This window comes from Micromesistius poutassou, assembly GCF_964030765.1.
Source record: "Micromesistius poutassou genome assembly, chromosome: 7".
Lineage (NCBI taxonomy): Eukaryota > Metazoa > Chordata > Actinopteri > Gadiformes > Gadidae > Micromesistius > Micromesistius poutassou.
Window position 1 is genome coordinate 7,189,797 of NC_140277.1, and position 125,000 is coordinate 7,314,796.

At 45.9% G+C, this 125,000-nt stretch overlaps 5 protein-coding genes and 1 long non-coding RNA gene across 15 annotated transcripts in view; 2 read left to right on the forward strand and 4 right to left on the reverse strand.

Moving 5' to 3' along the window:
* Positions 1-8,895, reverse strand: part of lzts2a (leucine zipper, putative tumor suppressor 2a) — a 60,611-nt gene extending 51,716 nt beyond the window's left edge. The window contains exons 1-2 of one of the 2 annotated variants that reach the window (XM_084470379.1): positions 8,771-8,852; positions 6,817-6,892 (exon numbers count right to left, since the gene is read on the reverse strand). The gene's annotated coding sequence lies outside the window, so the exon portion shown is untranslated. Of the gene's footprint in view, positions 1-6,816; positions 6,893-8,770 lie in introns of both variants that reach the window. The other variant, XM_084470378.1, reaches the window with a different exon arrangement.
* Positions 8,896-16,581: 7,686 nt separating this feature from the next.
* On the reverse strand, positions 16,582-21,239 carry LOC311350896. Its single transcript, XR_014636700.1, has 2 exons — positions 20,114-21,239; positions 16,582-18,438 (listed from the first exon to the last, which is right to left on the reverse strand). It is a non-coding gene; the product is annotated as an uncharacterized lncRNA (long non-coding RNA).
* A 76-nt stretch (positions 21,240-21,315) lies between these two features.
* Positions 21,316-46,032, reverse strand: LOC311350859 (semaphorin-4G-like). 3 transcript variants are annotated; one of them, XM_084470950.1, is made up of 16 exons: positions 45,842-46,032; positions 45,711-45,729; positions 40,266-40,778; positions 35,119-35,270; positions 33,974-34,036; positions 33,753-33,851; positions 33,010-33,103; positions 32,418-32,531; positions 31,613-31,767; positions 28,788-28,963; positions 26,179-26,323; positions 24,937-25,159; positions 24,266-24,381; positions 23,634-23,788; positions 23,056-23,117; positions 21,316-22,525 (listed from the first exon to the last, which is right to left on the reverse strand). In XM_084470950.1, exons 3-16 carry the CDS (start codon positions 40,456-40,458, stop codon positions 21,336-21,338), a joined length of 2,937 nt encoding a protein of 978 aa, XP_084327076.1. In that variant the 5' UTR covers positions 40,459-40,778; positions 45,711-45,729; positions 45,842-46,032; the 3' UTR covers positions 21,316-21,335. The 3 variants fall into 3 exon arrangements, with proteins under 3 accessions (XP_084327076.1, XP_084327077.1, XP_084327075.1); XM_084470951.1 differs by lacking the exon at positions 45,711-45,729; XM_084470949.1 differs by having other exon boundaries at positions 45,711-46,032.
* Positions 46,033-47,195: 1,163 nt separating this feature from the next.
* Positions 47,196-79,373, reverse strand: tp53bp2a (tumor protein p53 binding protein, 2a). Of its 5 annotated transcripts, none has more exons than XM_084470574.1 (21): positions 79,306-79,373; positions 78,869-79,022; positions 68,760-68,907; positions 67,076-67,189; positions 65,554-65,624; positions 64,745-64,846; positions 62,425-62,599; positions 61,824-62,005; positions 60,636-60,800; positions 60,192-60,230; positions 58,523-58,570; positions 57,639-57,819; positions 54,532-54,654; positions 54,322-54,443; positions 53,612-54,017; positions 51,627-52,489; positions 50,543-50,680; positions 50,037-50,170; positions 49,518-49,684; positions 48,999-49,198; positions 47,196-48,697 (listed from the first exon to the last, which is right to left on the reverse strand). In XM_084470574.1, the coding sequence occupies exons 2-21, from the start codon at positions 78,893-78,895 to the stop codon at positions 48,656-48,658; spliced, it is 3,447 nt and encodes a 1,148-aa protein (XP_084326700.1). In that variant the 5' UTR covers positions 78,896-79,022; positions 79,306-79,373; the 3' UTR covers positions 47,196-48,655. The 5 variants fall into 5 exon arrangements, with proteins under 5 accessions (XP_084326700.1, XP_084326698.1, XP_084326699.1 ...); XM_084470572.1 differs by having other exon boundaries at positions 57,639-57,822; XM_084470573.1 differs by lacking the exon at positions 79,306-79,373 and adding an exon at positions 79,251-79,281 and having other exon boundaries at positions 57,639-57,822.
* A 391-nt stretch (positions 79,374-79,764) lies between these two features.
* On the forward strand, positions 79,765-96,809 carry xpo5 (exportin 5). Of its 2 annotated transcripts, none has more exons than XM_084470482.1 (33): positions 79,765-79,897; positions 80,408-80,529; positions 80,643-80,715; positions 81,042-81,179; positions 81,622-81,804; positions 82,323-82,349; positions 82,493-82,678; positions 83,231-83,307; positions 83,933-83,977; positions 84,225-84,324; positions 84,600-84,683; positions 84,982-85,107; positions 85,243-85,333; positions 85,887-86,015; positions 86,661-86,767; positions 87,185-87,340; positions 87,812-87,856; positions 87,961-88,050; positions 88,539-88,738; positions 89,229-89,328; positions 89,764-89,945; positions 90,234-90,334; positions 90,619-90,715; positions 90,824-90,959; positions 91,232-91,330; positions 91,416-91,462; positions 91,869-91,975; positions 92,547-92,606; positions 92,697-92,791; positions 94,262-94,369; positions 94,819-94,956; positions 95,643-95,807; positions 96,662-96,809. In XM_084470482.1, exons 1-33 carry the CDS (start codon positions 79,796-79,798, stop codon positions 96,806-96,808), a joined length of 3,663 nt encoding a protein of 1,220 aa, XP_084326608.1. In that variant the 5' UTR covers positions 79,765-79,795; the 3' UTR covers position 96,809. The 2 variants fall into 2 exon arrangements, with proteins under 2 accessions (XP_084326608.1, XP_084326609.1); XM_084470483.1 differs by having other exon boundaries at positions 92,700-92,791.
* Positions 96,810-115,018: 18,209 nt separating this feature from the next.
* Positions 115,019-125,000, forward strand: part of LOC311350259 (EGF-containing fibulin-like extracellular matrix protein 1) — a 17,980-nt gene continuing 7,998 nt past the window's right edge. The window contains exons 1-4 of one of the 2 annotated variants that reach the window (XM_084470255.1): positions 115,019-115,255; positions 115,702-115,811; positions 116,010-116,055; positions 116,411-116,719. In XM_084470255.1, the coding sequence (XP_084326381.1) occupies positions 115,725-115,811; positions 116,010-116,055; positions 116,411-116,719 (442 nt within the window). In that variant the 5' untranslated portion in view covers positions 115,019-115,255; positions 115,702-115,724. The remainder of the gene's footprint in view (positions 115,256-115,701; positions 115,812-116,009; positions 116,056-116,410; positions 116,720-125,000) is intronic. The other variant, XM_084470256.1, reaches the window with a different exon arrangement.

Below are 125,000 nucleotides of genomic sequence, written 5' to 3' on the forward strand. Positions count from 1 at the left end.
AAGGCTGAATATGCATTGTGGTGATGCTAGGGTGACCTTCAACTTGATTTCACAGCTCACTCATCTGCACCAGCATAAAGAACTTGTATCCAGTCCCCGCACGCTCCCTAATGCTAACGCATAACTTTGAGTTTTTCCCTGTTAAACGAATGGCTCACTGGCCCGGTGCGATGCGCGCCACCATTAGCCGAGCTGCTGCTGCGTGATTGGTTGTGCATCCGGGTATTGATCAGGGAGCGGGGGAGTGTTAAAGAGCGATAGTTACGCTGCTGCATTGCAGCTCTCATAGGGCCATGCATCACTGACTCTGCAGAGGAAGAGGTAACAAGTGCCTTCACACACACACACACACACACACACACACACACACACACACACGCACACACAGGCCCACAAACGCATACATGCACATGTACACAGACACATACACACACACACACACACAAACACGCACAAGTGCACAACAGTGCACGCATGGACATACACGTGCATACACAAACACACACACACACACACACACATACACACATACACAATCACACACACGCACAGGTGCACACATGCATATACACAAATACACACACCGACAGAGGTTGCTACATGGCACACGTGCGCACACACACACACACACACACACACACACACACACACACACACACACTAACACATATACACACAGACACACCATTAAGAACACCCTACTGAGTAGACACCTGCTACCATAACTTTTAATCAATCACAAGGGAGCTGATCCATTACCATTACAGGAACAGTACAGTTCAGAGAAAAGGCACGTGCACACGTTTTTACACAGTGCACGTTACAGAACTTCCTCATTTAGCATTGAAGGTAAATTAAAAGTTAAGTCACTGCCATCATAAAATGAACATGACAAAATATAACAATTCTAACACTGCGAAGGAGTTACCAAAATCGGTAAGAAAATGTTGACCTTTCCATGGTGTCTGTTTAGGTGTGTGCATCTCTGTGAGTATGATTGTGTGTGTGGATATGTGTATGTAACTGGGTCAAATCCCGTCAGTGCCTCTCAGCGATCGTCCTCTGGGATATAAACAGCGATGAGCTCTAATCCAGGATGGGAGTCTGATCTGATATCTCAATTTAACTGCTATATTGGATACTGCCTTTTCCTCTCTGTCTCTCTTCTTCCTTCTCTCTTTTCTGCTTTGTCTCTACCTCTTTCTCCCCTCTATCCCCTCTATCCCACACACACACACACACACACACACACACACACACACACACACACACAGAGCTACTTGTTACATAAACACATTCCAACAGTGGTCTGTTCACCAGTTGTATACTGAGTTGTAGAAGCTTTTACTTTAATTCTCTTCAATTCACAAATTCACAAACACTCAAAGACACCATATAAATAAACACAGATAAACAGACACACCACCCCTCAGCCTCTCTCTATCTCTCCCTCCACATGACCAGCTGGTATTAAAACTCATATCCATTTCATCTGGGTTCAACTGGCCTATATTCGTCACTGTGTGTGTGTGTGTGTGTGTGTGTGTGTGTGTGTGTGTGTGTGTGTGTGTGTGTGTGTGTGTGTGTGTGTGTGTGTGTGCGTGTGTGCATGTCGGTGTGTGTGATGTAAGATGTTCATAGCAGTTTGCTGTATGGTACTTTAATTCCCCCATTAGCTGGTACTCAAATATTTGATAGGAGTAAAATATTGAACTGTAATAAATAAACACACACACACACACACAGAAACACAAACACAGACACACAGATGCACAGACACTCACACACACACAAACATGCAGTCACACTAATACACACATGCATAAACACTGTTGCTCACAAACACACACAGACAAACATACAACACACACACACAGACAAACATACAACACACACACACACACACACACACACACACACACACACACACACACACACACACACACACACACACACAGTCTGACTCCTCCATCCAGCTTAAAGTAGAATGACAGTGAAACAGACAAGTGTTCTCGCCGCTGAAGCCTGAAATTGCCTTTCCTTCCGTCTGCTGCTGATTGTATTTTACTGCTGGGGCCTGTGGCACATCCAATACGTCTGTGTGGCTGTGTAGGAGAGAGAGAGAGAGAGAGAGAGAGAGAGAGAGAGAGAGAGAGAGAGTGTGTGTGTGTGTGTGTTTGTCTGCATACACAGTGCTCCTAATCGTTTTCATCACCAGTACAGTTGTTTGGAATTTATTTAATCTATGCATGGAGGGGCTCACACACCTTGACAGGATCACCTGTCTGGTCCTTTTACCAGACCACCGAACTTATTGTGTTGAGTCAGAACCCCAGGTCATCACCCATCAACTGTCCTCTCCACTCTACCCCAACACATTTATCGAGTGGAAACAAGCAAACTCAATGAGATTGTGACAACTTCAGTGTGCATGAGTGTGAACTATTCTCCTAGTCTCCCTAAAACCGCTGTTATGACAGGGTTTCTACAGCGTGTTATTCATAGTATGGTCGGGGCAGGATGGCCTAAGTGCTGGGGTGTTCAACTCCTTGTCAAATGGTGCTGGGTTCACAACTGTGGGCATCCTCTATCGAGAAGCCAAACCCCTATACCTGGTCCTGACCGAACTGCAGCTGAAGACACCATGATTGGCATTGATTTGTCATCATTATTTACTTATGGAGTAATTCATTTACGTATTGATAAATTTCCGCTAGAGGTTTTATATTATTTATATAATGTTCATGTTCATCCAACAAAGTCCTTTTCCTCTGCTTTGTATAACTGTTGCATCGTGTCATCACCGCCACCGTGGAGAGAAAACCCCTTTTGACCTTGTCATTCCCTCCAGCACTTAAATCAGGTTTAAAGCCAACACAACACATCATTTACACAATACAGTTTGACCTGCAGGTCGAGGTCCACACAATCCCCACCGCAGCGTCAAATATAGAGAACGTAATCCATGGGCAGAAGCTCAGAAAACTACTGTGAACCAGATATCAATACATCCATCTATCCAGCCAGCCAGCTTGGCATTCTAGCAGGCAGAGGCTGCAGGATGGAGGTTGTATCTCTGCAGTGGGAATCTTTGGCAGTAATTCAAAGAGAATGAGGAAAAAAAAAAACGTCCCGATGTTGGCCCAGCCCGGAGTTAGCTCACTACCCGAAGCATTTAGATTGCTTACATCTTTGAATCCATCCAGATCCTGCAGATTATCATCCCAGCTGTTGGTTTTGCAGACGAGTGGGCGGAGACGCACGGATAGTCTTACAGGCGGATAAGACACAACAATAAATCTGCAAGGGTATTTTTGGAAAGTAAATAATCAATCCCGGAATTGCGTTTTTAACGGCTTTTAGTTTGGGCGTGTATTCTGAGAATACACAGATTTTGAGTTGGACTACGGATGAGAAGCTAACGGCTGCGGCCTGGGGGAAGGCGTGACTGGACGACCAGCCCTGCCTAGAAAGGTCCAGCCCCGCCCACAATACTATTTTAGCATACCTGTTCCGGTTGCAGTTGAGAAGAAGGAAGACTGAAAGTCCATCATGTCGCTGAGTGTTGAATGTCAAAGCCTCATTCACATGTACTGAGGAGTGAAATAAGTTTTATTGCAGATAATTGTTGTTGTTGTTATGAAGCTAAACTGTAGGTTTATTACGGTATATTTTACAGGTTCTGAAACTAAACTTCAGCTTGATTCCTGCTCCAAGCTTAGTGGCTATGGAGACAGGCATTATTTATCCATGTTCAGTTTTCAGTCTTATATTGAGGAACCGTTAATTGTTCCCGTAAATTAATGTTCCGTTAAGTTGTTGTGTTTTGCATGGTGTTATATTATTATTATTCATAATGTTTAGGAACCATTCAATATTCTTAGTAGAGAATTAGCAACCGTTCAATGTTGCTTCTGCTGTGTTCAAAAAAGGCTTCTGGTGATGTGTTCATTACATTTGTGGCGATCAAGGTAGCACAGCCTGGAGTCATACTATGCACACCTGCTCCACTGTTACTTAAACCAATAATGGAAGCCAATTAATAGGCAATTGTCTGTGCTGATGGACAAGGTGCTATTCAAAATGAAGCATGGAACCTGCGCGCATGTCCAAAAAAAACCCTGCACACGCAGGTCGAAAAAAACCCTGTGTGCGCAGGTCGAAAAAAAAACCTGCGCGTGCAGGTCCAAAAAAAACATGAATGCGCAGGTCCAAATTATTAGGTGCCAAGCACGAAGTGCGAAGGCAACTTATTGTGATTCTCAATGTTTTTATTATTTTTATTCCGCCGCGTTTGACTTACACAGCCTACACCGATCGCACGCTTTTTATGAAACTTACTAGACGCGTAGAGGTTGACCCAAAATTAGCAGACAGCAAATATTACTGATTGGCCCAAAGGTGGCGCTATACCAACTGTCCAAAAATGCAAACTTTGCACAAGCATATCTCGTAACCGGATTGACCTACACTCATGAAACTTTGCTCACACATGCAAATCCTCATGATGAACAAATAAGCCTCTTGAACTGAAAACTTCTGGGTTGCAAGATTTTCCGCCATTTTGAATTTAGTTAAAAACAGTAAATTGCCTAACGATCCCAGGTTTTTTGACTTTGACAAAAATCCTTTAGCCCATATCATCTATGGCCCATTATCATCAATCTGACGTAAAGATTAGTCTGTACATCAAAGTTTAGAGCACCCATGAGCCATTGAGTTCTAAAACAGGCGTGGTTTAAACCGAGAAAATAGTTGCTCAAATTAACTGCAAGTTGGACTACTATGATGTTGACTCCAATACAAAAGTTGTTCTGAATTAAATTCTGAACAAGATAAAGTCAACATATTTTCAAATGGGGCGTGGCATCAAAATAAGCGTGACCTGTCACTAAAATCGCCACAGTTCATAGACGCAATGTTTGATTTGAGCGGGACCGACTTAGTGGCCGCAGGGGACCAAAGTTCCAACTGCTCAAGTGAAATCAAGTCGATTGGCAAAACAACATGGCCGTCATAGGCTAAAAATCGTAAAATTTCTCCACTCCGCGGAGACCGTAATAGTTATGAATATGAAATTCACAGGACACGTGTAAACTTGTGCCTGTAGCTCACATACCAAAAATCGTGTTTGTCATTTTTGTAGCGCCCCCTACAGGATCTTTAAAAAGCAGCCCCTGCGCCACGTTTCACCAATATGTATGAAACTCAGTAGGCACGTATAACGTGCCAATACCTACAGAAAAGCCTCTTGGATCCATGCCCCAAATCCCACCGGAAGTCGGCCATTTTCATTTTTATTTTTCACTCTCGGCGGTCATTTTCACTTTTGCGCCTTGTATTTGAATGAACTCCTCCTAGGGAATTTATCGGATCAGCTTAAAAATTGGTCAGTACAGTCATGAAATTTTGCTGAATGAATGCCGTGATATTTGTGACTGTACGTTGAAGGGCGTGTCCGTGGCGTTCTGTCAAAGTTGGCCATTTTGAATGGAATTTCACTGAGTGGCCTGTCACTAAAATCGCCACAGTTCATAGACGCAATGTTTGATTTGAGCGGGACCGACACAGTGGCTGTTGGGGCCCAAATTTTCAACTGCTCAGTTAATATGATGTTGATTGCCAAAACAACATGGCCGCCAGAGGCTAAAAATCGTCAAAAATCATCAAAAATTAACTGATTAAGGCCAAAAGACAGGGTTAACTTGACCGAATCATCATCAAACTTAATGGTTAGGTTAGGGTTAGGTTTATGGACTGCGTCATGGTCTGGTTAGGGTTAGGTTTGATGGTTTATTGGTCGGTAGGGTTAGGGTTAGGTTTGATGGTTTATTGGTCGGTAGAGAGACAGCGAGCAGGGGAGAGAGACAGAGAGCAGGGGAGAGAGACAGCGAACAGGGGAGAGAGACAGAGAGTAGGGGAGAGAGAAGACTCATATGAATAATCACAAAAAAAAGGTAAGCCTATCAGAACAACGCCACACTGTGGCAGAACACTGCCTGTCAGAACACTCCTCCAGCGTCAGCGTGTTTAAAAGTGACATGTTATACCATCAGGTGTGAGTGCGATTAGCTGTTGCAAGCCATTTGAACAAGTGGGAGTGTCCACCTAGATGTGCGCTGGATAGATCAGTCTACCAGCCAGTGGACTGTAGCAAACGTTGCTCATCTATCCATCGTACATCTAGGTGCACACGCACACTTGTGATGTCAGAAGAGGGCGATTTTTAAAAAATGGCTCATAAGGGCTAATCCCACTCCCACCTGGTGGTATAATATGTCACCTTTAAGAGCAGGATGCTGGGAGTCCCACAGCAGGTTAGCCCTCTGCCGCTGTCACCCGATAGCCTCCATTAATATTTCACATCAATGACATCGTGTGACGAACATCTGCTTTCTGAAAAAAAGGCCTACTAGTAAACTAGTAGTACTAGTACTAGGCGTGCAGAGGGGTAGGTGCCTGAAGTGCGACGAATGCGTGGACTATGACCTGCCACCACAGGACAATGCCTGCAGCTACTGTAAATCCTCACCAGTCAACCACCAGCAAGTCCCAGAGACAGAGTTGGGTCAAATATGGGAAAGGTATATTAATTATGTTACTTACATTTGACATGCTTTATGTTCCTAGCGTTTCTGCTGGTAAGTGTTCAACGAATGTTTACTTTGCTAGGCAACGTGGAACCAGTCAGCTTCAGATATGATCCATCTTGTGGAATCTCTGCACATTCAGAAGAGCTTTGGGCCCGGTTTCCCGATAACGTCCACTCTTAGCGCGCTACGAAGACTCCTACATTTAGATGTATAATTTGTTTACCTCTATAGGCGTGGTTCCCGAATGGTCTCTTAGGAGTCTTCTTAGGAAACACTCCTTACGTCATTCGTCAAGGGCACTGTCCAGAAAAAACATGCTGAAACGTGCTTTTCCATTTCATGCGCAGGTGCATGACGGCGTTCTAAATATATTGCAGTCTTTGCGAATAAAACATTGCTCGAAATCCTTCTAGTAGGACTAAACATTTATTTAACCATGGGTGATAGCATAGCCTACACTGATTAAAAAAATATATATATAGAAAATATAGAAACAGCGGAGATTGAGACAATCACATCCTTAATTACATCTGTCGCAGAAAATATACATTTTGAAATGAAAGCTAAATTTTGAATAGTTTATTTAGCCTATTATATAATATAATATATAGGCTACTGTTTATGCTGAGACTACTTTGCTTTTTGCTACCTGTCTGTGTGCGGGCTTTGCGCACCGTCAAGGGAAAGATGCGGTGGTTGAAAAAAATCTTTCGACCGCTTATTAAGTTCACTCGTTGCTTATAATGGTTTATTCGTTTCCCAGTATAATTTCCTTAATTTAGAAGACGGTTTTGTTCATTTTTGAATTGTCAAATAAATACAATAATTTTTTGAAGTTTCGAGTTTTTGAAATTATTGGAAGCGAGTCAAGCTGACCTCGCCTGCTGTACCATAGCCTATATATGTAGGCTACTGTGTATATAATATTGGTGAAACACGACACTGCCAATGTGGCAGTTCCATGCGCAACAGGGATTTCTAAAGGTTACTGTAGTGGCGGCAACCAGCGTCAGGAGCAACATCACTACGGTAGAGATAAGAAGGTTCTACGAGCGCTTCATACCAACCTTACCAACGAATGACGTAAGCTATGAAAGAGATTCGTAGCAAAGAACGTTTCGGGAAACACACGTGATGTTAAGGTAGAACTTAAAGTAGGCTAGAGGTTACGAATGACGTAGCGTTAAGAAGGCTTTAAGAATGTTTCGGGAAACCGGGCCCTGGCTCGTTGTTGATAACATGCCTGTGATTAAGGGGGAAGGGTCAGGTGTGGTTCATCATGGGGGTGGGGGGAGGGCCGAGACTGAGAGCTACATGGAAAAATATGCTCCAAACACACTTTTTTAAGCACTTTGAAATGTTGGTGTTTCATGACAAAATGAAACACCCCCCCCCTTCCTCAGACAAAAAAATGTTGGGTGCCCACCAAAGAATATTAAGACATAATCCCCCCCCCCCTATTTTCCTCTGGTGGTCCATTCCATAAATTCCGAATGGTCCCTAATTAGAAAGCATGTAACGAGACGATCTAGTTGTGGTCCAGCAGAGGCAGAATTTTAACCGAATTCGGCCTATAACCTTATAGGCTACATACATCTAGTCTCCACCTAGACAGCACAGGACCAAACATCTTGATACCTCATAAATAACAGTTTTGCATAAGCAATAAATTGTCTTGCGTTCCTCTCACTAGCCTTGTTTGAGCTGCAGGTAATTTAAGTGATGTCCACTTTGAGCGGCAGCAGAAGCCGTGGTATGAGCCCTGTCTAATAGGAGTAATGTCTGTTATTAATGTGTCTGTGTTCTCTCCCCTTCAGATCTAAAGGGCCGCTGCCAGAGGGAAGGGTGGAATGTTATTGGAGATGCCCCAGTTGGGATTTTTGTTTTCCTCCAGCCATTACCGCACATCGACTTCTACTATTTTTTTAATTAGCTCACCAATGTACCAGTCCAAAGCAGTATGTCTCTGGAATCTCTTTCCCGTCATTTAGTTTTGTTTACTGTTTTATTAAATGTATTTTTGTGTCCAACTGTTCTGTGTTTGAAACGATGTTACTATCGGTTTTCAATAAAGATCTTAACTCCACATAATGGGGTTGTCTCCTTAATCATTTGTCATAGAGCTGATGCACTCTGCCACTACACTCCATGGTATGTTATGGTATTTTCTTTCTTACCGATGGAAACAGTAGTTGGCCACCACCCGCTCAGTGACCTGTTGCACTTCATGCAACGTTGCCGTGTAAAATGTGGGCACCCCGCAGTCCGAGACCCAGTCCCCACAGGATCCCTTCAAGCTCTGCAGGTCCTCCTCACGCCTTCAACACGCAACACGCCTTCAACTTTTCAAAATTAACAAAGAGAAAAAAAAAGCTTTGTCTTCAATTTGCTGTGTTGGTATGCTGTGCAATAATGCAAATATCTACATCTTTATATGAAAAACAAAATAAGACATCCTCTAAAGTAACTTGTCTTTACTTTATCATTGCAACACACAACTGAATTTCATTAACGTCACCTGTTGCAGTTTTCCCCCTTTCTCCTCATCGAGCAGCACCCCTATGTCGAGGTCACTGAGGGGCGCTGACTGGCCACACATGAGCATGTAAACAGCCCTGTTAATGGACCTGGGCCCAGGGCCACAGTGGGACACCGCATTGTAGTACTTCCGATGCTCCAGGGCATGAAGGTCAAAAGAAAAAAAAAAAGGTAATTCGGGCGTCCCTCAAAGACCCAGAGGGTTCCCTGAATCGCCATCATTAGGAGTCTGTAAAGCAGAGCACAGGGGAAAAGTCATTTGATAGTGTGGATTAAAGGGAAACTACATAACCAGAACAGGGGAAAAGTAATTGAAACTGTGGATTAAAGGGAAACTAGATGACCAGAAGAGTAGAAAAGTAATTGATAGGGTGGCTTAAAGAGAAACTAGATAACCAGAACAGTAGGAAAGTAAAATACTTTACAGTAACACATTACTTCAAGCAGCATTTGGACTTTACCTTGGGAATTCCCTCCTGGGCTCACTGTAGTCATCCGCCATTTCATTCACAAATTCAATATGTGGCTCTCTTTGCCACTGGAAGTAGGGGGGGCTCAGCACCGAGCAGGCACTTTTCAAAATATGTCGCCGGTGTACAACGATGGTCAATGGCCGCTCCTGGTCAATATGCTCCTGGTTATGCGTAACAAAAACATAACTATTACTGTGTGTTGTAATGAAATTCACACAGATCATGAATATTACATTGAGAGTACAATAACAGTCTATAAACAGTGTCTATTAGACTTGATGTTCTTACAGCTGTTGGGTCAGATCAAGAAGCAATGGAGACCTCCTCCACATCCGATCCGGACATCTCATCATCATCAATGATGTAGAATTCCCCTCTAGAACAAAAAAGGTAACAATATAATCAAAATGGAATTAAAGGCCAGGAATCAATGATACAGACAAAAATGTATTAGTTATGCACTTCGTTCATCCGAATCAGTAGGCCTACAATCCCGTTCATTTTGCTGCAAAATCTTTTGATTGATTGATTGATTATTTTAAAGACCACACAGCCACGCTGGTGGAATTTGTTTTCAGTACAGCTCCTCGGTACAGGTTCCAACATTACAATAAAATAACATAAAACATAACATAGATATACATAGTGTACAGAGTTCAGAATGTTAATTGTAATAGGAATAAAATTGTTTTTGAAGCGGGTTGTTCTGGAGGCAATTTTCCTATGACGCCTCCCAGAGGGCAGCAGCTGGAAGGCAAAGTGTGCAGGGTGTGTGGGATCAGAGATGATCTTGTGGGCTCTGCGTAGTATCTGTTTGCGGTAGAGTGATTCAAGAGATTGGAGGGGTGAGACAATCATTTTGCTCTGTTCTGTTAATGATGCGCTGTAATTTCTCCCGGGAGAGTGAGGCCCCGTCCACACGGAGCCGATTTTTTGGTGAAACCGCATAAGTCTCCACAAGTAACTTACAACTTGTAACTTGCAACTTACGTAACTTAGGGACTGTTCGTTATTTATTTTAAGACCCACCGGAGGGATTTGGACCTCTGATCACTTTATGCATAACCCCCCCCCCCCCCCCCCCCCCCCCCCGGCGATAGGCCTATCATTTTATTTTGACATGACCCTGCAATCGACATGGCAGAATTAATATGACCCCCGGACAATTCATCATCAACTCAATATGTCACATCACAAATATTGAGTGACGAATGGTCAGTTATTAATATTTCACATCAATGACATCGTGTGACGAACATCTGGTTTCTGAAAAAAAAAAAAGGCCTAGGCCTATAGTAAACTAGTAATGAAATAAAGCAATAAAACATTGAGACCATTCCACAAAGCACACTGGGTAATAACAAATTCAACCCATGGCCTCGTGGTGAAACCGCATAAGTCTCCACAAGTAACTTACAACTTGTAACTTACAACTTGTGACTTGCAACTTACGTAACTTAGGGACTGTTCGTTACTTATTTTAAGACCCACCGGAGGGATTTGGACCTCTGATCACTTTATGCATAACCCCCAATCATTTTATTTTGACATGACCATGCAATCGACATGGCAGAATTAATATGACCCCCCCCCCCTCCCCCCTTTCTAGTTATTAATATTTCACATCAATGACATCGTGTGACGAACATCTGCTTTCTGAAAAAAAGGCTATTCACATAAAATAAAACAATAAAACTTTGAGACCTTTGAGTCATTGTTTATTTTAGCAGGTATAGCCGAAGCTGAAATTTTTTTCTGTTATAGGCTACAGACGAGCGTCAATTTGAGAGCTTTAACTATATGCTACCACCTTCCTCAAATGCATTGAAAGGCTGTCGTTTGCACAATTTCACAAATAATCACCGCTCACTGAAAGAATATGTGAAGAATACGTATATTTACGGGGGGCGTCCAAACAATCCAAAAGAAAACGAAATCCTACAGTTCGCAGGTCTCGTAAATGCAACAAGTTTCGTCCTGAATGAAGCACGATAAAGGTATTGGATGTGGGCGGGGCTGGATCTTCCAATCCGGGTGTGGGCGTGGTTGGACATCCAACTCCGCCTTCCCGCAGGCCGCAGCCGTTAGTACTTGCTACGGATCGGTGTTGTCCATTATCTGTCCGACTGTGTCCCCTAGTGTTGAGACAACAGAAGTGCTCTTAGCGTTAATGGGAATAATGCACCAAAAGGCGGTAGGTGGCGCCATATTTGTGGAAATGAAATGAGGGCCTCAGCAGGTAGCAAAGTGACCGTTCAGCATTCCTCAAGCCAGTGTAGACGAGAACACGACACACACGCACGCACACACACACACACACACACACACACACACACACACACACACACACACACACACACACACACACACATACACACACACACACACACACACACACACACACAGGCACACGTACACAGGCACACGTACACACACACACACACACACGCGCGTATTATAATACACACATATCTCATGTATCTCACATACACACATATCTCATGTCACAGTGTCAGACGATCACATGGTCACTACACCATCAAAGCACGTAGGCAATAATGTCCCAATATCGAGATCAACATCGACCTAGACCTAACAACGAAAGAAAAATCCCACACCTTTTTTTGGTGCAATATAGTCTCAGGCCTCAAAGGTTAGGAGCGAATTAAACGGGGCCAGGGGTTGTTTAAACAGGGTAAACACGGCAGGTCCAAAGGTTCGTTGTCAGTCATCAGGTCACTGCTGTCAGCGGCGTCACGCAACCCACAGCGGCCGCGCGCTTCTGCGCGTGGTGATTCACGCACGTAATCACGCAGGCACGCATTGCCGCCTGCTTCACTTGTTATTCGTCTTATTATTTCTAATGAGGAAAGATGCCCATAAAGGCAGTGGGTGTGTGTGTGTGTGTGTGTGTGTGTGTGTGTGTGTGTGTGTGTGTGTGTGTGTGTGTGTAACGAACCGTCCCCCGTAAACATCCTCCTCCTATTGGCACACTAATAAAAAAAAAACCCGCTGACATTTCCCAGCTGGGGTCTTTTCCTGACATGCGTTTTAATTAGAACTAGCCTATACATCATTAAGATAGAAAAAAGTGTCCCTGACACTAATGTATTCCTCACTGCTTTATTCATAAGTTGGTATCATCACAACAACCCATGACCTCATCGATGTAACTTGTTCTGATGTTAAAAAAAAAATATGTCTAGCTCATTTTCAGCTGTTGAATGACCACGCAGTCTCACTTCCAGTATTCCGGTTTGGCTCACAGAAGTCGCCCGCAGTCGGAGCGCTTGGCAGCCGCATCGTAGGCTATATAGTGTGGTGTGACGGAATGTCAGCCTGACAGACAAGGAAGCGGACAATAGACTGATTGATAGAGAAGCGTGGGGCGTGTGCGGGCGCGCGTGCGTGTGTGTGTGCGTGTGTGCGTGTGTGTGCGTGTGTGTGTGTGTGTGTGTGTGTGTGTGTGTGTGCGTGGGCGCGCGCGCGCGTGTACGTGCCTGTGTGAAAGATGGAGTGATACCTCAAACGCGTGGCTGTCTTGGCTCGGAGTCGGCCTACAAACAGGTTTGGGGAGGCTCGAGGGAGGGAGAGAGACGTACGGAAGAGGATTAGGGCCATATGTGCATTTGGTTTTAGTTCTGAGAATAAAGTCAAACTTCTGAGATTTAAGTCCAGATTCTGGGAATAAAATAGCAAACACAAAGTCCTTTACATAGACATACAAACAAGTGAAATAACCAGATAGCCTACAAATAAATATAGAATTGATAAAGTAACAACTACAAGCTAGGTATAAATGACTAAAACACAATACACGAGTAAAGTAAAAACAGAAGAATAACCGATTCAAGAGAAGGCAATTCTGAAGAACTGTGTTTTAGCCTTAATCTATGAACTCCAGACCACGTCCGGAGGTCAGCCTCGTTAGGGGTTAGGAAGGTTGGTGATATAATGAGGCGCCAACCCCAAACGAGCTTCAAAAGCGATGATTAACCTTTTAAAAATAATCACAAAACGTACACTTAACTAGTGTAGAGTAAAATAAGCATTATGTGGATTATTCTTTTCGGTTTTGTGTTATAAGTCTCGCTGCCGCTTTTTAGTTGAGGTTTGGAGAGGTTGTATTGAGTGAGACTTGATACACTGAGTTACAGTAGTGTAAGCGGGAAGACATAAAGGTGGATAACAGGTAGTAAATTCTTTGCAGATAAAAAAGAATTACATTTCAGAGATCATACAAAGCTGCAGAAAGCACGATTCAACAACTGACTTCAACTGACGGTCAAAGATAACACCCACAGTTGTGCACTGGGGTTTGTTGCAACAGAATAGAGAAGCTCAGTACTAGGAGAATAACCAACCTCTCTGGAGGGCTCTGGAGCTATGTTAAGGGCTTCTGATCTATCTGAGTTTAGCTGAGGAAAGATGAAAGAGAGACAGTTTCTAACACCTGTAACAGGATTGTATTTTCATCAGTTGTGTTGAGTTGTTGGAGTCAAATGAGAAATAGATCTGTTAGTCATCAGCTATAAAAATAGAAACAGATGTTTTCCTCCATGAAAGATTTGACCTAGCAGTAACATATAAATGAAAACGAATAAGAGGCCTTGTGGCCGTATTTATATATACCAATGGCCACTCAGAATTTCCTATTAAAAAGATTTAAATTAAACTAATCTACCTGATAAGCCAACCACAATGTTTATGACATTCAATTCAACTCAAACTGGATCAAAAGCTTAAGTAAGATCTCAAAGCTATAAAACTGATGTTAGGCTATTGTCAACTTCTAATATAATATGATTAACTCCAAGAAGTGCTGCCTCAGTGATGTGACCCGCCGTAAATCCTGAAATGTATCAAAAGCCTGTTGCCATTCATATGATTGATGAGCTGACCAGCGACAATTGTATTCCAAGACACATCAGCAGATAAAATGAGGAATTGATACAAGGCTAAACCAAAAGGGGAGATTGAATGAAACATTTCTTTAAGGAAGTGACATATAAGAATGTCATTGAACAGGACGATGCTTTCATTTGAGTAATGACGTTGGTTAGTGACGGCTTGAATGCGAGCAGGGTGCAAGGTGTTTTATAGCAAAGGTCAGGGAGACTTTGAGTAGGATACACATAATAGCATTTCCAGCAGCTTGGATCTTATCCGTGAAAAATGATAACAACTATTTGCATTATCAAATGAGGGCTCAATAAAAAGTGTGGGAGGGTTAGTGTTGTGGCTGATAGTACTGAAGAGGTGACTGGAGCCATGCTAATATTGAGCTTACTTTAACAGGGTTAGTGTTGGTAATAGGGCTAGTGTCTGTATGGCTAGTGTTAGTCATAGGGTTAAGGTTACTAGTAATAGGGTAGGTTAGAAATAGGGTGATATTGGTTATCAATATTGTTAAGGTTAGTGTTAGGGTTTGTTTAGGGTAAACATAACAATGTTGGTCACTAATAAATCCAAAATGTGCTAAGTGGGCAGAAAAATATGCAATGGTAATGAAACATAAAAGCTCATAATAATAGCATGCAGAAAAATATGTAGAAGACTAACTCCAGACAAACACAACATTACTACAAAGCATATAATTAACTCCAAGCATGGCGGTTTTGTTCCATTGTGCAATGATGTGGCATTAAGTCGCATTGCTTCAGTGACGTTTCCTTTCCTAACGTCATCTCCTACATTTTGGGTGCTGTAAGGCTTGAAGACACTGTCGTTCTTGTGTCAGTTGAGTTGATATGACTCCACGCACCCTGGATCCTCATTCCCCCTCATTTCAGCTGTCAGAAACCTTGCAGCCCAGAGATGAATGTGGCTTCTCCCATACACACACGCATGCACACGCACAGACACACACACATGCACACGCACGCACGCACGCACGCACACACACACACACACACACACACACACACACACACACACAAACACACGTCAGGAAATGTTTGATTAAAGGTTTAGAAAAAAGACGAGAATATATAAATAGAACGCACACGGACACACGCACACACACACGCACACACCTTTTTTTTCCATCTGTATTCATATTTGAACCTCTGTGAACATTTAGACAGGCACATTAATAAAGAAATACATTATAAACAATATTTTTTTATCACCCTGTGTAAATATAGATTCATATTGACTTGAATGTGGTATTTATACCTGTTTGACTGAAGAATTAGAAAGTAAAGTAAGTTAACACAGAAAGAGAGAGAGAGAGAGAGAGAGCGAGAGAGAGAGAGAGAGGAGAAGGAGATAGAGTATATTTAATCTAAACACGTAAGACACATCTGCTATTCTAATGTAGTAAGTAGTAAGTTTTTACTCATAAGGTTGGCCAAGCCTTACCTGTTGGGTAGCCTGACTAAAATAACAACAGGATTAATGTACTTGAGACACGACAACGATGTGTTTCTAATAAAACCCTTGTTATGTTTGCTGAGCAGAAGTACTGGGTAATGACTCCTTCCTCCTCCTAAATTATGGTATTTCAAAGCACAACATTTGCTCATGAGTAAATTATCAATGGTAAGCTCCAAGATTTGAATATTGCAACAGTGTCTGCTTTTCTGTATTCATGATCTGTAGTTCAGGCCATTTGGCGAGCCCTTTTATCCAAACTGTCACTCGTGCATTCTAAGCATGTGTGGCCGCAGTGGGAGTTGAACCCTTGACCCTGGCATAAAGCCATGTGCTACCAGTTGAGCTGGACAGCAGCCCCTGTCTCCTGTGTTTCATACCGGAATAGCACAGGCCGGCAAAGTGGAGGTATTCTCTGTAAAACCTCCATCCAACTGAGCCCGGGCTGTCAAAGGGCCCTAATCCGCCTTCCTACCTCCTTCAGATCTGGAAGCATGCCCAAGAATAAAATAATTGTGTTATGAACCATGTTCTTCAAAGACATAGACACACACACACACACACACACAAACACACAATACAGCTGCAATGGCTAGTCAAGACATTTCTAAACAATCTTTTTATTTATAAAAACACACAGAAAAAAATCACTCAATTTGAAATGTTGCGCCAGTCCTTGGTGAAACACTAACCAACACATTGACCACACTGTGTGCACAGCCGTGATGCGACATGCATACAGTGACGGTGGAGACCAGTGACTGTAACGAATTGATTTGTGAAGGAGACGCTCACATGGCCGCATAATAGCAAATAGGCTACACTGCATAGGTGAACTGGTTTGGACTGAAGTGTATGGGCCTTATTCACCTAGTGGCCATCGTGGTTCATTCTTGGATCTAAACTCCAGCTCTGGGTTGGGGGGGGGGAACTGAATGCAGAATTTCTCATTCAGTTGCCCCTCCCAGCTAGTGATTAGAACTAAGATGGCTGCTTAGTGAATCAGGCCCATACTATGAGCATGTGAGCAGAACAGTGTATATTAGGTTGTGTTGGACTGGTGTATGATTTCTCCTTGTGTTTGGCAACCATGCTTTTAAAGTGTATATTTTATGTTTCATTTTTTATTCAAACACATCATTTATAACAAGGTGCCTAGAGTGCCAATTAAATAACATATATGGTATAATTTTAAACCTGGAAGACAAACAGACGAAAAAGCACGAAAACATTGACAAATAAATGTTGTTAGATAACAGCAAACAGGTGTTCAGCAAACAGTGCATTTAGCCCCAATGTTAGGTCGGTGAGTCACTGTGTTCATTTGGATTAAGTGTCCTTTTCTTCTTCATTAAAACCAAAAGCAGCGTCGTGGAACATTTCACCCGGGGTTGGAGAAGCGGAAAACGAGGTGATTATCTGTTCACTTTGGTTTGGTCAGTTTGTCTCCGAAAAGGAAATAAAAAAAAAAGAATCACTGCTCAATAATGCAGTTTTTTCTTTCACCGTGTTCTCATTCCAGTTGCGGGGACACAGGTCCAACTTTTTTTTCCTCCGTAAAAGTCTCACTGCTGCAGTGGACCCCGAGTGGTCCTAGAAAAACTTGTCCAAACAGGGACGCTGTCCAATCTATGTCCCCATGACACGTATTATTATTATTTATATATAAAAAAAAACACATAGTGGTGTTTTGGGGGCGTGGCTTGGCTTTGGCTGCAACAAAGGGGGGGGGGGGGGGGGGGGACGACACCACTGTGGGGGGGAGAGCTTGATGAGTGAAGGACTATAGACACTCATGTGTTAGTGCTCTCCCCCACAGCGGGGGAGAAAGGCCGGTCCTCAACGTCCTCAGCGGCGCTCGTGGTACAAAACCTCAACAAGGCAGAAGAGAGTCGGACGGCGAGGGCACCGGTCGGCCGTCCGGGAATAAAGACTGTGTTTAATAGAACTAATCGTCCTGAGTTTCCTTCAAGAACTCGCTACACCGGCCCTACACCCGCTCTGGGGCAGACGGTGGAAGCTCCCCACCCCCACCCCCCCCCACCCCCCCAACCGAGGAGACGGTCCGGGGTCCCCTGCCCCACCCACCTATTGGCTGGTCTGCTCGCCCTCCCCAGGCATGTCCACTGCCCCGTGGTGTCCGCCGACTGGTGTGCGTCGGGGCGAAGAGCCGCGGCGGGGGAATGGAAACCTCCGCCACCGCAATGCCTTGCTTGCAGGTGCACGCCCACCGGGCCTGCAGAACAAGTCCTGGAGGGCCGGGGCTCCCCTCCGCGTGGGCGGGCAGCCAGATCCAGTACGGCCTGCGTCTGATGGTGACAGGACCGGAGATGGCTCTCTTTCTACCCATCCGCTTGCAGCCTGTCTGTCTGCGGGGTTGGGGGGAAGTCACGTTGGACGGAAACAAAAACACGACGAGGGATTCAATCTCGGGCTTTTGCTGATGGAAGCCAAATTACCTTCAAAAAGAAAGAAAACAACGATGATGCAACAAAGCGTTTGGCTTACGCACACACACGTGTGCACAAAGGCACGCACGCGCACATCATAAGCTGCTTTTCTTCTGTGTGTTGAATGGTGGGGGGGGGGGGGGGGATTGACAACTCTAATTTGACCATCCCATTCCCTTGGAGGGCACGGCTAATACATAAAACATGTGTAGGCCTGCTAACGAGCTGCGGGAGGGAAACGCTTCTAATGCTGTAATGTGTGTGCACGCCCGACCGCCCGCTCTCTCTCTCTCTCTCTCTGTGACTCTGTCGCCGTTCCTTTGATGTGTCACACACCCTGAAGGGTAGGGTCTACAGAGACCCGAATTCCGCAGCAGCATCTGATATGTGTGTGTGCACGTGAACGTGCTTGAGTGTGTGCGTGTGTGTGTGTGTGTGTGTGTGTGTACACACTCACTCATGTACATACAATGGTAGACTAGTGAGTGTCTAGTGAGGGTCAGCATAATCCAGCGGCTATCATCGTGTGTGTTTCTTAGCCGAATGATCCGGCTTAGAAAACCTCACTCAACCGCTTCAGGGTCTGATTTGAGGTGTTGTTAAGAGAGAGAGAGCAGAAAAGAATGAACTGATTTTGAAAGTAAACAATAAAAATAAGTAAGCTCCCTCCAAACAGTTCCCCGCCACTGAATCAAGCGTTGCCTCTCACCCAGCTGTGATTGATGGTGAAGACGCCTTCCCTGAACATTCAAAGGCAGGTGCAGTCACCTCGAAACTGATATTCTCACAGCGCATTTCACTGATAACTGACGGATGGCTGTGGCATTTATAACAAATGGCACTCCAATAATAGCTCTTCCATCTTAAATAGAACCTTAACTGACCAAAAACACCAGCAGCATCTTTGGATGAAAATGACTATTTTATCAGCGATACTGTTACGTATACACTCGTTGCTATTGGCTCCTTCTCTTTGTGTTGCAGTATCCTTGTATGCCTACTGCACTATCACGCATCACTGACTAACTCTAATCCCCCCTGAGAGTGAAAACAATGTGCTGCTGGTGAAGCCAGCGAGTGGTGCATCGCTCGGCCAATGGAGGGCGAATCCCGCGGTCGGAACAGACGATGTCGAGTGTGGTCGCGTCAACAAGGTGTAATGAATAATTCCAAAAGCAGCTGGGGCTGCATGACAATGGAGTAAAGAGACGGCAGATATGAATGAAAGTGAGAGAGAGAGAGAGTAACAATAACGGTGGCTATGTGTAAAAAAAGAACATGAGCCATGCAGCTAGAGAAACAGCAGAACCGAGGACATCTATGTGTACATTATGTATGCCCGGGGAGAAGGAATGTCTCTTGTGACGTATTGCAACCAATTAGCTTTCATGGAATATAATGTATGTGTATAATGTAATAATGAGTTGAGCTTTTTATGGGTTTAATAATATAATAATAATATTACAATAATACAATATATCATATATCAATAATATAATAAATAAATAATGTAACATCGGCTAAATAAAACACAGCTTTCTCCCTAACTTTAATAATAAACTTCGGACCACTGTTCATAAATACTCCATTCATTGCTCTGAGTGCTTGCTTGGCGGTACGCTGGCCTTGGCAACCCACACACAGCAGTACAAGCACAGATCACCATCCCCTCTGACACTCTTACCTTGGCTGGGTTCTGCTGGGTCCTGGCCCGGGGTCTCGCCGTCGTACGAGGTCCGGGGCCGGGGGGGGGGGGGGTTGGGGCTCGTTCAGGGGGGGGGGGGCAGGCCGGTAACCCGGGGGACCACAGAGTGGCGGACCAACGCACTGTTTTCACCATGTGAAGGCAGCTCCCGCTGGGCCAGCACTCCATATAAGGAGGCGTGGATTCCACACGCATGCTCTCCATCACGTATGTTGTTGTTGCCTTGTTAACTCACTCCCCCCCCCCCCCCACCCCGCTTCATCCTGAGCCTTGTAGGTTCATGTTGCACACCGTTGCACACCGTTACTCATCCTTTTATTTTCTTCTTTTTCTTCTCCTCCAAAGCGCGCCAACAGTTTTTTTTATAGCGCACAGAAGTCGATAATACTGTCATATTCCCTCAAGGATGTCCTGGTACTCACAATGTAGTTTCTTTGTTGGTTATTGTGGTTAGTAAAAAAAACGAAAAACTAGAAACAGTCTCTGATTCACCATTCCCTCCCCAGTCATGTCCATTTCACCAAAAATTAGGATTTATTCATGTTTACATAATATAGGCTTTTGATTATGGATAAGCCATCTGTTTGTTGTGCACCTCTCCCTTGGCAAATGCCAACAAACACTGGCAAGCTGCCCATCCGCGGTGTTACCTTCATCGGTATCTGGGTCTATTATCTTATCACAGGCCCTCTGCAGCGGTCCTCATATACTACCCAGCGGCTGGGCTCCTCACCCAGCCAAGGACGGCTGTGTGACCCCTAGGTGCCTCCCCCATGGAAGAGGCTGTTAACCGGGCTTAGACGGCCTTCAGCGGAGGACCGAGCTGAGGTAGACAACACCCCCTCCACCCCCCGCCCCCTCCCCCACGCCAAAGGCTGTGCACTTTCTTTACTCCGCCATGAGTTTCACTTTCCTTCACTCCTTCGATCGGGTATCGGAATTAAGACACGATCCTCGCGAACGTCAATATCAACAACGTGGACGGGGAAACATCCATCTTTTTGTTAAAAAAAAACAACCTTTGGCAAAAAAAAGGGGAAAAAAATCATACGACATTGGTAACAGAGCACCCGGTAACGAACGATACGCGAAGTAAAAATACCTCCACTTGGGTCCTCCCCACCAGAGAGAGAGGGGGGGGGGGGGGGGGGGGGGGGCGCTGGGACCGGTGGGGGGGGGGGGGGGGGGGCTACACCGTCCGCTACACCGAGCTCTCGTCGGGCCGCGGCTGCAGCAGCTGCGTGTGTTTCCTCTTCTCCAGCATCTTGCTGAGCTCGTCGTTGAAGGCGTAGCCGTTGGCGACCGGCGTCTCGGCGTCGCTCTGGCGCAGCAGCACGTAACTGTTCCCGTTCATCCTCCGCAGCACGCTGGGCAGCGTGGCCGACAGCGCGCTGCTGAACTCCCGCCCGGGCGACGGCGGCGCCTGCTGCTGCTGCGACGTCAACGACGAAGACGGCGAGGGCAGCGGAGGAGCGGGCGGCGGGCGGCCCCCTCGGCCCCCCACGTGGCCGGCCAGCGAGTGGCCCTCGCCGGGGACGATCTGCAGCAGGCCCGCCTCGTGGCCGTCGAAGACCTCGTGCGTCTTCCTGACCGCGCCGCCGCCATGCATGCCGTGCACGCTGTGCACGCCGCCGTTCCCGTTGCAGTGGCTGGAGACGGTCTTCAGCTCCAGCTGGGAGGAGGAGGAGTTGCGGTGGTGCTGCCGGCCACCGCCCTTGCTGCCCTTCTTCTTGCCGTAGCCGTACACGGAGGCGGCGGCCCGCAGCGAGTAGTGGCCCCGGCTGCCCGTGCGCAGGCAGAAGCCCACGTAGAGCAGCACCACGCTGAGCACCACACACAGGCCCCCCAGGATGGTGATCAGTGACAGGTACATGGCCTTCATGTTGCGCGGCGAGAGCAGCTCCGAGTGCGGGAGGAGAGGGGCGGGGCCGGCGGGCAGCGGCCCTGCGCCCAGCACCCCCGGGTCCGAGGCGCGGGGGACGTGGTTCTCCTCGGAGACCGCCGCTTCGCCCTCCTCCACCGGCGCTGCTTCTTCGTCGACGACGTCCGTCGGTAACAGAGCGCGGAGGTTCGGCCGTGGCGGCGGCGGCGGCGGTGGCCGGGGCGGTGGCGCGGGCGTGGCGTCCGGGCGCACGGTGACGTTGTAGGAAACCATGGCGACCACGACCCCGTTCTCCCGGCTGTGGCATGTGTAGAGGCCGCGCTGGTCGGGCTGCGCCTTGATGATGAGCAGGCCGTCGGTGCCGGTGCGGATCCCCGAGTCCAGGCCGTAGCCGCTGAGCCGGGCGCCGTCCCGCGTCCACAGGGGCGTGGCCAGGTTGGAGGTCAGCTCGCACTGCAGCAGCACGTCGTCGCCGGCGGTGACCGCGCGTCGCCGCGGCAACGGCAGATCTGAAAGCGTCCCAAGTCAGTCCAAGAACAAACGATGAAGAGGATGGAAACGGTGACGTGCGTTTGATGTGTGTGTGAGCGCACGCGCGTGCGTGCGTGCGTGCGCGTGTGTGCGTGTGCGTGTGTGTGTGTGTGTGTGTGTGACTCGACATCAGAAGATTAAATAGGGTGAATGAGAACAAGGACTGACGCTGAGAAGTCTGATTCACGCTGTGTGCTCAGTTCTGTATTTCAGTTAATCCTAAATCATCTTCCAGCAGAAAAGAGTGTGAACAGAAAGAACAGAAAGCTGTATTTATTTCATCGTGAATAAAAAATCGAGAATTATCTGAAAGAAGTTTGCATGCCTCGAATATCCGATATCTCTAGAGAGAGATACTAAAGCATTGAATTAAAGAAACTGTCAAAGACATATTTCTGAAAGCTGCTGTACAGTTCTCCTGGAAGATATTTATGTCGCTGAATATTTCGAAACTCTCTTTCTTCCTTGCCTTTGATAAAGAGAGCCGGGGAGATTATTGTCTTGGTACCTTCTCTGGAGCTGTTCTCACATCCTCTGTTGCCCTGCTGGATGTCCTGAATTAACGCCGACCTGAGAAGACAACAGAAATCCTTTTGACACACAACAAACAAATCCCGCTTGTATATATTTAAGGCTTTGACAGAAAGGATCACAAACTGTTCTACTCTACTCCCAACTGGTTTCCCAGTCGCACGGCACATTTTCTCGGGGTGAATCAGCACATTTAAAGGAGGTACACAGTATGGAGGTATGTGTGCTGTCGGAAGCCACCGGATGATGTAACCGGGCTGTCAGGCTCTCGGGTGGGGCCCTGTTTAGATTTCTCCGGGGACGTCAAAACCAAATACACACACGCTCACGCTAAACGCAAACGCACACAGAGGGGTAATACACATGGATCAGCTGATCCTTTCTCCCGTCTCCCTCTTGCAAAACACACACACACACACACACACGTGCGCAAAAAGGCAAATAATACATATAAGATGATTAAATCTCTTACACACACACACATGCACACGCATACACACACACACACACACACACACACACACACACACAGAGACAGCTCCATCTCAGTCTGACCTGTCAGTGTGTGACAGTATGGGGACACACTGGGAGGAGTCCCAGCCACAGTAAGGGTCCCGGGCGAACACACAGTCGTAGCAGGAGGCGTAGCGGTGGCAGGTGGAGAGGGGCAGCTGCACCACACCCGACGGAGAGCCCACATACACACTCATCTGGTAGAGGAGGAGGAGGAGGAGGGGAGATGATAGTGTTAAAGAGGGCGGGGGGGTGTGTGTGTGTGTGTGGGTCTGTTTGTCTATGCACACGTGTGTGTCTACACATGTGTGTGTGTGTGTGTGTGTGTGTGTAGGTGAGTGTGTGTGGGTCTGTTTGTCTATGCACACGTGTGTGTCTACATGTGTGTGTGTGTGTGTGTGTGTGTGTGTGTGTGTGCGTGTGTGTGTGTGTGTGCACGAGAGCGGGCGCACGTGCAGGTGAGGAGGACAGCCTGTCCCAGGACGCGCCGTCTGCTCTTTGAACAACAACAAAGCCGCTGACTACACTACACCTTCCGATGCAAATACACTGTGTGAGTCTGTGCGACCGCCTGCCACACCACAGGACTCAAAACAACCCCCCCCCCCCGTACCTGTGTACCTGGGGTGTCTGCTGGTGGGGGGGCGGGGGAGAGGGCTCAGGGGCTAACCCACCTGTGCGGGTGAGATGAGCAGGCTGCTGACGGGCTGCGGAGCCTCAAACAGCTGCAGCTCCTCGATGATGTGGAGCTGGTCGTCCACGTTCACCGCCCGGTGCAGCCGGCCGTCGTCTGAGGGGGGGGGAAACACACACACACACACACACACACACACACACACACACACACACACACACACACACAGCGGGTCAGCTCACCTGGGCTCTGCCCCACCCGCGCTCTGTGAGGTCATGCTGCTACTTGTTCAATTGGAGGGGGGGTGGGGGGGGGGGGGGGGGGGGGGTAGGGGGGGTGGGGCATCCGGTGACATGCACAATAGTAGTCTCCCGTGATTGATATGGAGATCATGTTATAGGACACACGAGTACATACACGCACAAAGAGTAGCACGTGAAATAAAGCGTGCACACACTACACACACACACACGCAAACAAACACACACAGTGAGCACACAAAAGTGCACACCCACACACACACAGAAGAGCACAAAGTCAGAAACAAAAGCGCACACACCCACAGTGACGCATGCACAAAAGCCTGCACATGAAAGCACCCCCCACACACCCATAACACACCCTCAGACCCCTACACGGGTACAAGAACATCCCCCCACACACACACAAACACACACCGAAATACACACACACACACACAGACACACACACCTGTCCCCATGAATAACACGTGGTAGGTCTGCCCGTCCAGGGCCGGGACGGCGTCCACAGCCATCTGGGTGTAGTCCGTGGTCCTCCCGTACACCAGGGGGTGTCTGTCCAGGGGCTGCACCTGTTTGGCCATCAGAGGGTGTCTCCTGACAAAGTCCAGCACGTCGTCGGGCAGGGAGGTGGACAGGGGAATGTCCCTGGCCCTCAGTTCGTCTGTCATACACTGGAAGAGGGGAGGAGAAGAAGAAGAAGAAGAAGAAGAAGAAGAAGAAGAAGAAGAAGAAGGAGAAGGAAAAGGAGAAGAAGAGGAAAACAGAGAGATATGCTTGTGTGAACGGGAGAAAAGGGAGGCAGACAACAGTCGTAATTGCTAGAATCCATCGTTGTTAGGTGGAGAGAATATCCTGCAGTGTGAGAATTGGAATATAAGAGAAAATGGAAGCAAAGGAGAAATTGGATTTTATTTTATTTTTCCGAGACTCTGCAGTTGATAGAAAGATAAAAAGTTTCTCACCCAGTGTGCTGACATGAAAGGCTTAGCACTCTCTCTCTCTCTCTCTCTCTCTCTCTCCCCCTCTCTTTCTCTGTCTCCCTATCCCTACCTTCATAATAAGAGAGACTTAGTTGCTCTTGAATCCAATTCCGTAAGAAGCTTTCACACTCTGACATTAAAAACAGGGGTTTGGCTCTGTCTCTGGGTTTCCCGGCTAGAAACACTAAAGCTACAAAAAAATGGACATTTGGTTGAAGCCCTGGGAAGTGTTGAACCGCCACGACAGCATATCATGTCCACTGCGGCTAACGACCATGTTGTCCGTTAAGCCCTTGTTGCTGAGCTACAGTTGGAGAATTAATTGCCATGGAGATGGAATTCATTGACATAAGCCGGTTGTGATGTTTTTTTTCAAGCACTGTTTCCACAAAGCTGTTACTCATCCTCCTTATCGGGCCTCCTCCATCGCTCTCTCTCTCTCTCTCTCTCTCTCTCTCTCTCTCGCTCTGTGTTTGTGTTTTGTAAGCTCTGAGGGCTGGGGGTGTCGGGAGAAGATTTAAAGGTAGATTTTAGCTTTTCGGAAAAAGCTGTTTATGTGTGTGAGCTTGAGCATGCATGTGTATGTGTTATGTGTATCTGTTAAGTATGTCCTACTTTGTGTGAATGTCTATATACTGTTTGAGTATATATGTGTGTGTGTGTGTGTGTGTGTGTGTGTCTGTGTGTGAGTGTGTGTGTGTGAGCCTCACGGTTCCAGGTCTAGGCTGAGGGACCTTCCCAGTGTACTCGGTCCACTTGGAGCCTGAGTTCTGGCTCTCCATGTAGGGGCCCTGGAAGGCTTGCTGCACATCAGACAGCGAGAACCGACACACTGCAGAGGCCTTCACATTCCTCCTGCAAACACACGCACACGCATCCAGAGAGAGAGATATACCGACACACAGAGAGAGAGAGAGAGAGAGAGAGAGAGAGAGAGGGAGATAGAGAGACAGATAGAGACAGAGAGTGACATAGCGAGAGAGAGACATACCAACACACAGAGACAGGGGGAGAGATGGAGAGCGAGAGAGAAACATACAAACAGAGAGTGAAAGAGAGAAATATAGAAAGAGAGTTGGTGAGAGAGAGCGTGACACACCCACACACACACACACACACACACACACACACATGACACGCACACAAACAAAGTGAAAAAAACAGATCATTAAGAAAAACACTGCGGTAAATATGGCTTGCGTTGCCATAGCGATGACAGTAGTACAGTACAGTGGATCAATGGTTTAGCTACTCTGAAAAAAGGTGTAACCGAAAACAGGTAAGAAAGTGAGAGAGACAGATAGAGACAGAGAGAGAGACAGATAGAGAGACAGAGAGAGACAGAGAGTGACATAGACAGAGAGACAGAGAGAGAGAGACAGCTAGAGACAGAGAGTGACATAGACAGAGAGACAGAGAGAGAGACAGAGACAGAGAGAGTGAGAAAGAGAAAGAGAGAGAGAGAGAGAGAGAGAGCCAGAGATAGAGAGACAGGGACAGAGAGACAGATATAGAAGGCTAATCAGAACATATATATTTGCCCCGGGAGAGGAGCGGGCAGAGGAGGAGGAGGAGGAGGTGGATGAGCTAGAGAACAGAGGATGACAAACTGTGGAGAGAAGTGGAGAGGAGGAGAGGAGGAGAGGAGGAGAGGCAGGAAACTGGGAAGGTAGGCACCCCCCCGCCCCCTTGAGGGAGCATTACGACTTAAAACACACACTGGAGAACCTCCCTCCTGATATATCATAATGTGTTCGCTACGCACTCTCCCTCAAAAACTGACAGGTTTCAGGAGAATAAAGCCATGAGCTTCACAATGGAATTTTCTAACACTTATTCTTCATTTTCTTCTCAGGGACTTGGGAGACTGACATTTATTTTGGGTTCTGGTTGTCTGGCTGTCATACTTTTTGCAAATATTTGATTTGAATTTTATTATAACACATAAACCCACTGCATGGCTTAGGAGATAAAATAGCCAAAACAGCCAACAGTCTAAGATGGAATAGACTATTCCAAGTATGCATACATCCAAAACCACCCAAAAAAGAGTTTAAATAAAGTTATTTCAGCTGCGTTTCGTCCATCTCGATCGTACCTTACAAACTAGATTTTCTCTGCAATTTGCCAGCCCTGAAACCCTGTAGCCGTCCTTCTTGATTCCCACACAACAACAAGAGGCCCACTCAGCCTTTCATGTTTCCTCCCGCCTCGGCGACTGAGCGGCGGTCGCGCCATCGATCCGTGGATCCCAGCCCTGCCTTCCTCATTGACCACCCCTGTCCTCAGGAGATCTCCTCCTCCTTCATTTCAGTGTATTGCTGCACGTTTGTGCCTTGATGAGCGGCCAAGACAAACAGGAGCGTATGCTGAAATGCTAAAAGAGGAACGATAAATATCAGGCGGGGGTGGGGAAAGGGAAACTAAGCAGAGGACGAAAGCAAGTGTGAGGATGAGGAGGAGGCAGAGGAGGAAAGAAGGCTGAAAGAGAGAGGGAACGACGTGTAGCATAGGGGAACCGCGGGGACTGGAACCCAACCCGGGGTCGCTACGACACAGATTGCCCTCCCGGGGTGTATATGCTCTAGTTCAAAAGTTTGGGGTCACTTAGAAATGTCCTTGTTTTTTTTAAAGAAAGCACTGTTTTTTTTCAATGAAGAAAACATTAAATGAATCAGAAAATACAGACGCCCCCCTGTCCGTATGTTTCCCCTTTCTCTCATCAACATGCCCCTCCTAGTGGATTCAGTCAGCGTGTTTCCTTGGTGCCAATTCCACTTTGTTATCTGTATCAAGCGGCCCAGCATTTTCCTAGCGATATTCCCAGTTTCCTGATTCCCTGTTGACTCCCGACTAAGCCTTTGCGTTCTCCCTGCCAGACTGTTTGCCTGATCTCCTTGTTTCATGTGTACAGAACTATCCGCCAGTAAAGACCATTCTCTCTACACAGACTTTTACCTCCTGAGTCGCGCTTTTGAGTCCTTTATCCCCCTGCTGCTCATCCAGCCGTTACACATTGTTCATGTGGTAAAGCACTATCCTAGCCGTAAACGGCTGATTTTCTATCTGCAAAGGTGTACAGAGGCCCATTTCCAGCCACCATCACTCCTGTGTTCTAATGGTTCGTTGTTTAATTAATCATGTTAAAAGGCTAAGTGATGATTAGAAAACCCTTGTGCAATTATGTTAGCACAGCTGAAAACTGTTTTCATGGAAATCATGAAATGGTCTAGGTGACCCCATACTTTTGAACGCTAGTGTGTGTGCACCAGTGGCCGGGGTCTTTCTGGACCGGGAGCAGGCGGGGGACGGAGCTCACCAGTCCAGGCCGAAGATGCCGTAGAAGACGGTGTCCCTGGGCGTGGCGCCGCGCAGCACGAAGACGCTGCGCAGCGCGTTGAAGTGGAAGTCGTACTCGGGCTGCGAGCACACCAGCCGCGCCTTCAGGAAGGTGGTCCACCGCTTCTGCAGCGTCAGGAGACCCCCTTTGTCCCCCTGAGAGAGAGAGAGAGAGAGAGAGAGAGAGAGAGAGTGAGAGAGGAGAGAGAGAGAGAGAGAGAGAGAGAGGGGGGGGGGAGAGAGAGAGTGAAAGAGAGATGGAGAGAGAGAGAGAGAGAGAGAGAGGGGGGGGGGGAGAGAGAGAAAGAGAGATGGAGAGAGAGAGAGAGAGAGAGGAGAGAGAGAGAAGGGGGGGAGAGAGAGAGAGAGAGAGAGGGGGGGAGAGAGAGAGAGGGGAGAGAGCGAGAGAGAGAGCAGGGAGACAGAAACAGAGAGGGAGAGAAAGAGGGAGAGAGAGAAAGAGTGAGAGAGAAAGAGGGAATGAGAGGGAAAGAGAGAGAGAGAGAGAGCAGGAGTAAAGGGGAAGTTGGAGGTGGAGGATATAAAGGACAGAGAGAGAGAAAAACAGAGGTGGGGGAGGAGTAGGAGTAGTGCATGGAGGAGGAGAGGTGTAGAGGAAAGTAGAGAGAACGAGGTGGTGGGAGGAGGAGGAGGGGTGAGGGGGAATCCAAGGATGGGAGAGAAGGAAAGGAAGAGGAGGAGGAGGAGGTAAAGGAAGGGAGGAAGGATGGTAGGAGTTGTGTGGAAGGAGAGAGGGAGGAAGATGAGAGAGGGAGATGAGAGGGGGAGATAAGAGGGGGAGAGAGGGAGAGAGAGACAGGGTTAAGTGTGCAGAGAGAACCACAGAGGAATACGATCTGAGCCACAGCCTCAAGGTTGTATGACAGGGGATCAACTTCTTCAGACACAATGCAACAGATGGTAAAGAAAAGCAGTCATTAGCAGGTTCAGGAAGTCTACTGCAGCCAAGGTAAGGTTTAGCGCTGTGTCTTTGGGCTTCCGTTGTGTGTGTTTGTGTGCTTGTGTGTGTGTGTGTGTGTGTGTGTGCGTGCGTTTGTGCGTTTGTGCGTGTGTGTGTGTGTGCGTGCATTTGTGCATGTGTGTGTGTGCGTGCGTGCGTGCGTGTGTGTGTGTGTGCGTGAATGTCTGTGCGTGCGTGCATGCATGTGAGTATGAGAAAAAAAGTGTTTGTGTGTGTGGCCATGGTAGCATTCGTATATATTTGACTCAATCATACAGCACCTACGTATGGAATATGGAAAAGAGTATGGAAAAGAGTATGGATTTCAACTTCAGGGGGCTGCGGGGCACACAAACACACACACACACACACATACACACAGACCCGTGCACACATGCATGCAGATATACACACGCACACAAAAACATGAACACACACACGCACTCCACCTCTCCGCCTTGATTCCTCCCCATCTCCCCTCCTCCACCTCCTCCCACCACCTCTTTCATTCTCTCTCCTTTCCTCCACCTTTCACCTCTCCTCCTCTATGTGCCACTCCTCCTCCTTTACCTTCCTCTCCCACCTCTCTTTGTCTCTGTCCGACACACACACACGCACACACACAGACACACACACACACATGGGGGGGGGGGCATTGTTTTCATTCTTTCACAATAAAAGCGTGACTAAAAGCCATGACTCATTAAGTAACCAGTGACAAATGTTCTAGAAGACCTGAGTCTAATTTAGGAGCAGTCCATCAGCAACAGTCTGTTTGTACACCTCTTTAGGAGTTGTGTTACCAGCCCCCGTCAACAGCAGGAGCTCTGGCCAGGCTCAGATGAGGCGACAGGGTAAAACCAGGTGAACTCAGCGCAGTCCCGACGTAGCCTACCCTCTCTGGAAGCTTGAGCCAAAACAAAAAGTCCTCTGTTGTCCTTCAGATTTTCGGCAGCCATGCAGTTTGCAGTTTGCTGTTTGAAGGCTGAAGAGAATCTGTCCTCGCTCTGGCCGCCGAGGTCAGAGCCGTTCCGAAAAGGCTCGGAGGGTAACCGGTTATTTCCACCTTACACAACGATCGTGAAACCATTACGTCTTACTTTCCTTTATGCGTTTCAAGCCTTTACACTTTTATGATAGTGTGTGTTCACTAGTGTACACTACCGGCGCAAACCAGCACCAAAACCACCAACTACCAGCACATACTACTAATGTAAACTGAAGACACAGGTGGAGAAGGCTTGCTTTGTGCTAGTAGCATAGGCCAATAACGTATTTCTGTCTTCTCCACCTCCGCTTCTTTTGCATCTCCTGACGCATTCATTTCCACCGCTCCCCTCAAGGACCTGCTGCCCACATTTCCCTCGCACTGCGTCTGTTTACGCACTTCCTCTGCTTCTATTCACCACTACAAACATAGCTCCCCCTCTCTCGAACCTCTCTCACTGTGTCTCTCTACCATCTATCTCACCGGGTTGGTCGGCCTCTCTCCCATCTCTCTTTCGCCGTCTCTGTCCCATTGCTTTATTTCTGTTATGTTTCCCCCCCACCCCCCCCCCCCCCCCCGCTCACTCTTTCTCGCTGTCTTTTTATTGGTCTAGTCATTTCTCTTTCTGTATCACCCCATCCCATCTCTTCCTCTCTCTCGCTCTCTCTCTCACTCCCACCCTCACTCTGATGTTCTCTCACCTCACCCTGACCTCACCTTGCACCGCCCCCAGTCGCTGTGTGTGTGTGTGTGTGTGTGTGTGTGTCTCTCTGTCTCTGTCTCTCTCTCTCTCTCTCTCTCTCTCTCTCTCTCTCTCTCTCTCTCTCTCTCTCTCTCTCCTCGCCCCCGGCCTCACCTTGCAGATGCGGGCCACACGGGCCACCCTGCCGTGAGCGATGCCTCCGGTCTGCTCCTCACTCGCCTCCGTGAAGAAGAAGTAGATCTTATCGTCGTCGCCCTCGAAGCTGTCCACGCTCTCCCTGACGAACGCCGAACCCACGAAGTCCGCGTCTGGACGGGAAAGGAAACGTTGCATAGAGAAAAGTTGAACGGACACTTCACACGACGACGCCGGCCTCGAACAGCGAGCCGACTGCCCGTTAAGTAGATTAACCTCGGGCTGAATGTCAAAGTGCCACCATCTGGGGTGTGGATACTATGATCGCAGCACTGTGGCTCCGGTGCTCTCTCTGATTGGCTGGAGTGGTGCCAGGTGATGTCAGTGCCACGGCGACAATGCCAAGCCACATCATCTGGCACCAAGTGTCTAGCGGCACTCGGTTTGCAGCTATCCCTGTGGTGCGACTCCTTGTTACACTTCAGTGTCCCAGTACAATGCCCAAGTATTGGTTGAAGTAGGCTCACCAGGATATAATGGAGCTCTCGTTAGACGTTGGGAAAATCTTTCACCAGGGATGTACAGGTTTTTGAACCCAGACACCTTTCTAGGCTGATACTGATATTAATAAGAAGACTAGAGTGACACCGATAATAGTGTTTATGTTCTATGTCACGAGTAATGGCCGTTTGATTGATTCATATTTTCCCCCCAAAAAGTGTAACCATCCATCATTTCCGCCCAACTACCAATATTACACATTTTGGCCAGCACACGGGTGCATCCCGACACTAGCTTCAACTCTCTAATCCCGCTCCCCCACCATTGAGCCAGCGGATCGGGGCGTCCTCCGTCTTCAGCGTGAGGGGGGGTCCGTTGAGCCGCAGGTCCGGGAAGCTGCGGAACTCGTAGCGGGAGGCCGAGTACATCCGCCGCTCTGGAGGGACGCACACATTCACACACACGTCATCAATGGCCTGAGGAGGAGAGGAGGGGAGGCCCTGCACGGGGTGATAATCGTACTCCTTTCAAGTCACCCGGAAACGCTTTTTTGTGTGTGTGGGTGTGTGTGTGTGGGGGGGGAATATCACACCTCATCCACTACCAGTGGCAGGTCTAGCTACTATTGTCATTTTGCAGATGCTGTTATCTAAAGGGATGCATACAGGTTATTATTGTGCCAGCAGAGGGGAGGCGTCTCGCTCAATGGGTATTGGCTGTTGGCTAGGGGCGTCCCCTAGCGGGACTCGAACCCAGTAACCCTGGCAGTGTTGTCGTCAGCTCTGTTGATTGAGCTATAGGCCGAGCGACGCGCTGACGTTCATACAGAGCGGCCTAGTGGGGACTTGAACCCCTAACCGCGGCAGTGTTAACGCCACGCTCCACAGAGAGCTGGACGGGAGCGGGGGCCTTACCTACGATGAGGCCGGTGTAGCCCGTGGTCGGGCCGTAAGGACACTTCTCCTTGCCCTCCTCGGGCTGGGAGGACATCACAAAGGGCTCCTCCTCCTAGCGTGAGGACAGAGCCGTGGGTCAGTTTTCATCAGAGCAAATTTGAACAAACTTTTGCCTTAGATAAAAAAAAAAAACGTTGTAAAGAGTCGGCTATCTGGGGTGGGGATTCAGAACACGCCCTTAATCCTGAGCCTAGCCAAGCCTGAGTTTAGTGAGATGTACTTGTTATGACTTACCCCTCTGTGACAAGTCATGGTTGTTTTTACAACTTTAGAGCCTTGTTCAATGTCCATCCTCACTTTAAGTTCCCTATTTCCACCTTTGTTTGTGGCTTCCTTAATGTCCTGCTGATTTGTTCCCTTGCTTTGTTTCCGCCTGCTTCAGTTCTGTATTTCTGCTGGTTCGAGGTCAAACTTCTGATGCACCTGCTTTTGAGTTTGTTCATCTCTGCATTTAGGTTTGGTTCCTGCTCAAGGCCTGACAGCGACTAGATCTGAACAGTGGCCATGGATACGTGCACCATCAACATCACGTGACCGTCAATGTTCTTATCTCTAAGAGATAAGGAAAGTTGGTCTCATGCAACTCATCTTTTATTCACAGGCTATTTCAGTTTCATTATTAGCTGATAGACTTCAACTGTGACTCGGGTGGGTGGGTGCGTGAGGGATTTGAAGGGGTGAGGGATTTGAAGGGGTCTTACGACGTAGACGCAGAGGGGGCTGAAGGCGTAGGTTCCACACATGTACAGATGAGTGGAATTAAACCTCTGGAGGAAGCGGATGTGATTAAAACACTCGGTCTGAAGGGAGAGACACACAGGACAGGAATGTAATTGCTGTTCAGTGGGTGCATATCAATGCAGAGGATAAGGACATTCTCAAGCAGAAACAGAGAGGATAGAAGATGGGAGCGTGTTTCCACCTTATTGTCTCTCCCTTTGGCCAGACACTGCTGCTTTTTCTCCTGGGATGTCTCCCACTGAATCTAATAATGGACAACATGCACACGCGCACGCACACACACAAACACACACACACACACACACACACACACACACACACACACACACACACGAACACAAAGAGAGAAGATTCTGTTACAATGACTTATCCCCATTTAAAACAACAGCAACAGAAGCACCTGAAACATTTATCATGTCAGCATTAGCGCACCAACATTTTGTGCTGAACCTGTCTTTTTCCCCCCCAAACTCTTATATAATACTGACAGTTGACTAAGCACACACTCTTATTTACAGAGACAGCCAGGCGGCATGTGTGTGTGTGTGAGTGTGTGTATTTAACTCACACACACACATACACACACACACACACACACACACACACACACACACACACACACACACACAGACAGACAGACACAAACACACGCACATGCACAAACACGTGCTCACACACAAACACACACACACACACACACACACACACACACACACACACACACACACACACACACACACACACACACACACACACACAAACACCCACGCACGGGGCTGGTACCTGGGAGCTATACAGCACCCCTGTCCTCTCATTAGTAACAGGTTTCCGAGCAGGTTTGTGTCAGGTTATCACAGGCACAGTGACAGGTGCACGCAGTGCAGCGGATTCGACCGAACCTCCACCACCAGTTGCTATGGTTACTTAAAGAGACAGCCTTGAATTGTAATATATTTATTATTCCTCGAGGAACGGTATATGTCCGCCTATGCAGGGCTTTGGTCTAATGATACAATAGAACAACGCATTCAGCACAGCCAAAATGGCGGATCGTACAATGTACTTATCATTGGCAAAATGTGAGAAATATTAAGTAAGTAAAGTGTCAAATAGTTTGGTCTCATAAAATTAGCTTAATTAACATTCTAAGGGGAGTTAATGTGGCTGTACACGCGCCATTCAACGAGTGACGCTTAATGAACGGTGCATCGAGACTCACAAACACACACACACACACACACACATCCACACACACACACACACACACACACACACACACACACACACACACACACGCACGCGCGTGTGCCCACGGCGGTCACTCACTCCGAGCGTGGTGTTGGCCGAGATGTCGGCGGCGTCCAGGGAGAAGGCGGCGCCGCGGGCCCCGACGTAGAGACGCCCGCCGTCGGCCTCCAGCAGCAGGGGGCCGTAGTCCACCACCGAGGGGGCCCGGAACCTCCGGCAGCCCTCCAGGCCTGGAGAGGAGGAGGGGGAGAGGGCACCAGAGGATGAGGATGAGGGGCGATGAGGCACACCCAGGCCCCAGGCGGCCACTTAGCAGGGGATGTGTGGGACCTCCCCCTTCCTGGTCTTTATATCCCTGCCTCTGAGTTATTTTTTATCCCCGGTAGGGGACCGATTTTATCCCCCCCCCTCAAAGTGAACAATGCTACTGCACCAATAGACAATATAAAATACCATTTTAAGATTATTTTCCATTGAAAGTTCATAATTAAGTGTTTTGGCACGCCTGGCTGGGTGGCACTTTCCATGGAGTGTGAAGGGGGATTTAATTCTTGACTGTTTAGTTTGGTTGTGCATGATCGCGTCCCCGATGTGTCTGCATGAGGGGAGTTCAAGACAGGCTATTAGAGTAAAATCTCGCACTACGCAACCTGATGAGTTAAATAAGAAAAACAGTCTATAATATTCCTGGAAATGTAGTGAAGAAGTTCAAGTTCTCAAACCTGTGATATATATTTCAATGAATAACAACGTTTCAAAACATTACCCCCTCTGTTTCTTTCACCAATCCCACCCTGAGCATACCACTGGAGGGAAAGGGTGCCGGATGCCATATGTGGTGATCTACAGTCCTACAGTTCTGAGTCATTTAGCAGACGCATTTATCCGAAGGGACTAAGAGTGAACTCAGATACAAGTCATTAAGGAGCAGGAAGAGGGTTAGCCAATGTGCTCAAGAATGACTTCAGGTCAGATTGCGTCCATTGGAGATGAAACCAAGCACCTTGCATCTGGGAGTCAGGAACACCCTAGCCCCAACACCATCAGGGAATCAGCTCTTCATTTATTGATATTGATACATAGGCATCCTGGTCCATCTGAAGTTATGCTACGTGTGTGTGTGAGGAAGAAGAGCTTGTTAGCTGTAGCGCTACACTTTGGCTTATTTCCTTGAAGATCAGAATAACTGAATGATAAAATAACAATGAAGAGAGAGAGAGAGGATAGAAGAGTTTTCTTTGGGGTGTTTTCCTACGGAGAGAGAGGTTGTAGTGTTGACTGTGTGTGGATTTCAACCACAAATTTTCCGTTATAATGTGCTGCAAGGCTCTGTCTATGTGACCGGGTTGTATTTGGATTCCGATGTTTGACAGATCGAGAAATTAACGAGGGTTTCACTTGCACAAGCACTCCTCACAGACACACACACACACACACACACACACACACACACACACACGCACGCACGCACACACACACACACACACACACACACACACACACACACACACACACACACACACACTTACGCACGCACACACACACACACACACACACACACACACACACACACACACACACACACATACACAGACCTAGAGAAAACCACTTTGAGCTCAGCTGTGCAATCCTGCATCCCTGTTGGTTAAACAACGTCTCAGCATACAATGCAGCAAGCCTGATTTAAAAACAACCTCAGGGTAGCCATAAAACAACAGTATGTAATTAATCACATGCACGCACACATTGTGCACTCAAACACACCCACACAAATAACTGACAAACGGAAATACAAGCCCTACAACCAATACTGAGGTGTTTAGGAATGCAGATGTTTAGGAATCTACTTTTGAAGCTATTGTACTTCATTGTTATATGAATGCAAGTGAATGAAGTAGATGGCTTAGCTAGGAATTCATAAAACTGCAATTAAAAAAAGAACACATTTAATGGGCACTGTCCACACACTGCAGCACGCCTCAGAGTTAAAAACACATCAAGTTAACTTTTTCACCCCAGGAATAAATCTCTGCGAAGAGCAATGAGCTATTAAATACACGGTCATTAAAGGCGCTAATCTCCTCCTGTGAAATACCCTTCCGCTGCGCTCATTTATATAGCATTAGCTGCTAATGCAGGCGATCAGGTATCTCCTTGGCTTATCTTGTTGCTATTCGTTGAAGCGGGAAGCTAAAGAAAAGTCTAAAATTACCTCTTTGGCTAACATTGATGTGATTTCCCTCCCGGACGCTAATTGTCGGTCCGTGGGCGCCTGGGAAGGGCCTGACCTTAAATCAACTCATGTTGAAAGGGGTGACTCAGGAGTCCTGACCTCCAGACGAAGGCTGCTGTTTCGTGTTGTTTGTGACCTCGGTTTGTAATCCCATCAGAAAGACATTTCCACAATACCTGCTGGACAGCTGCTGCCACGCAACGCTGACTCACGCCATAAGTCCTAACCCCCCCCTCAGGTGACAGGTAGTGGAGTGGTGGTGGTGGTGGTGGAGGAGGTGGAGGGAGGGTGGAATTACCGGCGTTTACCACGGATACTGGAAGTCTGGATTATGATTAACTTTTGTGAGGATATCACGTTTAGACGGTTGTTTTACAGGGTGACTTATCAAAGTGGAGACAAGCGTTTGAAACAGCAAAGGATGAAAAAAACGTGTCTGATCCAGCAAGAACTTCGGAGCGGAGAGAGCAGAGGAAAGATATCTTTAGTGAGAGATGAGCGTCACGGGAACTAATCCCACACGCAAACACTTACATCACAAACATGAAAGGGAAGCAGCAGGGTGCTTAAAGTAAGGCAGTGTTTGACTACTAGTCAAAAGGAACTGGGTTCGATCCCTCAATGTTTTTAGTCCTTGGCGTCCTAGAACAGTATGCCTGACCCCCACCTGCTCCCTTGTGACAGGACATTATTAAAGCTGAATGACAACATATGGAGTGAAACTGGGTAGAAATATCAGATGATGGTTGACGCCTGGGGGGAAAGACAAACGCATGATATCGATGTGAATAATGTTCCAGCTAATGTTCCAGCCAAACGTGTGTGTGTGTGTATATGGAGGGTTAGAAGGACTAGACTGGCAGGGTTTAATGGGGGTCTGGGTGATGATTAACTTCCCTCGGAGGAGGATGTAACTTTCAGTCGGTTCGAGTATTACAGTGTAGTCGAGAGTCCTTAAAGTGGAAGGAGACGTGCTCTGAGAGAGAGGCAGATAACCAAACCCAAGGGAAGGACAAAAAAAACAGAGACTTCATTTACTCAGAAAACATCTCTAAAGCAGCCTGCTGTGATCAAGGAGTGTGTGTGGACACCCACGTACCCCAGCCACCCACCCAGCCACCAGTTCACTCAGAGACACTGGACTGGAGCTAACATAGACATACATTCAAGAACACCCCCCCCATGCATATACATTGGGATTAACGACTGCACATAAAAAGGAACGCCTGGGAACCTTGTGGGACATGGCAGTAAGGCGAGAGCATGCATGTAAACGTCTCCTGGCTGATCACAATGTACACACACACACATACACATACACGCACGCACGCACACACACACACACACACACACACACACACACACACACTGTGTAAATAAAATATCACTATTGAAGCAACACTTTCTGAATATGTGTATGTGTGTGTGCAGTAAATTGCTGCAGTAAATTAAATGCACAAGATGTATTATGTCATACAAAGGCCTAAAACCAAATTGTTATCACCTGATTTTGGTGATTGCGGTCTTGAGGAAGACACTGAACATTACCAAGAAAGTCAGAGGACATGGCTTAGTGTCCGTGTGTGTGCATGTATGTGCGCACATTTGTGTGCATGCCGGTGGATGTGTGTGCGTGACTGTACATCTAAACTACCTCCACGCAGGTTTGGAGGCTGTCCTCCAGGGTCCTAAGAAACCGCGAGATTAGAAAGATACAAAGTTTCATATTTGCATGTTTATTGCTCCTGACCGGGAGAAGAGTTAAAAAGGAAACAAAAGATTAAAAAAACAAAAAAATAGAAACAGTTATTCTTGCAGAGCATTTCACTTACAAATAGCTGAGGCATGGCCAGACCATTTGTAACAAAGCACACTCAAATAATAGCTGTTAAATCTTATCTACAGCTCTGTTAAGGACACCGGGGGAGCCATTGACAAAAACAGGAATGAAACATTGAGCTAAAATAAAATAATGAGCAAGGGTGAGTGAAATCAATGTTCTGGAAGTAGTCTCAGGTGCAGAGAGAGGTGAGAGAGAGAGAGAGAGAGAGAGAGGGAGAGAGAGGGAGAGGGTAGAAGGTAGCAGCGAGAGACAGACAGAGACGAGAACGAAGGCGTAATAGGCAACCAGAGAGGAGGAGAATGGAGATTTAGGGTAGTTTAAATGTCGATTGTGGAGGCTGTGAAGAGGGAAGCACGGTAGGGGGAAGTAATAGAAAAATGGGCAGATAACAGCAAAAATTAAATGGATCTCTGAAGAGCCCAAGAGGAAGAGTGCGTTTCATTTGCGTTTCATTCGCAGGGGACAGGGGAGGCAGCGTGGAGGGAACGGGATTGGTAGATTGGCGCTAAAGTCGCACAAGGCAAACATTCAAACACACGCATACACACACACACACACACACACACACACACATGCATACATAAATACACACACATTGCTAATGCCGTACACAGAGAAACATGATATTTGTCATAGTTTAGCTTCTCCTTTGTAAACAGCATTTTGAAAAGCAAATGAAAGTTCTCTCCCACCTTAAGACACAAAACACTGACGTGTTTACATGAGGGCATTCCTCAAACAAACCCAAACAGTTCAAATAACACACACACACACACACACACAGTTTGTAGACGGATAGCACAAGGGTATAAATAGTCCCCTTGCTAGGTCCAGTCAAAAGTTACTGGGTTTGATTCTCTAATGTGGACAGCATGACAAGATGCCCTAGCCCCGGTTATCAACATAGGTCTGAATTCACTGTGAGTGCCTTTGGATAAAAGTACTTCATAATAAAATAAGCGCTAGTACCCGTAGCAGTACTAGCAGTGACAGTTATTCGTTCTTCATCTAATGCTTTAACTATAAGTTATACTTGAACTATTGTGAGTAAAGCTTGTTTATATTTTGTTTTACTACGCAATGAATCTACAATCTAACCTTTCTAATCGTAGTGGTGGTGAAGAGCAGCAGAATGCGTTTCCGACTCACCGCTGGTGGTGATGGTGAGGCGTGGGGTGATGTCCCCCTCCAGGGGGGTCCTGAAGGGTTGGCCCGTCGCCGCGCCCGCCCAGTAGGAGAGCAGCAGGAGCCATAGCGTGGGTGACCACGGCAACGGCCACGCGCATGTGAAGGACCGAGCGGGGCCCCGCATGAGCGATGTGGACCGTCCCATGTTTCTCATGCTCACCTCCCTCTCTCTCTCTCTCTCTCTCTCTCTCTCTCTCTCTCTCTCTCTCTCTCTCTCTCTCTCTCTCTCTCTCAGAGGTGATGCTGTCTTGCACTGGTATTCAATACAGCATATTCGCAAACGCACTCACGCGCACACACACACACACACACACACACAGATGGAATCAACCACTCTTTAGGACATGTGAAAACACATAGACCTCCAGACACACACACACACACACACACAGCAGGGACACGCTGGTCTTGTTGAGCGTTTTGAGGAATGGAAGGGCTTAGATACGGGGGTAGAAGACTTGATTTTGTTGATGTCTGTGGAAAGGACACACACACACACACACACACACACACACACACAGGAGATAAGAGCATTAGACATCTGTGATGGACAATGCATGCATATTGCACACAAGGTTAAACAAATACAATCATTCAGTCCAACATGTAATATATCAAAAAGATAGCAGAAGTATTTGTCAAACCAGGGGGGGTAAGATAAACTCTACAGGGGGTTGGGAAGTCTCCCGTCCATTCGAGGGCCCAGAGATCAAGAGCCAGAGATGAGCCAACGTCAAAGTATTTCCTCACCAGGATGATGAAAGAGACAGAAAGAGACCTGAACTGTAGGTTGTGAATTAAATATGGGCAGCGTACCTACTTCTCAGAGATAGGAGTCAGGCTCTCTCTGGAAGCAAAACACTTTCTAATCGCACCCCAACAGCTACAACCTTCTCTGATGAAGCAACCGCATAACGGCCTGAACAAGCACATCTTTAGTGAAATGAGGAGAGTTGAGCTTTGTGTGAATGAATACCACAAGCAACACATTAATATACACAAAAACAAATGGGAAAGTGACGTACGCAAGGGTAAGGGTGATGTGGCAGGTTTGTCTACCAGCGGAAAGCTACTGGGTTCAATCCCCGATCTACACAGTGTACCTGTTGGGTCTCCTACTGCAAGATGCATACTGCTCCTACGTGATATGTATCTACAAATCCAATGTGTCATGAGAAAAATCAAAATGACTGAATGATATAAATATAGAGTGACATTGGTTGGAATTTGATAACCCGCAACAATATAAGAGAAGCGATACTAGAGAATGGGGACTCCTCTGCAGTAAATATTATACAGTATATAATGCATATATGAATAACATCAATTTGAATAATATTACAGGCCAGTCAAGAGTTAGAGAGAGAGAGAGAGAGGCACCGTCTCTTCAGAGAGGGAGAGGGCACGAGGACACTCATTCAGAAAGAAGAAAAAGTGGAAAATTGTATGAGTGAGAATAAGAAAATTTGATACAAAGAGAGTGAGAGAGAGAGAGAGCGAGAGAGAGAGAGAGAGAGAGATATAAAGAGAGAGAAAGAGCAAGAGAGAAAGAAAAAGAGATAGAGAGCGATAGTGGTGTGGCGGTCACCATCCCATGCACACACACGCACACACACACACAACAATACTTTGGAGTCAGACAAAAACATTTATTGTGACCTTGTCTCCAGTGAAATGGTCCCATCCCTCTCATTTTTCTTTCTTTCTTTATTAATGTAGCTTTTTTTAAATTTTATTTGTCTCATTGTTGCCTACCATCACGACACACGCACACGCTCTAGATGTGTACAGTACTACAGTACTACAGTACAGTATCTAATTGAATAGCCATTATGAAGACGGATATGAAGACGCCTTTCACTTGGCCTGAAGGAAATCCAGAAAACCTTCTTTATACAGGCGCACACCCACACTCACACAAATACATACGCACGCACACACACAAATGCACAAAAATGCGCAAGAAGATCGAAACAATTAGTGTATGGATGAGTGGATGCACTCTTTACAGCAAAACACAGCTGTCCCATCGGATGCTCGGCACCATGGCAACCGCTAGCCTCAGGAGAAAAAGACTACAACCAGGACCCTCAGAAATAGCAGTGCGACAGAGACAGAGAAAGAGAGGGGGAGAGAGAGAGAGAGAGAGAGAGAGAGAGAGACAGAGAGAGAAAGGGAGGGAGAGAGAGAGAGAGAGAGAGAGAGAGAGAGAGAGAAAGAGATAGAAGAAGAGAGCAAGATTAGGAGAAAGAGAGAGAGATAGATATATAGATAGAGTGATGGAGAGAGAACATTAAGAGAAAGAAGATAGATGAAAAGTGATAGATAAATAGATTGTTAGAGAGAGAGGAAAAGGAGGAGAAAGAAACCAAGCAAGATTAAGAGTAAGAGAGATAGAAAGGCAGAGAAAGGCAAAGACGGAGAGTAAGAGAGAGAAAGAGCGAGAGAGAGAGCAAGATTAAGTGAAAGAGAAAGAGATAGAAATATAGAGAGATAGATAGATAGATTGAGAGATAGCGAGAGAGAAAGAGCGTGAGAGAGACAAAGACAGATGCAGACATACAGAAAGATGGAGAGAGAGAGCAAGAGCGATCGAGATAGAGTTAGAGAGAAAGCGAGAAAGCGAGAGGGATTCTGAAATGAGAATATCAACGGCTGCCATGGATACAGGGCTTCCAAAAGAATCCCCCCATGTTTCCCCCCATCGTTACGGGGCACCTGCGGTTACGCCTCGCTCTGTTATTGTCTCTCTTCTGTCACACGGTGACACTCGCGCAAGTGGATAACGAGGGGTTCTTCCAAGAGCGCATCCATCTCCTGAGCCACATCCTCCTGCTATTGCAGCGCGCTGACAATGTGCTCCGACAAGAAAGAGGAGAGGACGGCTCCAGTGGTGCTGAGATGTGTTTGACTGTCGACGAACACTTCAGAGCCTCCCGAACCACCAGGTCCTACCCCCCCCCCCTGCCCTTGATTGACAGGGATCTGTTCACAATTGTCTGTAGGTAACTTTGGATGAAAGCGAAAAAGGCTTTAATAGTAATAGCAAAGACAATGTGAAATGGGAGATGAACTTGAACCCAGTGTAACTTCATTGTCCTGGCACCGCAGCCTTCTAAAGAAGTCGTCATCTCTCGATAAGTCCCGTGGATTCAATGGCTGTGACAGGTGCCATCTCTGGGTCTGACACGAAGCAAGAGAGCCCTTCCCCTCATCCAGGGAGGAGAAGGGAGGCCTGCATGGGGGAGAGAGATAAGGGGCATCGCTTTCTTAAGTGATGAATTCATCGCCATGGATCGCTCCGCAATGACTCAAGACAGGCTGTCAGGGTGGAGACCACCACAATCAGTCAGCCGCCGAGACACCGGTGGTCCTCAAGTCCTGCCAGGGACCTAACCAACCGTTCCATACTCTACTAACTGTTGATGAGAAAGCTAGGACTAGTCACTAGAGAGAGAGAGAGAGAGAGAGAGAGAGAGAGAGAGAGAGAGAGAGAGAGAGACAAGGAGAGAGACAGATACAAGGAGAGAGACAGAGAGAGACAAGTAGAGAGAGAGACAGAGAGAGAGAGACAGAGAGAGAGAGAGAGAGAGAGAGACAGAGAGAGAGAGAGAGAGACAAGGAGAGAGAGAGACAGAGAGAGAAGCAAAGTAAAAGAGGGAAGGAGTGAAGTGAGAATGAGCAAATGATGAATAAATGGCCACACCATGCTCCGTCCCGGTGCAGCAGCATTGGGGTTGTGTGTAGGCCTGCCACACCAGAGATTGGGGTCGTGTCTAGCAACACAGGACTTCAGCGGCTAATCGTATAGCTCATAACCTCCAGAAGAACAGGGACCCCCTCAAGCAACAACAAGAGCATCAGTAGCAGCAGCAGCAGAGAGGGAAATTAAAACGACAGGAAAAGCACTGATAATGTTCTGACCTCACCCCGCTTTAATCTGCCAGCTCACAAATCTCCTGGCATTCCTCCCCAGAATGGGATTTTTCTTCTTAATAATGATTCTAGGAACTTGGACTGCAGGGGGAGAGAATGGAGATCCACCATGACAGCACCATGAAGTGGTAGTCTCAGAAGTCAGTCAACCAGTCTCTCTCGCTGTCTTTTTGGGGTTAATCAGTGTGTTCTTCCTGCACAAGTCAACGTATAGGCCTGTCTTGTCCTGTTCCGGATCAAACCTTCTAATCCTTCTGTGTGAATATACATCCTCCTCACCACTCCTAATGATCTGTGAATGAATGTGTGTGCTTGTCCAGTGTATGTCTTTGTGCATGTGCATGTGTATGCATATGTGTACATGTGTGCATGCATCCATGTGCGTGCATGTGTGTGTGTATGAGTGTGTTTGTATGTGTGACAGTCAGTCATGGATCTATGACAATCGAAGCCATTGAAATGTGCTTCAATAGAGTGATTTGCTGCTATTGTGAAACCCTTCCTGATAAACAAAAAGTAAACAACTTGTGACACCAGTGTTCCTCTTTGAATATCAACAAGCACTTTATTATGTGGTCAGTGCATTAACTGAAAACAAGGACACGTCTGTAACACTGGACTCTCTTTCAACAACTCATAATATAAAAAACGTTGGTTGTTAAAACTGACGTGATTCTATTCATGGTAAAAAAAAAATAATAATAATAAAAAAGCCTACTTTTTTTGGAAAATGTTTTAATATTTTTTTTTTTAACCAAATGTCTGAAGTATGTCAATCAAATGACTTGTGGTATCTGATGAGAGAAGCAGCACACAACCCGAAAGCCACGACGAGCCACCCTCATGGGGACCCGGCGAACCAATCGTCGCGTTAAACACCTTCGTAGTAAGACAGCATTACGCGTTGATGGATGACTTGGTGGCTTTTGGTGCTTCAGTATGAGTCATTTTGCTACATATCATGCGTCGCACCGTCCAATGTATGTTCAGCTCTCCGCTGCCTAATTCTCATCGCTGGCACGTCATAAACAAACACCACGGGATATGATTAGTAGGCAAATATGATCCACGTCAGAACACCAGCGCATATCTCACACGAAAGCACCAGCAGCAGCTACAAGTATTGTCAGTATTTCAGTACACTTTTCTCACAATTTCAGATCATCATAAGTGATACAGAATATCGTAGAGCGATAGACTTATATATTCACTATCATTTTGGAATATCGTCTATTAAATATAGGCCTACAGTTTATATACGTTGTACAATAAATAGGATGTATAAGACACGGACTCTTCTTAAATGTATACGACGTACAAGATCGGCAGTGGTGGTCTGCTCCCTGTCTGTCATATGCCGGGGACTCTATCCACGTTCATCTATACTTTCCTATAGCGCATCAGGTAGGCCTATAATGCAACATAATGTATATAACTTACGAATAACACACAATGTAGAGTTTGACTTACCTATATCAGGTGTGGATTCCTTTATAGAAGATCGGGAAAAGCCAAATGGTTACGAAACTCACTGAGAATAGTAAAAAAAAAAAAAAAAAAGTGGACTTTGCACCCTATAAACGGAGTGGCCGGACTCTTACTTGAATATGATCGCGGTAGTTTCTTCGCGACATCTTTTCGTCACAGGTGGCACGCCCTCTTCACTTATTGGAAACGAGACTGTCACAGTGACACGAGTCGTTCATTTGTTTCATTGGTAGCACTGGGACACCAAAATACATTTGCTCTTCTCTTTCTCTTTCTCTCTCTCTCGCTCACTCGCTCACTTGTAGTGTCCGCGTCGCAATATTGAGCGATAACCTACGCAGGGTGTTGGTGTGTGAAAGGTAACGCAACCTGCCCGGTAAAACGGGAAGGCGGCGTTCCACTGCCACCTGCTGGACCGAAAGTGCATCTACATCTTCTATATAAGGCTTTATTGTCCTTTATTGCCGGAATACATTGATCAAAACTAGTGACATAAGACAAAAAACACAAAAGACACTCAACATATAAAATGTAACTTTTGTTTTATGTTTTGACCTACATAGGTCATTTATAGGACCTAACACTCCGAACCACTTAAATAATACATGGTTATATGGTCCTTTGGAAGAATGGACCAGCGGTTATATTCATTTATTATTTATAGAGCAAGCAGACAGTTGTTCTTTCTTTTGCTGCAGTTCAAATCACTTTTATCATGTTGCATCGCTTTGTGGAAGGTGGGCCCGGGCTACGCTAACTGCACGGCGCAGTTTAAAATTATTTTACTTATTAAAAAGTGTCTGGCTCCCCAGGGTAAGAAGAAAGTGAATCGTCTAAATGTTTAATAACATCCCATTTGGTGTTATTGACGATTTCAGCCGAGCCGCAGAATCTTCTACGAGGCATTATAACGGCTAGGGGGCGCACAGACGGTGTGCTGAGCTTTAATTCCTCTCATTGTACACAACACTTACATTATGGTAATGATGGATTCCTCTTCAGGACTGAAACCCTGTAATGCAACTCCTGTTATAAATGTTATTAATACATGTTATTAAGTATGTATGTATGGAGAATCATGGCAAAAGTGCATGTCAAGTAGTTAAAGGTTTCACTTACAGTACTATTATGTTTACTTTATACTAGTTTTTTTTTTATTTTGTTTTTTTTAACATTAACATGGACCTGCGTGTCCTAGATTGATTGATAAAGAAACTATTGACCAATGTGTCAGACAGATGGAGCAGATATTAACATTGAATTCATCTGAGGCTATGAGTATTATATTTGAGTATTTTATAAAGGGCCTTTCAGTGATCAGTTATTAACAATAGTTGCGTAAATATATACTTTATCTTCGGCAGCATTTCTAAAAGGCTTTGAGAGAGTTTATGTTCTTGCTAGCAATGAGAACACATGTAGCCTACACTTCTTAGTACAAAGTATTTTATTGTAAATATCTGAAAATCCTACATGTGTGGTTACAATATAGTCTTGACAAGAAGAAAAAAACAATAGTAAAAGGTAACAAAAATAAATACATCTGCTTTGACAGTGATATGCTTTCGGTGGGCTCTCAGTAACATAAGTGGTGACTTCAAAAAAATTGAGGATTCATCAAAATCTCTTCAGATATGCTTGGAGTTGTCTGCCCGAATGAAGTGGCTGATATTACTGTTTTTACAAAAAAATGTGTTTGTTACTTTTTCTACATCTGTGAACAGCTGGGATAAAAAAACAGCAAAACAAGAAATTAGTACATACATTTCCATTTTAGTTGCCAATGAATGTATTTCAACAAAGCTGTCTGTACACGTGTTGCATCTGTAGCAATAGCTTAATGTTTGCCGTGACAACAATTAAAAGAAAGGGAAAAAACAATGTGTCCTCTGGTATCTCAACCGAATCGCCAAGTCTGCGCAAAGGAAGATGCGTCAGTTTGGTTTCCAGGCGTCATACACCAGGGAAGTGGGTGGAGTGAGTGAAAGAAGCAATGTTATTATAAAACAAGGAGAAGCCATGTTTATGCAACAACAGCGCCGCCATTATTCCTAGAAAACAACATGTCAATGACTGCATTTTAGTCTTTCTCCCGTTAAAGCGGATAAGACACGGCTTGTGTTTTTAGACGTAAAGCTCGGACGTAAAATCGTGATTAATCATCAGAGTTGAAGTCAAAGCGCCAAGAGGATTGTCATGGTAACCGAAACATACCCTTTTAAAGAATACAATAGCGGAAGTTCCATCGTCACCGTGTATTTATTCTCCAGCCTCACCTCGCTTGTGGCGAGACCGAGAGAAACGCAGCTCAGAGGTTAAGACGGGGCAGAGGGGGGAGTAATAAAAAGCATAGCTCAAAGCGTAACAAATACTGCTTGTTGGATTTACACACCAACAGTTGAATCACAGTCACTTTTCTGTCTATACTGTCCCAGATGCTATCAATGTGATCATGACAAGGTTAGGAAGAAAAAATAAATCAAAAACATAAAAATAGAAACTAATTATAATATAATATATATAATGCCATTCGTCTCGTCCCCCAAAAACATTACAACAGAGTAGCCTGGAAAATATTGTGGAAAAAGTGTGGAAATCCTCTGCTGGAGGGGTAGGAAAGTGCCAGGGGAGCCCTGTTCTTGTAGAAAGATACGGGGCCCAGACGTAGTGTATACTAGTATTCATAGTCTTTACAAAATATCCTTCATTTCTTCTCGTTCCTCCATTCTTCATTTGCTCCTTGGCCCCATTTGTACGCCGGTGGTTCAAACAACCACGCCTGTGCATGTTTTTAGTGCACGTGCCCACGCCTGTGCATGGTTTTAGTGCACGTGCGTCTCTAGGACACATGGCGAGCTGCATGCTGTTTAAAAGATACTTCTTCCAAATTTGGCAGCTGTGTAATGTCCTGGTAGTTGTTGCCGTGTCTACGCAAGCGTTCTCTGCCGTTGTTTTATCCTGGGGTAGAGCTGCAGAGAACAAAAGAGGAAACACAAGTTAGACACATTCATTCTTGCCTGTTTAGTTTGGTTGTGCATGAGGAAAGTTCAAGATAGGCTATTAAGAGTATTTTTACTTTGCGATAGGCTACTTGATGGGCTAAATAAGAAAAAACGTATAAAAATATTCCTACAAATACAGTGAGGAAGTTAAAGTTCTGAACTGAAATTCATGATTTATTTTCATAGACAAAACGGTTTCACTACATCCCCCTTTGTGACCCCTGGTCCACATCTCCAGTGATGCTGTGTGTGTGTAGAGCCTCCTCACCCCCAGCAGGTTGCGGGGCACGTAGCCGGTGGTGTCGCCCATGCGCGCCCACCACCACTCCACCTCGTCCTCGTCCTCCCGCCGGACCACCGTCATGCTCTCGCTCTCCAGGATGGCCAGCTCGTCCTCGCTCTCGCCCGCGTAGTCCCACAGGCCGTACACCACGCCGCGATTCATGATGCCCATCTTCTCCTGCACGCCTGGGGGGGGGGGGGGGGGGAGGGAGGGGGGGTGGCGGAGTTCATCACAAACGCCTGAAACGCTCAAAACATTCCTCTTTTGGTTTTGCCATCCTCCATCCCTGGTTATTGCAAATGCTTAACTAGTAACTTGCTGGTTAAGTATGTTGCTTAAGTAACTCCTTACTTACAACATTGTGTCTACAAAAAAAAGACATTGCATAGACAATTCATTTCCTTTCTCCTAAAATGGTATGCGTATAATATATATATATATATACTTGCAAAACCACGCGCACACACACACACACACACACCACACACACACACAGCAGCGTACCATAGAGGAACTGGGAGCACTGGGTGTAGCCCTCCTCCATCTCCTCACACTTGTCGGCGGCCGTCTGCATGTCACTGTAGGTCATGGCAAACACCGCCGCGCCCGACTCCACCAGGAACTTACACACCTGCACGTTGTTGCAGGACGCAGCGCAGTGGAGGGGCGTCCTGGGGGGGGGGGGGAGATGGAGGGTGTGTTAGAGAGGGGAGACGGGAGACACAGGTGGCGGGGCGGGAGAGGAGGGTGAGGTCGCGGAGAGAGGCGAGGAAAAAAAAAAAGAAAGAAGAATGAAGAATCGACAAAAGCACTGATACGACGTGGAGGAGAAAGGAGGAGGAGAAAGGAGAGAAAGGCTTCTTTGTGCTGCCTGCTGGTACTTTATACATTAGCGTTCACACACTGTACCATAGCTCTATTATCGCCGTGGTGATGAACAGTGGGTTGATTGAGTCAAGGAGCGGGGTGGGGGAGGCGGTTGGGTGGTTGGGGGGGGGGGGGGGGGTAAACAAGTGGACCTACCAGCCGTCGCTGTCGGCCGCGTTCACGTTGACCCCGAACTGCACCAGGAACTTGACGATCTCCGTGTGACCGGCGCACACGGCGTTGTGCAGGGCGGTGATGCCCTCGTCGTTGGGCTGACTGGGGTCCTCCACCTGACGGAGGACACGGGACCAAAAGAGCCGTGAGTCACGCAAGAAAGGCCTCTGCCTTCCTTTGTACACCCTGCTGTTGTAAGCACTCGCACGCACAACAATACAACGATCCCCCGAGAAGAGTGTACAAACAAAAACAACATAGGAATGCCAATAAATGGCCCTCAACACATTGGGTATGAGGTTTTAAAGTGGCTGCGGCATTTGACTCCCAGCCGAATGGTGGGTCTGGGTTTGAATCCCATCTATCTAGGCATCCTTAAGCAAGACTCCAAATACCTACCGGCTCCTGAATTACATTTAATCTGTATTCCCTTCTCTGGAAAAAGGCCTTTATTGAGGCCCCCCCATGGTTATAAATGAGTGTCTCACCTCGTAGATGATCCTCTGCACCAGGTCGAACTCCCCCTCCAGGGAGGAGTCCAGCAGGAGGGCCAGGGGATTGAACTTCACCCTCATGCTGTGGTCGATGCGCTCCGAGCCATCCTTGCGCAGATTGGTGCGTTTGCCCTGGAAGGGAGCAAAAAGACACCAGAGGTGAGGACCAGGAGAAGTAGAAGTAGAGGAGAAAAGGTTGCCCTCAAATCCACCACTACGATCTGGAGATGGTGAATAGATATTAATATATATTCTAATTTCTGTGTGGATGGGTCCATCTCCTGCTAAGGATCGGATACATTTAGTCTTCTGCGAATTATACACACTGCTAGGTTTTTATGGTCTTCTGAGGTCCACACTCACTTTTAGCTTTCCCTGTTCAGAATCAGTTCCTACAAATAGGACATTTCTAATCCAAACTAACACAACCCACTATTTGCTTGACTAAAAAAACATGGTTATGCAAGGTGATTAGTCAAGTGAGCAGAGAAAAAAAAATAAAAGGCATTCTTTACTTTATTTTGGGACAAAACATTTGGAGTGGTTTAAGTGTCAGGGGCCGTCGAGAAATAATTGGGTCCATAACCTCTGCGACCTGCTTCTTTTCTTATTTTAAGCTGAATAAAAAAACTTTCCATAACCAACCCTTTCCTGCTTAATAGATTACTATGAGGGGTAAGAGTTCTTGACAGGGATTAGTTTTGTTATATAACTTCAGAACAGACTACTATTGACCCGGCCTGTAATTCCTTGAAGCTGGGTTTGTACACTAACCCAAGACCTCAACCTCAACAGTGCTACGTGCTACGTCCTGACGACCAAGCACCTCAACAGTGCTACGTGCTACGTCCTGACGACCAAGCACCTCAACAGTGCTACGTGCTACGTCCTGACGACCAAGCACTTCAACAGTGCTACGTGCTACGTCCTGACGACCAAGCACCTCAACAGTGCTACGTGCTACGTCCTGACGACCAAGCACCTCAACAGCGCAACATGCTACGTCCTGACGACCAAGCACCTCAACAGCGCAACATGCTACGTCCTAGCACAAGCGCTCTAGAAGGCAGGTACGTACCGGCGGCAGGGTAACCTGTCCGGTGACCTCCGGGGCCCTCATGTTGAAGTCCTCCGCCAGACCCTGCTCCTCCGCTCCGCTGGGGTAGGGCGGCGGCGGGTACGGGGGGAACTCCTCCTGGAAGCCCTCCGGCGGGGGGGGAGGAGGAGGAGGGGGGCTGGCGGCCGTCTGATCCTCCGGGACCGCGGGGGGCGGCAGGGGGAACAGCGACTCGTCAATCCTCGGCGCCGGGTGGGCCGGAGGGGGCGGGGGGGTGAAGTCCTCCCGGGCGGGCGGTCTGGTGTGTTCCGCCGGGGGGCCGGGCGCCGGGGCGGGGCGGGCGGAGGGGCTGGGCACGCGGTGCGCCGGAGTCTGTTCCTCGTCCTGGTGGCTGGCGCCCCGCTCCGAGTGGCCGTACGGCCCCAGCGACCCTCCGCTGCCACCGCCTCCACCTCCTACTACACCCGGGGGGGGCCTCTCGGGCTCCCCGCTGGGCGTGTTGTTGAGGATCTCCATGGCGGCCAGGGTGGTCTTCTGGTAGAGCAGCTTCTGGATGTTGGGCCCCGCGGGGCCCTCGGGCTCCGTGATGGAGCTCCTCTTCTTCAGGGGCCGCGGGGCGTTGTAGAGCTTCTTGCGCAGCGCCTCCAGGTCGCCGTCACTCTGGTGGCGGTAGGGGTTGGAGATGAAGGGCAGCAGCTTGGTGGGGCTCAGGGGCCGCGGCGTGCGCTCCGTCTCGGGCGGGGCCCCCTCGCTGGGGCCCGGAGGACTGTGGAAGGCCGGGCCGGCTCCGTTGTGGTCCACCTCGTGGTCGAACGAGCGTTGGTCCAGGTACGGGTTCTCGGGGTACTGGGGACCCGCGCCGGAAATCACTGGTTTGCCGTACACTGCACACACACAAATCATGTTATTAGTGGTACACACACGCCATTAGGTTTGCCGCTCTTATGCTGAAGCACAAGAACGTGGTAACATCCATCCAGCTCCATAAACAACACTAATATGAATTGGCTTCACATCAGAGCACTAACTGAACACTTGGATGAACACACGGATGTCAAAAATGTACATCTAATGTAAATTGTCGACATACTTTCACTATGTACTGAATATGCAAAGGTTGTGAAGCAGTTCAAAGTCAATCAGACAGGTGAAATGAAGAAAAACAAAACCAGACAAACAGGCCAGCACATTACAATGCAACCACAGGCACTTTATTCATTATCTACACAAATTATGCAACACACGTTCCCATGAATCTAATTCACTGTAAGAAATGGTTCTATGAATAGAGCCGGGCGCCGTTGACAAAACAATATGCCCTCATATCATTTCCATATTTGCTTCCGGCAAGCAGCATGAATGGGGGGCCCATCTGTGTGTGTGTGTGTGTGTGTGTGTGTGTGTGTGTGTGTGTGTGTGTGTGTGTGTGTGTGTGTGTGTGTGTGTGTGTGTGTGTGTGTGTGTGTGTGTGTATTTGTGTGTCTGCGTGCGTGTGTGTGTCTGTGATTTGCCTGCCTGTGTGCGTGTCTGTGTGTGTAGGGAAGGGGCCAGCTGGCCACCCTGTCGCTGCTCCCCTGCTCAGTGGCGTGTGGGTAATTGTTTTCCGTGTATGCGTACATTCAACAGGGCTGCGTGAGGCAACCTTCCTCATCGGAGGGAAAGATCAGAACGGCATATGCAAATGAGCAGAGTGCATCTCCATGATGTAACCCCACCCCTCATCCCAAAACAAGGGGGGGTCATTAATATCATTAATATTACATATCTGTGAATCGTCTGAAAAGGGGGTTTATTTGATGGCAAGCAGCCTGCATCGGTACCTTTGTAGATGCTATAGATCTATTGAAAAAGCTTATTCCACAGTTCGTGTTTTCAGATGTATCCAACAGGATAAATTACAATTTATTCAAAAGAGGATACGCCATCTCCAAAAGATTATTTTCACCGTCAAGGAAAATTCAAACCATTAACCACAAGAGAACACACAGAACCAGGACGGGTCTTACCGCTGACGAAGCCGTTGCCCCGGGTCTGCGCCCTGGTGAGGGCCCCCTGCACGCTGGGCTGGAAGGGCTTAGCGGAGCCCGGCTGCTGGGTGTACATGGAGTAGATGGAGCTGGCGGCCAGGGTCTGGGGCTTGGAGTTGGGCAGCTCGGGGGTGAAGGGCCTCACTGTGGCGGCCGGGGGCGCGTCCTGCTTGGAGGGCAGCGGCAGCGTCTGACTCTGGGCGGCGGGGAGGGGGAGGCGGCCCTGGGCAGGGGCCTGGGGCTGCTGCTGCTGCTGGCTGGACGAGGAGGGCTTGGCCTTTGGGAAGGTGCCCGTGTTGAGGCCCGGCTTGCCGTACGGGGCTCCGTTCGGGCCCTTGGGTTTGGTGGGCACGGGCGGGGGCACCTTGACCGGGTGTTTGTTAGCCTGGAGGAGGGAGAAAGCACCAGACAGACACGGGAGAGATGTGAAGCTGGGACTCATACACTGTGGGATGACAGGGACAGATTTAAGATCACATGTGAGATTATTGGTTTATTTGCTGAGATGCGGGAAAATCTGTGGTCAGCTTCCTAGGGTCCAAAGATATCGCATAAGTCACCAACTACTAAACAGATTCCTAAAAACTAAATAAAAGAATGCAATAACTTTGAATGAACTGAAGATCACATAATAACAAATAACAATGACAAAATAATTTAAAAAAAAATGAGTCTGAGTAGCGTCTCACCTGGGTGTCTCGGACCAGGTCATCACTGCTCTGGTTCTTGCGCAGGCCAGTTGCAGGCTGCTCAGTTGCCTCGAACATTGAGAACGGACGCACCTTCCTGTCCCTCTTCAGCTCTGGATCATCTGGGTCACAAACACATACATGAGCCATCAAGGTCACATTCATAAACCATGAAGTGAAAGAGAGTGTGTGTGTATGTGTGTGTGCTACCTGGCTCTGCGATGGGTGATGCGTGAGAAGGCATCCGAGGCAGCGTGGAGGACTGCCCATGACCGTTGGTGGTTGACTCGGGCCCCGACGGGCCCCATTCAGCCAGCTTGGCAGACTGCAGGCCTAGGGGCACAGAGAGGGAACAACATAAGCACATTTAAAAAAGGACTGGATCAGTGTAATCATGTCACACAACACCAAGCAAAACTCGACATGGGAACCAAATCAGTCTTCATCGGGACACTTCCATGGCATCACACAGGATCAGATAGACCGAGACTGTATTGAAGGCCCGTCTGTTTGCTGTCATAGCCATTCATTGTTCTGAACAGCAGTCGTGAGCTCGCTCTAAATATGCTCTCAGTCTTCTGACTCACACGGTGGAAAATACAAACGCACAACCAAAAACAATTACAAAACAAAGTGGAAACAAGACGGTGTGGGACGGTCAGACTCCCCCAGAACGTTAATTAGTTTCTGATGACCCGTTTAGAAACACCGGGACGTGCGTTGAGAACCGAGCGGAACAAACTGGAAAACAACAACAGCACAGCAAGTGCAAATCACGCAGAAGAACAGAATACAATCGTTGATAAAGGGTCAAAACCCACATCCTCTCTTTACTGTGTTCCAAGGGTGCAACAAAAACAAGAAAGAAAACTACTTTAAAAGAGACACACGCACGCAAAACAAGAAATAATCCACACGCAGAAGACGACGAACCACACAGTTCCGACCAGTACCTTTTCTCTTGGCGCGGAGTTCTTTCAGAGGCTTAAGCAAGAACATGGCTTCTAGACGGGACGACCACGCACATGAGAGACAAGAAACAACTGTAAAAAGATAGATATGAATCCAATGGCAGAGTCCCCTTGCGCTTCTCTAGGGACATGTCGCAGGCCGGATCCAGGCATAACGCAGGGTGGGTGTGGTGGAGGGTGGATCTTTACCCCCCCCCTACCCCCCTAAGGGTCCACACGTGGAGCCCAGTGACTAGGGTCCTGATGCTCGATCCAGTGGCCCCCACCCCGTAGGACAGGTGCTGGGGATGGGAATGGACCGGTGGCAAGACTCCCCCTGCCCACACTGCCTTCCCCCTCTCTCCAACCCCCCACACCAAGTCCTCAACCAATCCTCTGTCTTCATCCCTCCCACCCAAACTGCGTAACAGTTCACCCTGCAGAAGAGATAGCATGCAACATCACAGCAGACCAAGAAACCCCCTCCCTTCTTCTAAATAACAGAAAAAAAAAAGGGAAAGAAGGAAGAGAGAGGTTTGAGAGATACAAACTGAGATAGAGAGACTGCAAAGGAGAGAGAAAGAGAGAGGGAGAGGACAAAACAGAGTGGGGAGGTCCCATAGCCGTTGTTTTTCGTTAGGAATAACTTTGGTGTTGTGTCATTCATTTTTAATAAACCTGGTGCTCTATTGGCACAGCATCTACAGGGAGGGGCGTGGGGGTACATTTTGGCTGTGCTCCAGCATCTCTGAATAAGGGATGTCTCTGCAGCTAAGATACACCCCCATGTACAGGTGAGTCGTACATGGTCTTTTGTTTATTTTCATTTTTCAACTTGGCTTCAAAATGGTAGCCATAAAAATATATGAAGCAGAAAAAAATATATATAAAGCAGAAGAGTGCTTAAAATTGTCTTTTTTTCTTGACCCATCCTAAAACAGTACTTAAAAATGTTCTTTGGTACAACCAACTACAAGTAATCTGCATTCCACCTCCACCTTGTGGTAGGATAGGGAAACAACAGGCAGGGGAAGAAATACTACACATTTGTTTCCAAATCGAGGGGGGCAGGGGTGCAGATCCGATGTCAGGATTGGGGGGACACAAAAGTGATTTTTTTTTTTTCATGGTATGCAACTCATACCATGCCACCATAAATCACAACTTTGTAGAGGCTCGCCATATCATTCAAAAAGTACTGCACAGGGAATTATTTATTGTGCTTACCTTTCTTGTTTATTTGTCCTAAACAGCCAACAGCGCGTATCACTGCTTACTTAACTGTTATATTAGTAAATGATCATTTTAAGGGTCTCGGCATGTAATGTCTACTCATGTTCTTATCTTTCGCCTCCCTCCAACCCTCCCAGATCCCCAATTCTTCTCACCATCTTCCTTTTCTCCTAGTCTATGGGACTATTTTATGCATGATTAACATTGACATGTCCCTCCCGTCCCCCCCAGGATCTGCACCCATGGAGGGGGGTAACCTGAGAGTGAAAGAGAACAACACACACACACTGCAAACCAAAGTGCACATGGACCAGATCACAACAGTGATCAGAGATGTTCCAGGGCCAGTATTCACTGCAACCGAGCAGCAACCAAGACACAATACAGCACCCAGGAGAAAGGGGGCACAACCATCTACCTTCTGAGCTCAGTGTAACATCACAACCCAACGGCATCCCAGAATCCTCTGCTCCTACTGATGGACAGCAGACTCCAGTCATATTATTTAGTAGTCTAAGTAAGTCTAAGTCTAAGACCAATAAACAAAAAAATAAAATCACTTACGTTTCCAGGGAAAAGAACATGGTTTTACATTGAGAAATAGGATTGAAGGCCACAGGCAAAAATAATACACACCAGTTAAAAATATATTAAAACGTCCAGAGGGGGAAACCCATATGGGGCCATTTTAAATTACAATTTAAGAATGCATTAATTTCAATAATTAGTACAGGAGAAAACAAGTGTGAGTACACAGAGTACTACAGACTGTAGCTCTTAATCTTACCAACTTCTGCTTTGCGTTACTCCACCAATATATATCTGCCCATTCAGCACTTATCGAATCCCTAACCCCCCTGGAAGGAGGGGTCCCTCTTCTGTGTTCCTTCTTAAGCCTTCTATCCAAATCCAAGAGCTTAAGGTTATATAGGGGGTGGCACATTATGTGGCGCTGTAAACCCCTTTGAGACCGTAAACTGAAATGAAGGGCTATCCCTATAAACCAACTTGACTAGCTTGTCAGTTTTTGACTCTGGCTTCTGTCAACCTACCCAGACGTTCCAGATGGTGTGCGTGCTTGCTTGCGTGTGTGCATGAGAGAGTGTGTGTGTGTGGGTGTGTGTCACTATTTACCGGTGCCTGCCTTGCCCTGGGGGTCTGGGGCCGGCAGTGTGGCGGTGCCGTCCGGGTAGGCGGGCTTCACCAGGAGCTCGTGTCTGACGGACCCCCGGGGAACAGTGGAGGACTGGATGTAGGGGCCCACCGCGGCCACACGGGACGGCCCCGACTGCTGCGCCGCCGGACCCTCGGAGGGCTGCTGGAGGGAGGGAGGGTGAGAGGAAAAGTGGGAGAAGGATGGGGATAAAGATGGGGATAAAGATGGGGAGAGAGGGAGATAAAGAGAGGAAGACAGAGAGGGGGGAGAGAGGGAAAGAGAGAGAGAGAAGGATCGGGAAAGGGAAAATAAACACCATGGGGTTAGTAAGAGCCAGGCATCATGGGAAAGAGAGGCTTTTCCATGAAAAGTAAATTTTTTTAATTCAAGGAAAAACATTTCCTTGAATGCTAGGACACCAAATGATACGTTACACAGTGAACCATTTTCAGAGAATTCAGACGGAACAAAAAGTACATTAAAATTTGTATTTCTTAATTTTTTTATACCTAGCAAATAAAATAATCCTAGACGTCAAGAATTTTATAATCACAATTCTTTAACAAAACACGTGTTGCCGCTTGGCGCCTCATTCTTAAAGTACAACCCAATATCGGCAATCGGCAATTCCCTTCAGAGTATTTAAAAGTGCCTTTGCTAAAACCTACACAGCCAGGAGCATTAAGAGGAGCTCAGAGGCCCGTTATAAAAACAAGATGCACTTGATTTGCCCTCTTCCCGCCAAGAGTACGACGCCAAACAACGCGTCCCTCTGGTTTTGCAGAGTCATGCTGCAGATATTTAAAGTAGGAGAAGAACAAGAACAGGAGGAGTAGCAGGAAGAGCTGACTGAATCCGTTACCTGGGGGTGAGTGTCTTTTGATGCCCTCTCTTTAACGGGATAGCCATTCTTGAGAAAACAAAAACACAAAGCAGTTCAAGAACCCCAACAGTGCCATCAGGTCCAGGTCTAATACACTCCTTGTCCCTCTGTCTCTCCCTCTGCTGTGGAGGAACTGGTGTGGGACTGAGACGATGATGGGGAGGACACCACACTGATACCCATGAAGAGAGAAGCTCTGTTGGGTCGGTATGGGTGTACGAGGTGGTGGTGGTGGTGGTGGTGGTGGAGGGGATGATGTCAGCCAGGCCGGGGCTGCCCGCGTGGGGCCGGGAGAAGCCAGGAGAAGGCAGGATGGAGTGTGTGGAGGGCGTCTTTGTGTGCTTGTGAAAAACAGCCACTCATTGTGATTCTGTGCAGAGTGTGGGTAAATCACCTCCCGACTGAGGGCCTATTCAGTGCTTCGTCACCATACACCCACATATTCATGCACACACATTTATGCACAGTCTCTCTCTCACACACACACACACACACACACACACACACACACACACACACACACACACACACACACACACACACACACACACACACACACACACACACACACAGTGTGTCCCTGCTCTCAAACTTTAAGCATGCCTTAAAAGCCTCCCATTTCTGAATCATTCAACATGATTTGGGAAATTGTTATGTGTTGGGAAAAAAAATATATGTATTATACAAGATACTTCAAATTGTGCTGTTAGTCATCGGAAGGAATCAAGAGGAAGAATCTATTATAATCAAAAGTCTTTTTTTTATGCTTATTATTTCTTTTTTTATATTATGACGTCATGTATCTCATTCCCATTCAACCTGCTGAAGATGAGGTTAATCCCCTCTCGGGTTCAAAGAGAAGTTTGTTTACTTTGAATTAGCAGTCCCCGTGCAGCTCTGTGGCAGACCACCTTAGTGGAGGCTGGGGGTAGGAGTAGTTCAGAGAGAGAGCAGGCAGATCCGACGTCTAACGGGAACGACTATGGCTTGGTCGTGGCCTCTTTACTTATTTTCAGCCGCTTTTACTGTTTAGCAATTACACTTGGAATTACAATTGGAATTGTTCCAAAGCGAGTGTCAGTGATTTGTTTTTAACTTTTTGTCACATGAACGAGCAGGTTGGGTGTTCAAGGACACTGGGAACATTGGGATGTGAACCCGGAACCTTTCGGTTTGGAGTCAATCACCCTTACCACTACTAAACTATCCCTGTCTGTCCTTCTGTAACACACAAGTTGAGCATGTGAGGGCTAAGGCAGATCATTTCAGCAGTTTCCTGTCGGATTAGGACAGTCAGCCATGCTGTGATAGGATCTCCCTCCCTCCCTCCCCATTATTTTCCACGCCTGATTTCTAACTGCTCTTCTATTCGCTGTTCGCAGTTCAGGGGAAACAGGCATGTAAAAAAAAGATAAAACACCTCTGTCATGTGGGCAAACAAATAAATAAAATCATTAGTCCACCACCAGATTGTTTTTCAAACAGAGTGAGGATGTAGAGAAATCAAAGATAAAAGGGGTGAGAGAAAAAATATAAAGAAAACAATGGATAGATGGGTTAGGAGGGAGTGTGTCTCTGGTCGTTAAAGTCGTTAGGGGTTCCCCCCGGTACAGAGAGGAGCGTGCTGTTGGGGTCTGAGGAGTCTTACGTGGGTAGAGGTCTGTTCTGAATGGCTGGGGTGCTGGGGCTTCCGGGGGTCAAACAAGACAAAGGGAGAGGGAGGGAGACAAACAGTATTTATTCTCTCTCTCACCACTAGGGGGAGCTCTGATTGAGCCTGGTCCAGCAGGAGCATAGAACACCAGGGCAATGTGTGTATGTTTAACCAAGCAGAAACTACCTGGGTAGACGAGGTTGGATCAATGCGAATGGTGACAGTGGTTTGGTAGCAAGGTGTGTGTGTTCTCTGTGAGACAGGTGCGTGTGTTCTCTGTGAGACAGGTGTGTGTGTGTGTGTTCTCTTTGAGACAGCTGTGTGTTTGTGCTCTATGTGAAAGGCGTGTGACTGGGATCTATTTAAGACAAGTGTTTGTGCGTGTGTCTGTGTGTGCACTCATATGTGTACATGTGCGTGTGTGAGACATCTTCTCACCGGCAGGTTCTCCTTATGCTGCAGCGCTGCCTTCTTCTTCCACAGGCGGTCTCTCAGCTCGCTGACCCTCTTGTCCATAGCGGCCACCTCCAGGTTGCGCTTGTTCAGGCTGTCTCTCTGCTGCTGCAGCTTGGAGTTCTGATCCTGGTTCAGTTTGTTGCGCAGCTGCACAGAAAACACAGAACATACAGGGGATGGGAACCAGGAGGGATGGAGAACACGGGTGAAGGGCTGGAGAGTGTATTGGCGCTTGAGTTCCACCCTGAGAGGAACTGGGTTTGAACCCCAATGTCCCCAGACTGTCCTTTAGGCATCCTTGAGCAAAACGCCTAACACCTACCTTGTTCATTGTTTTTTCATTTTTTATTGCAAACCCCAAAATGTTACTAAATGGCATTTAAAGCCCAAAGCTTAAAATGTTCTTATTTGTAGTGCAATAATTCCATGTATAATAGAGAAAAGGCAAACGCAGGGAATATATTATTATATTGGACGCCAACCATAAAAACATTATGTCATGTCCGTCCCATCTATTATATTAGTCTTTGTTTGTGTACACCATCAGTGAGCACCTGTTTGTTACTATATGATTGACAAACACGATTATAATAAAATACGATTGACACATTTCACATAACACCATACTAGCAGGCCTATAAAAAAATGGAATGTTCTTTGTTGCATTTAAAACTACAAGTATTATCTGGTACAGTGAAAAGTTGATATTTAAGTAATAAAGCAAGTCATATGACATTGGATGGAACCCATTAAGAACATGAAACAATGTCATTTGACATCCCATTGCAATTTCCATACAGTTCAGCTCCAGAGTCAACCACCAGTCTGCATGACCAAACGTTGGTGGAAATCAGGCTCTGACTTGTTGCAAATATTGAAACATAACCATGCGGAGAATGTGCTTTCCCTTGCTAGAAGCCTAGATGAGTTTCAACTCAACACATGGCTGTTAGGTATGTGGTTAGATTGCCAGTGAGTTCCTTATTTTGTTTTCATTCCTCCAAACACGTGAGCACAGGGTAAAAAAAAATTGCGTGCACACACACACACACACACACACACACACACACACACACACACACACACACACACACACACACACACACACACACACACACACACACACACACACACACACACACACACACACACACACACACACACACACACCTGCAGCTCCTTGTACAGGCGGTCCAGCTCGGCGACGGAGCTCTGGTTGTCATGGAAGGCGTCCATCTTTCCGTTCTTCAGCATGTCCAGCTGCCTGCTGAGCTCGTCTACCTTGGACACGGCCACCACCAGCTCCCGCTGCTTCTGCTGGAACAGGCTGTTCATCTGCTCGATCTCCTCCACTGCAGGGGGGGGGCGCAGGTGAGCCAGGGGTCAGCTGTAGTCCACTGCTTTGTTTGTCACATAAAGGTATTTATAATAGCCGTATCGGAGTCAAGGACATACAGCGGAGAGGTGAGGAACGCATGAGGGATTGAATGAAGTGAGTGTGAGTGTCTTACTGTGTGCATCCATGAGCAAGATGAGCCCTACCTGCTCATTGATGGCTGATAATGTTTCTGAAGTCATTTCAGATTAAGTCTCTTTGGTCCATGAGGCTAAATTACCAAATCAGTTTTCTTTTTTTATACATAAAACAAGTGAAAGTGTTTTTGCAATAATACAAAAAATGTTTACCAAATAAATAAAATGGAGGAAAAACCTGAAGGGAACATAAACCAGGTGTCGGTCCGCCACCATAGCAGTAATCTTAATGGCTCACCCAGCTTTCCGTTGCTGAGGCGCTTCTGCTCCACCTGGCCCTTGAGGGCCCGCACCTTCTTCAGACGGCCTTCCTGGTTCTCCACGTTGTCCCGCAGTCGCTGGAGCTTCTCCTGCTCTGAGGCCTGCTGCTGCTGCCTCTGCTCCTGCTGCTTCAGGTAACGCAGGCGCTGCTCCTGGTGGGAGGCGGAGAGGTTTGGCGTCTTTAGCGGGTTACATTTTGGATTAGTGTGACCTGACCTTTGACTTGAGTACAGCTCAAGCACCGCCTCAACCACACCGAACCACAACGCGTTTCCTCTGAGCTAATATTGTACGGTATCATCATAAATATTTTAGTGGTGTTTGAAATAGAAGAAGCTGAGGCGTACTATCTCTGGCCACAAACTCTTGATTTACCGAAACAGGATGGTACTGTACCCATTATCTAAAAACAACGCAATGTTATTGCATTGTTAAATTGGTTCCATTAACCCTTTCATACTGAAACAATGGACAAGAACCTTTCGCACACAGAAAGGACAACGATGCAGAACAGCCACATAAGATTATATGTTTGGATTATTTTACTGTAATCAACAATTTCAGACCCTGTTTAAGGAAATACATTTAAGCTTCATCCTCAGCCCAAAAATCCCGTAGAGCATCTTTGAATGACATATCTATACATTAACCCATGAACACTGGACTCTAGTTCACACCTCATCACATAAATAAGCGGCCACAAAGTGGGGAGCCCAGCCTCAGTCTCACCGCTGTCCCACTAAGATACGCTATAAATCACATGTCTTCCACACATGAGACAACAAAACGCTTTGCCATGACCTTAACTCCAAATGCTGGTGGAGCCATCCTCATTGGACGACATGGGTCAAGGCCGTGGATGAATCAGATGAAACCATTTCCTGAATGAGTCACAACAGCCAATGAATATCAATGGTGATTGGGAGCTTCAGATTTGGGTGCCACCACCGGATAGTTTCCCCAGGTGAGAACAAAACAAGTCTCTATCCAGCACTGGCTCGGGTGATGGTGGGAAGATAAGAGACATAATAGGGATGTCTGTTTGTTTACTCAACAGGTAGCTCTGCTAGCTTACGCCGTTGCTCAGGGTCACATTCCTGCTCTTGCTACACTATCCACAGGCAACAACGATCCGAGTGCCTGGAGCGACGCACGTAAACCGGCTAGAGAGGCTACATGACACTGCAGGGCCAGCAGAGGAAGCATGAGAAACAGAGAGAGAGACAGGGACGGAGATAGAGAGATTAAGGTACTGCTATTCCAGCCATTACCTCACATTCTACTGTACTTGTACCTTATACTTCACTTTATTTATCTTCAGTACGTAAGTAAGCAAACAGTGAAGATTTCCTGATGAACAGACAGGTCATACTTCATCTTAATAATATCGGCTTAGGGCGAGGCCACCCTGGGAGACAAAAACACACACACACACACACACCACCTGTAGCCTACCATGGGGCTGTTTCTCATGCACTACATCCCATTCTGTCCGCACACCTTTTGTTGTTGTCTTCCCCTGCCTCCAACCCCCCGCCCCACCCCTGCCAAAATCACTCTCTCTCTACGTCCTCTGATGGTGCTGTGCTTTCATCTCTGGGTCTTTCAACCTTGCTCTGCACCATCAACCCATTTGTCTGTCTAGTCACATCTCCATCCATCCCTCTCCATCTCCATCTCTCACTCACTCACTCACTCACTCACTCACGGCCTCTACACCCCCCCCGCCCCCCCCCCCCCCATCCTCCCTTTCCCATCTCCATCTCTCGCTGTCTCTCAATTCACTTCAATTGCTTTATTGGCATGAAAGAAAAACATGGTCATAGTGTCAAAGTATAACAATCAAATCTCTCTTCCCGTCTCTCCCATTTTGTCTCTCTCTCCCCATCTCGTGCCTTCTCTCGTCCACTCTCCCATCCTCTTCCTTTCTCTCTCTTACTCCTTTTCCACCAAAATGGAATGGGTTCCAATCCAATTTGGGCAACTAATTTTCACACATTTTTTCCCAGCTGGAACCAAAAATAGCCTTAATAGTCTTCCTAAACCTGAAGTGCGAACCATGATGACATCAGTTGGTGTGTCATTAGAGTACACATTGCAAAGACAGAATGGAACAAATGGAGAGCTACAACTGTTTACTTCCACTTTGCATGGTACAACTCCCTCCGGGGATGACCAATGATTCTACTCAAAACTTGGTTCGCTAGACAGGGTCAAAGTTCTAAGCATCCGGTTCACAGAACCGGTTCAAGAACCAGAGCTAATTTGGGGGAAAAGGGCCATCTGTGTCTCTCTACCTTGGTAGCCAGCAGTTGTTGCTGAGCCTCTATCTGCTGCTGTTGCCGGGCAGCCATCTCCTGCAGCTCAGCCAGGGTCATGTCCATCCGCGGGGCAGCCACCTGACCAGACATGAAAGTCAGCAAAAAAACAAAACAAAACACAGGTGCATCCCAGACTCAAAGTCGTCCCAGTTGTTATTGCGATTGCACGGATGGAAGCCCTGAAGGCCAATTCATTAATCATCCAGATGAAGGTGACACATAGACTGTCAAATCTACTAGCCGTTTGCGTGAAGGACTTTTGGCCAAAAGCATACCAACACATTGATTGACTTAGTTAGGCTATACACAAAGTACAAAATAGATAGTCTAAAGTAAGCCTAACGTCAAAACAACATGCTACAGTACATATTTGATGCCTGTACTCGCACTCTGGTTTGCTGACACGACAACAACCGACCAAACTAGTTTCCCTCTTCCTTCCTGACTACAAATCCTTCAACAGCCTGCTGTCATGCGAAAAGGGGAAACCTTGTAATTATTCTGAGGGAGGAGACAAGCAATATATTTAAGCTCAAAAATAAATATATATATACACACACGAATGATGGGAGACATTGTTTTTCATTTATAGTAACCCAGCAGCTTTGTAAAAGTCTTTCAATATCTATAAGTCGTACATGATATCATCTTGGAATGTTACAACCATTATCATACAGTATAGGGTATTGAGAAATGACTGTTCTAAATTGAGTCTATCTGTTTAGAAACGATTTGAAATGATCATCAACAACTACAACAACACAACAGCAACAATAGGAACTCACCCCGTTCTCCATCCTTCTGTCTGGTGGGCCTTTCACTCCGTTCCTCTTGGGCTCCGAGCCCCGCGAGCTTGCTAAAGGGCGACGGGCAGAACGACACATTGCCCAGTCAGACATGTTGTTCCCCTGATCAAGCTCAAATCACCAGGTCCACTCAGAACACCACTCACACACTGCTAGGACAACCCCCAAGGGACGCCTCCTCTTTCCCCCTGCGGCCTGTTTCCCTTGTAGTCGCAACTAGTGAGCACAAATCTAGGGGTGGGTGCGTGTGTGTTAATGAGAGGCGAACGCACACCTATTAGCCAGGGGTCGAGAAAGAGCTTAGGAGACGCACTGTAGGAAACAAAGATGGGATCAGTTCTGCTTTGTGACTGTGTATAATCTTCAAGATTTGCTTCACTATACAATCCCCCGCCTGGCCAGGACCCCTGATAATTAAGCGTGTGTCCAAGTACACGCGTGCGTGTGAGTAAGCAACATATGGTACAGATTTGGGGAGGGGCCCACAAGAACATATCTGAAGCTCTGTGTATGCTCTATGACAAAAGCCACTTAGGATTACATAACAGTCTGAGGTGACCTTTGACCAGTTACATACATAGGACTGTGTTGGGGCAGTCAAAGTGACAAGCTAAGCCTTTTATAGGAAGAGGAAAACACGTGTGCGCGCACACACACTGGCACACACACACACGGTTCAGTCAGATGGAAAGAACAGTGACAAATTGACCGCATAACTAAAGGATGTTGGCCGAACTATGGCCCGGTTTTAATATTAACCACAACCTGCAGCACTGGCAGAAGGGAATATCAGACCTAGGCTTGCTTGTACTCTCTCTGTTTCGGTGCTCTCAGAAAATTCAGTTTAAGTGAATTTCCACCATGGAATTACACAGCGGGCTTAGCTTAGCTGAGCTAGCGGTGTGGGAAAACAACAACAGGAGCGGGCCAACACAACAGGAAGGCAGAAAAGTGCCGTCTAATCCGGCTGCCAGACTCCAGCCGAGAGGGATAAGAGGGCTAAGGGTTACGCAAGTGGGGTCTGAGAGGATCGCGGCGGGACAAAAATACTAAAGCATTTCTGTGTACCCGATGGAAAGTGAACAGTAACAGGCTTATGATGACATGGCTGGGACCTCCAGCCCACCATGTACAGAGCTAAGAGTGGATGGGCTTGTCTAAGAATCCCAGACCAGCTGATATGAACCAAGAGTCGTCTTCTACTACAGGGAGCAATGAAAGGAAATGTACATAAATGATTGCCAGGTGAACTTGCATGTGTATGTGTACTTGCGTGTGTGCGTAGTGTGCGAGTAGTTCATGCAATCTCAAAGATTGCCAAATGGCTGAAAGATAAATGTGTAAAGGTTGGCATTTGTTGCTGTACACTTCTGTCAACATAGCTCTAAGGTGTGTGTGTGTGTGTCTCTGTGTGTGTATACATGTAAATAGCTATAAATGTGCATATTATGGTCTGTGTGTGTGTTTGTCTGTGTCTGTTAGTTTGCATGCGGCTGCTCACCTGACTCCCTGCTTGGCGCCCGGTCATGGCGGAGGAAGAAGCGCACCTCCCCCCTGTGCTGCCCCCATCGCTGGAGCACATCCAGCATCCTCTCTCCGTCCCCTACAGGCCGCTCTGCAGAACAAACACCACGTGATTACACACACACACACAACATACTTATGATCCCAAACACCTCACCCCCACCCCCCACACAAACACAAACACATAAGCAATGTGGGGGGGCGGTCGGCGTGTTGACTGTGTGAATAAGTCAATCCCCACATGAAGTCCTCAGTCTACCTACCAATACATCCATGTCTGTAGATGTCTGAGCAGGATGTCCAGCCCCTACCTGCTCCTTAAGGACATGATTCTCGAGCTCAAAATTGACGCCTTGTGCCAGCTACCCACTCGCACGAGCGTGACAGAAACACATGACCATGACAACGTGAGCGAGTGCGCTGCTCAGACTCTGGTTCTTTGTAAATCCTGTCGGACTGCACGAGCCAGCTTCCAGGCTGCCCTACTTTCACAGAAGATTCCCTTACAGCACATCCGCCTCTGGCTGATCTTGAGACAACGAGAGGCCCTGGGGGCCCCGACGTGCCGTCTTGAAGTCAATTATTGTGGCCCGACGTTAAGCCATAGAGCTCATGGATCCATTCTTTCCTCAACCTCCGTTGGAAGGTGTTTCATCATATGAAACATCCAAGTTTTACCAGCACAGCACTTAAGTGTGCCCTCAAAACTTTATTTTTATATCACAACATTACGTAAACAATAAATTGTCTGGAAGGTATGTAAATCTAACTTCAGGAATGAGCGTAAGAAAAGGCAACACACAAATGCACAAGAGTATAAATAGCGTGCATGCCAACATACTGAAATCTGTCCCGTATTGTTTTTCCCACATACAGGTTAGCCAAGTGAGCGACTTATCGAGGGACGGGTTGATATTTAGCACCGGATACGTGAAACCACACCATTGAGAGAAGAAACTGTATACTTCTCCTTTCACACCACTGCAAAGCATATTCACGTATGCGGCAGTAAACAACTTGAGTAGAATAAGAGTGCAGAACCGTCCATCTTCTCCAGCAGTCTTCGGCCCTGCCTAAACACCGCCTCATGAATATTCTCCTTGTGAAGGTACTTGCGCACCGTAATTGGCGTTCTCCTCTCAACTGCTTCATGGCGGCATTACCATGGCGACGGGGCAGCAAAGTCCGGAGGTCCTTGAGATGTGATTGTGTGATGTGACCACTTCCCAGATTCGCCAATTCTCCACACTCTCCTCCGTAAATTTGCATCAAGGCGCCGCAAGACTCGGGTCGAGGCTGAGCCCCCGCCACAATGATATCATTATACACCGTTTGCCGTAATCAACGCAGAGGGGAACCGACAATAAAGCGAGTTCAAATCTGTGTGTTGGGTCCCTTCACAGTGTACACAACCACGTGTCCATACCTCCAAAACCTAGTGGTAATTTTTGCGCTCCTGATTTATATCCAACACCACGATGACCCCCTCCCCCGAAAAATAATCACCCACCTGCCATCCTTCACATCCATCCTGTCCTCCTTCCCACCTCCTCCTTAATGCCCCCCCCCCCCCCCCCCCCCCATCCACCACCAACCGCCCACCCCTCTTCGGAGTGACTTTCGAGGTAGAGGACAAAGTGAACGACCAAGCCAACACTCACCAGATCCGCGCCACATCTCCGCCAGGTGACAGTCCGCCTCGCCTGGCTCCTTGCAGAGCTCCACCACATCTCGACACAGCGTCTCCGGGGTAACGGGCACCTCAGTAAAATGCTGATCATTGTTACTAAGGTACACTGTCAGGAACACCTGAAGGAGACGGGGGTGGGGGAGAGAGAGGGACAGAGAGAGGAAGAGAGAGGGAGGGAGAGAAGTAGAGAGAAAAGATGTAGCAGAGGGAGAGAGGAAGAGACACAAGGAGAGGGAGATAGAGGGCAAAGAAGGACAAAGAATCACAAAAGAATTGCATTAATGGAATTGTATAAAAACATGTAATTATGATTTGAAAACCCTTCAATAAAAGTAATAAAAGCTTCATTATTTCCTATCAAACTGTTAATGTGGAGTAAAATAACATCGTCAAACTACTGATAGTGAGTTTCAATAGGGCGAAACTCGAATGGGCCAATATTGCCCAGCTTTACCTCTGCCTTCATTATCGCCTCTCAACAGAAAAAAGAAAACACAAGCCAGAGCCAAGCATTCCAACTCCGGCCGCAAACTGCTAACAAGCGCTGTCACCACGGTGAGACCTCCCCCATCACCCCCACACACACACACACCCCCACCCCCACAAGCCAGCCAACCAACCCCCGAAAAACACACACACACACACACGCCTAATGAATGCCCCTGCTGAGGGGGGCATCTTAAAGGGGTGAGACACACAGACACAAGCTGGCTGTCTGGACAAGCTGGAGTGGAGGGTCTGGCTGACAGAGAGACAGAGAGAGGAGGAGGTCTTGTTGGGTGGAATCACACAGTCATCCACAAAGGACACAAAGGGATCTCTCCTGGTCAGAGACTGACCACTGGTATGAGGTGGCCAACCTGCTATGGAGATTAAAACTGTGCTGTCGAATGTAAAGGAAAGGACAAGTTGGCCAATTCCTTGCAGCAGTGTTTTGTAGGTCTGTCACATAAAATGTTTCCTCCATAGCTAATGAATGGTAAGCGTGTAGAAGAAGCCCAATGGAATGATGATTGGATTAGTAACATTGCATTGAGAAAAACGGTTCACTGGAAATATGTTTCTTACCAAAGCCCCAAAATACAAACAAAAGATTAACTACAGTGTGCAATTTTTTTCCCAGTGTCATTTGATGCATTGGAGACAAAGATGTGCGCTTAAAACACTCCGTCCGCGTGGTTCATACACAGATGTGTGCTTAAGAAGCTTTTAGGGGCTTGCTGGAATATGCTTTGTGTGTAATCAGGCCATCAGTTTAACACAAGAGCTTAGGTTAAGCTTTGATAAAAGCCAATTTTATGACTTGAAGGCCATGGGGCGAATGGGTCAGGCTGATCTTATTGAGCCTCCACACACCTCCTGGGATTGCTGCAAATTAAAGAGAGAAAAGGAATTGAATAGAGAAATACAATCAACAGGGCGGGATGGCCCCTCAGTAATTAGTGTTTGACTCCCAGTAAAAGGTTTCGAGTTTGAATGTCAATCTGCACAATATGCCCTTCCTGCTCCTTAAGACATTTAAAGTGATTCACTATGAGTTACAGGTGAAGATGGATCAAAGCTGCTTAATGCCTGAGTAGTAAAAGGAAAATAGACTAAATGGTAACCACACAAATAACTGAAGAATTTGTTGTCGGCCATTTTAAACAAAACAATCACCCCAGTGTAACGAGCCCCGACCATATACAATGTAGCGGCCCTGCGAGACCTTTCTATTCTGAGAGTGGCCGCGGCGGAGGCCTGGCCTACCAGGGCTTTGCCGGGAACATCAGGTCAGCTAGGTCACGCCGACAAAAGGGCAGAGGGGCCGGTGGAGAACAGTCAACAGTCAGACTGGGGTGGGGGTTCAGATCCCCCATGTGGTGCCCCATGTGTGAGCTATGTGCCTTTTAATCCCCTCCTTAACGTGGGCCTCTAATTCGGTGAGTAAGTAAAGAAGCAAGTGGGCAGGTGGGTAGGGTTGCTGCCGTCGCCCTGGCAACCGATACAAGCTGCCATTATCAACAGACTTTTCCCGCACCACCGGATGGCAGCCGTGCGGGTAAAACAAAAAAACTAAAAAAGGGTGGGTGGGGTCTGACTCACTAGGATTTCCGGCTCAGGAAGAACCGTCGCTCCCCCATTTGGAAGTAAATGATTTATCTCATCTATGGCGCTCAATGGGCCCACGAGTCATCCTATCAGGCAGCTCTACAGTACAAGGGTTGTAAACACATTTAAAACCAGCCCCCCTACTCCGTCACCACTGGCAGTGGATGACCAAATATATACGCGTTGGAAGGGCCACCCCTGAGAACATTGTCCCACAGAACTCGATCAATTGGGGGTGTCCTCCCTCCCACCGGGCCATGTCAACCCACGCTGAAGGGTGTCCATTGTTGTTGGGAGATGGTCTCAAGTTTTGGTCTAGACATAATGGCCGAGTCTCTGATGAGACTGCAAAGTATATTCTTCAAAAGAAAAACACACACACCATCAAAAGATAGCGTGGCTGAGGTCTGAGACTGAAAAGGTCATTGAGAGAACAGCAAAAGACATCACTGGAAGTCGCCCAGGAATGTAGGACTTTCAAATGACCCTGTTCATGTTTGGGGAGATATAGATATGGAGGGGTATTAGAGAGAGGGAGTGAGTGAGAGCAACATAGAGAAGAAAGAGGGAAGAGAGATAAATGGAGAAAGAGAACACAGTCAATTGGAGAAAGAGAGAAGAAAGGAATGCGATAGAAAGAGAGGGAGAAAAGGAGATTGAGACAAACAGAGTTGGAGAAGGAGACAAATGGAGAAAGAGAACTAGGAGAAATGGAGAAAGAAAGGGGAAAAGAAAATCAATGGAGCAAGACAGTCGGAATTAAGAAAGAAATGGCAAGAGAAAGAGAGAAAGACGAGAGAAATGGAGAGAGCAAGGGAGAGAGGACGGCAGCAAGCAAAAAAAAGTGTGGGAGGGGGATGGGGAGCTGGAGGAGACAGCAGCGATGGTAGCGGAGGCATTCTGGCCTCAGCACTGAACTTAATGATCCAGCCCTGCCACCGGCCACTCCCCCGCTCCCATCCAGATGAGTTGGCACTTTGCTGCATCTGCTGCTGACCTTAAACACACACACACACACACACACACACACACACACACACACACACACACACACACACTGTGGACGCAAACCCGCTGCTTTACATAGTGCTGAAAACAATGCAATGGCTGGAAGGAAACACTGGCTGGAAGGCAAACAGTATGTGTGTGTAGAGTGGAAGTAACGTGGCCAAACTTTGATAGTAGTATTTTACCTAATTAATTTATGACCCTAAGGAGGGTGTGCCAATATATCAATGATATATATGGGCCAATATTCCACATGCCACCATGGTTAACGATGATGGGGTAACGTTCTGTTTGCATAAAATTGGTGATGATTTAAAAAAAAAAAAAAAGAAAGCAAAGACTGCTTGTGTGTTCAGACCCTTCAATTGACCAACACTATAATGAGACCAATGGTGAATTCAGATAAAGGTCATTTAGTAGCAGGCTGGGGTCAACAGGATATTGCTCAAGGAAAACTACAGGTAGACTTTGGACCTTAGTGATAGAACCTAGTATCTTTAAGCTGAGAGTCCATGATGCTAACCACTACACTATCCTGCCCCTTGGCTTGGCTGAATAGATAATGCATTCAGAAACCAACGGAAACCTGACTGGGAGAGAGAAATGAAAAGCAAGCATGTCAACAAACTCAAGCCAAAAAACATTGATGCAGGTAACCGAAAAATAAGAAAAACATTATAAAAAGGCCCAAATTAAAAGTGTACTGCAACCCTGAATCCTGATCTAGAGTTTACCCAGCTGCCTGTGAGAACGCATGTGTCCGATTGAGGCTATTTGTGAAAAGAACCGGTCATTGTCCAGAGAATTCACAGCAACAGATCCTGTCCTACATAATCCGCAGTATGCAAGTGCATGCAAGGCAAAGATGAAGAAGAGTTTGCAGCAGACAGAGGTATTCTATCCAAAAAACAGAAGTAGGCAAACATCCAAGGGATAAGAATTAGATCAATGAGACATTCATTTGGATGAATCAGTAGTGGTCATGTCCCATATCTTCAAAGTCTTAATGGGTCAGGTCCAGCTTTACCAAAGCGCCTCCCCTCACTTAAACCAAACATATTTCTAGTATGTTAGAACAGGCAAACTCCTGATGTCTGAGGGTGCAACTCGGGACAATGTCCAGACCTGATTCTCTGGACATTGTCATAGTTCATAAGAGAAAATGGCTCTCATTTCAGAAGGTTTTGAGGCAAAGATGTAGTTGCTGCTGTCTCACGTTGATGTCCAAGTGCTGGTGAATGGGAGCATGCTGCTGAATCATGCTTCCCCTCCTTTCCTCTTACCTGCGACAGAGGGAGGAGGGGTAGCGCAAGGTTCCACTGCAACGCATGGCCATAAAATTTGAATTCCCCTTACGGTGTCAGCCGGAGGACAAACTTCACTGTGGTATTCTCTGCTTCAGGGGGCAAAGTGTGAGGACACAGAGGTGTCACTCACAACCCACAACAAATAATGTGAATATATATGAATGATGACAGAGAGCAATACGATAGTATGCACACACACACACACACACACACACACACACACACACACACACACACACACACCAGGATATGGCCAAAGGTTTTGGGTTTGAATCCAAAATGTCCTCCACACATACTGTGCATCCTTGAGCAAGATGCCTAATCATTACCTGCTCATGAATTAAACACATGTTCAATTGAAAGTCCCTTTGGTATCTGCTAAATTACTAAATAGTCAATATTTAACAGATTTCATCATCCTCCATATCTCAGAGATGAACTGAATAATCCACAAGAAAATATATAGTTTTGCTGGACTACTGGTGGAGTATCACATTTGAAAGCTAAAACTCAATAAGCGTTTTAGCTTTCAAATGGCGTCGTTCAGCTCCAACGCAGAGACACTCATCTTGTGCAACACAGCATTAAAGAGTGTGTGTGTGTGTGTGTGTGTGTGTGTGTGTGTGTGTGTGTGTGTGTGTGTGTGTGTGTGTGTGTGTGTGTGTGTGTGTGTGTGTGTGTGTGTAAGATTAAAGGCTGCAACATCAAATAGAGAAAAGTCATATCTCATCCTTGGCAGGCTTGACTACAATATATACATCAGAGTGTACCACGGCATGCGCCAAGCGCTATAATTCCCCCTGGCAAACAATCAAATAAGTCTTTAGGGATGTATTTACAAGATGACGACCAATGACAGTTTAGTATTGACTAATACACCTCATCTGCATGCCTCCCTCTCATCACAGATTCCTGCGGTCTGCAGAGAAACAGGATTTTCCGGCCTCTCTGGGTTGAATGATCACCTGTGTGACAGGCTATGGCTTTAGGTTTCATAGATAAACATTTAACACTGACGTCACCGCCAATTACCGGGGGAGCAGAGTGTGTGTGTGTGTGTGTGTGTGTGTGTGTGTGTGTGTGTGTGTGTGTGTGTGTGTGTGTGTGTGTGTGTGTGTGTGTGTGTGTGTGTGTGTGTGTGTGTGTGTGTGTGTGTGTGTGTCTAACGAAAAAGGGGCAGAGTCAGGCTAGCGTGTTTCCTAACGTGGGGAAAAGCTGATGAAAATGACAGGAAATGGCTTCATGAGTGGATACAAAAACGTGGGTAAGCAGACTTGTAAGCAGACCATGTTCGGGGATCATTGAGAATCGCGAGACTAAACAACAACCAATAAATATCCCTAACAGAACTATAGTGAACAGAGACCCCGCCCGGCACCCACAGATGAAGTGCCCCATTATCCCCTTATTGTCTCCTTGTAAGGGTCAATTCCACTTGCGTTAGAGTCTCCCGAGGTCTGGGCACAAACTCAATTGCCCTCTTATTAAGTTAGCATGAAGCGCCTGCCACTGCAGTTTCCCCATAGCACGTGGTCCAAAATAACACACAGCACCAAGGGTTTAACGCAATTACACTGCCAATTCCAAATAAGTACCACACAAAGTCCCATTATATGGAATACAAATCAATATCTCTATAGTGAGTCCTTGCATCCTTGGGGTATTTTGCAAAGTTTGTCTCACAATTAAAAATAAACTGTAGCAAGATACTAAAGTTGGCCAACTATGTCCCATCACTAGGGAAAGTGCGCTGCTCTCCATCTGTGTTTGTGTAGATCTGAAGATGCAACCATCTGGCTCATAATGGCACAAGTCAGTGCCATTATGCCGTCGGTGTGTGAATGTGTGTATGAATGGGTGAATGACAGGCAATATTGTAAAGCGCTTTGGGTGGCCACTGGTTACAAAAAATGTGCTATATAAATGCAGTCCATTTACCATTTACAAGTATATATGCCATGATAGTTGGCGTATCTCATCTCATCAGTACAATGAGCATACAGCAACTGCACCTTGAAGAAAGTCAGGGGAGAAGTTTCAGATGGCCATCATCAGCTACATCATCATCATCATCATCATCATCAGAGTTTTACCCAGCCAGAAGAGAGCTCTTGATTTGGTTCTTGATGGTTCTTGGGGAACTTAAGTAGCACACTATGCCCAGTCTTAAATCAAGATCTTCCACACCACCTCAGAATAGACCGTGTATGGAAATTCTCTGTGTGAATAACAGGAATCTTCTGATCATCTCCAATGCAAAACATCGATATTAAAGATATATTGCTGTGGCTTGGAAGGTGGAGCCAACTAGGCCTGGTTGCGTTTGTAACCCCTAAATGTGATTACGAGGACTTTCTAAGAAGGGCTCCAGCCCAGAGACTGCGGCAGAGGCTCCCACTGTGTCTGCCCGCTCCAGCCACAGCACCGGGATCCAAGACTTGAATCCCATCCAGAATGGCAGCCCTTCAAAATAAAAAAAATAAAAAAGGGGGGCCTGGCAGCAACAAATTCCCTTGCAGCTTTATGCATTATTCCTCTTCATCTTCCCGCTCTTTTCCCTTTCTATCACAATCTTCCCCTTGGTGGTCAAGGAGGCGAGGGAGAAAAGGTCAGGAGGAGGAACAGCCGATGAACATAAGGGAGGAAGCATAGATAACTAAGCCAAGTCTAATTTTATCTGTGGTTTATTTGGAAAAAGGAGCAGAACATACAGGAACTGGAGGGAGTTGGAACTGCTGAAGAAGGATTGGCAGGGCTCTATCCTCCATCTTAACTGCACAGTTTGGTGTATCTTTTCAAAATCTATAAACATTTTGTACACTGTTGTGCTCCTAATCTAATCTACTCATTTCCTGGATGAGATAAGAAAATATATTCTTTGACCTATTCTGCATAACATGCACAAGCCTAATACCTTTAGGTAGCGCAAAGTCGGATCTAGGCACGGATAATATGCGATTATAAGAATTGCTCAAAAAATAAATCAGCTATTTTGCTGGGGAAACGTTTATCAAACCTTTTTTGTGAGGTAAATAAAGCAAAAAATAATCAAAATGTAGGAAAATGTGCTTAGTTGACCTCTCGAGTATGGACACTTTGGGAACGCTATTGTGCTGATTCTACCAGAAGCCCAAGAAAAAACGCTTGGTGAAGCAGGGGAATACATTAGTGGGCTGGGGAAACACTGTATTAACTGTTTTCACTGTCTATTCACAGAAGATTCTGGCAGATTTCACATTATCAAGTATTTTTTCCCATATTAGGATGTCGGCTGTTATAACAATTAATAAATTAATAAAATATGAATTTATTTGTATGTTCATAAACTGTGTCTTCTAAGGAGATTATTCTTATTCTTGTAATAATTAACAACTTCTTACAGTCATATAACTCTTATGCATAAGAAAGCATCTTAAAACATGGATTAATCAAGAGCCATTCTTGTCTACAAAAAATCTGGTTTAGTTGTGCCATCTATTCATCTCCCCAAAAGGATGACAGTACAAAACATTTAACAGGAATGCCCTTTATTATCCCTGCTGTGAGAGTCTGGTTACATAACGACAGAGACCCTCCCAGAGTAAACACACCGATGTAGTGGCCACAGATGATTCCTGCTTGGGTGGTTGTTGATACACACAGCAAAGCCTGGGCTAATCAGAACATAGCATCACTTTTCCCACCATCAACATAAGGATATAGTTGTTGTGGTCTTAACTCACCAATGCATTCCTAGATCATTGGCATGTGTACTGTAGAGCAAACATTTAAATGTATGTAGGCCAGACCTGCTAGATTCTTATCTGATGGAAAAATCCACCTGCCAAGCAACTCTTCCATGGGAGAGGGAAGAATGAACAATTTTCACGATACGAATGAAAACAGTCGAAGGAACACGGGAACCAATTAACATTATGCATAAAAAAAGAAATGCAATGAGACATTCTTTATGGCCAGGATTCTGTGAAGAATCAATTAAGGCTGCAGAAGAATGGTCCTTTCACAATAAAATACAGACAAACACACACGCACGCACACTCGCATGGAGATCAATCACTGCCAGTGGACCGACAGCTGCTTTTACTGCAGATAAGGACAAGTGGAGGGGAAAAAATAAAAGATAAAGAGTTTGGCCCTGTAATGGTTCAATAAATAAGGCACATCCCTTATCAGGGTGGGACCATGAGCAGGCGTGGGGGCCGTGCACAATATGATTCTCACACACAGCCCCCCACCCATCACGCTGACATATTGTGCTCTGTTGGGGCCAAGTCATCCCACCCTCACCCCCTCCTGAATCTCCTCTTTGCCCCCTGCCAGTAATCACCATGCCAAGAGCTAACCCTACCCCCAAAGTCCCATGCCTGCAGCAACAGGGTCATGGGATATTTGCTATGCTCACTACTAGACAATACCTCTTGTCCAACAGGGGCCATATATAGGAACCCCCCGTTCTTTGCTGATGAGGCTGACAAAACATACATGCTAAGAGAGCCAGGGCTCAATTATCTGACACCAACAATGTCCATACACATAAGGTACATGGGAGGTGCAGCAGAAAGAGAGCAAGGGGGAGTATGGGGAAGGGGAGAGTGTGGGAGGGGGGGGGGGGAGGCAAGGTCTCAACTATGTGGGTATATAAAGAGATCCAGGGGAAATGTGTCACAGTGACCATGTATGGATGGACAGCGATGTGACAGAGCTTGGCTTGAATGAAAAAGCTTGACCAATCTGTCACCATGGACAAGGTGATTCATTTACACATCAGGACTGTTTTATCCAAGAGGCAGGGTAATAGGGACAAACTGAATAGTTAACTAAATGTAAAAAGTCATTTAGTGTGCTTCACATGATAAATTTCACTTTTTATTCTCAGCAACAAGACATAGCAAAGACCAAAATTGGTCACAAGAACCTTGAATGTTAAAAATAAATCCATGGGTTTCATACGTTAATTTACATGCAGTATCAGTGAGGCAAGGTACTGGAAATCAAGTCTGAATACCTATGTATGCATTCCAGACAGTTATCTCAGGCCTAAGCTATATAAACAAAATACATCCTCTCATGTGAAAGAAAATGCAATCCAAGGGCAGCAGCTATAAAGGCTTTAATTCCCTCCAGCAAAAGTTCGTTTTGAAGCAATCCTCTCTCATACTCTCACAGATGCATTACTGACGTATCTTCATTGGAATAGAGCAATGACAGATTGTATATAACAGCTAAAATATGGACCTTTGTCGAGAATGATGAAATCTCAAAAGCACAGCTTTGTTCAGTAGGACAATGTATATCTGATCGACGCTGTAGGTTCGGACTCAGTTAGTGTACTTTATATCATAATATCTGCACATCTCATTATAACATAATTCCTAAAACTTCAATGACCCTTAAAACATGTAGGTATAATATTACACTTGGACCATCGCCTTAAAGCATACAAGTGAACTAAGTGGAGAACTAACAGCTAAAAACGATTCAGAATCTTAATAGCAGATACAGAGATACAGTAGGCTACAACACGCTACAAAGTATCATGTTGCCACGTCCATTTAAATGCCCAGCCACCACGAAGTCTTCCGTAAGTTTATTGTGGTAACAACACACTCTTGGCGACCAATATGATAAACATCATGTGATTTTTGTTAGAAAGAAAAGGGAAACGTGAACTCACCGGCATCATTTTAGCTTCGTACCGCATCTAGATGACCCAACAGAGAACGAATCCCACTGGTAGTTTCGTCGAAAGCAATGGAAAGGCGATCGCTTTAATCTCGTCGCCTAACCCGTAATGGGCAAGGCTACTTTTCCCGTTTCCGAGTCCCGTCCTGTATTTAAAACATAACACGTTGCTTTTACCGAACAAAAAAATTCACGGCAAAAACCAAAACGTCCTCGAATAATGGTTTACATTTACAACAATTGGACCTGTTGCAACAAATAATGAGGCCTTCACAAGAAAGTTTCCGTGGCGATGGTTGGCATCACTTAGAAGTTGTTTCACTAAATGACGAGCACGGTGCGCAAAACAACTTTAATGGTTATAATTCACGTACCTTAAAGTAAAACACAATAAGTAACTTCGTGGTGAACTATAATAATACTACTTGCCCGAGGAGGTTTGTCCGTCTGCCCGAAACCCCGTTGACAGTGTTGTTCGGTGGCTTGCGAGCCTTTCCCAAGTGACGTAGTGGGAGGAAACTCATTCCAAGTGGGAGTCAAGCTCCGCCCCCTGTCGCGAGGAGCACCGTCGTAACCGTACACTTCCCCCTGTTGTCATGCCAAACAATACCGATAAATTAATCGATATCAACAATTGTATATTGTATGGTTTGTTTTCGAAAAAGTTATAAATACATTTAAACGGAATGGCAATGCAATGCCAAGTATCGTTTGCCAAGCATTAGTCCAGCAGTAACGATTCATACAAGCTCTTCGTATGAATGAATATTAGCCTTCAACTCCCAGAGTTCCTCATCGACGGCAAGCGAGAGTTTCCAGTGTGGTGCAGCACGTTGTTAAGCAAAGCGCATGCTGTCCTGTTTTGCGTTAGGGTACCACTCGCTTCGTTTTACACGTCTATAAGAAGCTACCAGTAAACATGTCTGATCAGGTGGCAACTATGTGCGACCAGCTTATTAAAGCTGTAAACGTGATGATGGATCCGGGAACAAACCAAATATACCGACTGGAGGCCCTAAAGGTAGCTTCATGTGTTTGAGATGCTCGTTAGCTGGCTAACGTTAGTGAACTGGTGCTAGCGTTCATAGTAATGTGTGAAAAGAAGAAGCAAGTGCCGGCGATGGATTTTTGGATAAGAAATGCTTGCTCTAGCTATTGGTTTAACGATGTAAACAATCCAACTGTTTACACGTCGATCAAATCAATAATGGCTGTTTTAGGGAGAATGGCAGCCTATTACTTAGCAGGCAATTTAGCATCTCCAGCTGTTCAGTCATCCAATACAGTGAAGCAAGTTAGTGCAGAATTTTGATTTAACGTATTAAACAGATCTTGTTTGCAGCCAAACTGTTTCAATTTGATCGGTGGTCCCCGCCATCTATTTAACAATTATTCAAAGTCCCTGCTGTGTGATTTTTCTCCATAACATACAAATGTTAATCAAATATCTAACTGTTAGTCGTTTTAGCCACATCATGTACAATGGCATTAAAATGACTCTAAAGATGTCGATATTTCCTTCTCATTGTAGTTTTGTGAAGAGTTCAAAGAGTCCTGCGCGTTTTGTGTCCCTTGTGGTTTGCAACTTGCGGAGAAAACGCAAACATCTGTAGTGCGACATTTTGGCTTGCAAATATTGGAACACGTCATCAAGTGAGTAACCATAGTTTATGTCAATTATGTATGATATCGTAAATCAATGCAGACACTTGTGTTTTCACTTGTGACACTTGTGGTTTCACAGTGTTTTCTTCCTTGTTTTACAGGTTCCGATGGAACGACATGCCACAACCAGAGAAAGTCCAGTTGAAGAATTGTGCCATGCAACTATTGTCAACTGTAAGTCTTGCTTGGTAATATTGGCCGGTATTCCTAGCATCCCAAAAGTGCAAATACACTCTTGGCAAAGAGGGACATGCGTTACAATAAACACGGTTTTGTGTTTAAAATAAAGGAGAAAAAAATACTTATATAGTTGGTATTCTTGGTGTATCATTTTACAGTTTGAGACAATTCTCTTACATTGAGATAAGAACCTCATTTAAGCCTGGTCGGCTTCAAAAACTTTGTTGGGAACTAAAGCACATTGCACTCCCATCCTTTGTACATCAAGTTCTACACAAACCGCAGACACACTGTTAATTATTTGTTTTGGGTGTTGCCAGGGAACCCTCTCAATTCTGGAGGAGGAGAGTCATATCAAAGACGTCCTCTCCCGCATCACAGTGGAGATGATCAAGAGGGAGTGGCCCCAGCACTGGCCGGACATGCTGAAGGAGATGGAAGCCCTCACCAGCCTCGGGGTGAGTGACACATGCACTATTTTCATAAGGTGATGTAATGTGTCACATGCAAATGCAGACCAAATATGGGCAATGTAAAACTCAAGTATGACCTATGCAAAGATAAATGGTTTACAATTGTATATGACGATGCAGTTAAAGCGACACGACAGTAGTGTTGGTTTAAAGCAAGAGGGAAATGCCCCAGCATCGCCACAAGCATATGTGGTTGTTGCACTGGTACATGTGTTTTACATAGGTTGAATGATCACCAGTTTTGTTTTGAAGAAGAGAAAAAATGTGTGTGTACCTCGATAGATAGCTAGATGGATGTGTGGTAAAACAAATAATCAATTATTATTGTTTTTATTTTTGGAGGAGCAACTGTGTGACTGTAACAATGTCCCTCTGTATTATGCAATTCTCTGGATCAATGACTAATGTGCTTCTGTTCTTCTTGCAGGAGTCCCAGACGGAGCTGGTGATGCTGATCCTGCTGCGCCTGGCGGAGGATGTCATTACCTTCCAGACACTGCCCACCCAGCGGCGTCGGGACATCCAGCAGACCCTCACCCAGAACATGGACAACATCTTCAGCTTCATCCTGGCCATCCTGCAGATCAACGTGGACGACTACCGCAAACTGGTCAGTGGCACTGCTACTCACTGTCGTTCTCATACACACATTTATTTTTAGTCATTTAGCAGGTGCTTTAATCCAAAGTGATTGACAAGTAAGGCTTATAACAATTCAAGAATGGCATATCTTTTGGGTAGCTAAAAAAAAAGCTACCCAAACTATATGGGTTTGGTTGTCTGGACAGAGTGCAGCCATAGGAATCAGAAAAACAAGGTTGATCATTTATTTTATGGTAGTGCAACGTGAATTGTTGGGTAATCCGGAGCAGTATAAATACATAAACAGATTGGTGGAAGCTTTTTATCCAAAGTTTGTGTGGGTACATTCTAAGCATGGGGGGGCTCCCCAGTAGGAAATGAAACCCCTACCCTGGCCATGCTCTGCCAGCACAGCTTGGAATGTACACATGTGATTCATCTCAAAATGTATTAATTTGCAACTATGGAATGTTACATTAAGTTTGCTCTTGTATATGTCTATAAAATATTTTTGTTTACTTTTTGTCTTGTCATCGGGCGGTTCAGAAAATTATCCCTGGCCAGGAATTGCAGGTAAGACCTCTCAGTTTTCATTTCTCCCTATTACAATATCATAAACATAGTTGGCACGAATTAATTGTTGTTGTTGTTGTCGGCTGTGATGATAACCAATGGCAACTCGCCCGCCTTCCCTCCGTGTTCGCCTCCACTCGTAGGCCAAGGCTCACTGCCGTGTCGCTGTGACAACGCTGAACACTCTGGCAGGCTACATCGACTGGATTGCCCTGGCACACATCACCAACGACAACTGCCGTCTGCTGGAGATGCTCTGTCTGCTGCTGAGCGAGGGCGAGCTGCAGCTGGAGGCCGTGGAGTGCCTGCTTATCGCCATCAGCCGCAAGGTGTGTGGGTGTGGCAACCCGGCTCGGCTAGAGTGAATCGCCTCGTCCCAAACAGCCCACGAATCGAGTTTTAGTTCAAGCCAACACGGCACTTTTAATCAAAACCAAACAGAAAGTATATTACTACTAAACAGAACAAAAAAAACATCTTTGGAGGAATCCACAGTCTTGTTCTTCAGGGTGGAAACACCTCACCCCTGACGACTGGTCTCTCCGCATACACGGGAGAGCCCTGAATGAGTGTGGAAGCAGGCTATTTAAGCATGCTTCTCCACCTGGTCCTCAGGTGCTCTGCATTTCTGTGTGTGTGTGTGTGTGTGTGTGTGTGTGTGTGTGTGTGTGTGTGTGTGCGTGTGCGTGTGCGCCTTGCTGAGACAGACTGGGAAGAGAACAAACGTTTCTTACATTGTCATTTTGGCATATGCTTTCATCCAAAAAGCCAAGGCATGAGTTGAGACACGGCTCTTTCGTGATGAGGCTCCTTGCTCAGGGAGTCCAACAGATCAGACTGAGACCCACCCTCTGTTTATGAGCGTTGTCTTTCTCCCCCAGGGGAAACTGGAGGACCGTAAGCCGCTCATGCTGCTGTTTGATGACCTCGCCATTAACTACATTCTCTCCGCAGCCCAGTGAGTACACATACACCCCGAATGCCCGTCCTTGGCGGTGTGGCACATCTACTCCTATTACACGCAAAAACAACGAAGAATGAAAGTACAAACAAAATGAAAAAATATATAAATGCGTTTATGGATGAGGATGATCCTGAGGGGCTGCTCGTCAGTCCTCATGTTTAAACCATGCTTCACCGTGTGACTTGTTCTTCTGCACTGTTCATCGAATGTCTCAACTTTATTGGTATTTTTATGGACGAGGATGAGGAGGATGTATATATATGTATATGTATATATATATATATATGTATGTATGTATGTATGTATGTGTGTATATATATATATATATATATATGTATATATGTATATGTGTATATATATATATATGTGTATATGTATATATATATGTATATATATATATGTATATGTATATATATATGTATATATATATATGTATATGTGTGTGTGTGTGAGGGTTGGATGTGTGTGTGTTTTTTTTCTAAGTTAGAAAGATATTATCAACAGAAATTGTTGCTCTGAATTTGAAATGTGACGCGGTGCACTTAAGACGCGATAAATATGTGTATTTGTTTATAATTTTCTTGCATCCCTGGTTACCATGCATATGTTTTGATTGCAGATCAGCGGATGGAGCATCCATATCTAACCAGCCCTCGCCCACGCAGTGAGTAGCTCCACCTGCAGACAGTAGCTCCACTTGCAGACAGTGTTCATACACCATGTCAATGGCTGTAGAGTGTTAAGTCTAGGGGAACCCTTTGAACTTAAAAAGGTGTGTGTGTGTGTGTGTGTGTGTGTGTGTGTGTGTGTGTGTGTGTGTGTGTGTGTGTGTGTGTGTGTGTGTGTGTGTGTGTGTGTGTGTGTGTGTGTGTGTGTGTGTGTGTGTGTGTGTGTGTGTGTGTGTGTTGTAGGCCAGTGGAGAAGGTGGTTGTTGTGGAGCGACATTACATCTTCCTCAAGAGGCTGTGCCAGGTTCTCTGTGCCCTGGGCAGTCAGGTGACCTCGCTGGTGGTGAGTATGTTCTGCATTAGAGATGAGCAAAATCACAGCCTGTGTGCAGCACAGAGGCGAAGAAAGAAAAAATATATAAAATGTCAAGTTGGTATTTATTGCTGTAATGTATTTTGTTATGGTTCTTTAGTCTGTATATTTTGAGAGGCTGACAAACAGATTTAGAAATTATGTGTATACGATTAGGCCATTAAAAGCTCATTCAGATTCTGTATGTAACAGGATGTCGGAGTACGGCTGTACTGATTGGTAATAATGAATGAATCTGTTCCCAGGGTTCAGACGTGGCAGTTGAAACACCTGCCAACCTCAACAAGTACATGGAGGCCATGCTGTCCTTTACCACACACCACAGCCAGGTGAGATGCCAAGTCCAATGCTTGCATAACGTTGTTGAGTCAGTTTGATTTGTATAGCCTTTATTATCACAGCTGCAGTCTTAAAGGGCTGCACACACCATATTAGACAACAATCCCGCAACCCTAAGCCCTCTAAAGAGCTTTTTGGAGTTGTTGGTGCCTTTGGGCATCCTTGAGCCAGATTCCCTAACACATACCTGCTTTTCATTGACCTATATCTGAATTCTCACTAAGTTGCTCTATATGAAGGCATCTGCTGAATGGGAAATGTGACGCCGACATTGTGCTTCCTCTCCAGTTCTTGAAGTCGTCCACCCAGATCATGTGGGGAACCCTCTTCAGACACGAGATCCTGTCCAAGGTGCCGGTGGTTGTGGAGATGTCCTTGAAGTACCTTAAAACGACTAGGACCAACTTAATCAAGGTATGGATGTTCTGAATCTGTGCTACAATAACCCTGGTTTGCATCAATATGGAGAACAATAAGAAAATAATATTATGGATTATTCATAATTTCTTTATCAAAATCAATATGGAGATTTTTCATTCTTCCTTCCAGACGGGCTATCCCTCCAGGAATGACAGCCCGAGCTGTGAATACTCCCGAATGGACTTTGACAGCGATGAGGAGTTTGGCTCTTTCTTCAACTGTAAGTTTTGCTTATGATTGCTCACATTTTGGTTAACTATTGGTAAACCGTCAATGATGAATAATGCAACACTAATTACTTCATTAGTTATCCAAATTAATCCTATTGAGTGTTGTACAACATTGGCAATCACATTACAACAAAAATGTAATAAAAAAACATCTGGCCAATGAAAGTAATCAATCCAATACTTTCATTGGCCAGATGTTTTTTATTACATTTTGGTGAACTATTGGTAAACCGTCAATGATGCGTAATGCAACACTAATTACTTCATTAGTTATCCAAATTAATCCTATTGAGTGTTGTACAACATTGGCAATCACATTACAACAAAAATGTAATAAAAAAAACATCTGGCCAATGAAAGTAATCAATCCAATACTTTCATGGCCCATACAACGAGACGTGGTCGAATGTGTCTCGGATGACCTCGGACAATGACGTTGAACAAATAACTTGACAAGACGGTCGACCACCGACAGATAATGTGCAACAAACAACGACTGAGCATCAGTGAAAAGAAATGTAAGACTACCTGGTGTTTCCGCAGTGTTTCGCAGCCAGCAGGGAGAGGTGGTGAGGAGTGCCTGTCGTCTGGTGCCCATGGAGGCCCTGGGGGACGCCGCAGAGTGGTTAGGCTACCAGCTGTCCAGTCCCATCCAAACCGGGAATACCAACGGTACGTGCCCCCCCCCGTCCCGACGCCAGTGTGTTCTGGGCTCGGATAAGGGCGAGACCCGCCGTCATTAGGTTTTCTAACTGCTAATTAGTCCTTTTCGCCGACACTTGTACTTGTCCATAGTGTTTACTGTTTACTGTTAAGAAATAGTTTTAGATGCTTTAGATCGATGAGCAGACAGGGGTCACTGCTACAGGTAGACATGCAGACATTGAGGTCTCAACTTTTGTCCCTCTGGCCCTCAAGGGATTGTCCCTTCTGCAAGACTATGCTTTTTGTTTTTTACTGCTATGCTGGAATTGGTTGTGTAGTCGATGGCAGCGAGTGTGAAACCTGTTTATGTTTGCACTGTGGATTTCCCGGCGGACGAGATAAGATGGGAGTCTTGCGGATATGCTGTCACTGACAGAAAAGTGCTCAGGAGTCATTTTCTTTTTCAAGTCCAGCTGCCTACTCGAATCATGCCATGTAGATACAACTGTATAACATATTTTTTTACGTAGTTCTGATTGACTTCTCACAAACTCTAATTTAATACTTCTCCGAATTTGTGCAACTTGCTTGAATCTCACTCTAACGCTGACTCCCTCTCTTGGTCTTTATCTCTATATCTATCTCTCTTGCTCTTTCTCTTTGCCCCCTCAGCTGAAGGGCTGTGCTCCATTCTCTCTCCATCGGTGGTCCAGTGGGACGCCATGACGGTCTTCACCGAGTGTGTTCTTGGTCAGACGTTCCGCAATCTCACTGGAGAGGTATCCATACCGTCTAAAACATGGCATAGTCTATACAGAACGTGTACATACAACAATGTGTACATTATTAATCATACATTTGCATATCTGGAGTGTCACAGCAGTACATGACAGTAATGGTAAAACAAAACGAAAGGAAAATAGATAATTTTTTATATTAAACAGAAAAAAAACTGAAGGTTGTTGCCTACACATTTAATATTTTGTCGTACATATTGTTTTCTCTATTCGGTGTGCTGCTATATTACCTTTTAATGCCTCCTCCTTATAAAAGGAGGAGGCTGAAGTACCCATTTTGTATACTCAAAGTAGACCAAAAGTGACTGCAACATGGATGACTTTGTTGTGCTGGTACACTGAAAGCCTGTCCCCCTCTACCTCTTCCCCCCTATTACCCTCCTGTCTCACCTCATGCAGAAGCTGCCCATCGACCAGGGTATTGAGCTCCTGCAGGCTGTGCTGAGCTATGAGACCAAAGACCCCCTCATCCTGTCCTGTGTGCTCACCAACATCTCTGCCCTCTTCCCCTTCGTGACACACAGACCCAACATCCTGCCCCAGGTCCTCACCAAGGTCAGCTCAGCCAATCATATTCCATTGATTCAGTGAATGCTTTCATTCTTTTTTTGTAAGGGAGCAAATTACAATGACTTAATGTCATTAATGTGGCGGTAGGAGTTAGGAGTTTTTCTCAAAGGTCTTCAGTGGGTAATCAAAGCCAGGTCCTTTCTTGCAGAGAGTCAAACACTTCAGCCACTACCCACTACACTATTCTGTTCCTTTATTCTAGAATGTAAAATAATAATATAAGCTTTTTTTTGTTAACTTTGACCTAGAATTGCCATACAATTCTGGTGGGAAATTAACCCCTAACCTTGGCGTTGGGGATGCCATGCCCCACTTGAGACAAACAGGACCACTAATTGAGCATTCCGTCATCGTTGGGTCTATTTTTAGCATTCAGCCCCCTAGGGCACCTAGAAGAACAACTGTATGTATTTTGTATTGAATGTGCTAACCAAGCCCTGCGACCTTACTACTCAGGTGTTTGCAGCGATCGTATTCGACATCCCCCAAGGTGACAGCAAGGTGAGTGCTCCTTTTTGGTTCTGTCTGAATGAACTCTCCTCCTCACTTGTTAGGGTACAGTTAAACTAACTACAGTTAAACTGATTGACCGTTTACCTCTCCAGGCGCCCCGGACCAGGGCTGTGAAGAACGTGAGGAGACACGCCTGCTCCTCAATCATCAAGATGTGCCGGGACTACTCCCCGTTCATTCTGGTGAGATAACATCTGGGACAGTATGATATTAGGAGTTTTAAGTATTAGGAGTCTGTTTTGCAATATGAATCGGGCATGTACGATTTATGGCAAGGCGGGTTTATTTATGTAGCGTCCTCCAAGCACAAAGGCCGGTCAGTGCAAGCAGAAACCATATCTCCTTCTGATAAATACAGACTTTCAATGCAGTCAAATATTGAGAAATGTTTGTGTTCATTGCCGGAAGTTGCGATGTATTGTGATGCAACGTATCCATTCTGTGTTGATTTCGGAATGAAAGGTTAAGCCAATGCTAACATGGAACAAATCTCATATGGAACTATGCTAAGGCCAATATAGAACTATGCTTAGGTAATATTGAACTATGTTAATGCAAATGCAAATATGCTCACGGTAATATGGAACAATGCTCATGTTAACTAATGCTAATCCTGCCCACTGTGAACACGTCTGTGATCCCTGGCGGATGTCTCTCCCCGCTGCTGCAGCCTTGCTTCGACATGCTCTACGACTACGTGAAGAAGCTGTTTGCTGACGAGGCACTGCTGATGCAGATGGAGAAGTGCGCTCTGATGGAGGCGCTGGTGCTCATCGGGAATCAGTTCAAGGACTTTGCCAAACAGAAGGCCTTCCTGGAGGAGCTCATGGGCCCCGTGGTTGCACGCTGGACCTCCAACGAGACCAGCCAGTGAGTCTTCATTGTACTTCTTTTATGTCGAGTAGGCAAGATACTTCTTATGCACATAGATATCTTTTTGGATGTTGATAATTTAGAATATTTGAATTTATATATATTTAGTTAATTTCTGTACTTTCTCGTATATAGCATCTTGGCTTATTTTGTATTAGTCTGATAGTATTTGTATTTGCTATTCTCTGTACAAAGGTAAATTGTATGTTTTTCTGTTTATGTGGCTATTATGACTAGGCAGATACTGACACTGAAGATGCATTTTTATTAAAGTAGAAAAGGAAATAAATCAAACTAGAAACTGTCCACCTGACCAACCTGCCACGCTGTGAGGTTTTCAAGTGCAGGACACGATTTGATTCTATGAAAATTCCCAAATGGCATAAGCCACATCAATAATACAAGTGTGTGTGTATATATATGTAGTTGCTGATATCACACAACACCTCCTCACACGCTGCGCTCTGCTCCCCCGTGGTTCTGCCAGTGTGCTGTCTGACGCGGCCCTCTTCCTGTCCTACGTGGGAGCCGATCAGGTCAGTGAGCAGACCAAGGACACGGATGTGTGTGGAAACAACAGGGTGCAGGTAAGCCAGGCCGTCTGCACTCCATCTGTATTCACGTACGAGCCAACATGGAGGATGATGGCATTTGAAGCATGCCTTTTACATGATTGTATTTATAATGATTCAAACGGGAAATGTTTAAATTGATTTGATCTTGAAACAAAATCCTCTTTTTCCGCTTATCATATTTTTATTAGACCATATCGGTTGATCAAGAACCCAACATTTACGATAATTTCCTGCATTTATTTGACATATTTGCTTTTAGAAATATTTAAACGGCAAATGTTAAAATTAGCATAAAAAAGCATTTATCCCATATTATTAATTCTATCCTTTCTGTTGCTGGAGGCGCCAAAATGGAGGAAGATGCCATTGATGCATTCCATTTTGCATTCTCAATGTTGCATCTGTTTCGCATTGTGATACGAGTGTGTTTTTCTACTCCTGGCCCAGTTGAGTTACTGCCTGCAAGCCATGCTGGCGGTGGTGAAGAGGTCGCGCTGGCCGGCCGACTTGGGCGAGGCCACGGCTGGAGGCTTCTTGGTGGGCTCCACCCCCTCCGGAGCCCCCCTCTTCAGTAACCCCTGCAGTAGCCTGGTGCTGGCCATGCTGCCCAACGTGCTCACCCTCATCAGGTAGGCTACCTTGGCTGGCTGCTTCCTATGTGCTCATGTGTAAGCGGACTGTTCTGGTGGGGGGAGGGATCCTGCTTGCTTTATGATTTTTATGAGCCATTTATTTATATTTGTGCGTTTATCCAAAGGGATATCAGATATGTCATTAAGGAGCAGCCAGGTGTTGGGGCATATTGTCTTGCCTATAGGTCAACTGCGGATATTGGCGTTAAGCGTTTTTGGGTTTTCCCTGAATTGGTGGGTTTTGACTAAAATTGTGTTATGATTCCTCTGTCCTTCCTACTTTAGAACCCAAAACAACCTGTTCACCCCAGAGAACCTTGCCCGTCTCGGCCCGGGCTACTCCAAGGCCTACGACCTCATCGATGTGGAGAAGAATTGTGTTTTAGGTGAGTGGTTTGCTTCTTAAACTAACCCTGAATCACTTTTTTGTTGTTGTTGATTTTAACCAATTATTTAAAATGGCTCAATCAAAGTAGCCTTAATTAAATCTCCTTAAACTGTCAAACTCTTTGAAGCATAATGCATAAATTAAGATGTACTTTATTAATCCCAGACAGCAAATACAAGCTAATTTAAGCTTGTATATTATCATGTTTTGTATTAAATTGAGATATGTTGTACGTTGTTGTATGTGCTCCTTCTTCAGTATATTTTGTTTATTTATTTGCAGGTCTTCCCCATCCCCTGATAGACATCTATGACACTCCTGTGTACAAGGGCAACCTGGAGAGGATGCAGGGTTTCTTCTGTACTCTCTACGATAACTGGTAACATTTATTTTCATTGGCACTTACCGGTAGCTAAACCATTAATGTTTGCATTTTTATTGGTTAATGGACGAATCCGTTAATTGCTGTATTTCTATTGGTTGTCAGTTATCACATTCTGGGGAATGCCGGCCACTCACTGACGAGGGACTTCTACACCATTGATGGATTGGCCGAGAAATTAGTGGGATCCGCCTTTGTCTCCCTCGACCACGTGCCTGATCACAGATTCCGGCCTCTCATTCATATCCTTACTTTTCATGGCATGGCTTCAGATTTTTGCCGGGTGCAAATGTTTTTTTTTCCATACTTATACTAATGAAAAAGGCCTGGTTTTACAGTTATCAAGAGAGAAGGAGCAGAAACGGTGGAAGTGTGCAAGATTTTAGATGCTAAACAAATAATACACTCAAATAATAGCTTGACGATCTCGCCTACGGTCCCTTTTGAAGAGGTTGGCTATTGGGATGTTTTGATTTGGTAATGTACTGTACCTGTATTCCTTAACGTGTTCCACGGTTGTTTGTGAAACAGCTGGTGCTATCCTGCCCTCAGGAGTACTATGAGAGCCTACTCTGCCCTCTAGTGGGCCCGCTGTTCACCTACATGCTGCAGGTACTTATCCTCACTCTATCTGCCAACCCGCTGAATGGTTGAATCAGTCCACATTGTTAACTGTGTCCTTGTTTCTGTACTGCAGAGGCTCAATGTCAAGTGGCAGCTCATTAACCAGAGGAGCTCTTCCAAGTAAGTTGCTCTGCAGGGATGCTCAGTCCATCGTGAATGTCGACAGAACGATCTTTCATATGTCTGAAGGGTGAAGATATAGGTGACTAGACAAAAATATGGATCAAAAGGAGGGTATTTTAAATCCCATTTAATAACGGCAACAAAAAAATATCTATTCACTTAATGTGAGTTGTAGAAATATACATTAAAAAAGTAAAGACTATTATTGACTTAACAGTTGCGGTAGACATTTAATCCTTTAGCAGATACTTTTATCCAAAGTGAGGCTGAAAACGATCAACTCAAAGCAAACAAAATTGGAGTAGCTACATCATTGACAATATATGCTACTGATGCAAATTGTTTATTTGGTGGTCTAAGTGATTGGTCTCTGTCACTAATGCATGGTGTATCTCCTGCTTAGTGGGGAGGAGGAGGAGGAGGCGGTGTGCGAAGAAAGTCAGGTGACCCAGGAGATGCTGGAGGAGCAGCTGGTGAGACTGGTCACCAGAGAGGTGCTCGACCTTCTCAGTAAGTACAGCGGGTTTTTTTATTTTATTACTAAAGTATTGTTTGTGGATTAGATGCAGAGCTGACTGAAGAGAGACTAGCTGAGGAAGTTGGCAAATATGTGAATGTGTAAAACGTATCCACATCTTCATATACCCTTCATAATGAAAATTATATTGGAAAAGTACCAACAAATTATTGAAAGGGTATGAAGTCTACCAGAGTTGCTGAAGGAAAGGCCCATCCACTCACTAATGGCCAAGCAATCAAATTTCTATAAATTTTCACCTACGGCTTTTCATCTTTCACTATTTTGGAGGGCGAGGAGTGCAGTATGTTTTGTACTCTTCGAACATTGCTGTCACTCACTTCTGAAAACATAGCACCTGCATTGCCTTTAAAGAACACTATGAAGAACTGTACAATTGATTATATGATACATTTCTAAGCAGATAGAATACCTGTCCTCTAAGACTTAAATATTTTAAGTTACTGAAATGTGCACAACTATAGCAACTAACCTTGGGTTTACGGGAAACACAAAGAAGAGTTGTGTCGGTATTTAAAATCCCTTCCCCTCCCCTTCTCCTAGCTGTGAGCTTTATCGCCAAGAGAGTGCACGAGCCCGCAGGCAACAAGGACGACGGGGAAGGTAGGTCATGAGGTGAAGGACTCCCGGCCCTGCAGGTAGCGTTCACTTCCTGGGGACTCTGTATGCTATGATGTTTCTTTTTGTGGGCAGAAGAAGAGATGATGACGGACCTGGTGCAGGCGGCGGTGTCCGGTCAACCTGCGGAGGATCTGACTGAGCTGGGGAAGTGTATTCTCAAACACGAGGTGAGCATTTGTCTCCTCACCGCCCCTAAGGTCGGGTACCCAAACCCGGTATGTAACAGGAGTTATTGCATACCGTAGTATCGATAAGATCTGACGGACCCTTATGCTGCTGTCAGTATTTGAGAAATTAAAGAAATCTTTTTTATTTTAGTTTAGGATAGATAAACGTTGCTAGTTATATACCTCACATATTGTGGGATGGTAAAGAAGCCACGCCTATAGGGTCTGACTTACCTCAGATAAAAGTTGGTGCACTACAAATATTTGCTCCTATGAGGTACTCATGTTAGCTTTAATATTGTGTGGTCTAATAAGGTATAGAAGAAATTCATTTAGATCACTATTCCTGAGTCACTTCCGACATCACAACAAAATGAAAGAAAATCCCCCTTGTCTTTTAAATCGGGGGTTCATGAGGAAATATTAAGGAAATTTAATGTAAATTCATTAAGGTTAGATCAACCTTGCAATATTCATATCAGGGTTCCCCCAAACAATGTAGGCTAAAAGTGGCGCTATGCCACCATTTTCCCTTCCAACGCCACCCTGTGACATGTCAAAAGCGCTGGTGTGAGAGCTTATTAGAAACAGAGCCACCAAAGTTCCAGTTTATCCACACCCCTTTGAACGGGGTAGACTACTTAATTATCATTGAAACTTAAAAGTTGGTTTGTACATTGTGTAGAGAAAAACACACTATTCTGTGTAACAATCTATGTGTTTATGTGTATATTAAGTCATTTATTTAATTGTGGAGTACAGTTAACGTTCTGGACAAATGGCCAAAAAAGGCAGATATGCTGATTTAACTACAGAAGGACTCATAAGGCTCGAGGCCATTTTGCAGCCCAGCTGCATATATCCTCTATTCGCGTTACTCTATGCTGCTGTCTTTTTGAAATTGTTTATTGAATGATTTTGTTCCACATTTTCACAAAAGTATAGAATCTATAATTGTTATTTATTCAAAACATTCTAAGCTGCTGCTGCTGCTGAAGGAAGATGCCCTGTTCTTAATTTGTCATTATCTTCTAAAATAACCAATAAGAGCACTGTGGATAAAGTACTGTATCGATAAGGGTGCTAGTATCGTTAAAACCTTAATGATACCCATCCCTCCACATCAAGCACAAGAGCACACCCCACGCCTTAGGCTCAGATTACCACATTACACAGGATCAATGTGTAAGATGCATCTTAAGCGTCTTCCTTACACAACATTTTCCACCACCGAAAACGGCCATCTTCCATTGCAGTGTCAACGCAAAATGCATGTTTCTGGAAAGTATGGCAAAATTGGGATCTGACGCAGACTTCAGTGGCCAACTAAAGAACTCACGACATGTCTCGACCACATGATATGTGTCCCAACAAGTAGTTTGGCACTCTGTTAAACTCAAGTTCAGCCGCTGGTCAATTCATACAGAGTTTATTTTTGTTTTTGTAACCTCTTGCCCCCTTGCTCTAAAGGACATCTACATGAACCTGCTGACCATCTCGTTTGTGGCTCTGTCGTGGAAGGACACCAACATCTGCCACCGAACCGCCTCCATGATCTGCTGGAACCTTCTCAGACAGGTAAGTCTAGACCAGTGAACTGTCTCTATATCCCTTCATTACAGTGACGGTCTCAAAGGGATTCACAGCCCCCCCCACCCCCCAATCCCCTCTAAAGGGCAAGGGAAGAATCCCAGAGGGAAGGAACCCTGAGAAGGAACATGCAAGAAGGATCCTTCCTTCCAGGGATTGTTAGCGAGTTCTGTGCTATGTTTACCAGAAATTTTAGTTTGGCAAGAAAACTGAAGTGGTAATGTGGTTGTTTTTTTATGGTTCATCTCTTGTTATCTCTTTATCAAAAACAAGATTAAAAAGCAAGCACAGCAAGAGAGTGACACTATCTGACATCTACATCATGACAACAAGAACACGTGCTAACTACATCAAAAGACATCGTCCATTGTCTTTTTGATACAGATGTTTAAATGATTGTCTAGTACAAATTTGAACGTTAATCTGTGTGTGTGCAGGTCGTTGGGGGCAACCTCCTTCCGGATGCGGCCACATGGTTCCTCATCAGCACCCTGAAGGGCCTGCAGCTCCACGGGCAGCACGAGGTGTGCTGCGCCACCCTCACCCTGCTGGCCATGCTCATCTACGAGAACCTGGTGAGAGCTCCTCGACAAACGTCGCCCCGTAGCGATCCCGTTGAAAGACTTTGGTTATCGAGCACAACATTGACGGTTCATTTGTTGATTTTTAAATGTTTGTTTATCACCCTGGCCAAACCCAACCCCGTATGGATGAGTTCAACTCTGTCCGGCCAGCGGACAGAATTGTTCTCATCCGAGAGAAGGTTAAGCTTCTCGGACACATAGTGTACGGCCACGGTGTGGGATGCATTTCATATTTAACATTGCTTACAATGTTCCTGCACAACGACAGTTGTGCAGTTGTGACAGTTGTACTGAAAATAATCAAAAAAAGGGGCGTGGCCATGGGGATAACATGGAGCCCCCCCTCCTTCCCACAACTTCAAAACGTCCAAAACTAATTTTCTCTCTAGAATTCTGGGCTGCTGTAAAAACATGGTGGCGTAACACGGTGCGTTCCGTGGAAGGGGACGGGCTCTCTTTGTAGAAAAGGGCTCATTCTAAGATAACGAATATGTGATTCTTATGTTCGGGAGATTATAAACTATTAAAAAATTATTAATTATTAAAACATGCACCTGATAATATTAAATTACAATTAACTTCAAAACTCTGTTCCGCTAGAAACCACTCAATTCTACACACTGCACCTTGAAGGACCGTGCCACTGAAACTCTTTTTCTGCTTCCTTCCGTCGCTAGCGGCCCCGCTATGCAGAGCTACGAGCGGTGATGAGTCAGATCCCGGACATCAACATGGAGGCGCTCGATCAGTACGACCACCGGCTTCTGGACCCCAAAGCCCAGAAGTTCGGAGACAAGAAAAGAAAGGACCAGTTCAAAAAGCTCATTGCAGGCACTATCGGGGTAATGCGACTAGTGCTTGCCACTAGGGGGCATCGTTGCTCTTACAATGGTCCGCCAAAGACTGCTGAGTCAATGCATGTCAGGAACAATGGTGGCTGAAATCCCTCAGTCATTTTAGACTAGAAAATAATAAACAAAGTGCATTATCTCTGTTGAGTAATTGTAAGGATTTAAGAAGATGAGGATTATATAACCCTAGTGGACCTTAGTCTGACCCAATGCGCTACTTTCACCGGTTTACCTCCCCCACCTCCATTTGCATTCGGATTCTTGGTTGCAGCCAGCCACTGGTCCGTCAGGCTTCCTGTTCTTCCCTTTGACTCAAGCTGCTAAGACCAATCCACCCAATCACAACCCGAGGACCTACAGATTGGATTGCCGAAAGTATATTTAGCCAAGCATTCTTTAGCTCTTAGGAATCCGAGTGGAACATCTAGGAAAAACATTGGACCATTTGGACCGTTGTGTGTGGAAGAACAGAGTGTTGGTGTAAAATGATGCAGGGAGTGAGGGTCCTCTGCTTGAGAGAGGCCAGGGGCCTCTCGTTTACGCTGGAGTCGGACAATGCACAACGTTCATGTAGCCATCAGTATAGAAACACTAGTGGTCATTCAAGCGGAGCTGTTTAAGCTTATAGTATATACAAATACGATATGTATGTAGGATCAGGTAATTCAGGTAACAAGCTCCAAAACCACTTAAACAGCATTTTATCCCCCAAAAATATTTTGGCCTCCTACATATATAGGCCTCCTACATTAACAGGGATATTTGGTTCTTCATTACAATCGAGTGCAGCTCTTTGTGGACTAACTTCCCCCTTCTTGTCTTGGACCCGTTGCTTCCTCTCACAGAAAGCACTGTGCGAGCAGTTCAGGAAGGAGGTCCATATCCGCAACCTGCCGTCACTGTTCAAGAAGCCCAAGCCGGAGAGGGACCTTCTGGCCACCGAGGCGCTGGGCTTGGAGGCCCTCTTCTCCCCCCAGCGGGCCACTGTGTAGTGTGTGTGTGTGTGTGTGTGTGTGTGTGTGTGTGTGTGTGTGTGTGTGTGTGTGTGTGTGTGTGTGTGTGTGTGTGTGTGTGTGTGTGTGTGTGTGTGTGTGTGTGTGTGTGTGTGTGTGTGTGTGTGTGTGTGTGTGTGTGTGTGTGTGCGCGCGCGCGCGCGCGCTGCTGGCCAGTCAAACAGCCGCCCCACGTGTAGACCCCTCCACCAGGGACCCCTCTATCATAGACACCACAACGTGGGTACCATACCTCGTTAAAATATCCATTCTCATTTGTATTTTTTATTTGTATTATTTTTCTACTTTTTCTTTTTTTTTTTTTCTTCGATACTTCTTTGTTGTTGTGTTTGATCCGGTAGGGGTTAGGCTGTTTTTAGTTGACGTATTATTATTTTTTATTATTCCTAGTTTTAATCCCAGGTTGCTAACGGAGATAATTGTTCTGGCTTGCGTTGCGTGTCGCAGTGTTATTTATTTGTGTGATTTATTTCATCCAAATTCCTTTTTTGCTAAACCAAATTGGTCACGAAATAACAACACTTAGTTGGTTTTATGAGACAATTGCTGCTGTTAACCATCTAATATAAGTCTGCTGTTTTTATAATCATACGATACTTATTATGCTTTACAATTATTGACAAAAAATATGCTAGTGTTTAGAATCAAGATGGCCGCTAAGCGAATAAGGCCTGTTGCTAATTTCGACTGAATCGCCAATCTCTGTATTTTTTGAGGATTAGAAAATTCAGGTATAAACTGTTTTTGAAGAAAATGATGGAAACTACTCGTGACAAATTCAAAAAAGCCCTGTAGCGACAACAAGGTTGAAAGGGTGTTTTTAATTGTCTGTAAAGATAACCAATGTGTCTATTTGGCTTTATCGAAAGTTTTGTTTTTCCTGCACATTAAACTGTCTGAATTGTTGGTTTCTTTTACATCCTCTAGTGCGATTCATAACCAGTTTGTACCAAAACAAAACACTATACATATCAGCCATTAGCCTTCTACACTACTGGAAACCAGTTTGGAACCAGAATTGATTTCGGACCATGACTTTCCTCCATGTGGATATAATAAATGGTTAGTTGAATCATAAAGCATATCTAAGGACTTCACAATAAATCATCAGTTGGTAGTATATGTTTTCAATTTGAAGTCAATGAAAATAAATGAACATGCATTTTATTCCTTTGTTGTTAAAGGGATCGTATTGAGGAATGTTTTTTCTTTTACATTGTGCTCTAATGGAACATACATTGGAATGCATATTTGTATGTATTTTCTAGATGTTCATTTAAAATAAAGGTTTCCTGCAGGTTCCCTGTTATCAAGGCTTTTCTATAGAATATGAAACATCCCATTTCATTAGTAAAACTATCAGGAATAAGAAATAATCCAAGAAGTATCGTTTGTTAACATGGCAGAAACAAAAGTTGTCTATTGTATATATGGGGAAAAATCAAACGTGTAGTGATGTTTATATTTGCCGTTTCCAAATAAAACGATTCAAGCCCTATCAAAGGCTTATTTGTGTCTTTGCATTTCTGATTAAACAAGTGGACACACTTTCGTACCCATAAACAGCGTGTGTGTTAATTAAAGTTCATTGTTAAAGATTCAACGTAAATGCGGTACAGGTGTGTGTGTTGCCGCGCCTACATGTAAAACCAACGACATTTGTAACTACGCTATACTTCAAAACATGACCTCGTTTACGGTGCTTTGTATTCTCGCGTTGGCTGCGGTGGCGGCTGCACTTGTTGACGGCGCTGCCCAGCCAATGACCGGGGAGCCACGCGCGGTTCCTCAAAACAGAATTGATGTCGCGAGGGCAGCACGTTTTGCGGTTTCTAACTTCAACGAAGCCAATATTGACGATGTTTATGCTTACAAAATCCTTAACATCACTTCGGCCAAAATCCAGGTAGGTTCAAAACTTGTGTACATGGTGATACTGAATATTTTTCAATGAAAATTGTACATTCCTGACCGGAGTTGTGGTACTACCGTTATATTGTAGATAGTTGCAGGCGTCAACTACATCCTGGATACCCACCTGGGACGAACATTGTGCAAGAGGAGCGCCCCTTTAACAGAGCAGTGTGTTCTGCAGACCCACCTGAAGGTAAGTTGTTGAGCCCACATGATGTCTACTACACTCAAAAAGCTCCTGGAATATCTCGTTTCAACAATAAAGTCAATGCATTAATCTTCTATTTATTACAGACCCTTCAGTGCCATTTCATCATTACTGAAATACCTTGGAAGAATCTGTTTATACTCGCACTAAAACGATGCGTCTAATGTCCCTCCTAAATGCTGACCCAAGTATCATCCTGTACCGTGTCGCATTGTTTCTCTCTCCACCACCTCTACCCCCATCCGTTTGTTTATCTTCTCATATTCTGATCGATTGAATAAAGCGGTGGATGGCCTACTATGCCGGTTTTATAAGATGGGCAAAGTGTCTATTAAACGTTTAGCCTACTACATCTCTAGTACTGTACATGTGGCTGTATTTAGAATATTTATTTGGTAAAATGTCGCTCTGTGAAAGTCGGTGGGGTGGACACAGACAGACAGACAGTATTGGAGCTAGAGGCAGGCACACACAGCTCTTGTTTTGAGAGAAGGCTGCACCTCTCCCCACCGCCACTGTGTCCAGAAGGCCGGATTATAGACATTTCCAGATTACTGCTCAGCAAGAGTGAACTGTCTGCTTCCCTGACCCCCTTTTTCATATTCAAAAAAGTGCACAAAAACACACCCACCTCATGTACCAAAACAACGTTCTAGCAATGGCACACTACATTAAAACGCATCCTTTTGAATGATGTGTTTTCTACCACCATTCATTTCCCTACACAGTCTTCATATTTGCTCCATAATAAAGTCGTGCTATCAAATCTTGCTTTTTTTTTGAGCAAGGGGAAGGCGGTTAGCACGCAGTAAGGTATCGTTAGCCTGGCAGACTCAGCCTTAACCAGTCCTATGTGTGGATAAGCTGCTCACACACCATCACACCCAGCTCCTAATGTCTCTCATTAGGGATGTCTTAATCAAAGCAAACATAAAGAACTGGCCTGACATGCGGTCGCTAGTAGTAGTTTGTAAGGGGAGGGCGGGGGGGGGTCCGTACTGTCTTGCATCACTGCACCAGTGCCAGGAGTATGCTTGCTCCATCTGCCATTCCACGCACCCACCCACTGACACACAAGCCCGCATACACGCACATGGCATGTGTGTGTTTGTAGTGTGTGTGTTTCAGTGTGGCTAAATACACTTACACACTGTACAGACCCCCAGTCTGTGGCCCAGCCCTGCCCCTTGTCCTCAGTTAGCCAGGGGCAGCAGATGGTGAGGGGGTGAGGCTTATTCCCCCACCCACCCCTGCCCCCCCTTCTCTCTCTCTCTCTCCCCAACCCAAAACCCACCACACCCCTCTTTGTGTTGTCGAAGAACCCTGGTGTTGAAAGGCGAGCCCCGGCCTGCCCCCCCCCCCTCCCGCACCCCAAACCTCACCCATCTCCCCTCCCTTCCTGGCGGGCTGCCATTGGCGGGAGTCAGTCAGGTGTCCTAATGCTTCAGTTAGGGGAGGAAGTGCTGGTTAATCTGCCCATCGCGTGCCACCGGGCCACGGCCTGGGCTCTTTGTGTCTGGCACCCCTCTGATCAGTCCCCCCCTCATCCGCCTCCACCACCACCACCACCCCTGGCCCACACCCCTTTTTATCCGTCTTTTTTTTATCCCCCCCACCCCTTTTTTTTAAACCTTATTTCTGCAAGACTACTTCTTATTCGTGTGGCCCCCACCCAACCACCACTCCCTCCACCATCTTCTTCTCCTCCCTGTTGTTTTGTGCTACAGTAAGAAAAAAAAAAAGGAGAGGGAAAAAACGTTCCTCATTTGTTGCTTTCTTCTTCACTCAGAAGTGATTGTGACATGTCTGCCCGGGCATTGTTGTTCTTTAATGGACCTGACCGATGGGTCCTTTCTTATCGTCAAACTCCATTTTGTGCTGACTCATCAGCGGCGGCACAACCTTTTCAGTCCTTCCCAACATGTGGCCCTAAAGTTCGCTCATGAATTTTGTATTAAGTTTACCTTGTCTTTATGTACAATCGCAATAAACCGTCCGGGCAGCAATTCTGTTTTGTGGCCGCGTTTTTTTTTTCCTTTTTTTTGCGTTTACTGCTGTCATCACCGATGAAACAACTGAAAAGAAAGAGGTTAGAGATATAATAGAGCATTAAATTATGCTCATCCTATTCTGAAAATGTGAGACTATGTTAATGTGCTGATTCCATTCAGGTAGCAAAACAATCAACTTTCCTATATCCAACGCATCCAAGTATAAAGAATATAAGTGATATATATATTTATATATACTATATATATGTATATATATAAATGTATTTCTATTATTCTTCAATCCATATATTTATATTTTATGTTTGAGGATAAGCTCAATGAGTCAGGTAACCATGCTGTTTGTGACTCGCCTTCCGCCGTTCCCTTCTCCACATGGCTGACGAGGAGAGGCAGTGAGGGTCCCCCTCCACGCTGTAGGCTGGGGCCACGTGTGTTGCGTAACCAGCAAGGGTCATTGTCATTTGACCCCCGGTGACCCTCTGTTTGATTGACCCTGGATTTGGTCAATGCTTCAGAGCCTTAGCAGGAGCATAAGGTCAGGGTTCAAAGTGTATCCCCAGCTGTGCTGCCATGGAAACGGCAGTGTGTGCTCTTCATCCGGCTTTGTTTGGTTGGAGTGGAGGATGGTTTTACCTGCTCATTCAGAGATAAGTGGCTCTTTGTTTTAGAGGGCAGATCCTTTATGTTCCCATTTCTTCCTACCTGCCCTGAAGTCAATGTGGGTGCATTTTTTAATGATAGTGGGATTTTCATCATTTATTCCACTCTCCATTAGGGTTATCCTCGTGGGCACTTGTCCAAAGTCACACACTCTATTTAAGATGTATTGGCCTGGTTCATATTCCGTTTGCTGTTATAGTATCACTCATAATAGTGTCTCATAGGATTTACACATTTGTTGCAACAGAAGTCCAGGTCACGATCCAGGACACGGATCCCCCCCTCTCTCTCTCTCTCTCTCTCTCTCTGTGCGACTAAAGCTTTGAGTCCGCCATTGTGGGCAATGGAAATACTCTCGAGATTTGTTTTCCACTTCCTGTTGTGACCGCTGGAAGGGTTTCATGGCAGTCGGCGCGGAGGCAGGGGGGGAGGAAAATCAATACTTTCAATGTAATGTGTGGCCAATGAAATAAGGGAATGATTTATGTAGGGATGACTGTTCCCCTTGATTCAGATGGGATTTCAGCGTGCTGTCCAGAGAAGTGGAGGGACGGAGGGATGGATATTGGGGGTGGGGTCGCTGTGTTAGGGTGGGATGGTAGTATTTGATGCGGCGGTGCCTGTTGGTCAATGCTGCATTTTTTTTTTTTAGTGTTGCCACTGTTTATTTGTTTTTGTCATAACCCGCAATGCCCTTCTGACCGTCCCACGTAATCCCAGGTCATGAGAGCAAAGATTGTTGTGACACACACACACACACACACACACACACACACACACACACACACACACACACACCAGGAGGCTAGCAACTTATCAACTACCAGCCAGAAAGAGCATATGTCCGTCTCCCTGCCAGATTAATGGAAGCCGGTGAATATTGTGGTACAGTCAGAGTGGAGGGGACACAGGGCAGGATGGTGTTAGGCTGTAGGGAGAGAGATGGATGGAGGGATAGAGGGAGACTAAGAAAGGCAAGAGAAGACTGGCGTAGATCCAGCGGATAAGCGATGGAAGGAGAATGTGGGTGGGAGAGAACAGAGCAAGTCTTGGAAGGGAATGGAAGTGTTTTATAGAATAGCCGAGTTGAACACACCCGCAAAAGATTCTTCCACCATGCTACCATATAACGACCATGGAGAAAGGGGTGTGTGTGTGTGTGTGTGTGTGTGTGTGTGTGTGTGCGCGCTTTACTGCGGTTGCCCCACCTACCCCTCCATCCTGTTAAGGAGGCAGAGCCCTAAGAAGAAAGGGGAGGATCCTCTTGTCTCAGCCCCCAGCCCCCTAGCACAGGCACATACACACACACACACACACACACACACACACACACACTCCTCACACACGCAGCCCCTCTCACACACACACTCCCCACCACCGCGTGTGAGGGAGCAGTCGTCGGAGAGCTGGATAGAGCTTGCCAGGTCCTGCAGGTGTCCCACCCTCTCTACACTAAGAGCCTGGAAGGAGGTACTATATCGCTTCTTATTCCTCTTCTAACACCCCGCTCTGTGGTTAGTTTTAGTCTCTTTACAATATCCTCTCATTTCTATTTCTTCTTTCCCCCCGCTCCCCTTTTAAGGCTTCTTGTGAGTCCGTAGAATGAAAGGGCTACCATAGCTAGCGGCTGCCTGTGAACTTGCATGTGGTCGTGTGTGTGTGTGTGTGTGTGTGTGTGTTTGTGTCTCGTGTGTGTACATATTGTTTACATGCCCAACTGTAGGCACAGTTCCTTGCAACTTTAGAATTTGTAGGGGTTCTGTGTGGCTGCATGGGATTCAGTTGTACTTTAAATGCTATGTTTGCCTCTTTTTTTTTTCTCAAAACGTAATTTGCTCTCATGCAATAGGTTTGGAGTCAGTTGGTGATTTTAATTGCACTTTAATATGCTTATCGCTGCTCAACTCTTGTTGGAGGGAGACGCAAAGCTTGTTGGTGTGTTTTGCGTGCAAATTCTTAAATTCTTCATAATCCTCTGATATTTAGGTGGATATACAAGAGGGCTGCCTCGTGTTGATTTCTTGTGTGATATTTTGAATAACGACCATAATGCCCAGTCTCTCCTTGAAATTATTTATGTGGGTTTTTTCTAATGAGAGAGAGGTGGAGAAAATGGTTATCAATTTTGACAGTTGGAACCATCAATCACTCTCAACAGCAAGGCCATATTCATATACGGTTGCCAAACACGTACAATGATGCATGCAAGAAACAGATTTGACTGAGTTAAATTATGCGCCATTCATGTAAGAATGTAAATCAAAGGTAATACAACATTTGTATGCATTTTTTCTTTATATGAAAATGGATCTCTCATAAAAAGGATTTGTATAATATAAACAGTAGCAACACCAAAATGGTGAGCATGACGTTGTGGTGTGTTTAAATAGATAGGGGTTAGGATTTTGGACTAGGTGTGTACACCCTGGGGAAAAGAAAATGATGACACCCTTTTTTCCACCTAAAAAGAGCTGCAGCTACAGTGTTAAACATTACCCCTAAATGTTCAATATGTTTCGAAATGTATCTTATATATATATATATATATATATATATGGTGGGTGTTTCATAGCTTCAGGCTATGATATTTATGAAAAGTGAGTGATGAATAGGATCATTATAAAGCATTATAGCTGGAAATGATAAAATGCAACAAAAAAAAAAATCAAAATACACAATAGTCCATTTTAATAATGAATTTGGTTTGGTTTATTCAAGTCTCATTGTGCACATGGTTTACCAACTATATTCGTAAGTATCTATTCAGTAATCCATTGAGAAGTAAGGCACACTTCTACTTGTCCTGAAATCCCCAAATAAAGGGCCATTTGGACACGTTTACCCTGCAAATCTGCTCCTCTTAACAATACCCCTGGACCCTCTTCCTCACGTAGATTGGAGGCAGGGTTGTAGCCCCCTCTGTTTGCTCGGTATTGACCCATTAATAGTATTATCCACAGAGCGTGTGGCAGGGCCCTGGGCCGCATCTCTCCTGGGGTTTGGATGGTCAGCCCCCCTCTGGCCACAGTTTGGCCAGCGGGCCCTCCACCAATGGGGACCAGAGTGGTGGTCATCCCTCAATCTCCCCTTCCTTTCACTGTGCAGGTCACGGGGGTCAAAGGGTAATAAGTTTAACCCCAGGAGGGGTGAGGAGTCAGGGGTCACACAAAAGGCTATAAGGCAGAGAAAAGGGCTTGCATCATTAATCAGTGGCACCTCTGGTTCTGGCAGTGTATCGATGGGCCATCCTCGTTTCTGCCAATCTTGTTTTGCATGGCCTGCTAAGCACATTGGTGCGGAAATCCTGATCAGTGGAAATCAGCATACAGGCCCATCCCAGGTTTAAGAAGGCGGAATGAAAATCGTCTGCAGTTGTTCGATTCAGGATTTCAGAGTGCGGAATAGATGTGAGTTTGCTCGCGTTAGAATTGGTTAACCTTGCTTTGCTTTTACTCCCATTTCCTTGATATTATCAAGGAAATCACACTCTGAGTAAAACACAGCAGATTGACCATTTTGACATGGTGACAAACCATTAAAAAAAATGCCACTGCCTACATTATTTGCACCTTTATGTATACAAACAATTTGACTCGGCACTTAAGGTTTCACACCCACCCAGCCCTCTAAAATGCTGAGGGCCTGTCTGTCCGTATTGATCGTAAAACACAGCTACTTTAAGCAGAAGGATAAACCAACTTGTTCTCTGAATGACGCCAATGTGCAGGTCTCAAATATGTCCCAAATCAGGCCAAACTAGAGCACCAATCCATCACCCCGTCGGGGGACGTCTCAAAGGATCCTCCTAACGTCTCAGAGGTGGAGGTGGGGACGTTTCGCCATACGAATGGTTGCAAATAGTGCTGTGCTGATGTTTTAGTCTCCCCCTATCCCTGTGGTCTCCAGCCTGCCCTGGCTACTGTTAGCGATGTGTCAGCATTAAGCCGGGACCTGCCTCACAATCTGCTAGGGCCGCTTTGGGGATGCAGCCAGACTGGCCCCCCGCCAGAGCAGACATGGCCTGGCATCGTCGGGGGGTGGGGGGGGGGCGGGGGGTGACAGGAGGATGGATGAAGAAACGTGGTGTGCTCATACAGTATGCAGTATACTGTGTACCGTAGTGGCCAGTATTCATTACCATCTACAGGGAGATTCAATCCATCTCCGGAGTTCTTCTCTGGGCGAAATGCAAGGGGATATGAGCGGGGCAGTTGGCGTGGATTCTGTGCATTGCCAGTTAAGGGGTTTGTGCGAGGAGGAGATGTACATGTTGCGCTGTCAGCTATTGCACGGAGAGACGCCATCAATCACGAAAGCGACGTGGTCTGCATTGCTCTTTCCCTCTGCTTGTCTGGCTTGGGACTTCCATCCTGTGGGCTGAAACTGCACCGCACTGTAATTGTGTGTGCAGCCCCCGCCCCACCCCTTACCCCATGTCGCAAGCCCTTTTTTGAAGTTTTGCACTCTTCATTGTAACTCAGGCTTGTATAACTCACCCTACATATTCATCTAGTGCACTCTCGCTAACCTGTGAAAGGGGCAGCCTTGGATTAAATGTCTTTTGTGTCCGTCAAAGTTTCATGCACCAAGAATCATGGAATGCTTCAATGGTTTTGTTGTGCGCATAACTGTTGTATTTTTGATGATTATACCGCTTCAATAGGAGAGGAATATGGAAGAAAAGGGACTGGTCGATGAGAACTTACATCACATCTTTTTGTTGTTAAAGTTATTTCATGATACGGTTGGGTACGCATGTCTCTGCATGTATGCCTGGCCTATTCCTGCCGATGCCTGAACATATATTTGAAATAAACATACACTGATACACATTTGTTGAAGTAGCCGACAAGCATAAATGAATAACTAGAGGCACTGTGTAGGTCTGGGCAACAGGCCACCTGTGTTTGACAGCCCGGAGAGAGGGCCTTGGGGTTTGGATAAGGGCTGGGGGAGCTCAGACGGAGGTGTGTATGCCTTTGGTAATGGTGCTGAGGGTTCGGTACAAGGTGTGGGATTAGTGGCAGGTGCACAGGCCACTAATGTGATAAAGGCTCACGTCCAAGGCCCCTTGACTGAGATATGGTTTGGTCAGCTCAAATGTTCACAGAAATGTTCACCGGCTTCTTTTTTTTTTACAAAAGCGACAAAGGGGCTACTAAGTTCATCAATGATTTACCCTCTCTCCCAGGCCAAAAAGGGCAAAAGAGTTTTTTTTTCCTGTTTAGAATACTACTTTGGTTGTGGCACAAAACAAATGAATAAGTAAAACAGAATCTGATGAAATATAAATATGATGCATTCAAATGAACGGGAGCATCCAGCAGTATTCCTCTCCTGGCCTCTGACGGAGCCACAACATCTCTGTGGCTTTGGTTGTCATGGAATGCTCTTTGCAAAGGTCACCTATTACTCCATGCTACGTGGAGCTGTGGCCAACGAGGCATCCGATAACACGCCCTGTACAACAGACTAATTAGGCTGTTTACCTCCGGGTTCTGGCCTCGACGGCCATCCGGAATCGCAAAATCGTCAATCCCGCCCAAAAAAACCCCATTGACATAAAACAACCCAATACTCTCATGAAAAAAAGGGATGAGTTAACATTTTAGCACCTTCCCTCTAATCCCCCAAACAAAGTTGTTGTTTTTTAAATTGGCTGGTTTGTTTTCAACACACGCTCTAGGTGGCCCGATGAGGTGATAAAAGGAGGCCCGGGCGTCAGTCAGGCCATAATGAAATCTGTGGCGTTGAACGAGACCACAGAACGATGACACTTGACCCCCCCCATCCGCAGCCGAACGCCACTTACTAAAATGCCAGTGCCTTAAATTAATCCCCCAGTCATTTACAGTGGGCCTGCATCAATTTACATTTAAATTGCGGGACAATTGCCACCCGCCAGTGATTGATACCCCAACAACATCGTCGTCATTGTTTTTCTCTGTGTGTGTGTGTGTGTGTGTGTGTGTGTGTGTGTGTGTGTGTGTGTGTGTGTGTGTGTGTGTGTGTGTGTGTGTGTGTGTGTGTGTGTGTGTGTGTGTGTGTGTGTGTCACTATGATATATATCGGCAAAGGTATACTCAGTGTGTTGTGTGGTGTGAGGGAACTTGAATCTTAATATGGGGCAGTAAACGTTGACACCCTGGATGGCTCGGTCGGCTCATCTCATCTTCATACCATATCGTCCGGGCCTAAGAGGCAGCTTGCAACACCAGAAGGATTAGCAATTCAAAAACCCTTCTTCTCTATAGTCTTAAAAGTGAAGGGCTTCTTCGTTCTAAGATATGAACTGCCAGTTCTAAACGACGGGCTTGTTTGGCAGCTGCGTACGCTTACATTATCCCTGTGTTGTGTAACGATTTCTCTCCCGCTTATTGTTTGGCGTGTAAAGATGAGTAATTGTTTTTCTCTTAGGGTTAAGTACTCGATGTTAGGGGGGCTTATTTAACCAACGGTTGCATTTCCTGCCCACGGCATGCTTTTTGTTGTTGTCTATATAGCGTAAAACAACAAGTGAAACGGTAATTCAAATTATTAATAATTGTGCCTTGTGCACATATTTTGTGCAGCTTTTCTTCCTCCCTTGTCTCCTCTTCATGCTCCCTCGGTGCCTCATCCCCCGATCACTCTATGTTTCTCTTTATCCTTGGCTGGTGGTTGGTGTTGGTTCTTTCCCATGTACTGCAGGGTGTCTCTGAGAAAGGGCCTCCCACAAAATACACATGTCACATCGGCTCAAGGCCATCGCCAATTGTTCTTAGGCAATGTGCACCTCCAAGAGGTCGTGGGTGTGTGTGTGTGTGTGTGTGTCTCTCTCTCTTTATTCCCAGCATGTCGTGTCCGGCAGAAGCGAACGTGGCCTAAACAACCGCCACCCCACCCCCCGCCAAACACTCATTGACAGTCCACCACACATGCTATTCATACACATCCGCACTCGCCGCCGTCCGCGTTCTGACATGCACTTTTATTCTGCTCTTTTTTTCTCAACATGCATCTGCTTCCACCACGTCTGAAGTCTGAGCAGGCCCGTCAACAAACAGTACAATATGCCCCAGCAGGAGGCCCCTTAGAGACTCGTTTCATAATTTGCTGGTGCCCTAACCCATTGTACCAGGGCCCTTTGATAAATGTACCTCCGACTGATGCAGCGCGTCTCCTCTCCCTCTGCGGAGAGGCGGACCTCGGCCTGGTACGGTGCAGGGCGTCCTAATGAAGCGCTGTGGCAGAAAACACTGGCTGCAGGGCACCAGGGTCGTCCCATGCTCTTAACGCCAGATGACAGCTAACGGATGGGAGTGACACAGGGGAGAGAATAGCAGATGAAACCCCTACGCTCGTACAATTATTACTGTATTGTCGTCCCTATGCCCCGGTGTTGTTAGGGTCAGTGGAGCGTGGTGAAAAAGAACTGCAGGCCTCTGAAATTGACATTGATGAGTCATAGCGAGTAGTTGAAAAGGGGAGGGGTTGGAGGGGCGTTGTGTGTGTGTTGTGTGTTTCAGTCACATGCAGTGTAGTGCCGACATTCTCAGTGCCCTGGGTCGGTCTTGATTCGAAAAGGGATTTCCCTGAGAAAATGTCCCTTTCCATTAGACTAGATGAATACTGACTGAATCATGTTTTAACGAAATTAGACATCAAAATGTGTTCATTGTTTGTCTGAAAACGTGTCAATATCACGACAAATATTTTGTCCAATGAGAAATAAAGTATTTTTTGCCGAGCGACAATTTGATTTGTGCTACGACCATGAATATTTGTTTTATTTATTTGACTTACCACTCACAATTACAACCCATCACCTGAACAGATAACACAAATATAAGTGAAGGCTCTTCAACTATCCAAACTAGCTCCCCTTCAAACCTATGATGAGGGTGATCTAAAATATCGGCCCTTGGTTCTTTATCCCTCTGTCTCTCCCCTTTCCTCCTCAGGTCTTTTTCGTCCGGGACCCCAGATTCCTTGTAACAACCCTCACATCACTGAACAAGAACTGCTTCTGTGCAGGTAAGAAGGGATTAAATCATAGATTTGGGGCAAATATGATGTAATAAACTGGTAGAATGGGGAACTGGTTTTGCCTAAAGGCAGCTATTCCAATGAAAATCTGGCCTTGTCTAATTTCTAAAATCACAAGTTCAAACTACTGTTACTCCCTTGAACCTAAACTAAACTATGGTTGCACATCAAACAGAATGAATTTAAATCAAATGGTTCAACTTGTGGATATCATCTGCATTCACCTCAGTTTTTTGTGTGTCAAATTTTCTATACTAAACTGTTGAAGAAATGGGGGGGGGGGGGTTAGTGTGCGGGGGGGGGGGGGTGCAGAGAAAAAGATCATGATGTTGGGACAGATGGCATTTAGCTCTGGCTGTGCTGGACTCAGCGGGACCCAAAGCTTAAGAGGTTAGGCCTGTCAAAACCACTCTGTTCATCCACTACCTAACAAAGTGTGGACTGTCAGCCTGTTCCGTCTAATAAACTTGAGATTTTTTCTTTTGTCAACGCCCGAACAATTCATTGCAACTCGGTGACCCGAATTTCCCGACATGCTTTTAGGCTCACTGGAGAAAAGAGAAAAAAGGAAAAACATGGACCCTCATGGGGGTGAAAGATGTTTCAAATAGTTGTTGTTGTAGATTACAGAAGGGACTACAAGTTGGGATTGTATGTGCCTGAGTAATGCTTGGCCAGGATGGAAACTTGAGTCTTTTCACACCCTTTTAATAAAATCTATCGGATGGTGGAATAAAAAAGGATGATATGCTACTAAATTCCTGAAAATATGCATATGTTTGCCTCAAATTGATATAGATGAAAACTGCGTGGACATGGAGGTATTGAATTGTATAATACAGAATTCAGAAACCTATTGAGTCAATCCGTAATGGCTTACGACATGCCTAGGTTATTGCGTCTTCATATATTCACCTATATTCTGAGTATTTATACACAGATGTATTCAGAGCCCTGCAAAAATGTTGTAATATGTTTATTGTGTAGCAGCACTACAGAAAAATAGCTTTGAGTGCAATTTGACCACAAGAGGGGGACATACTGTTACAAAAGACGAGGGACTCAATGTAACCAAACACTGTAAACACTTTGTATTCAGAACCGACAAGTTCTGCAAGTTCTAAAATAACAACTCATACTTTTCAAAGAACTCAAACGGTCCTGCGTCGTCCTCAACATGGCCCTGACATCCACATAGCCTTCCTTCTGCTGGGCTGTCAACTGATGACACCTTCACCTCCCCACCCCCCACCCAAACCCCGACCATCTCTCAATTTGTTTCAGTGTTTGATGGGGGCTCAGAGGCTGAGTCCTGGCGACCTGCGACCCCAGCAGGAGAGGCCCGTGTGACACTTGACCCCTGACTGGATGTGTGGCTGACCCTTGAGGATACGGCACAACAATGGAAGGCACGTGCCGTGGCCCCGTCACCATGGTAACAATGGACCTTTGGGGACGTGGGGGCGGCGGCAGCAGGGTGGGGTGGTCGCTTTCAGGGTGTCCAGGCTGATCCATGTTAACCATCTGCCGCCAATTGACTCCGGTAGGTGCTACATTGTAGTGCACGTACCCTCCGTGTGTGTGTGTGTGCGTGTGTGTCCTGTTTGTATGTGTGTGTGTTTCCTGTTTGTATTTTTGTGTGTTCTGTTGGTCCTGTGTGTGTGTGTGTGTGTGTGTGTGCGTGTGTGTGTGTGTGTGTGCGCACGTGTACGACAGATACAACCAAAGGGACAGACTGGGTAATCTCTGCAGGCAACTGTGATGGTGTGTTTATAAATCTCACAATCACCTGGAGAGATTCTGCAGTCTGTCTCATTCAGCGACTCTAGCTAGCTGGCTAGCCCACTGTGGTACAATGTACAAGGGAACCTCCGCAAAAAGGCTCGAACCCGGGTCGCCACTCCTACACCATGCTGTATTGACATGACTCAGCGAAATAAGTGATTTCAATCAGGGAGAAATGATTTTAAGATAAATTGTATTCGCCAAATAAAAGGCGCTTAAGTAATGCCATAAAACTGAAGTATTTTATGCGGGGCGACATTGGCGGTCTATTGAGTAGAGCACGTTTCCTGTGCTTCTAAATGTATGAATAAATATCTGCCATCTAGTGGACACTTTTATCCAAAGCCTCTTGGGATACTGTGACTGATGCATACATCCTTGGCATGGGTGGCCCTCAGTGGGAATCAAACCCCTAACCCTTTGCACTGTTAATGCCCTGCTTCATACCGGGACCACATGAACAAGACCTGCTACTCCATGGAAACTTGAAAGGAGGAACTATCGTAAAATGTGTATTTATTCCGATGTGGTGTTTAGAACCTGCTCAACTGTCTTCTCCCTATCCTTCCAGTCCTTACCCCTGGTAAATCACATCCCCATCCACCCCCCAAACCCCAAACCGGGACCCTCAACCACCACCTCATCCAACCCCTCCCACCATCCCCATGTCATGCCTCTTCTTCAAGTTCTGCTGCGCGTTGGTAAAATCTCAGCTGGCAACTGTGAGTCTTTCACTATCTGCACTCACAATGGCCGCTGGGATTATGCTAAACGTAGCGCGGCGGCGGCTATGCCGGCCCTGCAGTCAGGCCCCCCCCGTCCCCCGTCCCCCCCAATCCAGGCACACAGGAAGAGAGGAGGTGGCTCTCAATGAAGATGTCGCCACAATTACACAACATGGTTCACCCTAACGGCCCCTCTGTCGGTCTCTCTCTCTCTCTCTCTCTCTCTCTCTCTCTCTCTCTCTGTCTCTCTGTCTCTTTCTTTCTCGTTCTCTCTCTCTCTTGATCTCGCTCTTTTTCGCTCCACCCGCCACGATCACAACCGTCTCCACCACCGTCTCATCTGTATCCCTGTGTCTCCTGTTTTTTTTTTCTTTCAACACAAAACACTTTTTTTCAAGTGCACCAGCCCAAATCTTTTTCTCAGCATTTTTCCTCTTTTCTCCCACATTGCATGGTCCATTTTGAATTTGCATGAATGAATTTTCACTGTTGCAGGAAGCTTCTGCTGCCATTTCTACTTACTCGGATGAACACTGTGTTGGTTGTTTTGTGTGTGTGTGTGTGTGTGTGTGTGTGTGTGTGTGTGTGTGTGTATATCCAAGGGTGCCCCCCTGACCCAGGTCGTCCAGAGGGGGAGGGGGGGGCGTGAAGGCAGACAATCTGGTGTGGATGATACTGCATCAGGAACTGATTGGCTAATGCCTAGTGGCCAACAGTACCTGATGCATTGCCTTCAGCACCAAAAGAAGCATCGCAAAAGTCCCTCTCTCGGTTCTGTGTGTGTGTGTGTGCTCTGGTGCTGATGTGTAATGTGGGGAATACGATACCAAACAAAGCGATCTGGATCCCCCCCCAGTTACAGTATGTGTTGCCTTCCGTAACCTAAGCAAATAAAGATGACTCTTCTGCCTTGCTATTCTGTGTGTGGTCATTGCTCATTTGTTTTAACATGATTACGTTGCTTGTTTCAGTCAGACACTGATTAAAGAAGTCCTGATCCATTTATTTTCTACAAGTCAACAACTAATTCTTAGATATTAATTTTTAAAATGTTCGCTGTGCACCAATGTGTTCGTGCTCACCACACGTCTGTTTACTCTTGACAGTGGGTAACCACGACAACAAGCAATCTGTCAACAGTGCGTGTGTTACACACTGCAAGGTGCATGTGTGTGTGTTATAGTGGCAGGGGAATTAGGTAATAATCGTCATAGATGTTGTAAACCTCAAAGCAGTGCTTGCGTTGAGCCAAGGTCCAATCTATCACTCTGACATTTAAATGCAGAAAGTGTTTGTAGTGCCATTCTGTACAGTAATTTTCTAGCCTGTTTACTAAGCACTCAACTGGACCCCTGGGTGCCTTAAGGTCATTCATCAACGGGTTATGTTTGCAGAATATTTCAAAACCCTCTGGCTTTTCTCTCATCTGCCTGAGAGTGTCCGTCTGCCAGCGTATCACTGGGAGTTTCCTTTGGGTGTCCTCCGGGCTTGATCGTCAAAAGCCTTTTGCTATGGTGTTGGTTAGCTATAGACCCCCAAGGCGAAGCTCTGCCCACTGTATCGCTGTGCTGCTATCTGCCAGCAGGAATTCAGTTCCATCAAGGAGTAGACAAGACTGATACAGCGTTCTCTGATGTTTTACTTCCATCAGGCTGGCGATGGGAACTTTCCCATTGATTTATTTAAAAGTTTAAAAAAAACTTTTTTTAAATGCCTTTAGATGAACATCATTTCCTTGTATTTCCTTATTTTTTTTATTAGTGCATTTTTTTGTACATCTGTTTAATATGATGGGAAGTTAAATAAAGAGCTGAACTCTTGCACTGTTGTTGTCATTTTATAGGATTAATAAATCATCACTTTGATTTGGGTTTCATTTGATACCATTTTAAATGTTTGCTTGCACCATGTTCTGCCTTTGGGGAACACACACTATGAAGTTCAACAGTGCTTCAAACACGTTCTAAGTAATCTTTCATAATCAAGTTACAGATCAGGCAATATTGATTGAACTCTGAATTGACTAAACACTTGGCAGCTTGTGTTACTTTGTAAACAGCACATGTTCCAAATAAAGCTCCATTAAATACCTCCACCCCGCATTGTATTGCGTCTGTTTGGTGTCCTGGGGTGAGTTTGATTTAGCACCCATGTGGCATGTTGCTGAATAGATCTGCACCCTGCTGTCCACAATCCACCACACCCGATCCGAGGTCAAAGGGTCAAGTGTAAAAGGTGTTGATGCCAAGTCAAACCCAGTTATGGAGGAAAGGTTGCTGGCACACACACACACACACACAACATAAATTGCTATGTGTTCACCCATGGGGAGTCCCGGAGCCCGTGCCAAGCCCAGCAGATGTTCCCGAGGTGCCGGCATCTTGTAAACACCGTGACATGTAGGCCTGTTGGAGGATAATAAAGTGGTAGCCCATAGGGGTCTTCTTCACGCAACCTCTTGTTATGCCACCTGCAGGGCAAGCTGACAGGCCTCGCCTCCCTTCATCGCAGCCTCAAAAGTTAATTAAGATGCATTCTTATCACGTGACAGATGGATGGTTACAAAGAAAAAAATTATAATTGTAAAATATAATATCCATCCCCATTAAGATGGACAATCATTTGACATGCTTGGCAAATAGCCTACATCAATAATAGTTGAGTAAAGGTGTAAAATAGTACATTTATATACATATTGTAGGCCTATCAAGTGTATTGTCCTAAAAACAGGATTTAAAAAACGAAATCCAACTATTCTAAAACGATTGTTGGACTTGGACAGTCCATAGAGGGAGCCACGCTGCAGTAGCATCCAGATTAGCGCGCAGATATAGTGTGCAGGCCAATCTGCGTAACCGACTGAGAGATATCTTCAGATGTCCCACCGTACCCGGAGCTCAACCTGGCCGGTACACCGCCCACCACATTCCAACAGAACCGTATGTTCGCCAGAAGTTTTTGCACACCAACCATCCGTTGCCACACTGTATCTCTCGCTGGCCGGTGAAGACTATCCCGTGTTACGCACAAAAATAACGGAATAGAGTTTTTTGCACAACTTCTGTTGAGGTAGAGACGGCAGGTAGAACGACAGGTACGTCTCCAAATTTAGACGATACACGAAATACACAGTCCTTTTGTGTATTTTAACCACACGGGGAAGCTCGATTTCTTCCAAAAACTATAGATAGTAATGATATTCTGGTAATTATTTAATATTTATCCAGGCATTTCTGCGAGTGAACAGGTTCGATGCACCCGTCTGACATAACAGGACATGTTTACGCAAGATCTGCGCGCATTACGCACTAACCCGGTGGGAGAAAACAGCAGAAAAACACTTCACTCACTGAAGTCGCACATTCATTTGGAACCATGCCAACATAAACATCGGGTCAGCAGTGGGAATTGTTAGGACTCGTTTAGCAATTCCACGAATGATGTAATAACTGGTATTAAAACGTGTGGGCTGTCAAGCACAAAATGATCGCGCGTACTGTATCCAATCGGCTCTCTGGTTCCTGCATCCATCTCTCTCAGTTCGACTCCAGCGTTTAGCCGACATGCTTGGAATCTGTGTGTGCCTCTGTGCCATCTTGTCTCCCGTCCTCACCGACCCCCAGGATGCAGAGGAGCCAGTCATCTATTCGGTAGGGTGAACTTCTAAGAGATTTAAATAATTTTCTTGTTTTTTGCAGTTTTAGTGATTATCACACGTTAAAAAAAAATGTTTCATGCCCGTGTCTGAGGTGCACTGGTGTGTGTATACTTGCGTTTCTCTGCATGCATTTCATTGACTCACGAGCTCACCAACGTAATTAAGATCAGTTTTGTACTTTTTCCCGCAGTGTACGGATGGGTATCAGTATGATCCTATTCGGGAGCAATGCAAAGGTAAGACATGGTGAATTACAACCTTGGCTTTGACTTCATATCGTACTGACCGAGTTTTCTGAGATAATTGTTCACGTCACTGTGTTTACTAACAATTCATAAAAAATGACTTTTCTCTTTCTTTCTTCTTTTTTTTTAAATTTTCTTTATTTCGATCTGTGATCGATCTCTATCCTTCGGTCATTATTTTCCTTTCTTTCTTTATATCTTTCTGCATCTATTCTTTCTTTCTTTAAATCTTTCCGTCTCTTTTCTGTATCCTCTCTCTCTCTGTCTCTCTCTCTCTCTCTCTCTCTCTCTCTCTCTCTCTCTCTCTCTCTCTCTCTCTCTCTCTCTCTCTCTCTCTCTCCATCAGACATCGATGAGTGCGCCCTGGTGGAGGACGCGTGTAAGGGCGGCATGATGTGCATCAACCACTTCGGCGGCTACCTCTGCCTGCCCCACAACTCCCAGATCTACGTCAGCAACAACCAGGACCAGGGCGCGCAGACGGACATCGTCCGGCCCGTCGTACCCCCCGCCGTGGCTCCCCGTCCAGGCATCGTTGCCCCCGGCGGTGCCGTGGCCGGGGCAGGACCCGGGGCAGGAGTCGGGGTCTATCCGGGGCCTAGGCCCGTCAGCTGCAGCCTGGGGTTTGCCGTGGACGAGCAGAACGTCTGCAGAGGTAAGGACCGCGCAGCACTTGGTTGGTAGTGGACGGTAGGTCGGAGGTCAGGAGAGACCGCCCTGGATGTGTAGTGTCATTTGTAAGTATAACTTGGAATTCACTTTAACAACAGTGCAGTACTGGCATCAGTTCCAGTTAGACAATAAAGAAGAGGTTGGCTAAAGCACATTCACAGCAGGGGGTTGTTTTTTGCAAGTATTGTTATTGACTATTGTTCTGTCAGGAATCACTCATGTCATACATTTATCGATTGCATAAAATGGTAATACAATTTAATTTGGCGGTGTGGTGCCACTCTTTTCTGGTGCTGCCGGCTGTAGGTTTTTAAGCATGACATACAGATACAGAATACCAACAGCATACCAATATTTAACTACAGGGAGCACGATACAATCCCCCATGGGGTACATCCGTTATCCCAACCCATTGCGTAGGCCATGTAATACAGAGCAGAACCAAAGCAGATGGAGGCTGGGGTGTGGCTGTGGGCGAAATTCAGCCAAGCACACTTAACTTCACAGAGTGTGTTTGAGATGGAAGGTCTTCCAATAACCGCCTATCAGTGAACGTGTGTTAGATTGGACCGCGTTAGCTGTAAGCTGATAGGGGGCAGCTACGCCCATTTTCTGTTGAAACTGTTGAAAAGCAGCCACCTCCACATGCAACTTTTGTAATACAACAATTTATTTTTCTGTTTTTCTAAGATCTGTTTTTCTAAATGGTGCTGTTTGTCTGTGTGTCTTTGGCTCAGTTTCAGCTCCTTTCAGAACAAATGTCTGTAATTTGTGCTAAAATACAGACAGTGCTCCCCTTAGCTCCAGGATGTTATCTGCTCTGAGCTTTGATAGCCAGTGGGTGTGTTCCCAATTGTGAGGGTTCTTTGATCTTCGGAAATATTCTTCTTCACTCCTCCTCCCTCTTTCTCTCCCACCGCTCACACACACACACACACACACACACACACACACACACACACACACACACACACACACACACACACACATACATACACAGTGCACAGGCAGCAACACACACATACACCCGCACACATACCCACACGCATGTTGCACACACAACAGGTGCGTGCAACTCCTTCACCTTGTGCTGTGCCAGATTTTTTCAGTTTCAGGGATATGACTCCATTATTTCAGCCAGTCATTTTGTTTGGTTAGTAAATCAGTGCAGTTAGTTAGATAAGTCAGTTAGATGAGTTAGTTTGTCGGGGTCAGTTAGATGACTGTCTAAGATAGTTCATTGATCTAAGTCAGTTAGATGAGTTAGTTTGTCGGGGTCAGTTAGATGACTCTGTAAGGTAATTAATTGATATAAGTCAATTAGATTAGTTCGTTTGTCGGGGTCAGTTAGATGACTCTAAGATAATTCATTGATATATAAATCAGTTAGCTCCGTCCATCTTGATCTGACTCAGTCAGATCAGTTCATTTTTTTAACAACACAAGCTTAGCTGTAATAAGAGAGTTGCAGTCCACTCTACAGATGTAATCCAAGACCGTGTCTCTCCACATTGGAAGCAGGGAGTGGTGGTGTAGGGAGATCTGTGTCTCAGAGCTGCAGTGAAACCAACACATTTCATTTGACATCAGACTTAAGTGTAAGGAGGGTGTTTTATGTGTTGCTGTGAAGCTAACCCTCCACATCAGTCCTCTCTTTCTCCTCATTTGTATTTTTATTGGAGTGTAAAACATGGCAATGTATCAGTGAGCTACAGGCACTAGCTGGTAATGATATAGCACTTATTCATGAGCTGGCATGCATGTTCAACACACCCGGTGACACACACGCATGCATGTCTGCACACACACACACACACACACACACACACACACACACACACACACACACATGCATGCATGCATGCACACACTCACATAAACACACACACACACACACTTTTCAACACACATTTGTCACTGAGAACAAATCGTTATAAAGGCCATTCCTCTTGAACAACTGGCATGTTGTTATACACATTTTGGTGTATTAGAGTGTGTGTTTCACCCAGTGGAGGGATATAGTCCCCCTTTTACATTGTGTTATTTCCTTCATTCACATGTTATATTTTCCACAATAAGCCAATTTGTATTCTACTTCTGCATATATGTTGTTTCTGTTCAGCTTTACATCCATGTAGGGCAGAACCCTCAGTATTTAAATCCTTAGTACCTCAGGGTTAACTTCTAGGGTGGAGGTGTTGTGTGTTTAGTGTAAATTCACCCTAGTTAGTACATGGATGGCTCACACCTTTCACAGTAGTATAATCACTGTATCATGACTAGTTGTTGGTCAATATGAGTAGTCACACTAGCCATGTGAAATTTAACCTGGTTATGAGTTAAGAGTTTAACTAAAAGCTATTTTTTGCTTGGTAGTGATTTTCCATTGATAGGATATATGTTCAAGCATCTCTTTCCTTAACATGAAACTGCTTGGTCTAAATGGTGCTACTGATGTGACAGTAAAGTGTGCTCTTTATCACTGTGAAATTAGTATCTGTTGTTTTATAACTTATACTCAGTGAGGCGCTAAGTCCCTTTAACCTTAGACGTGCACAGCAACACAGTAGGTGTTGTTTTAGTGACACACAGAGTATGAATCTTTACTATTTAGAAGACAGCTTAATGAGGCTTTGCCTTTCCATGACCTCCCCACCCTCTACACACACACACACACACACACACACATTCACACACACACACACACACACACACACACACACACACACACACACACACACACACACACACACACACACGCACACGCACGCACACACGCACTCACACACGCACGCACACACACACACACACACACACACACACACACACACACACACACACACATATACACACACTTACACACAAAATACGCATACACACAAACACGACTCATACACACACACACACACACACACACACACACACACACACACACACACACACACACACACACAGCTGGGTAGGGACCACTGTGGTTGGCTACCATATAAATGGCATGCTGTAGCTGTGTGTATTTGTGTGTAGTAGTGTGTATGGTTTTTAAACGTTTTTCAGCGTCATGCTTACTAAATGGGGGTAATTCATCAAAGTAGTCAAACTCATAATTGAGAGTAAATCAAAAGTGTCTGGAGGGTATTTTAACGATCCTTGTTTATAGAGTCAGGGCCCAAGTCGTCCAGCGTGAAAAGAAGGTTTTAAAAGGGTCACATTTGAGGACGTAGCACACAAATCAAATTACCACACCTGATACATGTGTTCACATCACGTCTTCACCACTTCTGGTCCCCAGTTCACCCCGTGATGGCTCAAGTGCGACTCGCCTCGAGAGGTGCCGAAAGCTTGCTTTTGGCACCTATTCGTCAAAAATCCGTGCATGAGACTCATTTCAGTGCTTCTGCGCCGTCGGGAACATGAGAAGACACGCCACTCCTGTTTACCTGTCTGGCTCGCATGATGCATGCGGCGTTTTCCATCGGCGTGCCTCACTAATTCCATTTAAGCCCAGAGACGGTTTTACCTGCAACGCTAGGAAACGCTCTCTTAATGTCGAAGTAGGAAGACTTCCCGTTAAGCCGTTCTTGGTGACAGGGAAACTGATTTTTTTTTCCATGCACTTTTCCGTGTACGACTCAACCGCCCCAAAAAAATGACATTTTTTTCCAGTGGAATACAATGCCCACGGGAGGACTATCTCCGGAATGTCAGTGAGCTGGTGTTTGTTTTTTTCCGTTTGTCCTCCTCCTCTCGTCTTTGGTGATGGGAGGAATTACAAAGCCCGCCTGACAGTTAGGCAACGATCGATCCGTGAGGAGCAGGAATGCAGCACGGAAAGACCAGCCCCGTGTCAAGACACACACACCCACACACACACACACACACACACACACACACACACACACACAGGACGCTGCCAACGGGTGCTTCAGAATTTGACCTTATCAGAGTTGAATCATTTGACAGCTCTCCTTGCTGTCTCATTTCTCAACAGTTCCGAACGGGAGAACATGTTTCAGCCACCAATCGTTTTTTTTTTCCCCCGTCCGTAGTTAACACAGTAGACACCCACGATATTCCCCTCCGAGTTTACAGCTCAGCTGGGAAACCTCCCTCAGATGTCTTCCTGGGAGGGCGTTTGTTCCTCTGTGATAGCAGATAAAGAGGGAGGGGGGGTGTGTGGGGGGGGAGAGAGCAGAATAAATGTCTTTGAACGGGGAGGAGACGAGATGTCAGCAGGAAGATCAAGAGAGCCACAAAAAGGACGACATTAAAAAGCATTCATGAAAAGAAAAGTGGATGTAGGTAGGGGTGTATTCCCCCCCATAGCCCTCCCTCTCCCCCCCCCCCCCCCCCCCCCCCCCCCACCACCACCACCACTGGCATCACAGAGGCGAGATGAGATCAAACGCAGGTGCGCTCCGCTTGATGTCAGCTCTGCAGCGCTGACCCACTTATGTGCGGAAGGGGGGGGGGGGTGACGTTGTCGAGCGCGGCGGAGGATGGCACGAGACACACCTGGTTGTCTCCCTTTAGCCTTTTGAACCCCCCCTGCTAATAGCTGTGGTTTGCACAGCCTCCATCAACACACGCCTTCAAGGTGCCATGACGGATGAGACACGCAATGGTCCGGGTGGAAGCAGGGAAAGTTCAAACCGAAGACACTGTGTGTGTGTGTGTGTGTGTGTGTGTGTGTATGTGACTGTGTGTGTGTGTGTGTGTGTGTGTGTGTGTGTGTGTGTGTGTGTGTGTGTGTGGATGTGGTTTGAGTTAGTGTATGCGTGTATGTCTGTGTGGTAGGATTATGGTTAGTGTGTGTGTGTGTGTGTGTGTGTGTGTGAGTGTGTGTGTGTGTGTGTGTGTGTGTGTGTGTGTGTGTGTGTGTGTGTGAGTGTGGAAGGGTTAGGGTTAGTGTGTGTGTCTGTGTCTGTGTGGTAGAGATAGGGTTAGTGTGTGTGTGTGTGTGTGTGGTAGGGTTAGGGCTAGTGTTTGTGGGTGTGTCTTTGACCTTTGACCCACTAGGACAATCTAACCAAAAATTAAAACAAAAATACATCAGATGGATCCAAGCAAAGTCTGGCAATCACACACCAGTGGTGCTAGTTGTTGTCTTTGTGTTGATTTGATGGTGTCTCCTGCTATGCCCCAGCTGGTGACAGAGGGGGGTACTGGTCATCCAAGTGGCTTCAATGTTGCTGTTGGTACGACCCGCCCGCTCTGGGAGGGAGGCTGCTGCTGCTGTCTCACGCCAGCTGCTTCCTACTCTGACGGGCTCAACCTTGTTGCCTTTTTACGCTTACCTCATGATGGAAAAAGGACGCAGAAACGCTGTAAAATCACTGCTCTGGGCTGACCCTTTCGCACGCACAAAGCGACAGGAATCCCTCTCGTTGTGTTGTTGTACTTGGCATTCGTTCTTCGGAGAGATGCCGTTCGCAGTTCGTCTTTATTTTTTTCTCAATCCGCGTTCACACCTCCTGCTTCCTGTTTGAAACCAGTTTGTCGCCACAGCTGTAGCTACGCTGACGGATCTCTGACAGAGCTGGCTGATGTCTGAACAGCTGAACGGAAAAATTGAATCACGAATATCTACTGTGTATTGATGATCGGACGATGGACGGTTCGGCACTTGGCTTCCCAAAACTTTATTGAAATTTGGGGGTTGGGGGTTGAATTCTAACTAGAATACTTAAGATATAAAATCAATAAAGACTGGAATTAATGTGACAGGCTTTCATGTTAACGGGAATCCGACACCACCAAGGCCTGGGTTATTGTGGACGTTATTGTGGGCGTTCTCTTCAACGTTGCGAAATGTCATCTGTTTTTATTGTCCTATCATCTCCGCTTACCCAAAGATTTGATTAGCCTGCGTTGAAGCGGACATCTTGTCCAACACAGGAGATGACTCTCTCGAACATCTCCTTCTTTCCACCTTGTTGCTTCAGCGAACACATGACAGGAAATACTCCCAAGTGATAATTATAACAAGCCCTATCATGTCAGAATAAAAGCATGAGAAAATAACATTCTGCATTTCTAATCCAGGGCGCTATTTTGGTCTCTGTAACTCAAACACATTTATGTCTCGTCGGCACCTCACATGCAACATATGCATGAATACTTGGACTGTTATATACATTCACGTACATCAACTATGTATGTCCACACTCAATAATGTAATAACTTTGTGTGTATAACCTTCAAATTGGACTCAATGTACCTTATAACATTGTTTCAACTTATAACTGATAACTTATTAAAACGCAAGTGTTAATTTACAGTAATGGCTTACCATCAAATGCATTCCGTCCAGAGACACACGCACACACCTCACCTCGCACACACACACACACACACACACACACACACACACACACACACACACACACACGCGGCTTGAAATGCACATGCCTTCACTCCCTCAACACACACAAGGACACACACACACATACACACACACACCCTCGGTTTGAAGCACACATGCATTCACTCCCTCTACACACACACACACACACACACACACACACACACACACACACACACACACACACACACACACACACACACACATACACAGAAACACACATACACATGCCCCCACACACACGTCCTGAAATTCACATGTATTCACTCCCATCCCATACACCCCAACCCACACACGCACGCACACACACACACACACACACACACAAACACACACCCCAAAAAAACAAAATAGACACTTGGAGCCGTGGCCAACCCTCACTGCTCCCCTAAATCCCGGGAGGAATTAAGTCTTAATCTCCCTGAAACGCTGGGAGGTTGCCTGTGACATCACACGCAGCACAAACAGCCTTAAATCTCCCTTCGAACGAGCAGGGGAGGCCTCCGCCCTCCGGATCCTGCTCATTCTTTCCCTCAGCATCTCCCCTCTGTTCTGCGGAGAACCCCCTTATGGTTCCCTGGATGTTATGTGTTGTACGTGGACATAACAACACTTGTACATCACAGAACACTGCCTCCGCCAGAGAGATACATCACAGTTATGATAGGGAGAAGACCACATCACAGAGAAGAGCGAGAGTTAGATCGCAGTTAAGATAGAAGGAGACCAGATCAATTGTGAAAGAGAACGAGAGGAGAGTGAGGGAGAGAACAAGAGAGACGGTACTGATAACCATGCATGAGATGATCATTAAAATATGCTTTCTCTGTTCCCACAATCTGGTGGCTTGTTCGATGTGTATAATTAGCTAATTTAAGTAGACATTCATTCATAGGACGTTGAACGTTGGCTGTACATCTGTGGACATGACAGTATTCTTATGTGTGCATCTAGTGGACATCACATGTCTTCTAGGTACACCGTGTGGACATCACAAGTCTACTATACACCAATTGGACCAATTGGACAGTATGGCGAAGTGGACATTACAGTAGTCTTGTCTGTAGAGTAGCTGGACATTTAGCATGCACACCAAGTGGACATTGCAGCTCTGGTGTGATGTAAGCGGCAGGACCTTTACGAGAGCTCGGTGCATGGTGTGATAGCCTTCTCTGGGATTCAGAGAGAAAGAGAGGGAGCGAGAGAGCGAGAGAGAGAGAGAACCCCACCCAGCCGTTCCCCTCTGACGCCTTTGTCGAAAGCATGTTGGCAGACTTTTAAAGGTTGTAGTGACAAGGTAGCCGTCACCATTTCCCCAGGAATGATATATGGTGTTGAGTGGAGCACATGTGCTTTTATTTAGCAAGAGCTTTAAGCTTCTTAGAGGAGGAGTGGTCGATAGGCCAACTTCTACTACATGCTGCAAGCTCCCTAGGAAGCACTGCTCTCCCCATCGCAGGAGAGAAGTTTATTCTACTGTTTATCAGAAGCTGCTATAACCTACGCATGACTTTGTGTTGGGTCTGTGTGCGAGGGTGTGGTCCCACAAGTGTGTGTGTGTGTGTGTGTGCAAACACACACGTTTCTACATGTTTTTGTTAATGTCTGCTAAGTGTGTGTGAATCTGTACATGTGTCTGTGTATGTCTGCACGTGTGTGTGTGTGTGTGTGTGTTTTTCATTGCTGATATAGGTCTCACACTGTTAAAGGGATGCCCACTGGCTGTCCCTGAGTGTGTGTGTATGTGTGTGTGTGTGTGTGTGTGTGTGTGTGTGTGTGTGTGTGTGTGTGTGTGCGTGTGTGTGTGCATGTGTGTGTGTGTGTGTGTGTGTGTGTGTGTGTGTGTGTGTATGTGCATGCGTGTGCGATGCGTTGTCAGGAGACCACCCAGGAGAACTGCTGG

Coding starts and splice junctions, on each gene's coding strand:
- xpo5 (XM_084470482.1), top strand. CDS start 79,796: ATGTCTGATCAGGTGGCAACTATGTGCGACCAGCTTATTAAAGCTGTA. Junction 83,308..83,932: donor TACATTCTCTCCGCAGCCCA/GTGAGTACACAT, acceptor TTTTGATTGCAG/ATCAGCGGATGGAGCATCCA. Junction 87,341..87,811: donor TGCCCCAGGTCCTCACCAAG/GTCAGCTCAGCC, acceptor CTTACTACTCAG/GTGTTTGCAGCGATCGTATT.
- tp53bp2a (XM_084470572.1), bottom strand. CDS start 78,895: ATGCGGTACGAAGCTAAAATGATGCCG. Junction 54,444..54,531: donor ATCACCCATCGCAGAGCCAG/GTAGCACACACA, acceptor TTTGTGACCCAG/ATGATCCAGAGCTGAAGAGG. Junction 49,685..50,036: donor GCGGCCGACAGCGACGGCTG/GTAGGTCCACTT, acceptor CCCCCCCCCCAG/GACGCCCCTCCACTGCGCTG.
- LOC311350859 (XM_084470951.1), bottom strand. CDS start 40,458: ATGAGAAACATGGGACGGTCCACATCGCTCATGCGGGGCCCCGCTCGG. Junction 32,532..33,009: donor CTACACCGGCCTCATCGTAG/GTAAGGCCCCCG, acceptor GCGTCCCTCCAG/AGCGGCGGATGTACTCGGCC. Junction 25,160..26,178: donor CTCAGCCTAGACCTGGAACC/GTGAGGCTCACA, acceptor CCCCTCTTCCAG/TGTATGACAGACGAACTGAG.